Below are 131,675 nucleotides of genomic sequence, written 5' to 3' on the forward strand. Positions count from 1 at the left end.
TTATTATTATTATTATTATTAGTATTAGTATTAGTATTACTATTAGTATTTAAATTGCATTATCTATAATGAGTTGGCCTTCAGTGCCTCATCCTCTTTTAACTTATCCGTACATTCTTATACTGTAATACCACACTGTTCTGCATTATACTGGACTATCTTTTTTAAATATCACTTCCACTTATACATAAACACCACAGGAGGGCGCCTGCTACGCACGAGCTGCAACAAGTGCATTGGCCCTCTGAATTTACACAGACCTTGTATCCCATTGAAATCATCTTTGGATTGCAAATCAAAAATCCAACACATGGAGCCACAAATCTAATGAAATATCACCAGCAATGACTTTTGTCGTTTTCTGTTAAGTAAACTATAACATCTCACACAGTTATCAGGAAACCATTTGTATGAATGTGATGGTGGCACTGCAGTAACAATTACAATGATGATTTGTATCCTTCATTTCCTTTTGTACAGTATGCACTACTCCTCCCCTGTTATGTCCCCCTCTCAAAGTGGGGAGGGGTAACAACTTATCATCTTGAGTACTGGGTGGGACGTGAAATAACCGCTTAGTTGACCAGAACATTTCCAAGTTAGGCTTTGTCCACGATCGTCCTTCATCTCGTTCTTCATCTAGCCCAAGAATCTGTGACACGATGGCAGGTAAGATCTGTGGTCCTTTAAAGCAACAGTACAGGCACAAAACTCAAGTTATAAGTTATATATGAGTCGAGAAAAAAGCAACTGTGAGGCTATCAGGGCGTTTCCCCATGAAGCGCACAGCTGCAGGAGAAGCAGGAAACAAACTATTTAGAGTTTAAGATGAACCATCCTGCAATCAGGCAAATATCAGCAAAGATGTTCACACAACACAATAATGTCACAGCCTTTGAGTTTTCGTCAGATTGTCTTGATACTGTCGGTAAATCGTTTGCTTTTAAAATATAATACAGTTTAGTTTCACTTTGACTCGTGGCTCACATCTGAAGTCGTATGTGGCAAGAAAAGTAAAAAAAATGACTGCAAATTTCAAACTGAGATAGTTTAAATATTTATCTAATCTTCCTCACAAGGTTAAATCAAAATTCTAAATCTAAATGTTAAATCTTGATGTTTAATGTTTAATGTTAAATGTTAATCTAAATCTTAAACATTAAATCTAAATGTTAAATCTAAATCCAGATGCTAAATGTAATTCTGTTAGTTACTAGCTGAGTTCTATTTATAAAGAGTTATTTCTTCATGAAGATTGATTTACATGCTGTTTGACCCAAAAGGTTGAAACCTGTTTTTTTTTATGTAACCACAAGCTTATGTTGCAGCCTATCAACACAGATTAGAGATTAATTTAATTGAAATTAAGTTTTACTGACTTATTTACTAAAGACAATATATGTTAAGTACTGGCATTGGTCGAAAGGGCGAACACTGTACTTATTTAAATTTTGAGGAACTTGAGTATTTCCTTTTCATGCTACTTTATACTTCCTCACACTTCAGAGGCAAATATTGATGTTTTTACTACAGTACATGTCCTGGTAGCAGTCGTTACTATGCAGATCATACAAACAAAACAACATATATGATGCTTTGTGTTATGGACCAAATAACCAGTCGGTTTATAAAGTTGGTACAATTAACTCAGTTACGATATTAAAATGTAAAATACATAATTAATGGTGATCCTATGTACTTATTTATAGGCTACATCTATGTTATAATGTAAAACTTTAAAGGGGATTGTTCTGTAAGATAAGTACTTACCTAATACTCTTTTCTTCATAATGATTTCTTTAGATAAGAAGCTTTCAGGAGTGAGTTTGTTGTTAATGTGTCTTGTTCATCTTCCTCTTCCCTTGAATAACCTTAACATGAGAAGTTTAATCTCCACGCTTCATATTCTTTCTTTTAGATGAGCTCTCCATGGTGAGGAGAGATTTTGTGTGTAGGGTGTCCAAACCAGTTATCCTTCAGCTCCTGGACCACATTTTACAAGACCACATTTTGCATTATGAGGAGTACGACTGTATACGTTGCGACAGAACCACACCAGACCAGGCCCGACGTCTCATTGACATGGTGAGAAGAAAAGGAGACCAAGCCAGCAGGATGTTTATCTCTCACATTCAACGCGTAGACCCTTTTCTTTATTCTGTACTGGGTCTGTCCCGTGGCCAACCTGCTCCACCAGGTGAGTCTCATTTTGATTCAAACTGATATCCTGGATACTGCCATGAATACAGGTGTGTACACAAAATGAAGTACATAATTTTTAACAGAAGTGTTTTGCTGTTCCCAGCTGCAGAGCCCCAGATGGAGGAGGAAAGGTCGACCTTGCTCATCTCTCAAACCAACGCAGCAGCTATCATTGCATCCGTGGTTGAGAAACTGAATGAAATATACGTTAGTAATTCATAAAAGCAATATCAAACATACCATATGGTCTTAACCGATAGATTTACCCTCAGCTATTTGCCAGTAGTGGAAATAATGGGGAAAACTAGTTTACTGCATCAAGGGTTTAATGTTATTTTTAGGATTGTGAATATAACGCGTTAATTTCGATACATTTAACATGTGTTTTTCAGAGGAAACAAGATGAAACCAGCAGGAAGATTATCGCTAACATTAAAAGCAAAGATCCTACACTTTACTCTAAACTGTCCAGTGGTCAAACTGCTCTGTCAGGTGAGCTGACACATTTCATCCTATTTTTTATTCAAACCGCTATTACACATAAGAAGTTCATCATTTTAACAGAAATGTTTTGCTGTTCCCAGCTACAGAGCCCCAGAGGGAGCAGGAATGGTTGACCTCGCTCATCTCTAGCCCCATGATGTCATCTATCATTGTGTCAGTGGTTGAGAAACTGAATGACATAAATGTTAGTAATTCATAAAAGCCATTTCAAAGTTGACTCCTGCACATCCCAGTTCACCTAGCCTGTTTAACTTGTTTAACCTGCTGTATCGTAGGCAACTGGACTTGTTTCAGTTTCTTGAAGACGTTTCACCTCTTGTTGGCCCTCCTGTGAAGGAATGTATCTATGTCAAACGTGAACAACTGTCTTTGCAGTAACAGTGGAGGTGGCCTAAGACATTACTTATTACTTATCAGCCACCTTCAATGCAGTACTGAGTTTCCTCTCCAATCAGCTTAACGACCATTCACACCTGGGCTCACCTAGCCCCAGCAACCCATATGAAGGCCGGTTGAGTCAACAACCCACAAGTGGCCCTTACGACTCTGAAACTCTCACACGTGTCCTTAGCGACTCTGTAAGGACACTCCCACACAGAGTTTAAAAGCCTGCAACTCCCCTCCAGTTAGTTAGAACTGAATAAGCCTCTTGGATGAGAAGTGAGACGTCTTCAAGAAACTGAAACAAGTCCAGTTGCCTACGATACAGCACTTAGAAGTACCATGACCTGGATGCCTGAGAACCTTCATCAACATGTTCCTTTAAATTTGTTTTTCAGATTTACCCTGTGACCAAAGAGTCCATTGAGAATCGTGTGGCCCTGCTAATCACTAATATCAAGTTTACTAATAGGAGACTAAACAGAGACGGTGCTGAGAGAGATGAGAAAAACATGAAGAAACTGCTCGAAGGTCTGGGTTACGAGGTGGTGAAACACCCAAACCTCACAGCAAAGGTACTTTATAAAAAGGGAGATAAAAAAAACAACATACTTTTGTGTGGTTGATTTGGTGACACAGTCACTGATATTTAATATTTTTGGTTTTACAGGCCATTGATGCTGCTATCAGAGACTTCTCTGAACATCCGAAACTCAAAGAGACAGACAGTGTGGTGGTGGTTATCATGTCTCACGGGAAAGAGGGAGTTGTCCTCGGTGTCGACTGGAAAAAAGAGACATCTGGTGATGAGAAACCAGATGAGTTCCCCATCAACGACATTTACAAACACTTGGGCCCAGAGAAATGTAAAGCGCTGATGGACAAACCCAAGATCATCATCATCAATGCCTGCAGAGGAGGTGACGCTCATTTACTCTTACATGTATAGATATAAGAAAAACAACAAACATGAGCAAGGATTTCAGGCTCTGTATTGAAAATATGCCAAATGCGTTTCAGGGAAGGACGGATCAGTATTTGTTAAAGATGGCGCAAACGCAGCTGAACCCTGTAACGATGTGGTCCAGCCGGGTCCATCCTCGTCTGCTGGTGAACAAAGGGGCAGTTCTTTGCGACGTGTGCACAGAGAAAAAGACTTCATTTATTTCCTCTCCTGCACCCCTGGTGAGTTAACTTAAATATTATCAGATATTATACATGGTCTGGGTGAATTCTCGATTCTAATTGGCTGGAGGGTGTCAATTAAGTTTTGATATACAGACACGTAGTTACATTATGTAATAGAACTAAATACATCTTCTGTTTCTGTGTGTTTTCACTGCAGATACTGTCTCATACAGAGACCCTGTTAAGGGGTCCTGTCTGATCCAGTTTGTGGTTGAAGTATTCAACACCAGCGCACGTATGGATCACATTGAGGAACTTTTCACAAAAGTAAGTTTTGCAAACTGTCATTTGGATGTGAAGCATGCTTGTCAAGCTCTTGTTGTATTTGTCTTAGCGTTGCTTAAATTCATCCCCTATTTGTTTCTCTCTCACAGGTCATACAACGCTTTGAAAACTTTTCCATTGACAACGATTTACAGATGCCAACCATAGAAAGATACAATCTACCAAAGCGCTTCTACTTCTTTCCGGACGAGCCACCTCTCCAGGCCTCCAACAATAATTGAAAATAAATATATGGTGAAGAGGGGAATGTTTCTCTTGTGAGACGTGACAGACGGCCCCAAAGATGGCTGTTTTGTAACAGGCTGCAAGCCTTAAAAAATGTGAACCACTTGTTAAATCTTTAATGATTTATTGTATTTTATGAATTATATGTTTTGTTTTTTTTAATGTCAAATCTTAATCTGAAAGGTTACCAGTAGTAAAGCTGTAGTAGTGGAGTAATAAGTAGGATATTTCAAATATATAGGGCTGGAAATATTTAGTTGAATTAAATTGAAATATTCAAGTTAAGTACAATTACCACAAACATGTATGCAAATAGGGTACTTTTAAAAGAAAAACATGTAAAAAAAAATTTTTTTTAAAAATACCAGGTTTCATTTTAAATACTTAAACTGTCAGACAGCAAACTTGTACACTCAATAAGTGCTGGGTTATATCTGTAAACACATTGTTGGGTTGTGTGGTAACACATGCTGGGTCAAATGGGTTCACTGAAATAAAAAAATGTAACACATCTGAGTGAACATTTGCAGTATTTTGCGCCATTTATTTTGTTACATGGTCTGCAGAGTAACTAGTAGCTGTTAATTAAATTCAAGTATTTGGATTCTTCAGTAAAAGTACCACATTGTGAAAGTGCTCCATTACTGTACTGTAAAAGTATTATGCATAAGGATGACCTCTGAGTTATTTGTTATATTATTGGGTGAATGTTACTGATGGATAAACTTGTAAGCAGCATTTTTGTCATGATTCTGGTTGTGCTTCCTGTTTTATTTTGAAGTTTTACCCTCATGTGCCATGTTTTTCTTTTCATTTCCTCCCACTGTTTAACTTCCCTCCCTTTTTCTGTGACTCCTGTCTTGTTATGTAATTAGCCTGTGTGTGTGTATAAAGTCTGTGTGCTCGCTCATGTCTTTGTCAGTTTGTCCTGTGTTACTCTCCTGGGTTATCCGCCTGTGTGAGTCACCTAGTTATTCTCCTGGTAATTCACCTGGTTATTCTCATGTGCCTGTTCCCATGTTTTCCAGTGTCTCCTTGAGGTATGTTTTCTGGTTTTAGTTTCTCATTTTATTCCTTGAGTTTTTCCTGATTTGTACTTTGCTTTTTGTTGTACTTTGTTTGAGTTTTTTGCATTTGCACCTTTCTGGTGTTTTGGTAAAATAAAGTTGTGGACCCAAATGCAAGATGCAAATGCAATTTGCATCCCTGTGTGTTCCATCTTGTTTGCATGATGCAGGAACAAAAGATGAGCTTTATTGAACAAAAGCTGAATACTACAACAATAAGTAGCAACACAAAAACTCAAAAACGTACAACAGAAAAGCAAAGGACAATTCAGGAAAAACGCAAGGAATAAAGCGAGAAACTAAAACCAGAAAACATACCACGGGGAGACACTGGAAAACATGGGAACGGGCACAGGAGGAGAATGACACAGGATGAACTGACAAAGACATGAGGGAGCGCACACACACACACACACACACACACACACACACACACACACACACAATGGCTTATTACAAAACAAAAATAAAAACAAAACATGACATATGAGGGTAAAACAGGAAACCACAGATGCACCAGAATCATGACAATTTTATTCTCGTAAATAGTTGAAGGTACATTTTAAGGGTAACTCCACCAATTGTATATTTTAGAGCGTGTTTACAGGTCTTGTAGTACAACACATGAAGAAAAAGTATTATAAGGCCTTTTGTGGCTCCAGAGGAAGCTGCATGTAATCTGATAAACACACATTCTTCCTTTTCAAAATCGGGTTCCTACATTACCCACAATGCAACTCAGCCACTGAGTGACATCACTGGAGGTAATTTATCAGATTACATGCAGCTGCCTCTGGAGCCACAAAAGGCTTTATACTACTATTTCACATATGCAGTAGTAAACCTGTAAACCTGAGTAATGTGTAAAATTTGCGGAGTTACCCTTTGAATACTTAATATTGGCCTCCTGTTAGTTTAATCTACAGCAATGCGACATGTTTGTGAGCTGCTCCTTGGTTTTCCATGGGAAATCTTTATCTGCAAAGCAAGTAATAATATCTGTCAGATAAATAGTGGAGTAAAAAGTAGTATCTGCCTCTGAAATGTTGGAGTAAAAACATAAAGTCACAGAAAATAGAAATACATGAGGTACAACCACCTTTAAAATGAGGCTCCACTGTACAGGACAGTATGTGAGCACTAACGGGGCTTTGGTGAAGAAAGAGGGAGACAATGCAGGAGAAGACTCCTGACTCCGCCCCATGTCCTCTGGCCAACATCTGGACACACAAGCCAGATGATTCCGTGTTGTTTGGTGCTACCTATATATATATATTTTTAAAAACAATCCGGCAGTGTTGCACCGTGTTCTATTGGTAAAAACTGTTATTAACTGATCACTTTTGTCGACGTGAACGTCTCCAAGTGAGGCTTTACGCACTCCAAACGCGCAGGGAGGAGTTTGGGCGCCAAAGTAAAGGCGTTGGACTTTAATCTATAGCTCACGAATCGGTGACGGGACGTGTATGAGTGATGGCAGGTAAGAGGGTTTGTGGTCTAAAATGCACGTTGAAAGCAACAGTACGGGCACAAGTCAAGTTATAAGTCGGCGGTGATGTAATACTGGCGATCAGCCAGCGTGGGAAAGTGATCTATGTGTATAGACAGTGTAAAGAAAGCTGGGATCATCTGTTTTTGTCTTTTCTTTGATCACTACTGTCTGGTGATATTTGTTGTAGCCTACCTCGGATTATTTTCACGTGGTGAGTCGAGCAAAGCAACTTGTTAACTTTGAGATTACCGGGCGTTTCCGAGTGAAGCGCGCACAGCTGCATGGTTAATTCCGGGTCAAGGCACATCAGCAGGAAACAAACTATTATGAATTTAAGAATTGAATCCTCCAGTCAGTCAGGACCAGGCAGATATCAGCAAAGATGTTCACACAATACATCTCTTATTTCATCAGATTGGCTCCATACTGTAGGTGGATCGTCTGTTTTTTAAAATACATAGCTATTAGTTTCACTTTGACTTGTTCGTGGCTCAGTCCTGTTTATTAAGAAAGTTGTTACTCATGATTTCAAAGTAACTAAGTAGAAAACATGCCGTAGTGCATACATGAGTACAAGTACAATTACAGACGTAGTACCCCTCAAGAAATGACTTAATTACAGTATTTTCAGTAGTTATAATTAGTTACTTCCAACCCTGAATATGATGCATTGTGTTATGGATCAAGAACCCCATCTTGTAAATTAGTATTTTTACAGGATGGCATTGCAACTTGTGCTTAAAGGAAGAATTCACTCAAAAAAGTCCTCATCTTCTCGCCCCTGTACTGATGGGAAGGGAAGCTTTGTAGTCCTCAAAACATTTCAGACGCAAAAACAGCTTGGCAGCATTCTTGTAAACAACTGAAGAAGATGGGGACTTGTGTTAAAAAAAAAACAGAAAAAGGAAAATGAAATGGCTCCACACAGCAGTGAAGATTTTAAATGTTTTGCTTCATAATAGATAAGGAGCTTTCTGGAGTGAGTTTGTTGGTAATAGGCTATGTCTTCTTTTCTTTTTTTAACTCTCCCCTGAATAACCTAAACTTTAGAGGTATCATTTTACTTTCTTCTAGATAAGGAGCTTGCCTCGGTGAGGACTGCTTTTGTGGAGAAGGCATCCAAAGAGCTGATCAATCAGCTCCTGGACGACCTTTCAGAGGATGGTATCTTGAACGACGGGGAGAGAGAGTCCATACTGGAGGAAAATCGTACCAGAGTAGACAGGGCACGAGCCCTCATTGACACGGTGAAGAAGAAAGGAGATGTAGCCAGTGGGAAGATGATCTCTCGCCTTGAGAGCAGAGATCCGACACTTTACAATTTACTGCGTCAGACCGGTGGTCAATCTTTGTAACTCACCAGGTGAGCTGACATGTCACGATTAATAGTGAAATAGAAAAGGTAGAATGTGTTTCATAATAAACTGCAATGCACTTGTGTGTTTAAATAGTTTTCGGACAACAACAGAGCTCTAGTTTATCTATTCTTTGTTGGTTTTCATGGGATTTGTTATATATAATATCTCAAATACACCATTTTGAACAGTATGGTCTGACAGCAGTGATGTTGTGTTTTGCTGTTTCCAGCCACAGAGTCCCAAGAGGAGCAGCACCGGTCATTCACACTCATCCCGACTGCTGATGCTCTGTGGACGGAGTAAAGGAAGAGTGATGGTTTTTAAAGCTCTATAAGAAAACTGACTTGCCGTCTCTCTGTATAATGTTAAAAATCTATAGTTTTACTGCAAAATAATTCCATTAATTTAACTTTTTTAACTTAATTTAATTTGACTTAATGTCTTAAATATCTACGCAAATCAAGTCTCTGTTTTTAGTGAATATGTCATTTTTTAGCTTGATTGAATTGATCTGCCATGTGACCATCAGGGGTTGTGTGATATTTGGCACAAATAGAAATAAAACTTTCTTGCAGATTCTAAGACTAAAAACATCCTGTACTGGGACAAGACGTATCTGTTCATTGTAAAACTGACATCGAAGCTATTAAACAGGATTTAAATGCCTTTTTCTAATCTTTTTCAGGGGGGAGGTGAAGTTATAAAATGTGCAAATATTTTGTGTGATACTGTGATAATCAGATAAAAGAAAGTACCAAATGATGTTTTCTCGAGGAGAAATGTCAGTAAGAATGAAGTGCATTGACTTATAATGTAATTAGATCCTCTTCATGGGAGAATAGGATAATCTTTGACGTGAGGTTCAGTCAGGTTTGCACAGAAATGTCCTTCAGAGGGATACTTTTACTTGTATACTTTGAGTACATTTCAGAGCCTGTACTTGATTACTTTTACTTGATAAAGAAGTTGAATCAGTACTTCTACTTTTCCTTTTTTTTGTTTTTACTATCTGTACTTCTACTTGAGTAAAGGCTATATGTACTTTTGCCACTTCCGAACTACCGTAATGTTAACATAATTAGAAATGATAAATGTATCCTGTTGTGTATTGTACACATACATTATGCCACCCCTGGTTACAATCCCTTTGCTATGAGATAAACCTGTAATGTTTCATTGAACTTTACAGGAAAAAACAAACTTGTGTGCGTATTACCATCTTATATTTTTTGTAATCTACATTTCCATTGTGGATTCCTGTTGTAATCAGTGCTGCATGAACGTTGTCATTCCCAGATACAAAAGTGCCCTTTGAGTTTAATAATTAATCTAGAAAACAACCGAGGTTCATGTGAGAGTTTGAACTATTTCAGATATGGGTAAAGATAAGCGCGCAACGACACGTTGTAGGCACCATCTGGAGATGTGGTTCACTTTTCCAACCCACCACTTTGTTAGTCTGACGCAATGATACAAATCTACAGCGAGCTGTGGGGCCGGTCATTGAAAGTAGGTTACTTCACGTGAAGGAGGAAGCACCGTTATCACCCCAAACCAGTTACGCATTACGCACAGGTTACACACAGGCTGCAGGACGCTGAGGATCTCTTCAGGTCGAATGAGATCAGTTTCGAGAGTTTTTCTGTGACGAGATTTGAGAAATGGCAGGTAAGAGTCGACGATCTGAACGCGTTTTCATGGATAAGTTACAGTGTATGTTGGCGGCAACATGCGGGCGATCAGCCAACAGATTATATAAGATGTTAATGTCAGCGGGCTGTGATGTGAGGGGGGTGAGGTTTTACAAATATGATTTCTGTCTCTGTTTTACAAATATGATTTCTGCCTCTGTTTTACAAAGTCTGTCTTGTCAAACTTCTGCGTTTGGTTTTGTGCCACGCGTTGGTTTCAGTTTGCAGCCGCTCGTGCCCGCCATGGTTTGCGCTTCAATTAGTTGGAGAAAAAAGAAAGAAAGCAAAGAAAACAATATGATGCAACCTTCGTTAGGTTTTTCAAAATGTCTACAAAACTTTATTGAAATGAGAAGCGTGATACCCGGTGTCCTGTAAATTGAGCTCTGTAGTGTCCAAAGTTGGGCATGTCAGACCGGAGAGGTTTCTACTGAAGTAGTATCTGGTCACTGATGGTCTAATAATCCATACTGTGATGTGTAAATGTGACAAACACAAAGTTAAAGCTTTCAGCTGTTCGAATGAAGCAGGAAAAACGCATTGGGTGGTAGCTGTAAGTAGGTTTATTTTCTGCACACTGCAGGAACAGGAAGCCACAAGCCTCAGCCCACAGGACATTATATACTAAAGCAGTGGCGGAAACAGGATGTTCGAGGAGCAGGGCCGATGAAAATCTAAAGGGCACCAGCTCATAAACGGTAATCAGGGGGGTCTGTACACCCCCAATGTTGGAAAAACAAAGAATTATACAATTATAAATATACAGGAGCAGATCTACAACGTTTAAGTTACAGGTTTTGGTAAGCGTTCAACGAGACGACATCACTACGAGACTGTTGGCTGTGTAGTCTTTATAATAACGTATTTTCAGTCTTATATTAGTTTTATGACAAACTTTCTTGACTTGGAAAATTATATTTTAAAATGACAAGCATCATAAGTGTAGTTCATGTCACAGTTCAAGCGGGATCGAAAAATGATTTCTCTCTCTCTCCATTCACTACCGTACAAAGTTTTCCTAAATAAAGACCCATGAGGGAAACTGGAAGGGGCGTGACTTCGGCTCTCTATTCAATCTTATTTTTCTGGGAAAAATATGGAATAGCATCGTGAAAGCAAGGATTACAGGGAACCAATCTATACGTAGATGGTGCCACTTTTCTACTATAACTATTTAGTATATTAATTAATGCAGCTTCACATTATTTGATTTAAGAATTAAGATTATTAAAATGAGTGAATTTTTTCCAAAACATTTCTTTTTTTCCAAAACAAATTTCCAAATTTGTTCATTTTGAGCGTTACAAATATATGAAATGGAAATCAAACAAACCTTTAAAAAAACAATTGGATTATGTGAAAACACATTGTCATAAATCTGAAAACACAACGTTTTTCTGTGCTTGGCATTTCACAGATATTTAGTTTTCACAGAGCAGCAATGTTTCTTATTATGTTCGTACCTCTAATTACCCAAATTTTCCAACAGTGTAACTGTTTTTGTTTCATATTCTGTCCTCTAGCTAAGGAGCTTGGCAGGGTGAGGAGTGGATTTGTGGATAGTGTGTCCAAACCAATAATCCGTCAGCTCCTGGACAACATGTTAGATGATGGTGTCTTGAACGATGGAGAAAGAGAATCAATACTCGAGGAGAACACCAGCAGAGCGGACCAGGCACGAGGCCTCATCGACACTGTGAAGAAGAAAGGAGACGTAGCCAGCAGGAAGTTGATCGTTCACATTAAAGACAGAGATGATACACTTTACTCCAAGCTGGGTCTGTCCTGTGATCAACCTGCTCCGCCAGGTGATCTGACACATTTCAGCCAGAGATTCATCCTTTTTTTAAAATTCAAACTGTTTTTATACTTTAACACTGACATGAATACAGGTGTGTACACAAAAAGAAGTACATCATTTCTAACAGAAATGTTTTGCTGTTCCCAGCTGCAGAGCCCCAGAAGGAGGAGGAATGGTCGACCTCGCTCATCGCCGTCAAAGAGTCATTCTGGAGCGAGAAACAGAACAAAAAAGATGTTAGTCGTTCATAAAAGCCGTATCAAATATCTCACATGGTCTTAACGGATAGATTGACCCTCAGCTATTTGTTAGTGGTGGAAACAGTGGGGAAACTAGTTTTACTGCAACAAGAAGATGAAAGGGGAACTTCTTTGTTCTTTATTTTTCAATCTGGACTCTATTTTCCCATGTTTGTATCATGTCTAAGTGACTGATGGGGACGATTATTTTAAGCTCACATTGTTATTCTTAGTTTCTGACAGATTGACCTCCAGGGTCCCCACAGAGATAGACCTTTCTGTTAAAGACTAAGATCATTTTTGCTGAACCAGAATCAGCTGCCATCGTTCTCATCAAAGACACCAAACTCCATTTGTAGAAACATTTTTATCACACTTCCTTCAAACTCGACAGAAGCAAAATGAAACTAACCAGACCAGTCCTGGTCCATCTTTCCACTGTTCCAACAATCACAAACAACTATCTATAATATTTTCACAGCTTAAGGGTTCATTTAGACCAAACCAGAGTTGATAACTGTTGGAAGAGTGAAAAGAAAGGTTTTGCAGAGTTTGAATTAAGTTTGAATTACGTATGTTTTACAATGATAAGATTACTGGTTCTGCAAATGGACTCTGGCGGCTTTTGAAAGAATGACAGTGGATACTTCTTATTAAACTAAAACATCTATTTCTTTAGGAATCCTTTCCATAATGTTGTCAGATATCTGAGCAGTGGCGGACTCAGAATGTTTGGGGGGCAGGGGCGGAAAAAATAAAAAAAGAGCACCAGCTGTATGCGATGGGGCACCAGCGCACAGAAAGTCATTACATATTTATAGTGAAGCGAGGGAACTTTAACACGTTTTGTCCCCTGGAAGGGCATCCGAGAGGGCGTTTTTCGAACATGGGGGCAATCTTAATGTAAAAAACAGGCGCTTTCAGTGGATATACTTGACAGTACATTACTGCCCCGAGGCAATGTAGCAGTAGCAGTCTAATGTTGTTGTCCCCATTAGTCACTTTGACACAAAAACATGGGAAAATATGGTGAAAACATATCAAAGTTACCCTTGAAGTTGGTTCCTGTGCATCTCAGTTTCCCACTTCTCTATAGAAGATGTTGTGCAATAAGTGGGAATAAAATAGTTTCCTTATTAGGGTCTATGATGTACAGACTTCCAGTAAATGATCATGTTGAGAAATGTGGTACATTTTTGTTTAACTTTCTTTCTTCATATTTGCTTTTCAGATTTACCCTGGGACCAAAATCTCCATCAAGAGTCGTGTGGCTCTGCTAATCACTAATATCAAGTTTACTGATGAGAGTCTCAACAGAAAAGGTGCTGAGAGAGATGAAGAGAACATGGAGAAACTGCTCACAGGTCTGGGTTACGAGGTGGTGAAACACACAAACCTCACAGCAAAGGTACTTTATAAAAAGGGAGATAAAAAAAACATACTTTTGTGTGGTTGATTTGGTGACACAGTCACTGATATTTAATTTTTTTGGGCTTTACAGGCCATTGATGCTGCTATCAGCAAGTTCTCTGAACATCCGAAACTCAAAGAGACGGACAGTGTGGTGGTGGTTATCATGTCTCATGGGAAACTGGGAGCTGTCCTCGGTGTCGACTGGAAAAAAGAGACATCTGGTGATGAGGAACCAGATGAGTTCCCCATCAACGACATTTTCAAACAGTTGGGCCCAGAGAAATGTAAAGCACTGATGGACAAACCCAAGATCATCATCATCCAGGCCTGCAGAGGAGGTGACGCTCATCTACTCTTACAGATATAGATATAAGATATACAACAAACATGGAAAAAGATTCATTGAGGAGTCTTGTCTTCTCATGCACTGTATTAAAATCATGTTGCAAATGTTTCAGAGAAAGGCGGAGCAGTACTTGTTAGTGATGGTGCAAGCGCAGCTGAGTGCTGTGATGATGTGAAACAGCCAGGTCCATTCACACCTGCTGATGAAGAAAACCTAGACGAGGATAGTGTGAAATTTGTGCACAGCGAAAAAGACTTCTGTCCTCTTCTCTCCTGCACCCCTGGTGAGTTCACTTAAATATTATCAGATCTTATTCGACAGCTGATAACACATGCAAGATTAAAATCCATAATCAGCTTTGAAAACAGTGAAGAATAGTTACATTTCATGACAAAAACTGAATATATTTTCTGCCTTTACGTGTTTTTCCTGCAGATACTGTCTCATATAGACACCCAGTTAAAGGGTCTTTACTTATCCAGTTTGTGGTTGAGGTATTCAACACCTTCGCACATCAGGATCACATTGACGAACTTTTCAGAAAAGTAAGTTTGGCAAACAGTCATCTGGGTGTGAAACTCGCAGTGGGAAACGATTGCAATTTCATGAACTGTTCTGTTTCTCTCTCACAGATCATGCAACGCTTTGGCGACCTTGCTATTCAGCACAAAAGACAGATGCCAACCAAAGACAGAAACACTCTGATAAAGCACTTCTACTTCTTTCCAGGCCTCTGAGACAGGATTCACTGTCGTTTAACACAGACCTGTAACCACATTTAAAATTATGCAAGCAATGATTTCTGAGGTGCTTCTGTCTGAATTGATAAAAAAGTAATGGATAGATCATTGAATGGGCTGACGGGCACAGGCCCAGGGGCCCCAGGGGTCAGGGTCTTGGTGTTTTGCTCCCTTGTAAGAGGGGTGGGGGGGCACATATGTCTAATGTACTTAAATAATTGCATTTATATTTTTTATATGAAACTGACAGCATGTAAGGCTCGACATCCTTTACAGCCAAGGCAACGCGTGCAATGTTTATCATCTCTTTTAAACCTTTTAAAAGCTACAAGACACCAGCAAACACTACCATTAACTCACTCACCCAAGTCATTTTCTAAAGATCTATAGAGGTTTTCTCTCTATCTATATTGTTTTTTCTCATTTCTCACCATCTAAAAATGTGGTGGTAGGTAAGGAAATTCATTCCAGTGCTGCGTAGAAAAACACATTAATTACAGTTCTTGGGAAGTGCTACTGCATATGTGAAAAAAGTATAATAAAGTCTTGTTTCTCCAGAAGAAGCTACATGTAAGCTGATGAATTTCCTCCAGTGATCTCACAGGTGGCTAAGATGCATTGTGGGTAATGTAGGCGCAAGGTTTTCAAAAGGAAGAAGAATGTGTGGAATAAAAAAAGGTAATATCTCTGGCTCTGCTGGGACAGTTTTTCAAAACCAGGTGCCTACATTACCCACAATGCAACCTAGCCACTTAGTGACATCACTGGAGGCAAATTATCAGATTACACGCAGCTTCCACTGGAGGCTTTATATCACCTTTTTCACATATGTAGTAGTACCCCACAAGACCTGTAAACACACTTTAATGTGTAAAATGGTGGAGTTACCCTTTAAGGTGTGTTAGCTCCAGTAAACATAATTCATCCTAATCTAAGATGTGCTTTTTTAATACATTCATGTATTTCATTGATATTTTTAATGGGACATATTGACATCAATGGGCATTTACTTTTGTTCTTGTTTGTATTAATTTTGTCCAGGTTTTGAACCTTCACAACATTTTTCAACATTGTGTCTTAACATCAACATATTCAGCTCTCCAGATGTTTTGAAATTGTTCTGTTTTATGAATTATTACGTTTTTTTTAAGGATATTTTCTGAAAGGTACCATTTGTAAGAAAAGTTGATTTTTGAGTTGCATTCCCAACTCGTCAAGTACTGACGCTTTGGGAATGCCTGATGTTGTGAGTTATCCTCCTTTGAGACAATGTGTAACACCGGTCTTTATAAAATTAACTTGAGTTAAAGGGTAAGTCCAACAATTTTACACATTTAAGTGTGTTTACAGGTCTTGGGAAGTATTGGAAAAGGTAGTATAAAGCCTTTTGTGGTTCCAGAGGAAGCTGCATGTTATCTAATTAATTGCCTCTACTGATGTCACACAGTGGATAAGTTGCATTGTGGTTAATGTAGGAACCATGTTTTGAAAAGTCGTCCACTGGTCTAAACACGTTAATGAGTAAAGTTGATTACCCTTTAATTTCACGGCTTATAACTCCAATAGACAAAGAAGCAAAAAAAAGTCAAATATTTCTCAACGTCTTGAAGTAATGATTTATTTTATTACGAGTACTTTTAATAAGTGGTAGTGCTACTTTTACTTGTCTACAGGATCTGACCACTTCTTTCCCAACTGGTTAAGATGATGTAATCGATTTAACCAAAGTAAAATACTGATTTTTGTCTGCGTAAAATAATAATACTCATAGTTGTTGTCTAGAGATAACAGCCATGATTGTGAAAATGAAATATGTTAATAAACGCTGGTTAAGTGTTACTGATGTATGGTGTATTGATTCTAAATGTTAAATACTAGAAGTTAATGTGTTTATTTCAAACAAATGTGACGTTATATCTCAGCAGGTCTGAGACTAGAAAAGGAAGCAGATTGACTGTGAGCAAAGAGGAACTTCAGACTCCAGACAAGAGTTAATGCAAAGGAGAGAGTTCCCCTACAAAAATGGGAAGTACGAAAAAAAAAAATGAAGTTCGCGTTAGCTTCATGCTCAGAGAACAACTGAGCCTCGAAAAAAAGGACATGGGGACAGGCATATATATTAGCCTTACAATTTAGAGCAGGGGTCTTCAACGTATTCCAGGCTAAGGACCCCTTGAAGACCCCCTATTACATACTGTATAGTGTATACAACAGCATGTAGGGCAGCCTGTAGTAGTGCCATGTATACACCTCATTACCTTTCGGAGTGGATTCAGATAAAAGGACAGATAAAGGAATTTTTTCTGATTTTCAATAACACAGCGAGATAGGGTGTCTTTCGACACACTGTTAATTTCTCAGGGAATAATGTATGGATCCTGATGAAACAAATCATGCGTGTTTAGGTGGCTGGTAACTATGAGTGAGTACAAGTGCCATTCTAGTTAATCATGAGAATAAGACTCTTAAAGCTCTAATGCAAAACAATGCAACAAACTCTGAATGTGATTTTTCAGACAAACTTTACTCAAAAAAATGAAACAAAAACAAACTTAAAATTAAAGAAACAAAACCATGTCATCACAATACAACACAAAGGCAACAAGTTGAGTAGGCAACATGGTTACACGGTCGCAGTCTGTGCATGTCTGATGTGTCGCCAGAAAACTGATATGACGGTCTTTTACAGGGTTCATTGAGTTCATGCTGATTCTTTCACTTACTCATCGAGTTCACACAAAGAAATAAACAAGAGTAGCTTGACAGAAGGATATGCTCTGTTTAAAGCTCAGGGGTGTTTATAAAAAGACAAAACAACAAGGGTTTGTCACTAATAGATCAGAATTATCAATCCAACCAGACTAGACTCCATTTTAACAGCTTATTTGAACATACTGGCAGTGTTAGAGAGCTTTACATCAGTTTACACTTTATACAAAACAAAGACACAGGTGGCTAGTAACAAGCACTCATCTTCTCATCCCATGACTGGCACTCTGTACGTTCAAACATGTAGCTACAAATGAACACGCTAGTTCCTCTTTCACGTGTATGCATGCACGCAGTCACACCCAACACTGGAGCAACGGTCAGAAATGCTGCACAACCGGTAAGGCCAGTTGAAGATAAGTACAGTGCAGTAGCATTACTTTAAATAAATAAGGAAGAGGACCAGGACCACTGACATTTGTTTTATGACTTTATTTCATAAATTCTGTCTTTTTTCTCAGAATTCAGATTTTTTTCTTTTTGAGAAAAAATTCTGAATTCTGAGGAAAAAGATTTTTTTTTTAAATTTTGACCAAAAAAAAAAATCAAAATCCAGACTTTTAGGACACTCAGAGTTCTAACTTTTTTCTCAGATTTCAGATTTTTTTTCCTCAAAATAAAAACTTTTTTTATCAAAATTCTGACGTTTTCCCTCAGAATTCTGAATTTAATCTCAGAATTAAAGTCAGTGAAAAATTCAGAATTCCGTATTTAAAGTCCTAATTATGATATTCAAGTCACAATTATGAGAAAAAAGTCAGAATTGTGGAGGAAAAAAAAGTCAAATTTTTTTTTTTTTTTACAGTGACCCTAATCCTCTTCCGTACGTAAACTACAAGAGAGAAGTTAGAAAAGTTTGGCAGTGTGACGATTCTATAGCAAAATATCCAACGTGTCTCCTTTCACCTTTGCAAAACAAACACCGCTTTAGTGTAAACTAAACCATGCAGGGCTTTTGAAGGGAGGTAGAGGACATCAGAGAAAGTAAAAAAAGATAAAGTAAATAAACGGAGGTCTAATAGATAACGTGGCTTTGAAACACTGCAGATTAGTGGCCTGTACAACACAAAATAGACATTACAACTGAATAAGAGTCACATTTGGAAGTTGGAATGTATTAGTATAGTCTCACATGTCATTTAGTAACTTTCAAGAATTCACTTTTTGACACATCATATCGACAACACTCAACACTCAGATAAACAGTTTGCAGCACCACACGTTTACAAAATAGCAACTCATGCGAACAACACCTCTGGTCCTGTACACCGCCTGCAAAATGTGTCCTTCAGTATGTAACGCACTGCACGCTAGACATGTAATAGATTGCATTCATAAAACAGGAAACTGAAAATGTGAATCTGTTGTGTTTTTGCTCTGTCGTGTGTTCTTGTCTTGTGTGTTTTTGCTCTGCTGTGTATTTGTGTGTCTAGTAGTGCGACTGTGGCCTGGGTTCAGCCCAGCGTTCCCCCAATGATGGAAGCAATGACAATTCCCAGAACCACACAGCATATAATAATCATAATTTTCTTCTGTATAGTGTTTAAAAACAACAGAGAAAAGGTCATCCATGGCAGCAAATGGAGAACAGAGGAAAACATGTTAGAAATATGACTTTACTTTAACACGTGTTTTAATATTTACGATCTATAGAACAAAATGCAGTTTAGAGGAACAGCAGTTTGGAAAGAGATTATTTGATTTGAATGTATCTGACGATGTGTGACTGTGGTTCAGAAGCATTTCCACATCCTCTACTTGTAAAACCACAAATATTTGGTTCCTGCATTTTGTTCGCTCCACATGAAACGACACACAATATATTCACACAAACCACAGACGTGAGTGTTCCCATATTTAAAGCCACTATGATTATAATATATGAATTGTCAATTTTTGCGCCATCTGCTGGTAGCATCAAAGAGGCTAATGTGGCACACAGCAACATGTAGCTTTTTCTGAAACAAGGTGAAAGTAAAATATAAACTGCACTGATTTTACTGGGAGTTTTTCTGTAAATATCAACATAGTGACTTTAAAGCAAAGTTAAATTGTACAACATGTCTTTTAACACAGTCCACATCAGCCAAAGTCCAACATTTAAACCCTGGGAAATCAACAGTCTCCATAGAATAAAGGAATAATTCAACACTTATTTGCTTTTAGCCAATACCTGGATGAGAGAATCTATAACACCATGTATAGTAAATGTATGGCAAGAAAGCAAATATGTGTACTTGCCAACTTGTTGAAGTATTCCTTTAATGCTATAAACAAGGTACAGTTCATATTTTTAAAAGGTTCACAATGTTATATACATTAAGAGACGGACTGTTCAACACACACTTGTTTTGATTACCAGTTAACATCAACACACATCTTAGCGCCCGTAGAAAAAACATGCAAAGCTCTTCAGTGTACTGCAGAACATGCACATGACAGACACAAAGCACAACAAAGTCCCTCAAGGTTTTCAAATGTTTAGTTTAGAAAACTTCAAAGTTAATGTAAAATATTGGCTGGCTGCACAATACAGAGGCCACTATATTATTAGTATATCTTGACATGTGACCCTGAGAAGGAGGCGTCACCTCCTGCCCTGTCTGCTCTGTAGGGACTTCTTAACTGAGTCCAACTGCGAGGGAAATAATGAGGACGGTCAGACATACTGCAACACAACCTCCTATCAGCATCACCTTCTGGATGGGGGGGGAAATAGGAGGGGGAACAAAAATAGGAGGGCAACGTGTCAGATAATGAATCAGTGGATGTGGGAGAGAATGAATGAGAAACAAAGAGAGAAGGAACGAGGGAAAGAGAGAAACTTGCACAGTCTTAGTGAATTGCTGTCGTGTGATTTATGAAATTCTTCCGCCTTTGAGTGTTATTCTAGATATTGACCAAGAGGTGGCGGAGTCGCTCCACTGTGGTGAAGGAAGGACACTTAAGTAACCCAGTGAACAATCCTCTTTATGAACTGTGGACTAGTTGTTCTCAGTGGTACAATATGTGTCTGCTGTACTCCTAGTACCCCTTCATCAACACCACCTATAATGTTCCAAATATTAAACACTATTTATTATTCAGGAGTGTCACACATTGAGAAATCAACAGTCTCAGACCAGTTCTTCCTCCACAGGGCTGTGTCAACACTGGAGAAAGGTCTGGCTGCATCCATTAACATTCTGGTAAAGGGGGAAATGGCTCATCATGATCATCTTGGGTGGTGCAAAGCCCAGGATGTAGCGATGGCGCCCCTGCAAAAAAGTGTCCATAACTTGTTTTGGGGAGGCGTGCCTGGGCATTAAAATGGATAAATCAGGGCGCCCCAGTAACTCAGTTGATAGAGTGCACGACCCACATACAGAGGCTTTGTCCTCGCTGCAGCGGCCCAGGATTCGAGCCCAATCTGCATTCCCTCTGCTGAATGTCATCCCCCGTCTCTCTCATCCCATTCCCTGTCATCGCCAAACTTTCCTTTCTAAATAAAGCCATAAAACGGGCCAAAAAAAAAGGCTAAATCCCCGCATAAGAAAAGGTGAGAGCTGCTAGCTTGTATTAGTTCATATTGTTAGTGACCACGTTAGGATTGAGGAAGAGCCATTTTTAGCATGTATGCTGCTAACTTGGAGGTTGTTGTTGTTGTTTCCCGTAGCGACAGGGATTTTGAGAATGGGAGCACGCAGATAGAGGAAGGGAGGAGAATGCCAACAGAGTCATGGAAATAAGTTAGCATTTCTGCACCTTTGTATCAGAGGCTGTGGGTTTTTTGAATGGGTTTTTAGTTAAATGCATGAAATAAGGTCTGTAGTTAACACAAGCTTATTTTTTCAGACGTGTTCATAAAGTGTCAGTAAAAACACCACTCGTTAATTTTTAAGTGTTTCATTTCAAACCTTTTTTAAAACTCGTAGTTGAGGTTGCCCTCATTTACAGTGACGACGAGTTACAAACAAGTTTAAAAAAGAAAAAAACAAAACGGGACAAAACACAAATGAAAGTCATTTAAAACATTCAACATTCATTTAACTTTACCAACCTATTTCCGCTTGCTACCAGATGTCATGAACTCTTGGTAGCTGGTGTTGTTCAGGTTTTACAGCAGTGTCCTGTGGAGTCTAGCTGGTAGTTTGTGGCAATTTGTAATCCAGTGTTTGTGTTTAATTTCATCCTAAACACTAATTTGTGGATAGTTCTTTTTAAAAAAAATACACCCTCGTAACTATCCCTTGAGGAAATCACTGCTTCAGATCATGTCAAATACACTCACAACACACATGCATGCAGAATACATGACGGGTGAGCGTGCACACACACTGCCAACAGCTACAGTTACACACTACAATATATACATGCAATGCTTCTGTAGTTCTTTGTGTGATAGCATGTTCGTGCACATGTGCATATGTGACTCACCCTCCGAGCTTTACTCTGGTATTTAACCGCCTTCTTAGTGTCTGATACTGCCCTCTCCACATAGTCTACTGAGTGCTCCACATTGTACTCTATGCGGTCTATCATTTCCCCCTAGGAGATGTTAGTTGCAGAGGAGGAAGACAGGATGAGGGAGCCAGGTGTGGGGGCAGGAGGTGGAGGAGGATACAGATGGAGAGGAGGTGAGGGGAAAGGGGAGGAATAATGGGTGAATGAGAAGGAGAGAGAAGAGGAAGCAGAGAGAGGAGAAAGAAAAGAGGAGAAAAAGAGAGATTATGAGTCAGCTGCATCCTGCATCTCACCCGTTTGCTAGCCTTTTTGAACTTTTTGCATTTTGGGATGGTCTCCTTAGCCTGCTCCACATAGTCCTGAGCCTCCAGCACCCTCCGCTCAATGTTGTTCACCAGACCACCCTGCACGAAAACAAGAGATGGAGTCATTAAAGTGGGGGTGAGAGCAGAAATCTGCCTGATCTCACATTCAGTCTTTTAACACATCTAGAACTAGATTTCATAGATGTGTATTAGTATTAATTATAAGACTAGTCTGATGAATGTTTAACATATTTTTCTTCAGTTTCTTCACTTCTAATATTTATATAATTTAACAATGATGCCTGGTTTTATACTTACACTGTATGAGCACCTTAGGCCGGGGATATACCTGCTTTATAACCACACGTTTGCATAAACAACCGCCTGCATCATGAACATATTTGTTCACATACTTGACTATATACTACGCATGTTATTAATGGATGCCACTAGACACATTAGCTTGTTGGCCTATTGTTGTCCCTGCTGCTGCTGACGTACTGACTAACTCCAGACCCTGTCACATCCCCACACTGTTCCTACCTTTGATGTGCATATTGTATCTTGCGGACACGTAGCGTTAATTTCCGAGGGCATGCACAACCAATGCCCCAAATGGACTGGCAGCCATCATGCATATTCAAATACATCGTTAAAAGTATGTGTCGAGGCTAACCCAATGCTTTAAGCATTTTCTGATGACTCAAAGCCCGAGACAAACTTTCTGCTTGAACGTTCAGTCCATTTACTGTCGAAAAAGATTGGTTCCTATTCATAGAAGTGAGCACTTATTGGCTCCTACAGCAAGTATATCTCCAGCCTTAGGGGAATGGGAAAGACTTTTGCACTGCGAAGGCTTTGAAAAAGATGCTACTTACTCCATATTTTCCATCTCAATGACACTTTAATTCATTAAAGCAGCAGAAGTCATCAACTGTTTTACATTAGAGTGATTATTAAGGTAAACCAGATATTAATGCATGCAGCACCAATGATTTAAGCTTCACAAATAAAGAATCAAGGGTAAATTACCTTGCTTTATTAGGAGTGGAGCGCTGTTCTCTGTTCTCTAGAGCTTAGAGTCATTGAGGAGGAGACAGTGTTGTGTTGTGATAAAGAGGGAAAAAGAGAGTGCAAAGCTGAGAAAGGCAAAATTAACAAACAGACTCATCTGTTACCTTAAATAATGTGGCACCGTTAATAAAGAAAGGGTTAGTTAATAGAAATATTTACATTTAGAGCATTTATTCTGTTTGTGTGACAGGAGAATAAAAGAGTACGCACCCAAACACACATAATACTGCTGAATTATTAAGACATTTAAAACAAATCATAACTCCCACACTAAAATTATGAGGGGAAGCCTGCTATTTCATTGTGCACTCATTGTAATTCATATCAAATTTATGCAACAATTTAGTCATATTAGTCATTCAGCATATTTTCTTATTCATGCTCAAAGATTCCTGTTTGCATAATTCAGAGTTTCAGGGTATTTCTGATTAGAGAAACAGTTCATCTCTGTGGGTTCAGCCCACACTCTCGTGCAGACACACATACTGTAAAAGGCAAGGCCCAACGATTTACCTGCAGCTCAACACTTGACTGAGAAGAGCAAAGTCAACTTTTACACTTGAGAATGAAATACGCATGTGGCTTTGAAGAAAGCTATGGGAACTACATGATGTCAGTACAATCGTGTTCACAGCTCATTCGATGATGCAGTGCATGAACACCTTTCAACATCTGTGAGGGAATTCAGACCCGGGAATAAAATCCGTCCTGAGTGATCACAGGTGGACAGCTCTGTCCGTCAGTTCACACCGGGCATTAACAGGCGTCTGAGTGACCGCTTGTGATCGGATCTTACTTTCCCGCAATATATGTAAATAAACACGAACATCACTGAGGCAAACAGACTCAATGTTTTTTACACAAAGAAAGAAATATCTTCACGTTAAACATCTGCCAAATTTCCGAAATTTGTTGTAGACAGTGTTTCAGAAAGTTTATGAAGTTTCTCCTAACGCAACAACTCACAAAATTCAGTGATTTTTTTAAGGGAGTCTGGGGACTTTCTCCACAGGTGACAGAGAAGTTCCCTATATTTGCTTCTTTCCTTGTTAAAAGTGTCAGTTTGTCGGTGGCATCGCTGCACCAGCCTGTCTGCTTCTGTGTCTAAAGTGCATCTCACTTCCCAGCAGCTGTTTGAACATGCTGTTTCAACTGATTTCACCATGTTGCATATAACATATTGACAGTAAGCGTGTCAATTTTAACAAATACAGTAAACAGTAACAAACAAAGGCTACTACCTGTGGAGAAAGTCCCAAGACTCCCATAAAAAAATGCCAAATTTTGAGACTTGTTGTGTTTGGAGAAACTTTATAAACATTGTGAAATGCTGTCTACAACAATTTCCTGACTATTTGGGCCTACTTATTAATTCGGCAAAGTTACACATGAAGATATTTCTTTCTTTGTGTATACAACGTTTGCAGATAGAACAGGGAAGTGAGATCGATCACAAGAGGTCATTCAAGACGCATGTCCAGATGCATTTAGTGTGAATTGACGGGTTTAAAGCTGTCCACTTGTGATCGGATCACTCAGAAAAGATGGTAAAACGGGGTCTGTTTCTTTACTTAATAACATTTCTACCACACGAAAAAGACCTAAACTAATTCTCAACTTAGCAGGCCAGAGCTCGAGTCAAAATTAAAGTATGTTTATAATTTAATGCTCTTACAAATCAGAAAATTCTGCGCTGGTATTTTTCCAACTTCAAAATCTCAGTTGTCAGATTTTCCTTCCAGCGCATGAACACAGCATGATAATTATGTTAAAAAAAGTCTGATGGCAGAAATCCCAAATACAAATCATCACCAAATTCTAATCAACTGATCCTTGAGCTAGTAATTATCTGTGCCCCAAATTCTGTCTGAATTTACTGAGATATTTTGCAAACAGACAAGCAGATGGAGCTGAAAACATAACCTCCATCCAACTCTGCTGGCATAGAAAGGCTGATATCTATAATAATACAGGCTGAAACTTGTGTAAAATGAAAGACTGCCAGTTTCCGTCTGTGTGAGTTATTTTCATGATAGGGACAAACAGCATGCTTAAGCTGGTTAATGGTGTTGCCATTGTGAACCTTTTCATAAGCCAGGGAACCCTTTCAAACCACCAAGAGGAAGAAATTCTGAATCTACAAACTTGAATTGTAACTATAAATCGTCCGCGTTGGCAGATGGATGGCCCGTTTCTGAATGAATTCAGCATCTGTGGGTTTGTTTTCACACACAATTGGCTGAGCCCCAACCCACACAGCTGCAGGTACTGAGAGCGGATCAGTGTTTTCACCTGGCTCTCCACCAGCATGGCCATGTCCATGAACATGTCGTGAAGCTCTCTGATGCTGTTTTCCAGCTTGATAATCTCATTGTGCCGCGTCTCGATCTCATTCATAGCTTGCTCGGTGATGTTGTCCATAATGATCTGAGATGGAATAACAGATGGGGCGGAATTAGATTAAAAACATCTGTGTGCACTCGTCCTGCATTTGTTGTGGCCTATCACTCACCCCCGAGGTAAAGATAGCCGGGTTGTCACTCTCCAACATGCTCTCCAGCTCCTCGTTTGTCGTGTTTCTCCCAGCTGAAAGGGCAAACACACACCCATAAACATCTGTAGCAGCAATAGTGATTGTATGCGAAGTGTAGGTGGATTAAAAGGATGAAAACCACATTAGCAGACACTAATAAAACTCCTCTCCTCCTTCATGTCTGTCTGAGGATAAATTAAAACGAGAGCTCTCTTTTCCACATACTCATTTTCTCTATCTCTATTCTCTTTCTCCATCTGTCTTTACTGCACTTAAACTCTTCCATCTCTCTGAACAGCAGAGGATGTGTTGTAAAGCTGTAAAAAAAAAAATACTCCAGTGCCATAATTTCAACTGAGCATCTGCACAGCTACTGAAGAGGATATCAGTCATCATCACGGAGCTGGATTACAAGCCCTTCACTTTCACTTTCAGCTGATCTGAATGTGACAGGATTAAGTGTGTGTTTGTGGATTCAACCAGCAGGCATCTTAGAAATTGTCTGTCCTGGTCCCAACACTCACAGGCTCACAGTTCAAATGCCACTGGGTAAACTTCAGCCTCGCAGCACAAAATAATGTAAGAAATTCCTGAAAATGTAATGAACGGCAGTACATCACACACAGCACTAGCTTTCACTGATTGTGGTGGAACTGGATCATATTTTATGGATAAATGTTTTCTCCGATGTCCTCCGGCTGCTCTGCCTCAACTCTGTGATTTACGGAGTTTCCTGAAAGCAACCAGTAACTGCTATGTGCTGTAGCTTAGCTTCGAGGAGTGTTGGTGTCTACATCGCTAACACAGCAGCTTTGTACCGTCGGAAGGAGGAGGTTTTCAGTTCTAGGGCCGGCATCATCACAACATGAAAATGACAATTGAATCTAAAGAAATGTGGAGTTGCAACATAAGGAAATTTAAAGTTTCACCGTATCTGTGGTTTGTAAAAAAAAGTACATTGCCAACATTTATTCCGGTGACTGGTTTGTAAAATTTGCCCAATATGCCTCAATATCTGTACAGACACTACAGGCTCGTTAATTTAGTTTTAATGCAACATTCCCAACATCACAGGACTGACTTCAACCAATCAGTGCGGCAGATGAAGCAAGACGAAATGACGTAAAAACACGTAACAACACTGAATCACACAGAGAGGGAGACTGGAATGGAGAGAAAAGACGTGTTAGTGTCTCGTATCTGCAGAGACCCTGCAGCCCTCTGCCTGTAGTTTCTTATTTCCTCAGTTTGTTAGTACATTTAAAACTATAAAATCTGTGGCTGGATCACGCATCGTAATCTGCAGGCTTGCAATTGAGCAAAAGTCAAAAAAGTTTTTACTTTTGTCTTAATTTTGAATTTGCCTTGAAACCCTTTTTGAATTCAGACATGTCATAAGATAAGATGAGGCCAAGGTGACAACTACCACTTGCCATTCAAATTCTATATAAAGCCTTGAATTTACATTTCCAAACATAAAATCAGTGTCAAATAGTGTTTTCAACAGGCTGGCACGACACGAACAGCACACATTTTTGTATACTTTCACACTTTCTGAGTAAAAAGCATAAAAATGTTATTATATTATCAGTCAGGGCATTTTATTGCTATTATCATAATGGGTTTCATTACATTTTACATTAGTGCAAATTTGATTACTTTTTAAGGCATTATTACATTTTTGGGAAATGATTACATCATTGGGTGCTACAAGCCTGAAACCATCTGCTCAGCAGTTCATCAACAATAATTTAACCCCACCTCTTTCATATTAGATAATCAGGCATGTTTCCCCTTCCACATCCAGCTGCTTCTCCAAATAATACAAGGATAATCAAGGGTCGAGCTTGAGGTTTTCTCTGCTCTAAATCTATTTGTTATGGTGGACTTTTTTCAAGCTGTAATGAAAAAAAAGAGCCAAAACTGCTCATGATAACCTACTGCATTTAAGCAACTGTACCTCTTCCGACCTACAAGTTTGATTTTCTATTCTAATAATAGGACAGGTCACATGCAAATATTGACTCAGAAATATCAGTCATGTTTGCTCGGGTCAGTCTGCACATCACTTGACATTTCCTCTCCAATTGTCAGGATGAGCAAACAGGCCTCGTAATCCTGCGTGTAGCTATCTTAAGAGTAAAGGAAAGTTATAGACATCATCTACTTCTTCAGGAACTTATACATAAGACAAACTTTTTATCTCTGTATCTTCTGGCGCTGACTGTACGACAGCACATCCTACTGCGTCTTCCTGCTGATGTGCCTGCTCCTCATCCGTCTTTATTTCCCCCCAACAGAGTTGTCCTACTTCCTAAAGATTCCCCTACACTTCTTTGCTACACCTAAATTAATTTTCTCGTGTCTGAGCGCTGACTGCGCCCACAGAGCAGCTTCTCTCGGGCTCCATTTCTGCTCTGCTGATGCTGTAAGTCACAGTCAGCATCATCTCAAATCTTTCCTTTGCACATTTTAAATCCCCTGTGAGGATACAGTATATACAGTACATACCATCACTTCTCCATGAAGACACACTGTGTTACCCAGTGTACAGTACGTCTCTCTGTTGTTATGGCTATGTTCTATTGATTATGTTAATGTTATCCAGGCACACTGTATAAATAGTCAACAAAAACAAAACAAAGACTTCTGCGTGTCAAGGAGCAGAAGTTTGATATGAAAGACAAAGCAAATATAATATAATCTGAGCAAAAAGTTCAACCACTGACTGTAACTTACATGTGAACATATTAAACACCAGAGGTTACCAACAATTCTGGGTTTTGACCCCTTAAAATGAAGCATTGTCTACTTATGACCCCACGCATGGGTTAAGGCTTTAATGTGGACAACAAGAGTTATGAGCAGTAAACCCAGTAGTTCTCAAACTTTTGTTTTGGCATGCTACATTTTAGAAGCTGGAAAAAGTTCACACCACCCCATTTAAAAAAACAAACAAACAATTATAAACAATAACAGGTGCAGGCAACTAATTATGAAGGATCCTAATTGAATTTTAGTTAAATAAAGGTCAGCACGACACGACAGTAAACTCTCTCTTGTTTATTTTCTCTACATAAATCATATTTATTTAAAATTAGTTTCACTACATAGTTTTTCATCCATGTCAGCCCCCTGCAGTGGCTCTATACTCCCCCATGGGATTTCCAGATTGAGAACCACTGAATTAACCCAAAGAGCCATCTTTCCCTCTCTCAGATTGTTCATGTGAAGGATTTTTATAGGTTTAAAGAGGTTAAAGCACAAGACGAAAAAACTAAAACATAAGAAGACATTAAAAAATTATTGCAGCAGGCAATAGTAGCTTTGCTAAATTCGCTGGTGCAGAAACATAATAAGAGAGAAAACAAACCACTCAAAGCATTTTGAATGGGAAACTCCATGCGTAACGCCAGAGTTGGCGGTTGCATGACACATATACCGCCCCTTGCCTGCAAAAGCCAATCATCGGCTTTATAATTTTTTCTTTTTTATCAGATTTTCTTTTTTTAATCACATTCATTCTGGTCTTGTTAGCACTAAATAACTGCTTGGGGACATTCCCAAGATGGCTGCAGAGTGGCAAGACTTGCCTAAAAGTACTTTGGTACGTGCTTTGCTGAGTTACAGCTAGTGATATCTAATAAGAAGAGTCATGAACAATCAAGACGTATGTCACACTACCCATAGTTTGACATTTAGAAAAATATGCTTATTTGCAGACTGCAAACAAATGGGGGCAAAAAGCTAGCTGGCTGAGTTAGGCTAACTGCTGACTGATATATTATTGGAATCGCAATATGGCCGAGTTCAATATCCAAATTACAGGAGCTGCAACTTTTAATAAAGGAAAAAAGTGTCAGAACATATTATAAATGACGCATTGTGTCTTCTTTCATTTCTGTGTTTCTGTGGTGTCTTTTGCTCAGTTTCCCTCCTGTGTTCCTGCCTAGTCTGCTTTAACTCCACTCCTGTCCTTCATTTGTCTCATTAGCCCGTCCCTGTTCCTGGTGTTTTTCCACTCTTAGCCCTCACCTGTGTTTCTCTGCCTCACTCCACCTGTACCTCATCCCCTCGTTAGTGTAGTTTGTATTTAAGTCCAGTCTGTTGTGTCATCTGTTGTGTTTGCCTGAGCCCAGCCGTTTCCTAAAATGTCATGATTACAACACCAGATAATTCATTTTTTTTACCAATAATACGACTGAATAAACTACACAGCCTTCTGGACCGGCTGCTGAGGCTCCCTTTGGAGGCAACTACAAAACCTCTATTCATGACCTAATCAGAGCGTGTGTGTGAGTATATGCGTGTGTGTGTTGTGTTGATATGTGTGATGAAGACTGGTGGTTGGTGTGGGGGGCCTCGGTGGCAGAGCAGGTAGGTTGATGGTGAGTGATGATGGCCGGGAGTCAGAGCCAATGATTGCCTTTCATGAACAGAATACAGATGAAGCTGCTCTCTAACATTTACCGGTGCGTGAACGTTTGTGTGTGTCAGAGTGCCCTTTTGTTCACTGCGCTTCTCATAAACTGGGCATAACGTGTCTAATCCAAACGTCACATCCGTATCAAACCAATGAATTTCATTAAGTTGTGGTCAAGTGGTCCCGCTGTTTGATCACCGTGTTTAAGAATCTACTTATGTTCAGCAATGACATTTTGCAGTTTGACAAAAGGGACAAAGAGGAGCAGGAGACCACATCATTGTGATCAAATTCCCATCCTCCAGGCCTCGCCGATAATAAATAATATCTCTATCATTAAGGCTAAAACTACAACATTAAAGAGGGTCAGAGTTAGAGTTGAAGGACAGAGAGGAGCCACAATGAGTCACGGATAATTGTGAAAACGAAGGCACTCTGGTGCTACCCTACCCTATTTATCTCACTTCCTACACACACATGCACAACCACACAAACACACACTCCTCATCGGCTTTTTTTAAAGCCCTGACAGGCTTCGAGGGAGGCTCTTATTTGTTACCATGGAGACCCAAACCCCGAGAAGCCTAATATGAAGCCGAGAAGTCTCACTTCACCCGCAGCATTTATGGTCTATTAAATCATTCATACTATGTTGCTACCAGTAACAGTATTATTTCATTCCCATTGTTATGTAACACAAATGAAGTGAGACCCCCGAGGAACAGAGTGAAAAGGCAAACCACAGTGATTTTCATGTCTTTGTTTGCTGCGATTTCACCTGCAGAGGAACGAGAAAAAGCATGTAGAGCTCATCCGCACAGGTTAAGGTCAATCTGTTTGTTACAGTGGGAGAATGTGTACATCTCTGTCTTTTTTCCCTGCAATTGTGAGCGAGAGGAGCGTCCGCGGGGAAATAAAACATAACAATCAAATGTCAAAGAGGCCCTGCGACGCCTGTGACCAACATCCCCTCCATCCTGCTGGGCCTGCCTGTCTGCGCACGGAAGCAAATGGACGTGTGATATTCTGCGCTCTCAATCAATGACAAAATAAAATGCTACAGAGCTGCCACTGCACTGGCTTAACATATGACGGCAGCGTTTCAGTTTCTGCTGTCGTTAAGATCCAATAAGTCACTTTAAGAATGTGGAAGATACAATATGTCTATCATATCATATCATATATCTAGTCTGTTAAATATGAAACTGGAGCCAGGAGACCATCATCTTCTCTTTTCTTTGTATTTAATGATATAATATGTGGGATTCTGTAATAAAATGTCCGAAAACAACTCGGTCTTTGTTATATATTTTGTTGAGTTGCTGTTACATTATCCCAAATGTTTCCAACAATGTTCAAACCCAGATAAATCCACAAGTTTACTCAAGGTATGGCCGCCTTTCATCGCCACCGCTACTTCCAGGACAGGGAAGTTAGGGAATGAGACTAAACTTAAAGGTGCACTGTATTCTGAAAATTGTTTGTTTTGCAGCTGGGAACAACTGCAACCATTTTATTCATACAGAAGATCTCCAAAAGAAGAGGAAGTGGATGTAGGTGAGGGCAGGTGAAAATACTTTGGACTTTGATGGCTATGCAATAGCAGCAAAAAAAAAAATGCTGTTGTCTTGACAGTGATATGTTTACAGTATGACACGGTGTTGCTTTCCTGTTTCTTGTATCTCCTTTTCCAGAGGCAAACAGGAAAGGAGCGAAGCAGCACAGGAGACATCAATACGCAGTCTGACAGACCAGACTGGGTTCCTCTCTGTGTGTGACACACTCTTATTGATTCACACACACAAGTCAAAGAAGCTGGCACAACAGAAACACGGCTCTCTTGCCATATTACTCTAACAGAATGTAATTTCTTAAGAACAAAACAGAAACCAAATGTAATCTTGGGGAGGGAGGTCGTCTTGTTTCCTTCAAACCCAAAAACTGCATTTCTTTCTTAGCCTCGTGCTCATAATTTGTCCGTCTGTTTGTCTGTCTGTCTCCTCTGTGCTCTCATTCCATCTCCGAGCTCGCTCTGCATGTCTAATCCCTGCCTTGACGACAGGTGAGGCCTCCTGTGACTCCACCAGCTGACAAAATCAAATCCAAATGGATCTGGAGGAGCTCAAGGAAAAAGTGAGTCAGGTGTGTGTTTTTTTAATTCCGGGAGGAGGGTTTGTCCTTCGATCAGCCGCATAAAGTGCTGTCAGTCACTGCTGTTCTTTTGACTGGACCACATTTAGCGTGTACTGGGTGGTACACACACACACACACACACACAGACCATGTGTCCACTATAAACTGACAGATGGCCAAAGGAAATGACATGTATGCCAAGTGCCCTGCAACATAACTGCCCCTTCTCTCCTCTGCTATTAACACTGAATGAGTCACAGTGCTCCTCTACATGTGTATTCGTGTGTGTGCCTTTGTGTATAAGGTGACTGTATCATGATGCCTGTAAGGGGCAGCTGGCACAGTTCAGCCAGCCAGGATGCCGTTGCAGAGGTCGTGTCAGTGTCTGGTCCAGGAGCAACAGGGGCCTCCAGCTAATACCTGTCAAACCATATCACAAACACAGTGTGACACGAGCGAGAGGAGATCAAATCTGAGCTGCAGCAACCTGGCATGTGCATGAATATGGGTGTGGGTGTTGGTGATGTATGTGTTTTGGAAAGTGTGAGGGCGGTTGTTTTGGTGCACGACACAAGACGAATAAAAAAAAAGAAAGAAATATTGATGAGATAAACTCTATAAACAAAATGAATAAAGGACAGTTTTTATGTACTTATTTCTCCACAAGTGCCATGGATGAGATGACTGGGTGGGATGATAATGATTGGTTGTGCTCCAGGTTTTATGTTGAGCTGTCTTCGGTGTACATTGTTTTATGTAAGTTTATGTGGAGGGTTTTTAGAATTTTTTTTTACATGTGTTATTTATTTATTAAATATTTATTTAAATCTGTGTTATATTTTTTACCTGGCTGTGAGACACACTTACCACAATAAGATGCATAAGGTGAAGTAACAGGAGTGAAAGCCTCTCTCTGCATGAATAATAACTGTAACAGTGATTAAGCAACATGAATGCAGAGGAACTACAGAAAAGCATCTTCATCACAGACATGCTAAATAAACACAAGACTCCAATCAACAAAAGTCGTGTCAGAAGAAGGCTGTCTTGTAGTGTCTCAGAGGACGAGTAGCAGTTTCTAAATCACTTCTGAGGAGGGGAAATGAGACAAAACACTTGAGGTGAGGATGTGGATGTGTGGAAAACAGTGCTATTTCCTGATGAATCCAAATTTGAGATTGCTGTCTGTAACAGACGGGTGTATGTAAGGAGACGAACGGGAGAGAGAAAGATACCACAGTGTTTCAAACCCACAGTGAAATGTGGTGGGAAGATTCAAGTCTGGGGCTGTTTTGCCTCCTCTGGTGTTGGACACCTGCACAGAATTGACTCCACCGAGACCAAAGAGACCATTCTTCAGAGACACGCTCCACTCTCTGGTTTGATCTTTGTGGAGAAGGATTCATGCTGCAGCAGGATAATGAGCCCAAACACACCTCGCAGCTTTGACAGAACTACTTGAAGACCAAAGAAGACCAAGGAGTCCTGACTGTCAGGGACTTTCCTCCACAGTCACCTGACCTCAGACTGAAAAACTGCCAAATCATGCCAGCATAACATGAGTCGTCAGGTTTTGCACAAACTTGTGGAGTTCACAACACATCAAGATCTGAACGTCCAGTCTGACTTATCTTAACTGGGCTGACTTAATCTGTGAAGATGTTCTCACACCAGTTTTTAAAAAATGTGAAAACTGCACAATAACCCAACACTATGACTGTGACTGAGAAGCATGCAGATGTGTTACAGTAAATCATGCAGCGTTAACATGTGTGCAGTCAGTATGAAGGGTGGCGGAGGGTTTAGTCTCCCAGGTCTACTCACTGATCTCCAGCTGTCTCTGAATGCGGCCCTTGCAGCGCTCCCTGTAGTCCGACTGGGTGGTGTTGTACTCTGACATCACCTCGACAAACTTACGGGACAGTGTGGAGTGCTGCAGGAACAACGAGCGACAACAAATCATTTCACTCAATGCCAGCAGTAGACGCCAGCTTCACAAGACATTTAAATGTTAAATGAACAGGAGGTGAGCACATTCACTGACAGTTAGCGGAGCTCGATCCACTCCATTCTGCATACTAATCCTGAGTAGTGTGTTCACACTGAAAACATGACAAAATTAAGCTACTCAAAGCAGTCAGCAGCAGACTAAAAAATGTTGGATTTCTGAATGTGTTGTTGATAAACGCTGTTGTCCCACAATGCTTTGCACAGATGAAATAGAGGAGCTGCTCACAGCTGCATAAATTAAAATAAATTCTAAGTAGCAGTGAGAAAGATTTTTGGCAAACTAATAATACGTATTACATGTTTATAAAACATTAAGCTTTTTCCTGGTTAAGTTATATCTGTACATTTGTAAAAATCGAAATCTGTAGACATTCTGATATATTTTTGCTGATTACCTTCTGTGGCGTGTCCTCTGATACATATTGTATTAGTATGACGTAAGCAATTAGAACACAGATATTGGCTCTGCTGCTCTCTCTCCTGTACCTGTGTCTTGCGTATCCTCAGGTCAGCTGATGACCTATTCTGGCCTTCTTCTTGCTCAATGGTTTGCTGGATACCTGAAAAGAAACACGAAGATGATACATTCAGTTACAGGGTGAGTGCTCTGTAACTGAAACACACAAACACTTGAACGAGAAAGGTGAAGAGGTTCGTGTAATCAAAAAGAACAGCATTCAGGAGAGCAGAAATGGGCTCAGAAAACCTCATTGCAAGAGATAAGTGCTTCTTTTGACATTTTGACCTGAGGAGGATGTAAAAAGAAAGATCAGGAGGTCATCAGAAACACAAGGATTAAATCCACAGATGATCTCAGAAAAATTCAGCAATTCAGCAATGTTTGCGAGCTACCTTGTCATATGTTGGTCAGGAGAAAAACTGAACAAGAGAAACTGCTCGGGGTCAAAATCATGATCAATAACCCTCTGATAGCCATGAATATTCACACCAAATTTAATGGTAATCTGGTCTGAAAATAAATCAAAAGGTTGCAGGAGAAACAGGATTTCATTTTCCAGTCGGCAGTCAGAAAGGGAGCGTGGAGGTAGGATTGGTGGATAAGTAGAGCTGTGTGTCGTCAACGTAACAGTGAACATGGATGTGATATTTCCAAAAGATATGACCAAGAGGTTGGAGTTAAATAATAAATGATAGAAGGCCCAGAACAGAGCCGTGAGGAACACTGCTTGGGCCTGGAGATAGAAACAGAGGTGAAAAAAATCGGTGCGGTTGACTCTAAAGGGGATCAGTTGCTGATCAGTTGCAGCCTGTACTGGCTGGTTAAGAGGATGGAGTCAGCAGTCATTGGTGGTATTAAACAGAGCTGTGAATAAAATAGGTTTCCAAAAATTATCCTTGAGCATACAATCATAAATGTGCACAAAAGATATTAGACTAATGGGACCATTAGTGTGTTAGATTAGCTGCAGACAGTGACACACCTGGCGGGAGATGACACCAATTATAGCAAGATGGGGTTAGAACAGTACGACAGAAATATTAACTAATCACACATTAAATCAAACACTCAGATGGACAGGGAATAACTGGAAGGGTGGTAGAGGCCTGACTATTAACAAATTAATCAAGGTACTGGGATGACTCTGCTCTTTTCATTCTTCTTCAGAGGATAAAAACAAAACACTTTTGCCCATAATAGGCACTTTCCTGACTGCTCCCTCACAGTTGCACCTCAGGAAGTCATCGTAGAGGAGCCGCTGCTGAGCATAATAACAACGTGAATTAAAGAGACTGTCGATGTGAGGCCATGTGAGGTGCTCAATGAATAACTGAATTATACACAGATGTAAGAGGCTGCTTATTTACATTTTCCTATTCTTCTTTCATTTAAACAGGCGTGAGATACGGTCATGGTGGATGAATGGGTCAAACAGGGATGAGATGGATGCTCCAGCACATTCAGGGACATTTTGTGACATTTCTACACCTGTAGCTGCTTTTCTGTACGCACCTTCTATGCAGATAAACAGCTTGAGCCAACACAGTAAACCGGTTCACTGACTATACAACAGAATATTACAGCTAATAGGGCTTGTAAGGCAAGCAATTCATGATACATGCAAGGCCACACAGGCCTTGTCACAAAGCATCCATTGTATCTAATTGTTCATGGAAAATTACAAGGACTTTAATTAACTTTATTGTGTTTGGCAATATCAATAATGTGTAGTGGGATTTGAGGCATCAATATGGTGCCAAAATCGTTGTGGGAATGACTTAATCGACTCCTAAAATGTACTAAAACTGTGTCTTCACAGATTCAGGCTGCTCTCACCTACCAGTCGGTCGCCAGAATAAAAAATTGGCATTTTACATTTCTGCAAACCACTAATACTTTTAAATTTGTAAATGTCGTACACAGAATATTTAGATTACAGCAATATCAGGTTCACATTACATGTATGAGCTGACTTTCATGTCATCAGGTGGAGGGGATGGTGATGGTGTTACAGCAAGGCGAGGCGGCTGCCAAGCCAGAGGCCGCTGTCAGGAGATGATTTTTCAATATTTGTAAGCATGTAACCACTGGATATTTTTCACAAGATGACAGGACATTTTCCAGCTTTGTTTGTGTCTACAAAACCAAATATTTTTAACGAGACCCAGAGGCATTTCCAACCCTGTTTGGAACGTTTTGTGCCTAAACCTAACCAGACTATAAGCACAGTGTTGTTAAAACATAAAATTGAAAACCTAAGTTTCAACATATCCGTGGTTTAAAGAAAAGTACTTTACCAATATTTATTGTGGTGGCTGGGTTGCACCTACAACTTAAGTGTATTTAAAAAAACAACTGAGCATAGATAAAGTTAAGAACTTCATTATCCGCAGTGTTGAAAATTGACTTTGAAACTATAGATTTTTTTATATATTTTAAAAAAGATGAAGTCACTTACTGAACACACAAACACAAACACACACACACACACACACACTGGTATCCTGTGGCAACAACTGATGTGAACTGGAGTGACACAATTAGGAGTCTGTGTTGCCGAGCCTGTTCTGCCTGATGGCACTTACACACAGTATATGTGCAGACGACACTGTGTGTATATGTGTGTGTGTGTGTGTTTGTGTACGATGAGCGATAGGGGCCATTATCTTCTAGCTCTCTGCACAGAAGTTCTGCTTTACTTTCCTGAGAGATACTGTAAACAGATAATTTATCTCTGACCCCTATTCTTTGACACCTGAGTCCTGTAGGGAGTCACAGGAGAGTTTGTTATACAGTATAGTATAGTTTTCAAGAGTGGCACATAGATATGAGAAAATATATGTAGACGAGGAAGCTATGTACAAGGAAGTGTAAAAGATTAAGGTAATGTGTACAAGCTAAGCAGCAAAGGTGGGAGGGTGGCAGACAAATCAGAGAATAAGAAGATTAGAGACCTCACGCACACACATACTGTACAAACATATAAACATGCAGGGATAAATAATAAGCAGAAATCTCCTTGTACATGTCAGGGGTGTGATCCAGGACCAGCTACACATCCGTAATGCCTGCACACAGTATGTAGCTGTGACATCAGCCAGTCTGTGTGCAGAAAGTGTGAATACAACCCGTGTGTACTCGTGCATATGAATCACAGCCACTACCTCACACTAATCACTCTGCCCACTGCAGAGCAGAATCTACGAGTGTAAACTGAGTCGTCTGTCAGCTGCCAAGTGTTATATAGTTCACTGTCTCTTTATGTCTCACTTGTTCCCCTCTCTCCTCTCCTGAGACAGCACCCACACATCACATCATATAAAAGATGAACAGCTGCACACACTGGTTATGGATATGGTCATGATGCTGTAAGGCAGATTTCAGGGCTGCACCTCATGATTCATTTCGTTCTTGATTAATCCTTTGGTCTGTAAAACGTCACAAAATCAGTCACCAGAATAAAATGTTGGCAGTTAATATTTCTGCAGACCGTTTGTATGTGTATGTGCTATAGGCTACTCATCATATTGAAATTTCTACATATGTTCACATGACATGTTTATCACTGTAAAATCGGGAAGGGAAGGGGATGGTGGTGGAACTAAGCGAGAGGGTTGCCAAGCCAGTGACAGCAGTTCCTGACTGTGTTTCACATTTTTAGGTGTGAAACAATTGGATATTTTAAAGGAGACATTGGGTCATTTTCCTGCCGTGTTTCTGGTGATAAAACTTGGATATTTTTGACAGGAAGTCAGGACATCTCAAGCAGTGTTTGTCATGACAAAATCGAATGTTTTAGTGGCGACCTAAAGACATCTCAGCCAGGTTTGTGGCAACCAGAGCAGGTATTTCAAGCCAAAACTTTTTTTTCTTTTCATCACCCTTTCCCAGTGGTTTTTGTGCCAAAACTACAAGCAGAGCATAAGCACAGCATCACAACATAAAATAAAAATTGAACCTAAAGTTGCAACGTAAAGAAACGTAAAGTTTCAACATATCCGTGGTTTGCAGAAACGTATTTGGCTAACATTTATTCTGGTGACTGGGCTGAAGAAATAGAGTAAAATGCTTGTTACACTGTAAATTTGAAAAGCTGACTTTACTTAAAAAAAAACGTCAGGGAACCGATCACCTCAGAATTACATTAAGTAGACTATTAAATTTAAGTTGTAGAAGCTAAAAAGTTTTAACTTGAAATTATTAGTCTAATCTGCTTGGTAAGTAAAGTTACTTTGTCAGATTGTACTGTGTAGATGTAGACTTGACTTCTTCGAATTATTGAAGGTCTTTTTGCTGTGAGCAGTCCAGTTATATCCTTTATACTACCATAAACACATTATGTTACTGTGTAAAACAAGATAAAGCAGCAAATATTCACATTTGAGAGGCTGGAATGTTTAAATATTTAGCATTGTGCTTGAAAAATGACTAAGACGATAAATAGATTTTAAAAATAGTTGTTCATAAAGTTTCTGTCAGTTGACTAATCAATTAATTAACTTGATTAAATGTTTCAGCTACAGCAGACTTGTTAAGAGGAGCTGAACGAGCACAAAATGATTCATGTGAAACTTCAAACACAGGGATTCGCTAGTTGTTCTTGTTTCATATCTTAAGAAATGTCTCATTCTTTTTGGCCAATTTGTCAATGTTTGAAATTCTGTGTACGAAACACAAACAACCGCAGGGTTTGACTGATGATGGGTGCAGAAAATAATCATTAGTTGCAGCTCTATCAGAAGAAAATGGAAGAATTGTACTCACTCTTTAATTTGGAGCGTATTTTGTTGGCCAACTTCTTGATGTCTGCCATAAGATCCTCCAGCTCAGCCTTAGTTTCTGAGAAGAGAAGAGAAGAGAAGAGAAGAGAAGAGAAGAGAAGAGAAGAGAAGAGAAGAGAAGAGAAGAGAAGAGAAGAGAAGAGAAGAGATTAGTGGACACACACTCAACCTGTGTGCTGACTAGTTTCAGATACAAAATCAATACTGTGTCACTCCCAACAGAGACAAACTATTCATCAGCTTCAGTCCCCAGCAGCACATGTTGTCCTTCTTCCTTCTTCGTCCTTCACTTCACTCTACAGTTCACTGTCCACACACTGTGCAGTCTACAGAGACATGGAGCTGATTCTCATGTGGATAGATGATGGGCACATGTGGGTGTTGACGGGTAAAATTGGCTATTTTGGTGACCAGAACAAGTGAAATAATCAGGATGGATTGCAGCAAAATCTGGACAAGAAGAATGTTTGTCACCAGCAGAAATATGTTATCAGAAGGTGGAGTTGGGCAGATTTGGATGAATACTAATCAAATCAGCAAACTCGAGCATGTTGAACGTAGCGAATTAGCCAACAATGGGGGCTGTCTGTAGTCAAGCAGTGCACTTCATGTGTTTTGGAGGAATGGCTCTGAAGGGAGGAGGTGGGATTTTTTTGGTCAGATACAAAATTTAGCTTGACTCTGCTTATTTCTGCAGTCTTACCAACCCCAACTTTAATCGTTTTAATTGTTTTACAGGCAAAAATGCCAAACTTGAGCTGCTTTTCTTTGTCATATATGAAATAAACTGAGTATCTTCGGGATTTGAAGTGACAAAATAATATATCTAAAAGTAATCGTCTGTTTAAACACTGCTGACTTCTTCACATCTGCACAGCTGGCCAACTGCTGCACGAAGTAGGCATGCCCTTTGCCAAATTGTCAATTTGGGAAAGTTGCAGAAATGAGGGGGTTTGACGCTGTTCAACAAAACGCAGAGCACCTCTTCTGACGCCTTTATCTATCTCGAGCCCGGTGTTGCACGAGTTTCTCTGCTGTGCTAAAATAAACTTTCTTGAGAGATACCAGTGCAGCCAAATTATGTGAAAAGCAAATTACCAGAAAAACAAAATAACACAACTTATTCTTTGTAATGTAAATGCTGAGGCAGCTATTTCTTCCAACACTTGTATCTTCCGAGTGTATAGACAGTTCTTCTCATCAGGGAAATCTTCAAAAGGCAGGAGCACTGAAGGATGGCTAGAGCGATTGTCACATCATGTTGCTCATAACAAACTGAAGGACCGACCCACTTTTCCTTTTTATCTTTTCTCCCTTCTGTTGCTCATTACAGCTACAGTCAAGCCATAAGTTTCATCATATTTTACACAATACACAGATTATTACACGAGGGAGAGTGCAGTGAAAACACATTTATCTAGCGTTGTAGGTCAGGATAATTAGCTGTAAACCTCTTAGATTAATTGAGACTTGTCTAAAACATTAATTATAGATGTTGTAACTACTCTGTAATTCATTTTTTTAACTTCTTTTCGTGGCGTACAATCCACACGTTCCATCATCTATGAAGAAAATTCTCTGCATTCTCTTTTATATCTCTATTTCATGAAATAGCACATAATGAGAAGATGAATAAGAAACAAAAAACAGAGAAACAACAACAACAAACCTGATTTAACTGAAGAAAATACTAAATAACAAATGCAAAGGCCACATCTGGTGCGGCAACGGCAACGACAGCATAATTTAATAATTGGTTCATAACTGTGAGCACATGTAAGGACATTTTAAGTCTTTATCAATACACAGTATTTGTCAATAATCCTTCAGTGAAGACGTGTTTTTTATTATTGTGTTTGACAATATTGACATTTGTCATTTGTTCATATACCAGCCTCCACTTATGGACCCTAGATGAGGAGTTATAATTGTTTACAGATATACCAATAAACATTTATATCTGCTTACAACAACATTGTGTGTTATAAACCATTTTGTTAATCTGTATAGTGCGTATACATGCTAAAAAATGGGACTTTAAGTAAAGTGTTGCCAATGTATTTCTTTTTTACTCCAGAGAGAAAAGACAAAAAAAAAAAAAAATAGAGTGGCTTTTACGCACTTTCTCTCACACACACTTTACCCAGGAGCATAATTGCCATTTTTAGCACATTGCAAGAAGTGAGAGTCATTTATCATCTTAATGCCACAAGAGAAGCAAATCTCCATATGTTAACAAGCCCCAGGAAGCCAGCAGACATAAAAAAAATGGTTCTTAAAAGTTACTCAAGTCAAACTATTCAATCAAACAGAAGTGCCTGCAGTACTTCTTTATAATGAGTTTATTTCTGCGTCCTACCTGCTTCTTTAAAGCTGCATAAATGACAAAGATGAATACGAGATGGAGGGTTGCACGACTGAACTAAAACACATAGCAAATATCTGCATTCATTTACAGACAGAGCTTCAATGGCTGATTTGATTACACAGAATGAGGAAGACTTCAGTCGCTAAATGTTCAATTATTAAAACATAATATTTGCACATATTGTGAGTGCTCTTCATGGCACTTTGAGACACTTTGAAGATTAAAAACAGTCCCACCAGGCGAGCATACTGAGCGGAAAACTCATAAACACAAACAAGACAATAAAATCTATTATATTAAGGCAGCATTTTATTCACACTGTGTTTTTCATATGAATCCTAATCAGCAGCAAACACTAGCCGGGGTAAATCCTCTGACCACCTCGTATGATAAGGTAACACTATAGCAGCTCAGTGGAGATAGTGAACATATTACACACTGATCAGCAAAGTATTACAGCCGTTTAATCTGCTTAACAGACGTATCAGAGAACATCAGCTTGTGGTGCATACAGCTCAGCGGTGGACATGCAGGGTGCTAACTGATAACTTCAGACCCGAACACAGAGGATCATTTTATATCCAGCTGCTACGGACAGGTTCAATGAATGTAAGATTAATGGAGCGTAGGCAGGTGTATCTTTTATTAATAATAGAGACATGACAAGAAAATGAGGAAATGAGGTGAGAGAAAGAAGGGAAGACATGCAACAAAGGTCCCTGAACCAACTCAGAACAAGGAATTGTGAACAACATGATCAGGATTTTAAACTCTGGGTCACTAAGACTAAGCCAGGTAGGTTCTTGAATTTCTTAAAGATAACCGATGGAGTTTTTGACCACTAGTAGCACTGTAGAGCAATATTTCTATGAGTGAGTCCCACTGTAAAAAAAAAAGAAAAATTACAGACTCTTACCATAAATACAAATACAGTTTTTTTTTTTCTCACTTCTTCATAATTAGAGAACACACATGTAAAACAGAGAACCCCCAATAGCACACTTATGTCGTGCAGACGTTGGTGTGAGTAACGTTGGAAAAAGTTTTGGGAGCGTTTCCTAATTGGGAAGACACTGGCGAGACATTGACGTACATTCCTCCTGCTTTTCGTGTGTGTGTTTAAAAATATAGAATATTGTTTTATTATAAGTAACAAAACATGCCCCTAGGCACATATTTGGTAATGTGAGGGGTCTTAAGCCTCCAGAACTGGCATGATATTTTCAAACATGTTTGATATTTACAATTAAAAATCTGAATGTTTACATTTGTACTTAACGACCTCGACCTCAACAACCAATAACAGAGGCATCTCGTAGCAGCTGGTAAACGTTCTAGCGCTTGAAGCTAACGTTAGCTAGCATACTACTGTTGACAGACTCTTAAAATCTCACCTCCAGTTGTTGCTGAAGAATAGACAACCTGTGTTGACTGTCTCCCCACTCATCCAGACTCATTTAACCTTCTGCATACGATTTTTTTCTCATAAAAGCAAGTTGTTGCACCACATCAATCCTGTTTGTGTTTGCTTCCTCGTGAGATCGTGTGAGAGGGATCACACGTGAGTCGCTGCTGCACAGAGCGGTGTTCGCTGTTTATTCAAAATGTTTTAATATTGAACGCAACACGTTTCCAAATTGCAACCAAATTTGACACTGGACTTCCTTGGGTATTTTTTTTTTTTAAATATCCAGTGTGTGGGATTTGGTGGCATCTAGTGGTGAGGTTGCACATTGCAACCATGTGACTACACGAAAAATGTGAAAGGCCCTCTTTAGAGCCAGTGTTTGGTTTGTCTATTGTGAGCTACTGTAGAAACATGGCAGACTTGAAGAGGACCCGCTCTGTCTGATATAAAAGACTCATTCCAAGGTAAAATAAAAACAATGATGCTTAGTTTCAGGTGAATACACACTAATGAAAACACAATTATGAATACTATATTCCATTCTGCCAGTAGATCCTCCTTTGTTCTTAAATCCTGTACCTCAGAGTAATGTATAGGAACCTTTATAACATGCAGGAAAAGAAGAACAAGCATGCAGCTGTTATGCAATACCGTAGTAAAATGATACAAGGATCATGGAGGATATACAGAGAAGCTAATCCAATCTGATAGCTGCAGAGGAAACGAGCAATAATTCAATCAAGTCCTTGAAACATAGGATATCAAATTCTAAAGAAAGACATAAATATGAAAAAAGGTTTTCTTTCCGCTAGTAATTCTAAAACAAACACTCGCAGCGGTAACATAACCTTGGTATACATTTGAATAAAATTGTGTCTCCTGTCAATAATCGTGTTGCCAGTGGCAAAATGTATGCAGCATACAGTGAGTTTGTCAGGGTCAGAGAGTGATCTGAAGTGGTGGGCTGAGGCCCTCGGGTCAAAAGGAATAAGCAGGGCCCTGCAGAGTGAGTGTAATCAGTTAGGCCTATACAGTAAATCACAGATGACCTGTTAAGAACTGTATCTGTTTACTTAGTCTAAATTATTCATTATAAATAAAGGAAGGAACGTTTATTGAATGCATTTTTCTGTTTTGTATCTTCATCCTTGCACAACTTCAGAAACACGCAGGGGTGTAAGGTTATGAGGAAGTGTCTCTCTCATTTCTGTGTAACCATAGCAGCCTCTGGTAGCCCGTTCCATGAGGTCAGCTGCGCCGGCATCACAGAGATAATGACATGAACACCCGAGCTCAGTTTGGGGCGGTGCGTGGAGTGTGTGTGCGGTAACGTGTGTTAAGGACTTAGATTAGATTTCCCCCTCGTGGTTACCAAACAGAGGAGGCCAACCTGCTCGATCAAGTGTCTATTCAGCCTCATTATTGGCTGCCTGGAAAGAGGACGAGTGCAGACACTGATGAATAAACAGAGGGAGAAGTGAGAGGGAAGCAAATTAGAGGGCAAAACTGAGGAGTCAATTGAGCTGTGGCTTCACACCCCATCCCTCTCCCAGACGCTCTCAAATCGAATCTTCAGGTCACGCTTGTTGCCATCATTAAGATTGTGTTGCTATGGCGATGTGTGCAGTCGGTCCTCTCGCCAGCTTCAGATTGTTTCAAAGTGGCAGAGGGAAAAAAGAGAGAGCAAGAGAGAGAGAAATGCTAAGAGGCAGGAAGAAATGGAGGAAATGTGGACACATAGAGATCATTTAAAGATAATTCCTATGGACCGAAGACTTATTTTTAAATGCCAGTTAAAAGTAAAGACAACAAGATGAAGTGCTTTTTGTTTTAGGAGAAGACCTAGCCTGTTTTGAAAGGTTTACAGCTTCTGTAGGAACCTTTAAATGCAACCAAAAATGACCCTCAAAAGGACTCACAGCTAAGACAGTAGTTAAGTGCATCCACTGCGTTCATCTTCAACCATTTGAACACCAAGATGACTTTGAATATCACTATTCCCACAGTTGGCAGTGTACTGGCCACAAATTAAAATTTTGGTCTGTTTGCCCAGACAAAATTAAACCAGAATGACTGAAACACAGAAACAGAGTGCACATGACAGGCACCAGCTCACTCAACACTTTCCCATTTCAGTCAAAGACACTCCAGTTAGGAAGCTGACCATTTAAAGAAGATGATTACACGGTTATATTTGGTGGAAAAGACCAGTCTGGCCTTTAAAAACACGCACATGAATATTAAACCTTTGTTAACAAAAAAATTGCACATTATAAGGGGTTTGTACTGGTGGAGGGACCTGCAGCGGCAAATGATGTCAGCATGAAGTATCAGCAGAGTGACAGTGAGAAGTGTGAGGTTATAATTGCTGTAAGAACTGTAAAATATCAATTTGTCATTTTAATGTTTGTTTTTTGTACAGACTAAACAAATAAGATTTAACACGTTAATATATGTTCATCAGTTTTTGTGCTAAGCTAGTTAGCTTCATATTTAGCAAACATACATGAAAAGGAAAATAACGTATTTCCCAAAATGTCAAACTTAATGTCAAATGTATTCTTTCATTCGTTCATTCATTCATGGGAGTGGGAGCCTGTCCTCATCAGAAAAACAACCATATCATTAGGCCTACGACCCATGTTTACATTTGTTATTAGGCGGCGTCCTCTAGCAGCTGTCTCAAATATTACAGCTGTGGGGAAGGAAGTGAGGAGACATAGTATAAAGAGTGACAGCTCTGTATGATGTCTGCGATGGTGGAAGGGCAGAACTTTAATTCAGGAGATTTCAAGAGTGAAACCAGAAGTCAATGGTAAGTTCTTTTAACTTACTAACGTAGTGAAGTAATGTAATGTATGCGATGTAAGTTACTTAGGTAATGTAATGTTTGTAACTGAAGTTACAAAAGTAATGGAGTGAATCAAACCCAAACCAAAATGTTTTTCTAAACCTAACTCAGAACCAAAACTCCTGAACTGTGACCATACAACGAAGGTCCCATTCTTGTGTTGCTGTTGCGCTGCAGTGGTCATGTTGTTTTAGAAAACGTGATATATGTCGTTCTGGGGGACAAATGAGCTATTGTGGTTTTGACAAAAAGGACACAAACGCAAGACAAAGCAAATGCAGGTAAAACACGAGGAGAATATAGGAGCACAGAACAGACATGACACATAAGAACGCAGGCGACAGAGTGAAGGAAAAACAGACTCAAACACAGAGGGGTACACACAGGTGTATGCAGAAAAAGGGCAGGAAAAAGACAAAGACAGGAAGTGGAAAGTAAAACATGACACATGCTGATGTGTAACACTGCACTTGAAACGTATTATCTCATCAGCTGTGGTGGAGATGATTCACCAGAAAGATGCCAACTTATAGCCGGTATATTGGTATAATTGCAGCATCATTTGGACGTAATTTTAACAGCCTTTGCTAAAGCACCAGATCTGATTTCATTTGCACTATGCTTCCAGCCTTCATGTCTACTGATCATGATGGTACCTACATCACTTAGTAGTGTGATTTAATTAAAGATGAACATCCTGGAAGTCCTGGCCGATTCTTACTACACCAATCCTATTTAGCTCTACAGCAGCAGCATTTATCCACTCACATAAGAACACCATCCAGGTTTCCTCTTCACTGTCACAATCGGAGGTCCACCTTTCTCACCGATAAGACACCTCCTACTATTATATCAATGTGTGTGTGTCAGTCTGATGTCAGCGTAGCGTGACACTGACAAGACACCGAGCCGATACAGCTTCCACCGCTTCAACTCAGGGTCAATTGCTGCCATTCCAATCTCTAACTTGCAGCCATTTATCTTTCTCTACATCTCGCAGTATCTCTCTGCCTCCCTCTGCTCACTCTGTAAATATATTACCAGTCCTTTGTGTGTTTGCTCCGCTTATTGATCGTCTAGAGTCCAGCTGGCTGATTTTTTTGGAGAGGCAGAGTCTGAGCTCATCGCTCAAACATGACTAATATTTGCCTTACTGCAGGAATACAGTATAAATTCAGGTAATGACAAACTAACAACACAGATAGAGTTTAACCACTAAACTGTACAAGGGAGTAAAGAGTCTGGAGTTTTCCTTTCTGACAGCTGATGCACAGATTTGCCTCAGTCAGGGACAACTATTACTATTTAAAATGCTTGTTATTGACTATTAGACTTTTTCTTTATTCTGTGATGACCCCTCAATGCAGTATATGGACACAACAAAACAGACAAAAAACAAAACAAGTGGACAGCGACACTTGTTGCCCAGTAACGGGCAAATACAAAACAATAAAGAAGTAAATAAATAAATATACAAATAAGAAAACAAGCAGACTCTGGTAAATATTCAGTAGTTACTTAAACGTAGCACTTCTAAGTGCTGTATCGTAGGCAACTGGACTTCAGTTTCACCTCTCATCGTAGAGGCTTCTTCAGTTCTAACTTACTGGAGGCGAGTTGAAGGCTTTTAAACGCACATGATAAAAACATGATAATACTAAAGTTATCTAAATATGTAATGATACTAAAATTAAATAAAGCACCATAAAATAGTTACATAAAGAGGTAAAATACTCATTTTGGGTACTACTCAAGAGCAGATGTGGATGTTTTACCTGATTAAGTCTCTGCTAACAACACCCTCCTTCTCTCTAACAACCTCTCTTCCTCCTGCAGCGTCTTTCAACACAGTGTTACAGGACTACTGTGGGTGTTACTGTCACTTTGAAACCTCCCCCCGCCTCCCAACACTTGACATTTCAATCTAGATCAGAGCACTAACACTCCACACATCTCACTGACCGCCGGTTCAGGAGTCAAGAGGACAGAGGGCAATTAAACTGATTTATCCCTACGTGAATGAGTTACCTCACCAGGTTTGACCTCTGCTGCGTGTGTCCTTAGCCCTGACTTTGACCATGCTGACCTCATTTTAAGAGGGATATTGTTATTCCAGAGTGTAAAGCCTAGTCTTCGGCGGCTATTACACTACATCAGCTTGGACATTGTGAGGGAGATGTAAGAGAAGAGGGAATCAGGAGAGATAAAGGAGGGAAACAATGAAAAGGGATAGCTGAGGAAGAACAAAGGGAATAGAGAAAGCCGGGGGAACTACACTTTCAAATTTTGGGGAAGGGTGGAGGAGCTTTGGCAAACAGCACTCCGAAGGAGGGAGCGCACTCAGCCAAAAACTGGCACTAGAAATAGTAACACTCACAGGCTGCAATTAAAACAAGCATCTACAGGGCTGCAAGCTGAGGACTTTCAGGAGTCAGAGGAAAGATCCTCTTTAGAAAACTGCAGGCTGGGATGTCAGAGGGAGAGAAAACTCAGTGGTTGGAAAAACAGACTTAGAAATGTTGCTAAATAAGCTCTCAAGTGTCACTGCTAACGAGCAGATTCCCTGCATTTAATTAAAGTGTAAGTGCATTCTTCAGAAGCGTGGTGGAGGTTCAAGATTTAAACTGTGGGTTTTGTACTTGATTTTGTAGAAATACAACTGCAACACCCAAATATGAAGTGGTAGACGAAGGAAGTTAACATTTATTGAAACAAGCCCAGACTGAGTTACTTGGTTTGTGGACTCATTTTCCAGCAGACAGCAGCTGGAGTTTGACGTAACAAATGATAGAAAGATCTGCAGCCGAGAGAAAACACAAATCAAAAGTCCCTCTTCTGGTTTTCTCGTTTCTAGTTTTGCATTGATTTCTGCATCCTCTGAGCAGTATAGACAGCACTACGACCACACGACTACACCAGACTGCTTGTATCAGATGGTTTTAATGTACAAACCAGGGGGGCACATTTACTGAACTGGTGCTCAGGTTTCCTCCCACAGACACACAGGTTAAGCTGACTGGAGACTCAGTTGTATCCTACATGTTGTGCCTTGACTTGAAGCTGATAATAAAATGGAAAGTCGAATAAAACCTCCTCTGAATCACAAAGATGACACTTCCCGCCGTCCTCTGGGACTAAATGGAGGCGTCCAGTCTCCATAGCTGAGGGTGATGCAGTGCTACACAACTGATTGAACTACACTTTCCTCCAGTGCGGACCATGATGATAGGTATCTGACCTGCAAGTAAAGAGAGGGGCCAGAGTGAAAGTGCTGTACCTAGTTATCAAACCACAGAAACAGAGAGTCAGTGAGAAAATATCACCATCTGCTGTAAACTGTCCTTAATTCTGGAAACTTCTATCTGAAACAACATATCAGCCACTGTGGGAAAGAGGAGACAAACTAGACGTGTTTAAATTATGCTTTAACAGGAAGGCTTTTTAGTCCCTTAGTAATGACTTGAAAAAAATCCAGTAGGATCTATAGCCTTTTTCTCCTGTAGCCTAATCCTAATGCAAATTCATTTTAAAAAATCAAACAACACTTCATGTATTATCTTGGTTTTGATTTTTTATTGATCTTGTTTCTCTGAAAATACTAAGAAACAACAAAAGCATCATTAATTTCATGCATTTTGTATCATATAGGTTTACTGAAAGGGCTTCAACAAAGGTTTATGAGAGCATTTTTCAGCCAAATAGACTTTCAGTTGCAGTCAGCAGATGAGAACGTTAGAGGATTTCGAGCAGGCCACAGTCAGTGAGAGGACTGAGGACCAAGAGGCAGGACTTTCTCCAGGCTGATCTCAGCACAGGAGGAGAACTGTTGACAGACGTGGATCAGAAGACCAGAAGGACTTGAGTAAGGGTGAGGACAGTGTGGGAGGAGCTTAAAGAGGTTTTTTTTCCTTCAGGGTTTGTACAGCAGGGAAGGAGAGCTACTTACACCGCCATTTTCAAGGCGAGGCCAGCTGAGAGGTGAGAGGGCTGATGTATCATGAATCAGCAGACCGGAGGAACCGCAGAGGAAGAAGGTGGCGCAGGAGGAGCTGAAGGTCATGAACAGGTTCTGGTGAACCATATGAAGAGTGAGGAAGGAGAGGCAGTGCTTTTTCCAGGCTTTTCCCAGCAGAGGAGGACTACATGTATATTACATGTGTTAGCTGGCTCAGAGGACGGCAGCTTCTGTGGCTGCACAGGAGGAGCTCAGGGAGGAAGATTTTGATACCTCCACCCCGACAAAACGCTGCGCTTCACTTCACAACCTCACACTCTCCTGGGAACAAGCCGAGTGCAACGGTCGCCGATGCTCCTGCAGGAGAAGCAATAATCATCGACTTTTAACCTCTTGTTATCAAATCTATCAACTACAGTCTCATCGATCAAAATAATGAGGAAGCGGCGCTGCACGAGGCTGATAAACAATACTAGAAAACAAAACAAATAATGCAATTATTTCATGGACGATGTGAATTCAATCATGCTTCTAAATATAAAATGCATTTGTGTGTTCCCTTCCTGCATTAGAGGAATGTGCTCTTGAGGAAACACAGGTTCAATACACATTATGACCTGATGGCTATTACCTAATCTATCATCATTATTGAACATAGTACTGTATACTGCCATGAGCGCAGCCCACACAAACACACAAACCCTTAACACGAACTATTCCCTGGTGGAAATTTGCTACGCTTCATTTAAGGGGGTGGGATAATGTGTAATGCAGACACGAAGGTGATATTATAGAAGCTTTGTGTGTGTGTGTGTGTGTGTGTGTGTGTGTGTGTGTGTCAGTATGCTTGTGTGTGTGTTAATATGGGCTCCGCAAGTGAAGCAGTCAGCGAACACAAAAGCAAAGAGGCAGAGGATGATGAGGAGGTAAGGGGGGAGAGTTTAGGGTCGTGGAGCTGGCCAGGTGGGTGGTCGCTAGGGAGTTGTGATGTGATTAAGAAACTGATAAACCGTGACGGAAACAGAAGGTTTATCGTCTCACAATGTTACGCTGAGTGGTGAAAGACCTTTACTAAAAAAAACTCACTGTGTGTGTGTGTGTGTGTGTGTGTGTGTGTCTGTGTGTGCCCTGCTCCTCTTCCATTATCCTGTTTATCTGCAGACTGGGTTGAGTGAGTGTAAGTGATGCTGTGATCACCCTCGCTCTCGGTATCACACACTTAAAGTCTCAGCACCTGTTACAGTAGCATTCACGATCTCCGCTTTGACGCTGGAGAGAGAATGAGCGAGTCGATGAGAAAACTACTGGGAGAAAAATACTAGAAGAGGGAAAGTGGAGGACACACGTTCTCATCGGGAAGGGGGATGAAGGTTGGATTTCGTAGGAGGAGCGAGCGGGTTCAAGCGGAGCAAGCGCCTCTCAACACAGGGGAGGAAATAAAAGAATACCAGGAAAGACTTCATACAGAATATTTTATAAAAATAATGAAAGACCACTCTGGCCTTTTATGTGAGCGACATTTTCAGCACAACAATGAATCAGTGTAGATCCTAAAGTACGTTAGATTTCCCATTGAAATGTCATACTCCAGTACGGTGACCACAGCAGTCACAGAGACAGAATCACTACACACACGTACAACCAGCACACTGCATAGTAGTTCATATAGTTACTATAGATCTTGATCTTCACACACATACACACCAATTTATATTCACATACAGTATATCACTTTTAAATGCGAGTGGATCATTAAAATGATTACACTTCACCCTGAGGTGAACATTTGCAACAAATTTCATTGCAATCCATCCTATAGTTGTTGAGATATCAGGAGCAGACATTGTCAGGGTGCAGATACATTCAACTCGAACGTTTCAATGTTGTGCTTTTAAAAATGTTGTCTTTCACATTTTGATAAGCCCACTTCCCCATCTTACATTCCTTTTTTCCTGCTTGTTTTGTTGACGTGTTGATAAAAATGTAATCTTGCCAGCATTGCGTTTCCTGACTGAATGTATTTGTTGATGCAAATTAGTTGTTTGTGAATTTGATGTATGGGAGAAAGAGTTTTATAGATACACATGCACATACACACACACAATATAAAAAGCTGCTCAGGAGACCGAGGAGCTTCCTCGATTAGGGTATTCAGATAAACTCGAGTCTCCGTCAGCAGCCACAATGCAGACAGCGAAGAACATACTGACCTCCGTGTAATGAACGACCCTGACATTTACATCAGCTGCTGACAGATGTGCATTTATCAGGCAGGCACACACACACACACACACACACACACACACACACACTGAGCATCGATTCCAGTCACAAAGGAGACGACGTGTGGAAGAATTCGCATCGTAAATGCAGCACCTGGCCTCGCTGCCGCTCCGCTCTGTGTATCATCTGCACACTAGTTAAAGGTCTCATCTGATGCCAGCTGCGGCGTGCAGATTGATGCTTTTTCAGGTAGATGGAAGGTGGGGAATCAGGGAGAGGAAAAGAGATTGAGGGTCGTTACTGGTGCGAGTAACATCCCCCTCGTGAGAGCAGAGGTCTGGATCGATGCTCTGACATACATGAGAAGAAAAGGTCTGAGAGAATAGCGAAAGGGAGGATGAGCGTTGGATTGTGGCATCCAGCACAGATTGAACAAAAGTGAGGAGACAGGTTGAAATGGGCGAAGGGAGGAGAGAAAAATGAAGAAATATGGCAGATGGTGAGGAGGTAAGTACAGGACTAAAGAGTAATGGAGAGGGAGCAGACAAGTGGAGGACAAACAAAGGTGTAAGAGATTTCACTGTGAGAGCATAAACGCTCAGAGAGGACTGATTGGCCCTTAACATCTTCAAGGTTCTTCTATCAAAGCCTCCATCGCCATGCTGTTTTTTTTTTCTTTTCTGAAAAACTGATCTTTTTTTCCTCAATTTCTTTAAAGGAATGGAGTCATTTTTCTTTCCTTTGTTCAGTGAAATCTGCCACCATCATCAGGCTTTTTGCTGCCATTGTACAATAGGCGGCATATAAAATCGTGACTTTTAGCTTTATTCTCTTTCTGCTTTCGAGCTTTTCTGACTCATTACTGAGTCACTGCAGAATTAAATATAAATGTTATCATTAAAGAGCATGTGTGTAAAAAAGGGTCAGTCTTTTCTTGGTTGAATCAATAAAGAAAATCATGATGAATCACACCTTAATTAGACAAATAAAATGAAATCATAATCCTTAAGCTTCCACTTCTGGTTGATTTGGCGACACCTGTGGAACATCTTCATGATAAAAGAGCAACAGTTTGGTACAAAATGAAACATTTATTGATCAATGGAGGCAATGAATGCTTGAGCAGCTATTCTATCAGGAATACAAGCAGGGAAAAAAGAGGAAAGAGAAAAGAAAAACAGCCTTACTCTCATCGGGATTAGGTGAGGCGAGGATGGCACTGTGCTGCCTCTTTACCTCCTCAACTTTCTCTGCCAGAGACTCGATAAAACCCCGGATCTCCTCCACCTGTCGACCGAGAGAGAGAGAGAGAGAGAGAGAGAGAGAGACCAAAAGGCACTTTAGATCTCCTCAGTGCTGAGGCAGGAAGCACCAGTGATTAGTCTGAGTGATGTTGATAGAAACTGAACTGAAGATGTCATTATCGTATTAGAGGCAGAATGAAAGCAGAGTGAAGGAGGTTTAAGTGAAAAAATGCACATATTTATATTTATGTTTTTTCATGTTAATCTGGGCTTTTTAAGTCATTTTAGATACAAAAATGTCTGGCTGGAAAAGCTGTGTAGTAAAAATGACTCACTTTTCTACTTTCGATACAGAAAGCTACCACTCAAGTCTTCCACAACCTGTGATGTAACTCAGGATACTGAAGTGTGAATGTGTGAATCAAGTCTTAAATGGGACTGTGCCCTGGAAAAAAAGGGTGCACAAAGCACCAAAAGATGATATGGCTACACTACACGGCGAAAAGCATGTGGATAACCAAACATTACACCCATATTTGATTGTGGAGTATCTCATTACAAAACCATAGACATTAATGTGCGGCTGGAACAACACCCACACTTCCTGGAAGGATTTCCATTAGATTTTGGAGCTTGGCTCCAGGAATTTGCTCCAAATTCTCAGCCACAAAAGCATAAAAGCATTTCCTACTGTCCACAATCAAAACATGTATATTAGGTTAATTCCCTGATTAGAGCCAATGAGCAAGGCACTGGCTTAGAATCTGGAGTTGGTCCCTTGGACAGAGCTCTCTGAGATCTGAGTTCAATGATGGTTCTTGAGTTAGTGAAATGAGACGTGTGTTGGTGGAGATTCTGTGTATATCGCTGTCTACAAACAAACATTCCTTCGAGAACAGCAATATACACATCTTGGCCAGAGAAGACAGATGGTTTGAGAGAGGAGTAAAATAATCCATCTACATCAAACTGGAACGACCATTGTTAAACAGAGAATGTGGCATACAACACTACTCATCACCCACCTACAATGCTGTCCTGTGTTGGACCTAGCCCCAACAACCTACAAGAATGCCAGTTGGGTCAACGACTCACATGTGACCTTAACGACTCTTTAAGGACACACCCACGCAGGGTTTAAAGTAGTGATGGTATACTCGATTCCTTTTACTGACTCGAGTTTGTATGAGTCACTCACTAAAGTGAATCGGGTTTTCGAGTCACTTGAGTCACTTGAGTCAGTCACCCAGAGTGTGCGCCACGGAATGTGAGTTTCTCAGGTAAGGGAGGGGCTCTACGAGCTGGGAGGGAGAGCGAGTTAGCTGTGAGCTGCCTGTCTGAGATGCTGAGTCCTGAACGGTGCGGAGCAGCGAGTTTCACGGGTAAGGGAGGGGCTCTACAGGCTGGGAGGGAGAGCGAGTTAGCTGTGAGCTGCGAGTTAGCTGTGAGCTACGAGTTGCAGCTACCGAGTCCTGAACGGTGCGGAGCAACGAGTTTCACGGGTAAGGGAGGGGCTTTACGAGCTGGGAGGGAGAGCGAGTGAGCTGTGAGCTAGCTTGATACATTTACGCAATTGCAGTTAGAATAACAGTTGTGTGGCATGTCTCCTCTTTGCAGTTAGCTGGCGGTAGCAGCGGTGAGTCAGTGAACGAGTTAATGGAGACAATGACTCGTAACTCCCGAGTCAGTAAAAAGAATCTCGAGTTTTGAACGATTCGTTCATGACTCGCACATCACTAGTTTAAAGCCTGCAACTCCCCTCCAGTTAGTTAGAACTGAAGAAGCCTCTCGGATGAGAGGTAAAACCTCTTCAAGAAACAAGTCCAGTTGCCTTCGATATAGCACTTACAAATGAGATGGGCGTGTGTATGTCTTTCAACAAAGTTTGGTCATGTGATGTGAATCTGTTTAAGAGTAATGCGAGCCAGATAAACCAACACACACACGCTTGACCTCCACGCCAAATTTCAGCCTTATAGGGTGAAAACTGTGGCTGCAAAAAACAAGGGAGGGGAGATTTTTGAGGACCAGATGAACTCGTCGCAGCTAAATAATTTGGGCACAGGTCTCAGTAGCCATAATTTTCTTATGATAAGAAAGCATCTAGCAACAGAAAACACACATCTGGACCTCCATCAAAATCTCACCTCACTGTTTCTTGGCTTGTTGCAGAAGATAACAAATAAGAATAAAAAAAGCACATTTACAGTTTCGGACTCTTTGACCTCATTCTCTCTCATGCTCAAATGAATTGTTATACCTTCTAGCTTAAACTAATGAGTCTTTATGCTAAGCTAACTGACTGTTGTCTGGAGCTTCGTACTTACAGTACAGACGCGAGAGCAGTATCGATCTTCTCATCTAACGCTCGGCAAGAAAGCAAACAAGCATAATTCCACAAATGTTGAATTATTCCTTTAAGGACTAAACTCATTAAAGAAAACTGACCCTTTAAGTAAATTACATTCGTATCCTCCTTTGAACTCCGCATTTTGCAGCATCATCTGCCATCGGCATCCAAGTTTGACATTCTGACCAATCACCTCCCTCCTCCTCCTCGCTGGCTCGTCACCAGCGGTGCTGCAACTGGCTCAGGCAACAGCTGGATGAGCAGCAGGTCACATCTGTCAGTGTCTTCATCAATCTCTACTTTCATCTCAGTCTGTCATCACTTCCTCCTCCTCTACACCTGCATCGCTACAGGTCAGCCTGTTCTCCCGTCATTCTTCTCTACGATTCGCCTGTTGTTATTTCTCTGTGCATGTCAAAGATTTGACGTTTCCATTTTGAGTCCACCTCTCGCAGCTCTGCACTCCCTCCTTCTATCCATCCACACATTCCTGAGGTTTTCCTCCACCAAGACCGGGTCATTATTCTCCCATTATCTCTTTAATTAGCTGCTGATTGGATCTGTTTTTTAATAACAACATAATTGGCTCTGGAAGACCACTGGGGAGAGACCAGGCACCACAGAAGACAAGCTGAGGTGCGAGCTGAGAGCAGTAATAAAGTAAGACAGACAGATGAGAAGAGCTATCACAATGTTAAAAAAGTAAGAGTGAGACAGGAATACAGGGAGGAGGAAGTGAAAGAGACGGGAAGTGAGCTGAAGATGAAACCACTTTAAGCCGACCGTGTGTTAGTGAGTCATGGTGCATCCCTCAGGTCTCAAAACACATCAGGCAAATTTTAATAGTGTGGGAGAAAAAACAATTTTAAAAGCTCACATACATGCAGAATGAAATTAACAGACACACGAACACTCACAGGATGACTTCACTGATTTCATAGCTTTTCTTTATGAACTTGACATGATTATACACGCCATATGTTTGTCTTTATGGTGCAAATGCCCCTTTTCTTTCTTCTCATCATCTAATTTTAGTTTTAGCAGAGTAAAAGTCTATTTCTTATCTGGAAAGGAGAATGATAAGAAGGCTTGGGGCCACTGTGACTCTGTCTTGCTTTTGTTCACTTCATTGTTGCATCATCCGGTGGAGGGTTTTGGGGGCGTGAGATGAGCCTTGTTACACAATGAAGGAAGAGCACTGACAAATAATAAGTAGCAACGGTGCTTATATGCATCTCATAGTATGACAAATACATTAAGATAAGATTTTTATTAAGCAGATCCATTTTTCTTAAACGTTGTCTCACTGCATGAAGGTGGTTGTCAGTCTTCATCATTAGTGGTTAAAGGGCGAAATCATAATTTTAGTTATCTTAAGTTTATCCTAACTGCCACTGCCACCAACTGCATGGCAAAGACGATGGCGGACAACATGAACATCTGAATTTACCACTGGGTCTATAGCAAGGCCCCAGGCACAGCACCAGGCGCTGAAGCAAAGCAGTGGTCAAACCATGTAATTACCATGTCATGTGATGACTTTTTTTTCATAAGCTTACATTGTAAATGAGGAAGCTGTATAGGGTGGATACAGTTTTTGAAGCGTCACAACCCTGTGATATTGTTTCACAATCATAATTTGATCCATTTGGTCCGATAACATTTAGAAAATGTCTCGAAGAGCCGCAAGATGAAATCATTGTATCCCTATTCAAGTTAACCGTAGGCTAAAAAGGAAGTTAGCCAACTCAGTTAGTGGAGTCTCTAGTGCTCTATGGGTCCCATGACGTGTAAGATCCAGGTCATTTTATGACCAGGAAGTCGAGTTTTTTACCTTCATGCACCACTGAGCAGCTTTCACAGGAATGAACAGGGCACCATCTCCAACACTGAATCCAGATTTCAATTGTTAGATCCACTGTCTACAGTATCCTAACTTAAGACAGGACAACCAGTTGGGAACCTTTTCAGTAGCCTGGTGTTTGTCCTTGTATGGAAAAAAATATCCCAATAAATTGAGTAATAGCAGGTTTCCTCAAGTGTTACAGCTTGGCTCATGACCGTGTATGGTTAAAGCCTCAACTAAGCATCACATATCACAGACACATGCGTGCACCACCTCTATCAAAGGTGTGAAGTCAACATACAACATATGGTACAGATTTGTTCATACACATCCAGACTGAAGGCCCTAAAGTGTGGAAGTAAACAGTCTACATCAGATGCTGTATACCTGCTGTTAAACAGCTTAGCAGAAGGTAAAGACTTCATTACAGCTCACATCTGTGGTGATTTAACCACTCCAGAAAGCTTAAGCTCAAACATTTCATTTCAAACTCAAAGACCAAACTGTGTTTGCAGACTGCTTTGTTAGTTTGATGAGATGAGAGGAATAAACTTCGTCAGCTATGTTCATTATGAAGAAATACGTCACCCATATGCCACAGTAAAGCTCTTCCGCGTGTTGTGAAGGTGATTATTAAGGTTTATTTTTAGCAATGTTTTTAAGTGGACAAACATGCAGAGAATAAAAGTGCTCACAAGACAAATCAATTTAAATAATCCTGGATCTCAACTTTAAAAAGTCCCCAAAAATAAATACCAATTCACCAAACTTTTGAATAATTTGATTTTTTGAACCTACAACTGTGATCAAAGTAAAGACTGGGCTATCAGAGACTTGGATTCTAACTAATGAATGAACTAATTCTTTAAATAATGTTAATTTATTGGCATGACAGCACCTTAAGGGACGTAATAAGAAGGCTGCAGTCCAGGCTTTTGTCATATGAAAATGGTCGTGGTTTGGCTACAGACGTTCATCTCTTAAAGAAAAGATACATTTATTGTTTGTTTTGGTTTCTTCGTGTGATGTTTTTGACGCGATACAATGAAGCCTCATCCTGGAATTGCCCTGTAGAGCCATACAAACACACCAACATGCACAGGTATACACTGTAATACATGATAATTTAATACATTATGGCACAAAATCAGAAAGAGACAGCCACATACACACACACTTGCAAAAACAAATACCACAAACACTTTATGAAATCAATACCCACACTGGAGGGCTGCAGCAGTCTCTCCATCGTCTGCTATCCACCACTGCATGCTTTACTTACACTACCAGTCAGGGTGAGAGCCTGATTACTCCTTCTCTCCCTCTGCTCCCTTCACCATCTCCATCTCCTTCTGTCACGTGTTACTACCCATTCTTCCTCTCTGGTCTTGCTGTCTAACTTAGCCACATCACTCTCATTTCACCATCTTCTAGCTCAGTCTCAAACTGTTCCCTGTTGTCCCCCCCGTGTCTCCACATTTCACTCAACCACCTCTTTATTTCTCACTTGAGACAAATGTAACAGACTGAAATTCCAGACAGATAAAGAGACGTACGTTTCAATATCTGGGATGGATACAGATGGTCTGTCAGAGGTCGAAAAGAAGCGAGTGAGAAAAATGAGTGCAGACTGCAGTGTTCGTTCAGAGCTTGAGCGTAAGTACAATGTTTTAGGTGTAAATTGGAAGTTATTCCATGAAGAACCCCTGTAACGACGTAAAAACCTACTTAATAGAAACTAAACTGAACTAAAAAATTGTGTTGCCAGAATACGGGGTGGGTTAGAAGCTGAAAGACATTCATACCTCATTCACTCAAAGTGAATTCAGGCACATGCGATGTGGGCATTAAGTAGGATGTACTTGATCTCCACTTTTTTGGTATTAAATTCAATGTCTGAAGAATTTCCGGTTTAGTGACATTAAGGTGGCATCTCCTCTATTTGCAGATGATGTTGTCCTTTTGATTTTATTTGACATTCGCAGGTCAGTGTGATGCTGTCGAGATAAAGATCAGCATCTTAAAGTCTGACAACATGCTTCTCTTTCCAGGATAAAGGCGTACTGCTTTATCCTTAATTGCATACCTCAGGTCTTTTGCTACACATGAGGGTTGCTGAGATGTCGAAGTTTTCCCACCAACTAATAACCTTGTGACACCGCCTCGTAATAACGGTACACTTTTTTTTTTTTACAAGGAAAGACACTCACTATCTGTAGAGCTCTGTGTTTATGCACTGCTAAAACAAACAAAACATTTCCTTTTATTTTGAGGCTAGGGTTAATTTTGCGGTCAGTAGACTGGAAAATGGTGCTGGTAATGTAATCAGTCTAACACCGACTACTGTGGCAAGCCTACTACACATCTTATTAGACCTATTGAACATTAAATAACCCATTTTGACTCAGGTGTGCATGAAGTACAGGTTACGAACTTCAGTTAAACATAAATAAATACAGTTATTGGTTTCTTATCGGTATCGGGCCAGGTCATTAGCGGTTATCGGCATCTCTAGTTACAATCAAGAAGCACATTTTGGGGCAGCGGTGTGGCATGCTGCAAAATAAATCTGTGACACACATTTGTCTCTAAGCTCACAAACACGGGGCAGAGTGTGAGAAACATTTAAATTTACATGAACTCATTCTGAATGGATAAATCTAAATGCTAATGCAGGAGGAGGCGAGGGAGGTGGAGGGAGTTAAACTGCTAAGAGGCAGACGGTCGTTGTAGCTGCATGGAAGCAGAATGGCTGAGCAACAAATCTATTCCTGTGCTGCCCCACTGCTTGAATTAATGCTTGTGGTCTTATATGATTGGAGATACCTATATGGAACACGTGCATTTAAAATGACGTCTATGCCTGAACTCCCATGTGACTTCATTTAGCAGACCCCCTATGTTATATACAGTATGTCCGTCATATTGCTGTTGGTTAGTCACAACATTTGCTGCTTATTGAAGATGTTGTTTGTCTGTATTTCCCTTGATAGAATAAATATCTATACAAGGCTTTTGATTGATGCACCTGCAGACAACACATGTTTTGGCCTCTTTGTTGTCTCATGTTGCTTTGCAAACATATCAAAGTGCTGATTTTCAGAGCTCTTTCATGGCATTCAACCTCACACGACCTGCTTTGTAGCAGCATTTGCAATGGTGATTTATCCATTTTATTTGTTATTTGTTCAATTATACTTCAAAGTTAATGCCCCCATGTACATAAATGAACATACACAGATGTTTTAAGGAGACCTATTATACTTTTTCGCCTTTTCTTTCCTAGTGCATGTTAAAAAGATCGAAGTCCACACCAACAGAAGCTCCTCTCCCCCACAGAAAACACTGCTCCTAAAACGCCTCGTCAGTAGTCCCACCTTTAATTCTGTGACTTTGTGACATCATACTACGTCACTGTGTCACAAATTTGCATAATTTGTGCCTAGCAGCTAGTTTGGCACGTAAGAATTGATTTAGCACAGCTGCTCTGTTGTTGCTAGTGGCGCTGGGTCAGGCATGTGTGAGCCAACCAATCAGAGCAGACTGGGTATTCAGGAGGAGCCTTAAAGACACAGGAGCTAAAACAGAGCGTTTCAGACCGAGGGGGAATACAGAGCTGCAGCACTGGACAGTATGAGCAAACTTGTGTGTTTTCAAAATAAAATTATGAACCTGAAAATGAGCAGAATGTCTCCTCTAAACTAGAAGGACTGCCTCATAATATGTAAGAAATACAGCAGTGACATGATGAATGATAATAAATATGGATTATATAGGAGATACATAGTCTCCCTCAGCCTTCCTCTTATTTGAGCTGCTTTTAACTTCAAAACCACTGTGGGAGATGTATGTAGCAAGGCCCCCCCTCTGAGAGCCACGACGATGTTCGGTTTGTGTTCCCAGCACATGTGCACAGCATGAACAGGGAAATACACTTCCAGATGCATGCATAAATGCAGTTTTTATACAGGCTGGGTTCTACTGTTGCGTATAAGAGGAGAGACTGGAAGAGAAATAAGTGAAACCACCACTATTCTTATTCAGAGCTGGACAAGAAGAGCATTGTTGTGTTGCTGAATTAATGAAGAGCATTTGAAATGAAATAAAACATATAACGATCTACGCCACACCGGCAAAAACATCAATAGCTATAAATCATATCAATGCAACCCAGAGAGGAGAAATGGTATGAGATTGATTACAGAAGGGAAAAACCCAACACAGTGAGGTTCAATATCAGGAGACGAGTAGTACCCAGGCAGATTGTGGTGTAGACTTTAATTTATGGTGGCATGTTACAAGCCTACTATCAATGCGTTAAATAAGTGAACGGAAATAATAGAGAACTGATGGCGAGAGAGTGAGGAGGGCAGGATCAGGACAGTGAAAGACACAAACCTGTTCAAAGAATTCGTCCATGAAGCCTTTCTCCATCCCCACAGCGACTTCATCCTCCTCCTCTGTCGTCTCCTTCCCCTGAAAACACACACATACACAATTAGGAATGATTGGAAACAGCCAAAAGATAAAATAATGAACATGTTCACTGAATCAATTCAAAAGATGTTCTATAGTAACACTGGCCACGACTCTAAAGCATAATTCAAGGTTAACCAGAAGAGTGTTAACGCTCTCCCCTACCTCTCCACCCATCAACTGATTAGAAACAAGGAGCTCTTAACGACACTTGTAATTAGAACCACAGGTTGAGTGATTTGCAAGTTATTATTAAATTAGGACCTCGGGGAGGAGAGAACCTTGACTTTTACATTCTTTAGGCAGCACACTCACATTTCAGCATGAAGGAGTGGTTTAATGTTCACTTTCTTGTCAAGATGAGAAGATCGACAACACTCTCATGTCTGTCTGTCAAATATGAAGCTACAGCTAAACGACATTTAGCGTAGCTTAGCATAAAGACGGGAAACAGCTAGCATCTCTTACATTACTGGGAAGGAGTATGTCAGGCTATAGCAAAGGGCATGCACCTACGCAGAGGCAACATAAATCAAGCTGAAGTTAGTCATGCAGTTACGTGGCTATCTACTATTAGCTGACTGAAGCCTGGATTGCGACATGAAGTTACATGGTGATCAAAATGATTTTGAAGCTGTTATTTTCAGGTAAAAAAGTTACAGACTGTTGCTTTAAAGCCAAAGAGAGCTTCCTACATTCAAAAATAGAACTTTACAATTAAACTCATTTTTAAAAGTTAAGACTTCTCTCAAATCTTCCAGCATCTAACTAATGATTCATTCTCAAATACTAATTTCTAATCACATATCAGCCATTACGCTACATTAGCAGGGACCTCATATGGCTCCATCTCATTCATCTTGACTCAAACTAATTCAATTCCCCATTAGCGGTCTATAAGATCAATTTGCTTATCAACGCCGTGGAGAGGGAGTGTAGTTTTCATCTGCTTCTGGCTGAAATGACTCCTTATTCTCATCCCAAAGATTTTACCAACAGCAGGGAAATAATCATACCAAAGATTATTTCCTGAAAGTTAGGTGGCATTTTGGACTATATTAGACCTAAAAATAATTATTGATTATTGACTTGGTTGATTAACTTGCAGGTAGAACGTCAGAAAATATTCCTGCAACAGTTTTGATAATCGATTAGTTGTTGACAAAATGACTTCTACTGTTTCCACTTTCTTAAATGGGTGGATTTTATACTTTTCTGTCATATAGTATATGATAGTAAACTGAATATCAGTGGATTGGACTGTTGAATATCATTTCATTATGTCATTTTTCTTTACACTTTCTACATTTCATCCCAGTTGTGTGTATCGAAACTATGATTTTATTTATTTCTCCTTCTCAACCATCTCCAGGCTCAAGAAACCCTGCCAATGTTTGTTTCCCCACTGATCTAAAGGCAAAATCCCTCAAGTCTTGTTTGGCTGAATGAGGGGATTTCTATCGTATGGCTGCAGGAATGGTGTTAGGTTGTGGTGGGAGAGCCACTGTCAAAAGTTTCAGTTTGCCTTTTTAACAAAGAACCAGTGAAAAACTAAGAAAACTATTTCCTGAGTGCCTTCGACATTTAAAAACTAAACCATTACACCCAATAAATATTTAACAACCACAAAGACTTGGACTTATTGTCATGCCATCCACGAGTGCAGGCCGTCGGCCAGGTTCGTCCAGACAGAGACACTAATGTGAATGCATTAAAGGCAGCAGGAGGCAGGAAGCAGGAGGATCTTCTCCATCATAAGTTTGGGATCAATTTTCAATGGAAGTAGTTGGCTGCCAGGGATGTATGAAACAGATGATTCCTCTTTAACTGTTTAATACATCCAGTATTATACATCAGTGACAAGCTAATTGATGTCTGTGCTGGAAACGTGTCTGTACCTTAACACACGGCACTGTAAGTCTGTCTGTGTGGTTCTTATGAGGCGATGTGCAGAGTTTGACTATTGCTATTTTAGGTTTAGGCTCGACAATATGCAAAAAAATTACATTTCCATTATTTTGACAAACATTGTGATTGCAATATAACTCATGATTTAATGGGAGATGTCATTTTTGTTAAAAAAACAAAAACAAAAAACGATAATGTGCTTTTTGCTGGCATCTGTTCCAAACAAGGCTGTTTCCTTACATGTGGAGAAGATGATATGTCGGCCTGGGCACCTGAAAATGCTTCTTGTTTAGTATGTTGTGACACACTATTTTAGGTTCGGTAATAGTAGAGTAAAACCTAAACAGAGCTAAATAATCACAAAGCAGCACTGCAAAAAAGTTAAATCAAATAAACTAGAATGGCACTTTATAGTCCTGTACACCTCTAACCCATGACTTTAAGATCACTAGCGACCTAAATACACCTATTCAAGATCCACGCATTATTCCCTGAGAAATTAACAAAAATGTACACATCTTAATGTTAGAGAAAGCGAGAAAAATATTCCCGGATCCGTCCCTTTAACCAGATCTGCACCAAAAGTTATTGGGGTCTATTCTGGGCCGAGACACATCCCACGTGCAAGTTTTGTGGAAACCGTTCTGTAGTTTTTGTGTAATCTTGCTGACAAACCAACAAACAAACAGACACTGGTGAAAATATAACCTCCTTTGTGTAATACATGAGAGAAAAAATGGCATTTTAAGTTATTTAAACAAAGTTTGACCAAACATAGGAACATATAAGAATCATCCATCATCATCCAAGCTGTTTGTATATGAGATGGAAAGAAGACAGTTCCCTCTGAAAATTGGAGAAAATAACCAACCCAGCTGGCCAACAACGTTGATATTTGGTTGAATGGAGGTTGCAACAATGGGTAACCAAATTCAATTCATTGTCAAGACATCTGATGCCAACATCAAATTGACAGGGAACAGGGAATACTGACGTCATCTGACATTGATATTTGGTTGGTTTTAAGTTGTGTTGTTATGTAACTAAAATTCAACTGGAGGTTTATGTAAAGCTGACGTTGGTTCTTGACGTCAACCTGCTTTTCCAACTAGAATTTAGTGTCTGTCCAAAGTCTTTGTGATGTTAAACTAATGTCCAGTGCCAGCTGGGAAGTCTCTGTGAGGAAGTATCTCTGGATAAATCAGAGCAGATAAAAATATCAGACCAAAAGGAACCTAACATCAGACAGTCGGAAAACGAGTGTAAAAGAGCTCCTTCTTGAATTTTGCATCCCTCACAAATGATTAAGTTTGTGTCTAAACTGAATAGCTTTCCAACTGCATTTGCATATGCCTGGTGTTTACTTTTCAATTTAATTAGAGATAGACTTCCTCATTATTTCAAACACAAATCCACTCTGTGGAGAGTTAACCTGTGATGTGCTGACATAGATATGGAAAGCAATGAAGAAATGAAGGGAAATGGGGAGAAGACCAGCGGGAGAGGAACCAGTTCTACAAGACAGACTTCAGTGAGAGATGGTGAGACAACTGGTGTAAAGTTAAGTGAGAGGAGTGAAGATTCACTGTGATCACGCCACTCAAAATACATTTGATCTAACTAATTTGATCCAAAAACACAAGAAAATAAAACAATTGTTTTGAACTGTCTCAATGTTCCCAATTTGAGAGCTTGTATGTGCTCAACTGTCATGACAACAGTAAATATGGTGGGTGTCATATCCTTGTCTCATTTTGGAGCAGAACTGTCCATATGGTATTAAGAAATAGTGTTGGTATGGCAATGTGCTGTATTTGAGGAGCTGCAGACGATTACAAGCAGAGAGAAAAGAGGCAGCAGCAGCAGGAGGCAGGAGGAGGAGGAGGAGGAGGAGGAGGACAAGCAGGGATTCAAAATAAGCTCGGAGAGTTCTGCCTCCACAGAGAGATGCTGATCTCCTGCAGAGAGAGGAGGGTTTACTTTGAGTGGTCAGAAGGGGAGAAGACTGAGCGGTGCACCCCGAACCTCCACCTCCCTCCCACCCACATGTGAAGCTCCTGCTGAGCCACAAAGAGGCTGAGGAGGACTTCAATGCTTGACTCAGCCTACAGACGTGGACTTGACTGTCCACACACAACAGATGCTCTGAGCTCTGAGCCAGACACGCAAACATACAGGACTGACACACTGTTAACATACAACAGGTGGTTAACACACAGAGAGAACGAGGCCTACACAGGCCAGTCCCCATTAGGCCATAACCCTGGTCGCCACACTGCCTCTGGGGCTCACACTCGGGTTAAACACCCCGGCAGGAGCAGCGGCCTGATTATGCTGTTTATTAGATTAGGGAGTTGTTCTAGGCGCCGTGCCAGCAGGGAGTCACTCCATAAAGACAAAAGGCAGTGCCTGCACATCCAGCGCAAACAGGAGGAGGAGAAACTGTAGTCCATGAGCGAGGGAGCGAGAGATAAAACAGACGTCTGGTGAGCAGCAGCTGCAGGAATCACAGCTGATGTCAGCTCAGAGAAGAAAAGGAGAAGCAGAGCAACACAACAATTATTGAAAGCTGTGAAAGTTTAATTGTATGTGCAGTGAGGGGACGTAGCGATGGCGAGTGTGTGTTGATGTGTAGTCATCAGGTCAAATGAAAAAGAGTGTCAGAGCACTTTCCTGGTTTAATTGAGAACAAGAGAGCAGTGAGTGACAGCTCAACTGGAGAAGGAAACCCATGTGGGCAGTACTTTATTGTCCTTTTGTGTTTCCATATTAAAGCGGACCTGTTTCCTGCATCGTTGTGTTACAGCCAATTCAAGCAGCTTCCTGCGGTCCCATTAGACATGACTCATAAAAATCTGTGTCAACTGCACAGAGGAATACTGAGAGCATAACCAAATTTATTATCATAATACGGCTAGGTAACATTCATTATGGATGTGAGCTCACTCTCTCTCACACACACACATACTTGAACATTTGATTATTTATTCATGTTTCCTACAGCAGATAAATACAAAGATATAAACAATAAAAACTGGATCGTAGGTTTCGTTTGCAAAGCCCTGCTGCTCACAGAGAATCTAAATACAACCACAGGAGACATGAAACTCAGGTAATGTTTCAGGTCATTGAGGTTCACTTCAAACACATTCTTCTTCTGTATAGTTGTGTGAATCCTCACTAGCATAACACAGCAGTCTCCAGCCCCTAACCTTTGCCTTATGTTGCATACATGTTTCCAGTAATTACCGTAATTACCAGTTTCCGGCTTGTAAATAGCATTCACGTCAACATCAAAGACGTAAAAACAACTCGGAAACTCAGATTTTTCTGCAAGCTCTGATACATCCAAGTTAATAACACAGAAGTGCCTGAAAAGACAAAGAAATAAGATGTTTCACGTTCACCAAAGTCTGTCGTTAACGGTGTTAAAACCCACAATTTATCTGATAAAGAGCTCCGCTGTCAATGGACATTATCTTTATACAACCGTCTTTAATTTTCAGATAATGTGAACGGCAGGGTTAGGTAGTAAATGATAACATCCAATCAGTATTACGAATGAGATTTTAAAAAACAGATTAATCAGCCCATATTACATTTGAAAAAATATGTAATTAGATTAGTTATACAGTTACATTGCATGCATAACACGATGCTATCTACTCAGTTACTTTAAAAATCATAATTGAGCACTGAGTAAAATTTGAATGAATATCTAAACCTTTCATCTGCATTTCTATAGCCAATAAGGCTATCCGATCACAAACAGGCCATTGAAAACCCTGACATACAGACAAAACTCACAAAACTCTGCAGCAGGTTTGGAGAGTTTTGGAGTATTGTAGACTGAAGTTGGAGTAACAGAAACCTCTTGAATTGAGTGACTGCTATTGATAATGCATTAAACATCAACGGTTAAAAAGTAACTAATACTCTGAGTAGTGTTTGAGACGGATATTTTGTACTTTTACTTAAGTATTATTTAAATAGCAGTAGTTTTACTTGTATTTGAGAAATATATTGAGTTAAATCTGCAATGGTGTACAAATCTTTGGAGTTTTGTTTCTTATTTATATTGTTCATATTGTTCTTGCTGCTTTTTTACTTATATATTATTGCTGTTTTAATTGATGCTCTCTATTTTTGCTATTCCATTTGCTGCTGTAATAATGCCAATATCTCCATTATGGGACTAATAAAAGTTATCTTATCTTATCTTCATACATCAGTATTGTAACAGTAATCGTACTTAAGCACAGATTTTTAGTGCCCTTTTCAACACTGTGCGTCGAGAGATACCACTAGAATTAAGTGAGAAAATGTATTGTTTTCACATTTGGGTGAAATGGCCCTTTACTTAAAAGTTTTAACCTCAAACATCCTTTTGAAGAATGGGAAGACTGGTCAGTGTCCTCACTTTCCAAAAATGTCCAATCTGGCCCTAAAATAGAAATTCAACAGCACACACACACACACACACACACACACACACACACACAGTCGCACTTATAAAAACAGCCATGGCCATGTCTTCACCTGCTCCCATGCTCGAACCCTCAGGACATCTCCAGGCTGAGAGATCTATAGTGTGTGTGTGTGAATGCAGGAGCAGCTGGCGGTAGAAAATTCATTTTCACTCACATCCTGAGCATGAAGCTGGCGCTCATATCCAGAGTGGCTTTATTATAAGTGCAGGAAGTGAACTGATTCCATGTATTTCTACAGGAAACATACTTATAAATAAAAAAAAGTTAAATAAAAATGAGCGTAATGATTCAATGTATGAAAATTAGCAGAGCATCGGTGGCACAGAGCTGATGCTGACACAGCAAAACCCACAAATGACCAAACCGCTCCCATGACTGACGGACTGTCAGAGTAAATGACCGGCTGATGGAGGAGGAGGAGACGGTGCAGGGCTATCGAGACAGGATAATAACACAAGCAGGGAGCAGCGTGGGTGACGAGAGGACACAGGAAGTGATAGATTGAGCCGGCCAAATGTAAAACTCAGTCACTTCCTTTCACATTAGTGCGCTGTCTCCTCACTGACGGCAACACCAGGAGCAATCTCTGAACAAATCACAAGGTCTCCGTCTTCTTTTCAGGGTATTCACTGATTGCCTGTGTCGAGCTTTGCAGATGTAATCAGCTGGAACAAAATAATGTGCATTTTTCCACGTGTAGTGTTACTGATCAATGCACTCCTGCTGATGGCTTGCTTATTAAAATACAGATCAATAATTTTGGTCTGATATATACTGTATACGCTGCAGCACTTTTCAAACAAGCTCCACCGTTGTCTGCACACACTGACACCCTGGAGTACAAATTGTGGGAGCAATCTCGGAAAAGAAAATCGATTCTTCTGTTGTGGCGAGACATTTGAGTTTAAATCTCATACAAGTGGAGATCTAAACTCTCAGCCTTCTCTCTTTAATGATTATTTCAGCAGACCTGGCACTATTCATAGCGAGAAACAGACATCAAATTCAGCATGCCCTAATTGTTTTTTGGGAAACCTGAGAAGACAACAACCCAATGAAGTTCTTGTGGCAAACTTTTAAATAATTGCCTATTTGCACATCACGCAGATACAGAGTAAAATAGTTATTCATTCTGAGTTGCATTCCAGGCCACCTGACTGTCAGTCCAATATCAAATCTCCTTTGAGCTCTGTTTTTGGTCTCCACCAACTCCAGAGGAAATATCTGGCTATGGAGCTGCTGAATGCTCAACCGGCTAGTCTCTGTGTCTGTGTTTGTAGCTAGCCAGGAAGTGGAAGTGGAAGTGGACGTGGGTTTTTAGGCATTTTTATGCTGAAAACAGGCGAGACTGAGCTGAAACAGACAAGAACACATTTAAAAGGCCTTCAACTGCCTTTCATTTACAAAATCTTAGCCCATTTCCACATCTCAAAATAGAGCCAGGTAATTCAAGTTTTTCAGCAATTCAAAATCATCTGGTGTTCTACTCCTTGTCCATGTCCATTCTTCTTGTCCATGTGTTTTATCACAGGGCTCATGCTCGAGGTAACGCATCTCACATTTTGACTTACATTTGATTTGTTGCCTTTCCGGTGGAAATGTTCCCACACTGAGCTTCTTTTGGCATGCTTCACTTTTTACCGAAATGTGCAACCTTTAAAACATATTCTTACCGATTAACGGTTAACCATTGACATTTCCAGTCTGTCAATCTCTTGTACTAATGTAAATGTTGTAAACTTCTCCCCAATGATCTTTAAAAGAATATAAAGACATTTCTCATTGCTACCCGGTAACTGCCGGCAAGTGTTAAGCACACATTTATTTCTTTGTATTTTCCTTGTTATAATTGTCCTTGTTGGTTATATTTTCTATTTTCTATTCAATTCTGTTCAAATAGACGTACATCGAGTTTCTCGAGCACAGATACTTAGCATTCCAGTGAAAAACATATCTGGCCGAGGTTAACAAGAAGATTTCATCAACCCTGCCCGCAACGAGCAGGGTTCAGCAGATACACGAAGAAGGAGAATGTGGGTGGAGAAGAGATGAAGCACTGCCACCACAGCAGCAGCAGCAGCAGCAGTACAGAGTCAAAGTGTGTGCATGTGCAACAATTTCCTTTTCCTAACAATCCTCTTCAATGTCCTCCCCCTTTAATCATCTTCCTTTCTGTCTTATTCTCCCTGTCCGTCATTCTCTCGCCTCCTTCTCTCTCGCTCTCCTTCCTCCAGACGTCAGCTTCCCTACAGCAGCTGGCCCACACAACATGGACTCAGTTACCTTTGTCTCGCTCTCCCTCCGCACGCCTTCACTTTTTTTTTCTTCTTTACATCCCACTATCCCCCGTTAAGACCACACCGACATGATTTATCCAATCAATATTCCACTTTAGATGTTTTCATGTTGTGTCTGTCTTATCAGCTCTGTGGCCAGGAGAACATGTTGGAAGTTGTAGAAATGGTAGGTATTATATTGAAATGTCATATCACGTTTTCATTACGTGATTGTGACTTGACTTTCGTGTCTGGAGGTGGAGGGGATGATGGGGGAGTTACAAATGAGAAGACTGCTAAGCCAGTACCCGCAATCTGAGATGGCATCTCAACATTTGTAAGTGTGAAACCGCTGGATATTTTTGTCAATTTGGAAGGATGCCACCATAGGATATATTTGGGGAGACCTTGGGAAGATTTCCAGCAGTGTTTATGGCAACACAACTGGTTATCTTTGACTGGAAGTTGGGACATCTCTAGCTGTGTTTGTGGTGACAAAACAGGTATTTCAAGCGAAAACATGATGTTTTCCTAACCCTAACCAAGTGGTTTTCTGTGCCTAAACCCAACCAGAGCATAAGCACAGTATTGTGACAAAAGACAATAACCATGGTCTGCAGAAATGTACATTGCTAACATTTATTCTGGCGACTGGGTTGGTCTTATTACCTGCCCCTGAGAGAAACATCTTACGCCTGAACTTCTTGATCTTCCTCATGCAATCTCCTCCTCCCAGATTTCATCCCTCTTTTGCGCTTCCTCCCATTTTCCTCCCTCTGTCTTTCATCCGCCCTCTGCCTCCCTCACATCTGTCTGACCTTTAACAGTGTAATCATCAAAGTGATGCCATTTAAACACGCCTAAACACAAATTTACAAAGTGCCACACTATAAAAGGTTAAATAACGACTTGTAATGCAATAATAGCACGTCTTACCACAGATCAATGAGAATCAATTTCAGGCTGGAATTCAAATGTCTGCAGCTGCCAATTCTCACGGAGATAACTCTTTCTGCCACAGAGATGAGATGACTGACCTTTTACACTAAATAGTGGATGCTTACTTCCATTTGGGCCTGTTAGCACATAATTGGCCGGTGAGTATGGATATGAATACATAAATGACATGCTGTTGAGGATGTTCACACACAAACTTTGCCGCCATGGGCATGCGTGTAGGCAGCTGCGGGTGGTCGGCCAGCGATCAGCATTGTGGGAGTGGGTGAGAAAATGTCATAAAGCTTCAATTGAACTTTAATGACAGATCACAGGCAGAGAAAAGAGATGTGCTGTCACTACTTACGCTTGGCTTTCCCCAACCCCAGTCCCTTCTTGCCCTGTGGAATATATTCAGAACGCCTCAGTCTGTAGCTCCCTGACCATGAAGGATTATGACAGCACCAAAGTGCCACTAACACAATTATATAGTAGATATGGGAGGAAATGTAACAGAGAGTGAGACGGATGTCAAGGAATGGCAGGATGTGTAGAAAAAGAGTCATGGCAGCAGCAGGGAGGGATGAAGGAGCTGTAGGACCGAGAGTGCAGAGGAAAGACAAGAAAAATATCAGAAAACAGAGGTTGAAAAAGGAAGATAAACCATTTTATAAAACTAAAGATTATTTTCATTACAAATTAATCTGCCTATTGTTTTCTAAATGAATAGTAAAATGTCAGAAAACAGTAAAAAACAAAAAAATGTTGATCACAATTTCCTAAAGCCCAGGGTGATCAGGGTCTTCAAATAGCTTGTTTTATCCAACCAACGGCACAAAAGATAAGAAAAATAGAAACAGAAAGCCTTGAAAAATGCCATAAACAAAAGGTTTCCACCAGTGTAACAGAAGACCGACAGCCTGAGAGTGATGATGAGTATGAAGTTAGAACTAACGTTATCGCAGTGTATGTAGCAATTTAGGCTGTTTTCAACTCTTCAAGCCCCAAGCCAAGTTCCTGTGTCTTGATTGATTGATTGATTGATTGATTGAATCATTTGTTGAATGTAGCCATTTCAAAGGTAGCTCCAAAAACATTGAGGGCAGCATATCACCAGAATAACTACCACAGCTGCTCTTTGCTAGCTATTCTTGGCTGTAGCTAGCTACCGTTAGCAAACCTGCTCACGGCTCACTTAGCCGTGGAGCCAGCGGCCATAGAGTTTGTCTGGATGGAGACCTCAGATCACAGGTGGAGTCACTATGGGCAACGGTGCCCAGCTGGCTGGATTTGGCCACCTGATGTGAGAGTGAGACTGAAAACAGCTTCCAAGACTGTCGAAGGTCAGACAGGGGATACAGAGCAGAGGTGATTTACTGACCAACACTATGATTTCTGGGATGACAAGAGTCGGACATCAGCAGCGGATAAAATAGAGTGTTGAGCCAGAATATTTTCACATCTTACTCTGTGAATTGAGGATTTATTTCAACTAAACTAGAGGTGATATATAAAGACAAACCAAGAGTGTTTTGGAGAGTTTTATTTAGTTTGTGTCAAGTTTGAATTAGGGTTGGGCGATGTCTTCCGAATTGGCATATGACGATGTCTACATTGAAACATCGTGATGGACGATGACATCGTTGTTTATGAATTTGAGGCAGTGTGTCCCCTCAGGGTTGTCGCAAGACAGCAGTTGCGTATTAGTTCACCACTGTAGCCGCTGCTGTTTCCTACTGTTGCTCTGACATGAATCTCCAACTGTCTCACCTGGCAGAGGAATCTATCTCCCAATACCACCGACATACATCCTTGTGCCAGGTTTAAAAGCGCATTCGTCTCCGCACCACATGTCCGTAACTTAGCCAAGGAAGCTAAGCTAAGAAAACTGTGTATAAAAACGGCACAGCGGCCCGCAGGGAAAGAAACACTTAGTAAGTTAAAAAGGCAATTGAGTCGTCGACGTTCGTTGAAAGAGGGAAACTTGAATTCAGAAGGCGTACGGTTGTATTTTTGTTTGGTAAGAAAAACAGAAGCAGGAGTATTTAATGACAAATCAGAAAACTCTGATGTAAGTCCTTCTGGAGGTTAATAGATGTCAAAAGTTGCATTTTGTTGTTTACTTTGGAGGACTTGTCAGTTAAAGTTGCCTTTTCAGCCTAATGCTGGCAAGATTAAGCATTATATTATTACCATAATGAAAGATTATCATCCAACAAAGACAGAGCTACTTAAAGCCTAATGAGGTCAATGACAGTTCACAGCCGTAATCTGCAACAAGTATCTGTGATAGAAGGCATTATCTAAACACTGTGCTGCCATCAATTACAAATGATGGGAGAGGGGAGGTCGGCACATTAGAAATGAAATCTAAGCTGACACCAAGCTAATTCTCCCACAGCAGATGCGGAAAGTTTGATTACAGAATCATCTATATTTGTTATTAGGATCTCCATTAGCTGACGCCTCAGGAGCTGCTTCTCAACAAGCAGCGAGATTTTACCACACAGTCCACACCACAAAACCCATCAGCAGATATCACACGGTGGCAGAAGACAGCTCAAGAAAATCATGAATACAAGCTCTTATTTCAGGCATCGCTGGTACGGATCAGGACAGTGTAGCACACAACAATTCAATGGAACATCCATTCTCACGTTTCAAAAAATACCTATTAGCAGCCGACAGATATCAGATATCACTGCGACTGTCAGCTCGTTGGCAAAGACAGACAAATCCCTGGTGAAATGCCAGATCGGTCACACTCATTTCATGGCTCATTAATGTAATTATTAAGCCTCTGTGTGTTGACGAATAATGTTTGGGAGTGTGTATGTCTTCCTTGCGGTTGATAGTGACAATATAGGACGATGACGACGCATTTTGCTGCTACTTAACCGCTGATTTTAAGGATAAAGGCTCATCTGCGTCGCACAATGAGTCAGCTGCTGTGTTTACAGAGGCTCAACGTTTTGAACGAGAACAAATAAAACCTCTGACCCTCTTCGATTAGTGTTCAGCTCAACAGAAACCAAAGTGGCTTTGTTTGTGTCGATGAAGAAGTGTCACCAGCTGAGATCAGGTCAAGGACAGAAGAAAAAGAGGTAAGGATGTGGAATAAAGAGGGATCATGAAAAGAAAAGAGAGAGTCAAAGACACACAGAGCCTCTGAGTCGGTGCTCCACATCCATCCTATTAGTTAATGTGTCACTCTTACGCCAAACAGGCAGTGACAGTGAGTGGCCAGGCCATATACACTCACAAAGAGCTGCCTGAACCAATACTAACACTGACTAACAAGGCTGCACAGAGCAGACAGAGGGGAGAAAGGAAAGGGAAAATCTAAGGGAGGACAGGAAGCCATCTGATAAATCACTGATAGGGAAAGAGCAAAGAGCCATAATGGAGGAAAGAGGAGAGAGGGTTATTATTAAAAAGAGATGGAGATGAAAAAAGAGAGAGGAAAAAAAAAGTCTGAGCTGATAAAATGTCAAGAAAAACCTCAGATTTGATTGATAACAGTGGCTGCTGTGTGTGCAATCTTTAATAACCTCATCAGCATGTTTCCCCCCGTAGGTTTCAGCTGACAAACGCATCTTATCTGCGCCATCTGTCACTAAATCACAGCCTGGCCAACTGGGAGTGATGGGACGAGGTGAGGGGAGGGGAGAGGCCGTGTGACCGCTTCACTTATTGAGACTGGCAGTTTTTCGGCAGCAGGCTAATGAGCTACTCGAGCGGCGCAGTCGTAGGCAGGTGTTGAGCTCATAAAGTAGCTTTATGTGCATATGGGCAATGTTGGAGCAGAACCTGCGCCCTCGCACACATATGAGCAAAACTCAATTTCCTGCCAATATGACACACGAGCACATGGGTGAGTAAACTTGCAGTGTGACTCTGAAAACACACACACACAGAAACACACAGAAGCAACGAAATCTGTGCGGCTCAGTTCTCTTGTTGTAGCTGCGCCCGTGCTCAGTTTGTATGAGAAAATTAACGCTTGTGTGATATCTCTGGAATATGTTTTCACACTAGAAGACGAAAAGGTCCTAAAATATGATAATAACATTTAAATGAGAGAACAAGTCCTCATAAATGGAAATAATCAACAGATCCAAATTTAACAAATGCAAATATGAAATATGAAATATTAATTAAAGGGTAACTCCATGTGTAAAAAGTAGTAGAGAGCCTGCAGCTTCCTCTGGAGCCTCTCCACTGGAACAAAGAACCGCTTACATCAGGGGCTGAGAGAGGTGCTATCGTGACCACGGACCAACTAAAACTGCCAATGATCGCCTTTTTTTAAAAAAACAGAGCGAGTGTAGCGTGTTATTTTCACTAATGGAAGCAACAGGTCATGTTTGGATGCCAATGTAAGCAAAGCCACGAGCAACACCTGTAAAGAGTAGATGTAGTCCGTCGTAGTTGTTCCTCACAATGCTGAGAAATTGGAGACGTATACAGCGACAGAATGATGTGACTCTACGGTAACTGTCCTGCCTGTGGAAAAGCAAACCGGTTCTTATAAGGTTCACAATCGACTTCGAACCAGCACTAACACCAGCCCAGAACCAGCACTTCGCTTTGGTCAAAAACGGGTATCAGTGGCTATGTTGCATTGTGGGTAATGTAGGCGCCAGGTTTTAAAAAAGGAATGCGTGGAATAAAAAGGTGATATCTCTGGTTGAGCTGTATCAACTATGATCATTTGTTTTTAAAAGACCAACGGTGTTATAGGAGTACCATAGACCAGTGGACTGCTTTACAAAGCCTGGTGCCTACGTTACCCACAATGCAACTCAGCCACTGAGTGACATCACTGGAGGAAATTTATCAGATTACATGCAGCTTCCTCTGGAGCCACAAAAGGCTTTATACTACTTTTTCACATGTGCAGTAGTACTCCCCAAGACCTGTAATGTTTCACCTGTAATGTGGGAAATTGGTGGAGTCCCTCTTAAGTCATAGCAGGCGGCAGAGCACCGATATCAGCTGTGTAAGCAGCATCAGCAGATGTCCTGAGCTGAGGTATCAGGGGAGAAAGTGTTGGATCGGTGCATTCTTAAACAAAATCTAACAAGAAAGTCGGGGCATCAGATTTTTACTTGGATAAAAATGTCATGTACATCTTGACTCGCTTTTACACACAATAAATGTGAATCCATATTATCCAGCAGTCTAGCTGCAGCTTTCTGAGAGTTGGAAACTTAATTTGACAGATGAACTCTCTGATTTTGTTCTAGCCCGGAGGCAGAAATTCTCAAATCCCCCACTTTTCTTTCCAGTTCACTGGGAGACATTTGGGGACCATTATGAAGCTTTGCTCAACCAGAGCAAAGGGAATATCCAACTACCTTCAATGTGCGAGCCCACTCAAACAGCTACAATAGACAGAAGACATGACAATGTTTAACTGTAATGCGACTCAACTATCTTAATCGCCATTAATCCAACAGTTTTTGTCCATTTGTGTAGGTCTTGGTTTTGGTGGCAGCAGACTATGAATGATAGCTCAGACGTCATCCAACTGCTGTCAGCATCATGGGACACCTTAATCCTCCACCATGGTTGTGATGATTCAACCAAATCTCATATCAAACTATTACAACCTTACAATGGAAATCAAAGTCTACAACTGCACGGCTGGGGTCTTGCAACTCATTTATTCTAAACTAATTCAACTAATTTGTCATTTAATGACAATATTTCCAGGACAGCTGCTGAGTTTTCCAGCTTGAAAATCAGAAGCAAAGACCAGCGACAGCCCAGCAAATGTATATGAAAGCAGCAGGAGGTGGGTTAGCCCAATCAGCAGTCGGTTTTCAAGATGAAGCCTCAGTGAAGAAGAGAACTGACAATCACATATTGTTTGAAATGCCCTTCAATGAAAGTGTGATGTGACTTTTTCAGGCCAGCTTACACCCGTAATGTCAAACTTAATGTCTCAAATTTAGCTAAAGTGTTGATAGAAACATATTTTGCTCATCTCAAGCAAATCTCAGCAGGGTCTCTTGCACAAGTTACAACAAGTTAAACTTTGCTGTTTTCAGACGCTCAGTTGTGAAAACTTGCTACTTTTCCTGGTTTTACACCACCGTAAACAAAACATTTTTGGATTTGTACAATAAGTCGGACAAAACAAGATGTTTGAACGTGTGATTTCTGACGTTTTCACAATTTTCTGCTTCAATTAGTTTAGAAAAATGACAGATTAATCAATATTAGCTGCAGCTGTCTATTAGCCGTTATTCAGAGCTCTACATGTCTCCTACTCTGTGCTGTTATAATATGCTGCCAAGACCCACTGAGACATCTACATGTGATTGAAGAAGCTGCATTAACTCGAGGCTGTAAATGGAAAACAATATTAATCTAGTGCTGATGGGAAATAACAGTCTGTGACTCGCAATTTACTTCGATTTTGTTTGGTCCGGATCGCCTGAAATTGGTCTGGCTGGAGCTCCAGCAGCAGCTACTTCTCAGACATGAAAGATATGATCAGAAACAATAAAGGAAAATAGGATCAGCAGCTGACAGACAGACAAGAACGACTGAATCTCTCTGAGGCTGCTGAGGAAGATTCAGGCGATTTATCCGTCTCTCCCAAAATTGTACGACTGCATCCCTCCTCCAGCACTGTGAGGAGGCAGCGTGGCAGGCTGGAGGCATGCCTCTCTCTCACACACACACACACACACACACACACACACACACACACAGTTGGTGGGGCTTGTTGTCTCCCTTGAGGCCAATTCATAGCAAGATCTTCACTGAAAGCTGAGGAGCCGTAAATTGTTTGCCCTCTCTCTCTCTCCTCAGCTTAACTGCCAATTACCCAGATCTGACAATGGCCACTTTAACACCACACACACACACACACACACACACACACACACACACTAACCTATATCAAGCTCAAAAGCAGCATTCCTATGGAGGATGATACATCCTCTGGGTCTCATTTCATCCCCAGTTTCAGAAACAAATGGCCCTGAGCAGCAGCAATTTATTCATTTATTATATTCATATAAATTTCTACATTTTAAAGCTTTTATTTTCATGATTAGAGGAGGCAGGATGGAGGGTAGAGGTGTGGAGGAGCATCAACCACTGAGCTCGGTGTGGGTGGTTAACTGCTTTTTTAGATAGGACCGCCTGTGATGCGCAGAGGGCGGACATTTAACAGGTGAAATGGGCGAGCTGGGACCAAATTCCTATTTTAACCACACACACATAGTTGGCCAGATCGATCAAACCATAAAACACATACACACACACACACACACACACACACACACATTTCCACACAGATGAAAGAATTTGCCATGTAACTCTTTCTTGATTATAAAAGATGCCAGTTAACACTAAAATTAACCCTGCGTATTCAATTAATTTGCCTTTTTGAGATTATTTTACCATCAAGTCCAAAGTGTATATCGTCTAAACTCCCTCATGAGTCCCACAGACATCCTCTAACAGACCTTTAAATTGCTGAAAGAACATAAACAGGAAGATCAAAGTGAATTTTCTGTTTGAGAATGAGAGAGAAAAAGACTTTGACTTTGATTAAACACCTGAAATCATTCATCTCAGCCGGGGTTTCATCCTGCTTTACGCGCACAGTGGAGCTGGTAGTAATGTGCGCCTGTTGATCAAACACAATTTCAGCCTCCATCAAACCTCAGAGAGTCACAACTGTTGCTCCATCAGCGCGCTGCATACGCTTTCACATCCTCTAAAAGCCTCTCTTCCACTGAACAGGTGGATGCTGACCATATTAGAGAATCACACAGTAACTTACATGTCTAAGTTCTTGCATGCGGTCCTTCATGGTTCCGGTAAATCACTCTTATCCCTCCAGTTGTCTCCTGGATGTGTGAGATGATGGAGCGGCGGGGCGGAGACCGACAGGATGTTGAGAGACCGACCGGGCGAGGATGCGCGTCTGGCGGCGGCGAGAGGCGGTGATTTTCCCCCTGTGGACACTGGGATGGTGGTGGGGCCACTTCACACAGCCCGGTGACGCGCACTAAAGGTGAGGCGAGGCCTTCCGCAGTTAACCCATTACACACCCTCAACTTCCTCCTCTGCCAGCACTAATTAATCTGCTTTAACGAGCCTCCTCCACAAGTTTCTCTGCTGTGCCTTTGTTAAAGTCAGTCCGACAAGGCTGGAGGCTGTGTTGGCAGGAGGTGACCAGCTCAGAGTGTGTCTGAGTGCTGAAATTGTGTTGGATCTGGTTATCGATTGAGCAGGTTCAGAGATAACGCCCAGGTGGTTCCCCCTTGTGCCAAAGCGCACAGCGACCTCTGTCGGCCACACATGGTGCTGACTGGTATGGAAGCAGTAATTATTAAAAGGTTATTAAAAGAAATACACGACATTTGCTTTTACAGGTCTGCATTAATAAATATATTAATAAACTATAAATAAATAATAAAAGATAATAAAATGAAATATTGGAGGCACTACAGGTGAGATGGGGATATTCTGTCAGTGAAACCTGTAAATTGTGATTTTGTTGTTCTGTTCTGTACATCTACATCTGCGACATCTATTGCATGTCTGTCAGTCCTGGGAGAGGGATCCCTCCTCTGTGGCTCTTCCTGAGGTTTCTTCCATGTTTTTTTTCCCTGTTAAAAGGTTTTGTTTTTCTCAATATGGCAAGTTTTTCTTCACTCGAATCAAGGGTCTAAAGACAGAGGATGTCGCTCACTGTACAGATTATAAAGCCCACTGAGGCGATGTGATTGTGGATTTAGCCTTTATAAATAAAATTGATTTGATTTATGGAAACATTTCTAACTAAAAGCCAAGATATCTTCATGAAACTTCCCCAGGTGATTACTTACGGTCTGTATAAAGCTTACCCACTCACATTTTCATATAGAATAACCGAAAATTGTAAAACTGAATTCAATGTTCTAAAGTCATCCCAATTTATAAATAAAATGTGGAGTCATTTTTCTATATTTCTTTGTTTTTTGTGGAAAAAAATAGAAAATTGGGAGGTTTTATATTTAACATGTGGCACTGTTAGTGTAACGGACCGCTTAGATTAAGACAATTATTTTTTGTTTTAGAAGTTTTCTAATATTTTATGTTTGAATATGCATATGAGGCTCTAATTAAATAATATGTAATACTGTGCATGGATGTCCAGAACAGAATTATGAACTAAAATGAACACCTGAGTGTGTCATTTTAACGCTTTCCTTTAACTAGTCTGAAGTCAAGATGGATGAAAAATAGCTCAAAATCTTAAAATTGACCAGTGTGTACCAGTATTTTAACCTATAGTTTCTTTCTTTTTTTTTTTCTTAGGATCCCTTCAGATGCCCAGTTTGGTTTCCTAATTTGTCAAGAAATTCTTCTTTTATTCGTTAAAGGTGCAATATGTAAGAATTGGCTACCTGTCCAAGGTCACTCCAAACAAAGAGCGGGCATCATTTCACCAGAGTAACTGCTAACTGCAGCTAATTGTAGTTGCTGTTAGCTAGTAAGCTCAGTTAGCCGTGCAGCTAGTGATCCAGACTGGGAGCTCGGCGTGGTGTTACGAGACAGGTTTTTTTTTTAAATCTTGGTAACAAAATACATAGAAGTCTTTGAATAACGTCAGACCTGTTACTTCTTCACATTCTGATAAGTTCAGTTAGTTTTTGAATGTTTTAAACCTAACTTCCTACATATTGCACCGTCACTGTGGTATATTTTATTCTTTTAACTTATTTTAATGACCTTTTCAGTGGCCTACATGGTATTATGTTATACAGTAGGTCTTTTGAGTACTAATCTCCTGATAATATTTCTCTTCATAAACAATCAAACGTAAACAAACTAAAAATTGTCTAAAAAAATATTTAGGTATATTCGCTGCAGCAAACTGTTATTTTATTTAATTTGAAAGTTAATTTCATTCTATTTTTCCCTCATGAGTTTGTTTTTAAATACTGTCTCTTCTCTTTTTGTAATCGCATTATCTTTATGTGTATCATTTTGCATATCCCATCTTCTTTACAGGGTGTTTTTTGTTACATGAGCAGTGCATTTTTTTCATAGAAGCTTGGAGGTTGTTTATTCAATTTCTCCTTAATTCTGGGAAAATAACTACATATAAACACAACTCTCTGGTTTTGCTGATTTTTAATTGATAAAATTCTTCAGATAGTACAATAAACAGCTGATAAGAGATTGGAAATGTGACATTTGTTCATTTATAAAAGATTTATTTCTATGAGACTGTTGTAGCTGTCAACTCTGTCCCCATTGCGCACGATGTCCGTCTTCCAGTCAACATGGAGAGTTCAGTCTTACCACCATTTGTGAGAAACAAATTGCCACTCAACCAAATATAAAAATTATTCAGCCGTGATAGCACTTTACTCTTGCACCTCATCCACTTGAATTAAAGAGCTGAGATCAAACACTGCAGTTCCAGAGGTGACTGTGTGCAGGGTGGAACAGGCGGGAGCTAATGAAGGCACAGCTGCATGACTCAGAGCTAAAAATGAGGTCTTCTCTGACGTCCAGTGTATTTTGTGTCAGCCCGAACCTCCCTGCAGGCCAACAAACACACAGCAGAGACAGAAGAGGTGTCAGCTAGTGTCACAGAATGCAGCTAATCTAGACTTAAGTATATTACATCATTTAGAACATGAAAATTTATGTTCATAAAGTTGTATACATACCGTCCTTGTCTCCTCCTCCTCTCCTTCTTCTCCAAGATCCAGTCTCGTCCCTTCTTCGCTGATTTTCCTTTCATGTTCTTGAACCGGCATCTGTGAAAAAACAAACAGTGGCTGATTAGCTTATGTAGAAACACACCTTGTTCTTTGTGGCAAACTGCCTCCAAATCTCTGCCTCCGATGCAAAGAGTCCAGCCTCTTTATGAAACAGAAGAACAAGTTGAACATCGTTATGTAAAAGAGAGGAAAAGCTGGCCGACAGGGTTTTAAGTCAGACAGAACGATGACCCTTTTCACATTTCTCTTGGTCTGTTGGCTTCATCAAAGCAGGTATGACTGAACCTGCACTTAACATGGCCAAGACCTGCTTACTGGCCCTAATAAATCTGAATCTTTAACTGGTTGTTTCAACTAAAGTGGATAATACAAATCAGAGTAAAGTAGGGCTCCAACTAAAGCTTATTAGAGAAGAATTAGAAAATATAAAGAAATAACCAAGTGGAGAACTGGGCATCTGCTTTACATGCAAATTCTCATTTCAGCGGTGAGCATTTTAAGAAAACAAAGAAAAAACATATTTTCATAATTTTTCATCCGATGGCCTCAGGCTCCATCTCATCACACAGCATCTTTCATAGATTCATACAGTAGATTATAAACCAACAAACGAATATATCCATGTAAACTCTGGTGGCTGAACCAAACTCTGCTTCTTCCAACTATGTAAAGAGATGAATTCAGCTATCACACTAATCTGATTACAGCTGATGTGAATATCTTTACCTTTGTCCTGAAAACTGGACCTGGTTCTGAACAGATCTGTCTGAAGTTTCTGATCCCAAACCCTGAAAACAAAAGAAGATTACAGTCATCATAATGTAGCTGACAGGAAATGCACACATCCACAATAAAACACTAACTTCTCCTTTTCTTACTTTGGGCAGGACTCCTGATGCTCCAGCAAACAGACACAGGAAGAACCTGGAAACAAACAAGATGTGTAAATGTTTATTTTAATGTGTGATAATTCATCACGAGATAAATGTGACAAACAGTTGAGTCAATATGAATGTCATCATGTTCTAATTAGCCCTGTGTTGCAAGTACACTGCTGCTAATTTCACAGGCTATTAAGTAGGAATCAATTGCAGACGACTGCAGCTGAACGTGTCAAAATAAAAGCCCGGTGTCTGGTAGGTACTGACTTTTTAGCCTTGCTGCTGTTGGGATAATCTACCACCATGCCTCCACTGAATCCTGCCTTCATGGCCTGCGTTGTGATCAGCTCAAGCTTTAGAGAGGGAAGAAGAAGACTGAGGGTGAGGAAGAGAATCAGGAGAAAAACTCAGGTTTTATAGCAACCATTAACAAATTGAAATCACCTGTTCTGAGTTTTCTGGATAAAGCTGAAAAACTGCACGTGCGCCTCTTGACTGAAAGATAAAAAGAAAGGAGAAGTTAGTAAAGGTCTCAATAATCAAATATGGTATCAGGGTGTTTGAATTTGTGTCAATGAAGTCAACAAGAGTGATAAAACCTCACCAGAGAAGAGTATAGCGTACTAAAGAAGTTGTAGAGTCTCTTTGGCGGACTATGTGTCCTCTTGTCTGCATTACAGAGCCACTGCAGGGCAGAAATACTGACAGGGAATAAAGCAAAATGTAAAAAAGTCAGAAAAATTCTAAATTAATCCAAAGAATATCCTTGTGTTTTCAAAACAGCCATTATTTGTTCTTCACCTGATGCAGCCGTCAAAAGTGCCGGGTCGGAAAGGCATCCCCTGGCCCATGTCCCCGACTAAAAGGTCTCCCTCTACTTCTCTGTCCAGTGCAACATCTGACACGGGGAAGACGAATAATAAAGAAAAAATATGAAAATACATGTGAAATGATCTAGCTGTTTTGTGTAACAGTTGAAATGTCACGCAGCAGGAAAAAAAAAAGAAACCTCTGATTTAATCTGTTTAAGATGCAAAACCATCAGACTTAAAACAAGTTGCACGTTCTGTAAAAAGTGCATAAAAAAAAAAAAAAAAAATCTGGAAAGACATCATTTAATTTGTATCTCATTATTTAGATAGCCAAAGTCCCAGATGATATTTGGATAGTATCACGTTGTTGCTTTATTTATTTTTTTGGTCTTCCATCCAGCTGGCGCTTCCTGTTTAAATGTAAGGACGTTAAACTAACCTAACATTGCAGTGCTGATGTCGACTCCAACCCAGTAATGTCCCTCCTCTGACAGGTAGTCTCCACTGAGACCAGAGCCGCACCTAAGAGACAGACAATGTACATCCTATTTAGACAATGCTAAATATAACAATTAACTTACCAAAACAATGTGTTTTATTTCTTTTTTTTTAATCAAGTTAATAGTGTAATACGGCATGTAAACATAGTCAGTGTCCCCCCCCACTCACCCCACATCTAGCAAGAAGCATGCCTGTCCTTCAGGCAGGTTTAAAAGCTCTACAGCTCTCTCTGACATCTGGGTCTGGATCTCAATCATTCGAGTGCTGTGAAGCAACAAAACAAAGATTTCAGTTACAGTTTGATACAATACCTCTTATATGGAAAGACATTCTTGAAGCAAATCAAAGCTCTTGAACTACCGCTCTAAAGCAAGTCCACAGTATCAGACAAGGTATTCTGTATATACACATAAAAAATGTTTTTTATCTAAACGGTAAATCCAACTTAAAACAGGATTTAAAACATGGCTATAAATACCAGTGACTTTCAATGTTTTATTATTTGTCATTCTACGACACTAGGTTGCACAACAAATGGCAAGTTGTAGTCTCTTTATGCTACCTCAGAAAATATTAAATATAAATTATCTGGGGTCTTACTTTTAAGAGTAATAAAAAAGTAACCAGGAGTCAGATGAAAAACATATTTGTTGACAAACATTATGGATTTTCCCTTCAGTCAGGAAGATGTGCACAAATAAGACCCAGACTCACTTCTGAGAGTATTTCTTTGCCTCTGCTTCATTGTAGAACTGCAGGGATGAGAACAAATCAGATTAATACATCAATAAAACAATTTTAATAATAACATAATTAACTTTATTTATATTCAGGTTCAGCTCAAAAAATTGGGATATCAAGGAAAAGTTGTTTTAATTTTGACGATTATGGCTTACAGCTCATGAAAATAAAAAAATCCAGTATCTCAAAATATTAGAATATTACATAAGACTAATCAAGGTTCAAGACAAAAGGTTTATAATACAGAAATGTCGACCTTCCGAAAAGTATGTTCATTTATGCAGTCAATACTTGGTCTGGGCTCCTTTTGCACAAATTACTGTATCAATGCGGCGTGGCAGTTACTAGTAGTTTTGGTACTGTGGGCAGGTGCCAAGTCCTGCTGGAAAAGGAAATCAGCATCTACATACTGTATGGAGATGCTGATTTCCTTTTCCAGCAGGACTAGTAACTGGTTTGCATTGAGTGCATAAATTAACATACTTTTCATATTCTAATTTTTTTTTTTACTAACAGATTTTTGATTTCCATGAGCTGTAAGCTATAATCATCACACAAGGAAGGTGAGTTAAAACAAGAAGGCAGAACAGAAAAAGTAAAAACACAAAAAGAAAAGAGTCATTACATTAGCTGCCAGCTGACTCCACTGCAGCCACAGTATGTACCTCTTATGCATTATCATTACAGCAGACTTCACTGGCACTGGCACACTCAAACCAGCACGCTAGAGCTAATTCCCCTATTAAAGAAGGAAATATAGAGTATGTAGCCCTCTGTCTAGTCAACATCACTAACGTTAGCATACTAGCTAGTTATATTCTCTCAGGCCAGAAGAGGGGACCTTTAAAGACTCCTGCTGTAACAGGGGAGTCCACAGTTAGCCTAGCAGCTAAAAGCTACAACAAACAGCGTCACTGACCACTTCTGGAGGAGCTGTGTGCTCAGGCCGTCGGCAGCTGGAGGCCATAGTTATCCCTGTGTTTGTGTCGGTCTATGAAGACAACCCGTTAAACTGTAATATCAGTTCATAAACAAGCTAAATGTTGTGGTAGCAGACGGTCCACACGTGAAGAGCAATGACGTCACACGCAAGCGACGTAAGAACTACTTCTTCGTCGAGTTAATTGAGGTAACCCACGCTTACATCGCCCCCTACTGTGCACCGAGGTAGATACTGACTGGCATGATATGATGCGAAAATGTATACTGTTTTTACAAAAACTGTTTATGTTTTGTGTTTTTTTACAAACTTTATTCACAACAAAATTTGTCATTGTAGGAATAATAATTTGCATGCCATAAAACGATATAATAAATACATATATTTAAAAATGATACATAGATAAATGGAGAAATAAAAAGACATAAAATCAAAATAAATAAAATAAAAAAATGTAAGTAAGGCAAAATAAAAGTAAGGGATTTTCATAATTCTGGCAGTCTGTCCTCGACCAGAAGTTCTTACACAAACTCTTTTTTTTTCAACCAATTTTAAACAACATACAGCATTTACAGTTATAGTAACAGTAGATATCCATAAAATACATACAACAATTATTAATCATTAATCATAATTCATCAATAAATAAAATTAGCAAATGACATAAAACAAAAGATACTATAAAACACAAACAGAGAGAATTGCACATTGTATAGGCTACTGCCATCTGCTAATTCTAGTATTAATGACTTGCTTTTACACTAAGCTTTCTTAAATATATTTAGTATAGTTTCAAATATTTTCCACCCTTCAAATATCCGCATTTATGTGTATGAAATATAACGATTTCAAGTCTTTGTTCTGAATGACAAAATAGAAAGAAAGGAAAAAAGTTGAAAAATTTTAATTAACACCAAATGAAACCTAAATTTAAGATAAACCTCTTTATTTCTTTAAAGCCGATTTGTGACTTCAAATCGATTTTTATTTTCCACCAAATATATAATAATATATAACTCTTTACGTTCCCGCCATTCTGCGAAATGATTGGTCGTGTATGATAAGTACTTCCTGTAAACATTGACTCTCATTGGATGCTCGTCCTGTGACGTAGCCGGACGCTGCCGTCGGTTTTCCGGCAAGCTCACCGCTCCGTTCTCGGCAAAATGGCAGAGGTCGGTCAGCGGCTGGGGAGCGGAGTTTACCGACTGTCCGCCCTCAGAAGCAGCCAGGGTCGACAGGTGTGCACCGGAGAGAGTCCCGGGTCTCTGCTGGTAAACTGCTCCTTCAGTGACAGCCGAACAAAAGAGGACTCGACCCAGGATCAACGTGAAGTTAAGTCAAAACGAAGAACAACACAACGCAAATTAGCCAAAGTTTCCAGAGTGAGAACAGGTGAAAGTCAACTGGAAATTGTGACTCTGTGTCGTGCCACTTCGTTGGATTCATTTCATTTTCCTCACACCAGAGAGACCCGAGAAGCTTATAGAGCAGCCCTGTACCTCTCAGCGAGACTGCAGCCTCTCCTCCATGAGAGGCTGCTGCCTGGCAGGATGACATCCTGGACCAGAGGAGCTGTTTCCCTCCACCCCGACACCTTCAGGTCCCCTCAGCAGCTCCGAGCTTTCTGTACTGTCATCTTCATCCTGGCAGAGCAGGGATCAGAGACGGCGGGTCGTGGACTGAGACTGAGGCGTCTGAACCTGCATCCTGATACCCTGCAAGCATCTACAACTAGTAGAAGCTACAGCTGGAGGAGGGACAGCAGCTCAAAAGATGCTCCACCTCTGTACAGAAGCAGGATGGGCTATTACGACATCCTCAGAGTGTCCCCCAACGCCACGCAGGCCCAGATCAAGACTGCCTACTACAAGCAGTCCTTCATCTACCACCCTGACAAGAACCCAGAGGACGATGAAGCCACCGCGCTCTTCTCTAAGATCAGCGAGGCCTATGCAGTGCTGGGAAACATCGGCCTGAGGAGGAAGTACGACCGTGGTATTCTGAGCCAGTCGGACCTTGCAGGGAGACCGTCCTCTAAAGATACCCCGAGCAGATCCACAGGCTCCCCACATCAGCAGCAGCATCAACACACAGCAAGGCGGTTCTCCCAAGCCGGGGGGAAGACCATGTTTGATTTTGACGCCTTTTATCAGGCTCACTACGGGGAGCAGCTGCAGAGGGAGAAGGACATGAGAGCCAGGAAGCAGTACATGGAGGAGATGCAGAAGGAGAAGTACAACAGGTGGAAGCAGGGGAGAATGATAGAGGCGACTGTGGCGATGGTGCTGGCCATGGCAGGGCTGCTTATTGTCAACATCGCCAGGTCCTGAAGTAGAAGCAGCAACCAGACGACGACTCTCAGCGGGGAGGAGGCGGATGGGGCAGGGGTGCTACCTCACACTGTTTTGCAGGTGTTGCACAGTTTTCTCACAGCTGAAGATAACTGAATGATAATTGTTATTATTATCATTATTGTATGTGTTGCAGGAGTAAACAAAAGTCAGCTCACTGTGTCTCATTTGTTAGAAGGCGTAGCAGATGAGCTGATTGTGTGAAGAGAGCGACCCAACGTATTTATTTTCTGCATTTCTTCATGTATAGGAACAACAAAGCATAAACAAACAGGGATGTCAATTAGAAAGTGAAAATCTGAGAGCCACATGGCAGATTTATTTATTCCTGCAACAATTCAAGCATGGCACTCTCAAAAGCACCCAGTATCTGGGTGATATCATGTTTCACATTTAATGGATCTCAAGCAGTATATTTATTATTTAAATGGTTTCAGAGTCACACCGTCACAATCTTGTTAAAGTTCATGCTTACTAACCTGCTGCCGATGTGTCATTGCAGGTTTAGTCTTTGCATCATCAACAACTGTTCAACCAATGGTGAAGCTTCTGTGTAAACTAGGGCTGCAACTAACAGTTATTTTCATTATTGATAAATCTGGTGATTATTTCAACAATTAATCGATTTTAGTTCTATAAAATGTCAGAAAACACTGAAAATTGTTGATCATAGTTTTGTCTTGTTTTGTCCAAAACCCAAAGAAAAGAAACCAGAAAATATTCACATTTAATGAGCTGGAATCAGAATTTAGATTTTTTTTTCTCTTGAAAAATTAATCAAATAATTTAATTCATTATCAAAATATTTGGCGATTAATTCAGTGGTTTACAACAAATCGATTGTCAATCACAGAATTTTGAAAAAATTACAAACAAAATTATCTATTATCAAAATAGTTTGGAAACACTAATTTATATACTTTCTGTTCACAAGTGTGAAGCCAAACAGTTTTTGGCAGCTTAAATTGATTTCTATTCATCCTGCTGCACGAGGATGGAAAACTTGAATCTCTCATGCTGACAGACGCACAATTCCTCTTCCTGTTCCCACACGCTGGATCTGTAATGTAAACTCTGGAGTGTGAAATTCTGAGATGATTTGTTTATTAGTAAATGAATGCACATTTTTAAGTGTGTATATGTGTATGTACTGTACAAATAAGATGCCAGATTATGTTAAATCGTCTATTTTATGTTAAGCAAACATAATAAAACTGTTTCTTCTGCAGTGTTATAAGATCTGACCTCTAGAGGGCGTCTGAGTACAGCAAAATGATCTCTGGGTGTACGCTTGAAGTCTGAAGCCCTCAGAGAGTTTGAACTCTGTGTGGGATGATATTAATGCATGTCATGGAGGTCTCGGCCTGCTGAGAGCTGCTGCTGTTGACAGGATGACTGTTTATTTTATCCAATGTCTAAGAAGATGTCACATAAGAAGCATCAAACCTGGTAAATGTCTGGGATTACGTTATCGGTCTTTGAACAGACTGTAGTGGTTGAAACATGTCAAGTGTTACAAACACACTGAATGTATAATGACTCAAAGTGCGTTCGCAGCCTAAATATGGAGCACAGGCTGACTCTATTTTGTCTAATACAAACTGAAACAAGAGAAAACCACATGTTTCACGCTTGTGTTATTAATACAGATGAATAAATAACGGTGAGACAAGTTTTGTGACACTGAAGACTCTTCTGAGCCTTACGTCTGCAACATTTCAGCCTGGGCCCCCAGCTTGTGACGTTTACGAGCAAATAACTGCAGAAGAAGTGCAATAGTTTGTTCACATTTTATTCACAGAAATATAAAGTAGTATGTCAAGTACATCACTTTGTACAAAATTGCACAGACTCTTCAAAACTCAGTCAGACAACAGAAAATTTAGCTTTTAAGAAGTGTTAAGAAAATAAAAGGGAGACATGAGCAATCTGTGATATGTGAGATGGGCTCTCGCAACAAACGGGTTCCACTGAGGATGTTTCATCAAGAAGAATCGATCAATCAATTGTACATAAATAAGACTCGATAGGAAAAATGTAATTTACAACGGCTGAGGAATAAATATGTTTCAAAAATAGGATTCAAATTGGCACATGAACTGCTCCTCCCGCTCCTCCACTGAAAGTGAAACCTTCGACGCTGAATGGCCGTGCTTGAAAAGACAGATGTCGACTGTTGATATGTTTAGTCCAGCTGAGGAAAGGTTGTGTTGCATATGTTCGAACGACAGTAGCTGAGAGGTGTCTGCTTTTATGTTCATGTTTTCAGGGGTGTCTAACATGCTTTAAAAGAAAAGCTTGACATTTTGGGAGGTGCATTTACTCATTTTGCAAAGAGATATCTGAGAAAATTTACACCACACTATTGTGTGTACGGCGTGCCATTTTTTTCCTAGAATGGTGAAGGAGTGACCAGCCCTACTCTGCCTCTGATTGGCTAGCACTTGTTGCCGTTAAGGCTGCAACTAATGATTGTTTTCTTAATTTATTGTTGACTGTTGTTTAGCCTATAAAATGTCAGAAAGGGTTGAAAATTGTTGATTAGTGTTTCCCAAAGCCCAAGAGGACGTCCTAAAATGTCTTGTTTTGTCCACAACCAAAAGATATTCAGTGTGTAAGGGCGACTACTCTGGTTTCAAAAAGAAGCTTATGAAAAAGTGACCCTTCCTCTCATTTGTTTTATTATCTCTGTAAACAATTCCTAAATGAGCTCATGGTCTCAATCGTTAGTTTCAAGTCTTCATCATTACGGCATGATGTTCATTTTGTAAATTATGGTCCTGTTAAGAGTAAGACAGAGGGTAAAGCTAAAGGGTATGCTTTAGGGCAGTGCCACCTTGTAATTAACAAGCTGCTACTACAGCGTTCCCTCGGGTTCTCAGTCAGATCCAATCACCATATCCTCCCCAACTAGCTTTGGTGCAAATATGAACTTCTGGCTCCAAAACCAAGTTGGTGACGGTCATGCTGCCAAACTCGAGGCTCGGAAAAAGTAGCCCTCAAACCAATAGGTGACATCACAGAGGGTTTACAGTTGTTTGGGACTGTCTTTATCTTAACTGGTTGGTTTGTACGTCTGGTTAACTGCTCCACCTCCATAAAAGAGCAGTGCACTACACTTCCCTGAGCTTTTCTAGAAGACCTTCAGAGGCTAACGTTTCCCCCTGGTTCAAGTCTTCATGCTAAGGTTAGCTAACTGTCCGCTAGCAGTATAGCCTCATATTTTTTTACAAGGAAGCAAATAAATGCAAATCCGGAAGTGTCAAACTTCTCTTTTAAGACTGATACTTTGTATTATAATGAATGTGTCTGACTTTGACGTCAATTCTTACAGTAAAATAAACATTTTGTGGTGCAAAATTTAGCCTTTCTTTTGAATTATTAGCTAACTTGACAAGCTTAAGCTCAATACCCTGCATAAAGTAAAGCAGCAATGTCGCATCTGCCCATTCAAGCATGGCCATCTAGCACCCTTCACCTCAGTGACTGTACCGTTCCAGTCCACACCAGGCCGCACAAACAGTACGCAACACTGCCACCTTTCTAAAAAACTAGGACCCAGTCCCTCCGATAAATGCTGGATTTGGTATAATAATATCTTAAAGGCATTACTTCATAGTGAACTCCTATATTAACAGCATATCTATTCTACAGGTTATTGATATGATAAGCTTGAATACAGAACCAGCACCAGACGGAGGGACCTCGAAAACCATTGTTTTAGAAACACTACTGTAGCACACCGATCATTGAAAAATATTTGGACTCTAATACACCACCGCACACTCATAGAAATAACCCAGTATGACAGCAACATGGGAGCTGCCCTGCCTGCTTTTGTGTTTTTATCTTCCGTTTCAGCATTTTTAAACTCTCAACATATGACCACCTGTGTGTATGTTGCGGGCATCGATGAAACTGTGATAACAAAACCGTTTCAGTATGCAGAGATATGCACGTTGAGCGGGAAACTGACAGTAAAGTAATCACCTGCGTTTAATTTTTGGGCTATTGTGATAATGCGAGACCTCCTCGCAAACAGTCCGTTCAAGTCCAAGGAAATTGTCAGGCACTAAGACCCTTTAGGCTGTACACGTTTAAGAAAAACATCTCCGAGCTAACACTAACACACCCATGATCGCTGTAGTGATGTTAGTGTAGAGCCGAGACCCAGGGCAGGACTTTGTAGGGAAACCCTGCGGGGACATCGAGGATATCCGGGACAGACTCAAAGCAGCTTTACAAACATTAACGGGATGCTCTCGGGAGCTCTGAGGGGAGGGAGCTGTTTCTTCAGGGTCATTTCAAGCTCTCAGCCCTTCAGCGGGGTGGTGACACAGGCTCTGCTCCCAGGGAACTGTGGGTGAGGATGAACAGGAAGTGGTCAGAGGACATGAATCAAAGCCATATGACTTCCTCCAGCTTTCTCTTCCTACACTCATCTGCTTTTTCTATATCTTGGTTTCATCTCCTGCCCCACCTCATTATCTCCATTTCGTCTGTTTCTCTGTACACTGATGTTCTTCGACAACTAAGTTTGAAATGAAGCCACAGATCCACTGAGGACACGCTGCTCGGTACGATCTCACCTCCCCTCTCAAATCAGAGCAACAGGAAACTGCCTTGAAACAAAACAAACAAACAAAACAACGGGTGATCCAATGATCTGGACCGTTTTCATCATCAGCAGATTGTCCCATGTCACCTCCAATCCAGAAAATACGTGACTGAACCCTGCCCTGGGTCGTTTAGTAGAAAGAGTACTGGTTCTCCACTGCTCGGGCCCTGCGAGTCCCATCAGCGTCGTGGTAGTCCTCGGATGCACCACTAGAGGCCTCCAGCAGGCGTTCGGAGCTGTTGCTCCGGCTCTGTAACCCTCCTCCCACTCCTGCTCCGGTACCTGGGTCACTGCGGGAGAGGGAGGGGAGGGCGGTGGGTGAGGAGGAGGTGCTCGAGGAGAGCGGGGCGTCAGGAGGGGGGCCTGCAGGCGGTGTGATCCCAGGAGGGTGGAGAGCAGGCTGGGCTGAATCTGTCCGACAGCCTGCATCCCTGGGTGGGGTGAGGACTGGAGGCACGGTCACATCTGCAGCAGATTGTGGGAAGAAGGAAACAATTTCATTTTAATTGAAGATTAATAATTGATTAATTTATGCTTTTGATAATTGTTTGTTGCTTTACACTGGAGAGCTGCTGGCAAAAGGCTCCTTCATAGAGCAGCATGTAAACACAGGCAGTTTGGACCTCCTTTATTGTCCTTTCTCTAACACTGACAACACTGGTGCCAAAGACACGCCTGAGCAGTGTATCAGTAAAGCCTTTTACACCCTGAATCAAACCCTCACTCTATGAAAGTCAGTGTTTGGGAGTGAGTGCATGTGTGTGAGTAGGTCCAGCGTTTTGGGGAAACAGAGGGCCTCTTTGTGGTCACCAGGGTGGGTTGGGGCCGGAGTCTCGGCCTGCATGCAAAACTCCTGCGGTATAATCGCCCCCTCACTCTCCTGTACAGGAGGGCATTCATCCCATGCCAGGAGAGCGGAGGGCAGGAGTAGTGTTAGTATGGACGAGGAGGAGGAGGAGGGGTTCAGTGAGTTTTAGCTCTGCTCCCTCCGTTGAAAACCTCAGCTATCCATCGACACATTTGACTTTCTGGAAGTTTTTAATCACCCTCCGATATCCTTTGCTGGACTGAGGATCATTTGTTAGGCTGTGACACATCTTTCTTTAAAACCACCTACAAACTTGATATTTTAAACTGTAGAGGCAACTGAGGTAGTTACACAATTATGGTAAATGCTAAAATCTCGTGTAATAAAGTGCGAATGCTCAAGTGCCAAAAACTGCAGTTCATGGAATGGTCACTTGGGGAGAGCACCAGGCTTTGAAGCCAGTTTTTGTAGCGGTCAAACTGTGTAATTACAACATCACGTGATGCACTGGGACCCAAAAGCACTTTTTCCGATAAGCTTACATTGTGAGAGAAGTGGCTGTATAACAAATGGCTCATTTCACTATCATTATTTGAGCCATTCGATCCAATAACATGTGGAAAGTCTAGAAGAGCCGCACAATTAAATTATTTTACCCATATTCAAGTTAGCTGGGAGCTAAACCGGAAGTTAGCCGGCACGGTTGGTGGAAATCTTGAGTGCACACGCTCTATGGACCCCACAGGAAGTCGAGTGCTTTTGGCTTCATGCACCACTGAGCAGCTGTCAACAGGGGTTCCTGTATTCAGATTTCTCTTGTTATATCCACGGTGAATCCCCATGAGAACCCCCATGTTAAAATGCAAAACTGTATAGCGGAAATAAACATGTTGACACCCTGGTTCAAAAACTGGTTTTGGTCGTCAGTTGTGCGCATCCTCAGAAATGAATGCTGATGCACAAGATGCATTATGCACATGAATGGTAGGAGTGGTGTAGCACCAGTATGGGGACAACATGCTAACGTGTACCTAGTGGTATCCTCCGGTAACACGTGTAGTATAGAGGCAAGTGTGAGAACAACTACGTCTACAATGTTGACTTGACTTTGACTTTTCCACCTGCTGTAAATAAAGCACTAATTAAGCATCTATTAACTACCAACCAGTGGCCTTTTCATGTTAATAGAAAACCCTGTCAGGGTCTTGACATCAAATGTCAAATTATAACCGAATATTATTTGTTGTCTGGTACAGGTGGCTAATAAGAGAGATTCACATCTATGGCCTCTGCAGTTATATTTTCAAGCTTGTATGTGAGCAGTTCATGTTTGTGTGTTGTGTACCTGTGGTGGTGGAGCTTCGCTGCACTTGTACATAGGAGCGTAATGTGATGTCAGCAGAGCCTCCAGACTCGAGGGGGATGGGGTGGGCGTGGAAGTGTCTCAACATGTCCGACACGGTGTGGAACCACAAGTGGTGGACGTGGCACTGCCCATTCTCGTTCACCGACAAACGCAAATGCTGGGAGGAAGAAGGAAAGGAAAGAGGGAGACAGGATAGCAACAAGGGAGAGAAAGGTTTAAGATCCAAAGGAATGAAGAGGGAGAGATAGATGGTAAAAAAAATGAGGGATGGAAAAGGACACAGGACAGAATATTTCAGTGTGAGACACAGTGAACATCTGAAACAGACCGACCAAGACAGAGGTCAGGACATTTCTGCGAGGCGTCTCGCTGTGGGAGCAGAGCGACAGAATGCCAGGGCTGACACCAGAGGAAGAGGCGGCAGCTGACACTTCCTCAACACTGCCTGCTGGCAGGATGTGATGTGCAGGGATCATGTTGCATAAGAGCACACAAAACGTTGACATTACTGCATCTTTTCCAGGGACCTGAACTACTTGGTGAGCTGTGAGCTGCAGTGGCTGCATCCCAAAATGTCCTGAGAACAAGCCTGAGTGAATTTAATTCTGCTGCAGAGCAGAGCTGCAGCTGGGAGGAGATTAATGTACTCTAGTTAGTTAAGTTAATTCATTATTTAAAGAATATACGATCTATAGTAAATGGTGATTTTGATAACTTATTGTTTTAAGTGTTTTATTAAGTAGAATTTAGACATTTTTTTTCTTCTGTTTAAAGCTTCTCATATGGCAGAATTTCCTCCTTTTTTATTTCAAATCACTTTAAATTCAATGCATAAGCAAACTGAAGCCACAACTTTCGACTCTGGTATTTTTCCATTATTTTCTACCTTTTATAAACTAAATTGTATGTATAAACTAAACAGGTATTGTAGATTCAGTCATATTACATGGTGCTGTTTCTCCTCTCTCTCATCGACTCACCTTGGCTTTGCCTTGAAAGTTGAAGGTGAGGACGTACTCGCCAGGCCTCGTCTCGCTCTGACGAATCACGAAGAGCCCGTGGCTCCTGGCCCCGCCTGCAAGCACCAACTGGGCCGCACGCACACGGGACAGTGTACCGTGGAACCATGGGTAACCCGCCAGGCTGGCATCGCCGTCTGACTCTTTGGCTCCTTCACTGCCACCTGAGATGAAACAATATCAATTATTTTCTTCTTTTCCTATCCTTGTTGAGTATTCATATGCTTTGATATTGTGTGTCTGGAGAGAAAAGGAAATGTTTGTGTAATTACCTGCGGAGGAGTTGGAGCCCTGGGCCTCTGGGGACTGGAGGAAGCGCTCTAAAGGCATGTGGGATGGGTGCTGGGTGAAGGGGGGTTCCCTGCAACGCACTGAGGGGGCACTGTAATGCTCTGCAGCTGTAGGACACGGCCTCTCCGGAGCACGATACACACCTAAACACATTTTTTTGAATTTTAACACATTCATGTGAATCAAATGAGTGTCATGTAAGAGTGAATGCGTCTTTGCTCACCCTCAGACAGCAGCTCACAGCTGCATGAGGCCACCATGGAGCAGTCTTTGGACGCCTGACCGTGAGGACACGACGCCAGCTCGATGTCATCGCCGCTGTCACTGTACACAAGCACGCAGGTCAGGAGAACCGCAAGAACGTATACACAAAACCCAAACATCACCGAGTCCCAAACTCTACACACATTCACATCCTCCAAACACAGACACAAATAATCTTTCTGTTTACGTCCTGAGCTGCACCGACAAACGTCCACTCACCCAACAAACTGGGGAGGAATGTCAGCGGTGCGAGCTCACCCATGTTTGTGCGAAAGCAACCTGTCAGAAACTCCACTAATTTGATGATTAATGACTGTGTGTGTTACCCCTCCTCCCCCCCTCTCTCCATCCCTCTCTTCTCTCCATCCTCAGCCAACAGCAAATATTTATCTGGTGGTTTACCCCGGGTCTATGCAGTCCTGGATGTCAGCGACCCAGGAGTTTTTCTGCAGCGAGTCGATGGTTTCCAGGATGTACTCTCCCCCGTTTTCCACCTGTGGAAGCAGCCAAACACACTGCGATCACACACTGAGCTCTGTTCAAAGGACCAGCGGACAGAACGGCTCATTTTCCAACAACCTGTTTATATAAATCAATTATATCTGAGACTGAGGCAGGTGTGTTACTGTGGCTGTTGAACTGTTCCAGAGTTAATATAGGTTTGTATTTTTCATTTTTCTTATTTTTTCTTTTCAATTCAGTTTAGTTTATTTAGTTAAATTAAAGTGAACTTTAATAACCTTGGTCCCGACCTTGAGAACAAACGTGTTGTCCTTGTCGGGCATCTCCAGCGGCATGGTGGTCCTCACCTCCACGATGGCTGACAGAGGGATGCTCACTTTGGGTTTTGAGGACTGAAACATGAAGATAAAGATGCACAAACAAACAGAATTAAAGTCACATTTAATTGAACTGTAAGAAAAAGAAAGATTTTGCTTGTGATATGTGATAACTCAGCATTGAGTAGCAACCTAGACATGAGGTCAGCATTAACAACTGCAGTTATAATATCAATCTATGGGGCTGCAAAATAGTTAAATAAGTTTTACTGCTACACAGCAAAATGTTTTATCTAGTCTTGCTTTTCTTCTCTCCATAGTTTTATCTTGAAATCCTCCAAAGAAATATCAAGGCTCAATAAAAATATTCTCTGTCAGCGTAAGTCAGATATTTAACATGTCAAACCAAAGCAAACTAAACATTGAGAGTTGATCTGTATGAAAACACCCACTCTAATACTACTGATTAATGGTTAAATAACATCCTGTTTGAAATGACTTCAAATGAACATATTAATAACATAACTGGTGGTGTTGGTAAAAGGTTACATGAGATTGTCTGACATGGATGTGGCGAGATGTCTTACAAAAAAGGTTTGGAGCCAAAGCAACAAGCATTCACTGCTTGTGCTTGCATACCACACTGGGTCGAGAAACATGTGTAATGTTGTAGCAACATTATTTCTTATCATTTCTACTTTAGAAAACAAAAAAATGCATCACTGCCTGGGTGGGACTATAATTTAATCACCAAAAGCCCCAATAAAGAATGATGAACGGTCCAAAGTAAAACGAGGTCCTTCAGTACATCCTGTAGGAGCACTTGTAAAAGTAGAAACTTTATATTTTACTACAGAAATAACCCTAAACAGAGCTTTTAATTAGGGCTGCAGGTTTACATTAAATGCTATCACTTCACCCTCTTCTTAAGTGTAAAAAACACCCGGCTTCTCCAAACCCTCAAACCTCTCCTTCACACGATAATGAAAGGGCGACCTGCAGCCTGAATTATTGGTGCAGCCTCGGCACCAATGAGCTCCATGTGTCTCGAGATTGAATAACTCATTCAAATAAAATAAGACCGTTATTAAAAGATTGCAGAATCTGCTCAGTTGTGATGCAGTCTCTTATTCCCTCTCCATGTTTCGCAGCAGTTATTCCTGCTGAAAACAGGAAGGCGTTTACAAGAGGGTGAACACAGAACAACATCCTGGCCTCCGCTTGCCCTCTGCAGAGAGTTGGATCCAGACGATAATCTTAACAGATCCAATGAGTGTGTTGGAGGCGGTGAGCTGTGTGTGTGTGTGTGTGTGTGTGTGTGTGTGTGTGTGTGTGTGTGTGTGTGTGTGTGTGTGTGTGTGTGTGTGTATTTATTTCTGTGTGTTTCAGGAGAGGCAGAGCGAGAAGGAGGCTGACTGATGGTCTGGCAGAGGCTTATCAGCTGATCTGTCTGGAGCAACACTGTTCTCATCTTGATCTGCCTGTGCAGCTGGCTGCCATCCACGCCCACAATTCCTCTCTGCGTATCAGATGTCAAAAAACACTTCCTGTATTAAACTATCTGACCATTTCCTGTTCTGTACTGTACCTCTCCGCTGCGGACAGCAGAAGCACAGTGTTCACTGTCTGTGGAAATGTTTAGTTGGTGGGAACCAGTGTTAACCAGCGCACGTGACTGCATGTAGCTCTTACAGGACATACGCATGTAGTGAGGGTGGTCTTAAACTTAAAGGTGCAGTCCACCCAAATGACAAAACATTTTTCTCTCTTATCTCTAATTGAGACAAACGCCAGATTGTTTTGTTTGTATTTGTCCATGTTTTGAGATATTTGGTGATTGTTATTATTCGGTTATAGTGAGTTTGTTTGTGTATAGTGGTCACAGCAACACTAGCATTCATCTGACGTCGTGTTTCTGGTCTCCTGATGAGCGAAAGTCCAATATTTACTCTCCTTTTTGCTCTGTTTCGGTCTCCACCAACTCCTGAGGGAAATGTTTGGCTCTTAAGATGCTTCACTGTGTTTACCAGGTAATCGCTAACTTTGTCTGTTTGCCACATGGTGCTGAGCAGTTAGCTAATCGACATCCAAATAAATATTCAATGGCATCTGTTGTTTTTTTTTTGTTTTGTTTACATTTTTAACGCATTACATCAAAAATCCCCAATAACCCAGTAGTTGTAGTGCAACACTATTCAGTACGCATCCCATTAATTATCATTACTTATTCTTAGACAAGGAGATTTAAGCTGGATTGTTTTGTGCGTCACAGCTTTCATCTAAAGTCACCAGCACTGCATGGAGCCAGGGACAGTGATTAGTGACCGAGCAACAGCCAGGCTTTAAGTTACATCGCTAGCAAAATGTTAAGCGTCTGGAATAATTTTAAAAATGGCAAGAAACCCTTACGGAAAAAATAAAGTATATAAATGATTAAAAAAAAGAACCAAATCAGTCAAGCTATGGGACATTAAGAAAATAAATACAAATATCTGTGTATCACTATGAGCCATCCCTCTCCATTACACGTTATCTGATCTATTGTTAATACAAAGCGGAAACCACAGAGATTTAGACACCTGGCCGAATAAAACAATCCGAATACTTAAATACCACAAGAGGTAAGTGACAAACTGTAGACACAATTTCCCAGTCCCTCCAAAAAGTTGGTTGTTGCTCACGTGGTTTATTCTGTTTCTACATTTGTGAGGGAGCTAGCTTAGCACTTAGCATTCAGTCAATGCTGCATATGAATTTGAAATGGGCATTTTTTAGGGAATATTTTCATTTCATTGATAAACATTTAGGATTGTCTGAACGTCCTCAGAAAAGGGTCTCTATTTCAGTTATCCAAGAAAGTCTAGTACATAATGAGATATTTGTACTTGAAAGAACAGTATTTCATTCCTGCCACTGGAGGTCTCTCAACCAAAACAAAGCAAATGTAAGCAGCGTGGGATCATTAGAGTTGTCTTCATTGTTAAACAACCTCCAAGGCTGGTGAAAATCTATCTACGTGACTCAGGCAGACATGTTCACAGAAAAGGTAATATATTTACGTTTTTTTCACTTTATGTTTAGTAACGTTCGCTGTCTTCCTTCTTCACTCTCTGACTCTATCCTGAAAGTTATAGCTATAGGTGACCAAATGAAAAGCGCTTCAACTTTGAGTACAATTACGGATTTCACTGGGTTTGAACATTGTCGGAAACGTGAGATACACAACTCAACAAAATATATAACGAAAGGTCGAGTCGTTTTTAGACATTTGTGTTGTGTTACAGCTACCCTTACTCTCCAGTTATTGTTACTTCGGGTGGTGTGAACCTCAGAGTGTGTCGTCGTCTCAGGACCTGCTGCGGTGTCATAATGCAGGCAGTTAGCATGCTGCAGTGAGCCGTCTCAGATTGATGACCCTGACAGGGATGGAGCCAGAGCCAGTCAGCCAGGAGCAGGCAGGAGGAGTGAGATTTTATGAGTCAGTTTATCTTTCCGACACTGTTGACTCTGCACCGTTATGATTTGTAAGATCTGAATAGGACGGCAGTGATAAAACAAGTCGGAGTGTCTGCGGGGCAGGCCTGTCGAGATGTGTGTGTTTAATTAATGTGTCACTTCACAGCAGCTCTGAAGTTTCTCTCAGTCTCAGTCTGCGACTCATGACAATTTTCTCACATGTGGGTGCTAATGGAGCATTACAGATGAAACTGCTGACACACAATTATTAAGTTTCGTTTCATGTGTTCCCCTCGTGGCTTTCACTAAGTTTGTGAATGACTCACCAAACTATTTTGGTTCCTATTTTCAGTTTGTCACAGCGGACAGTTTGCCAAAGAGCCGATCGATACTTATTTTTTGCACTTGAAAGGGAATCTTTGTGATCCGCTCCCGCTTACAGAAATCAATGTAACAGCTTCCTCTCTCTCTCTCTTTCTCACAGTCTCTGGTTCTCTCCACCAGCCCCTTCACCCCCTCCCATGCCTGTCTCCCACCTGTCCTTACCCCTCTCCCCCTCTCTGCACAGCCTTATCCCCACATTCCCACCAGCCATGATCAAAGGACGGTGGCAGATTTACACACACTCAGCTGCACAGCCTCGCAGCCTTCTTAAGGTCAGGGGCAATGATCTGGAAATCCCATAAAGACAAATGTGAAGTGTGCATGCATGCACGTGAGTCTCTCTCTCTCTCTGTGCGTGTGTGTGTGTGTGTGCAGTTTGACTTCAGGCAGAGCTCAGAGTCAGGGTCACAGGGGCTGGATTATCAGGCTGGATTTATATCTGGGATTCAGAGAGGGCTGCAACCAGTGATTATTTTCATGAATTATTCACGTGATTATCAGTTTTTCAATCAATCTTTGAATTGAATCTTCAATCAGACATGTGTGCTTCTAAACAGTAGATTGAGGAAGTGACTTTCTCACTGTACCTGGAAAATCTTTGCTATGATAGATGGGGCTCTGGTGGAAAGTTTTGCAGCATTTGGGGTCTGGACAAAGACCCCAATAGAAACTATGAAAACACAGATTTTCCTGCACCTTGTTTTGTAGTCCATAAAAGTTTTGTAGTCCGTAAAACATTTCTGGAGCTTCACAGTAAAACAGAAAAATGCAAAATGATTTGAAAAGTCATTGTTGACACCCTAGATGCACGGTTGAGCTCCTACACCCACTTCAGACTGGATGCATGCTAACACTTTTAGCTTAGCAGCTACAGTGAAGATTTCAGCTTCAAAAAGGGTATAAACAAATCAATTTGTGATCCTGTGGTTCTGGAGACTTGGATTATGCCAGACGAGCTGTATGGAGCCTTTTTATTGATTTTTTTATGTTGTTTTTTTACGTTTTAAAATAAGTCCCCATCTACTTTATATGTTTAGGAGAATGCTGCAACACTATTTTGTGAGGAAGCTCCAATTTTCTTTTTCAAATGAAACTTTTCCTTTAAGGATTGTGTATTTAATGGACACATTTGTAAATAATTTGCTTGTGAGGGCACAATAGTAGCTCAGATGGTAGAGCATGCACCCCAGGTATGGAGTCTGTGTCCTTGCTGCAGCGGCCCAGGGTTCGAGTCTGACCTGTGGCCCTTTGCTGCATGTCATTCCCTCTCTCTCTCATCCCATTTCTAAATAAAGCCATAAAAAAATGTGTTTGTCTATCCGTTTTATTTCTGTCGGGCAGGGTTGGGTGGAAAAAGTGTTTGATGCAGTTGGCGTAAATACATTGAAAGACTTTAAATGAAGCTGTTTCAAAAAGAGGGAAATGACTGAAGGTTAAAAAAAATGTGACGTTCTCTAACGGATTGTGTTGGCAGCCCAACTGTTCGAAAACTTAAATTTTAAATACTATCAAAAAGTGAAATAAGCTGGCATTTTCCCAGCTAATCATTCCAGCACTACATCCATGTTTTCTGCCTACTTGTGCTCCATGTCTGTGTGTGTTTGTGTACCTTGGGTGGTACGTAGAACTCCAGCAGGAACCTCTCGCCTCCTTCATCCCTCTTCGTCTTCCTCAGCAGCAGGCGGCACTTCTGCCACTGTGCAGCGCCCATACAGTTTGTGTCATCAGCCACCATGTACCTCAGCGCTCCCTCCCTCTGGATTTCCAGCATCTCAGCCTTGTGGCCCTGGGAGCCTCTGGGAAGCCGCAGTTTTTGGGACCACTTCTCTCCCCCTGCTGCCTCCCCTCCTCCTGCACCTCCTCCTCCTCCTCCACCACCCCCGTTAGCCTTCCTGGTTCCGGAGGGACCATCGGGTTCAGGGGAGGCCCGCCTGTGCCACATCTCCTTCACCCCGTCCACCACACAGAGGCTCATGTTCCTCAGGGAGAAGCCCTTCTTGAAGCGAGCCTTTGGGTGACTGACCGACACGTCCTCTGAGCTGCGGGACTGTCCAAGAGCAGAAACTTTGTGAGCTGGCTGGGGGCCTCGGGAGGCAGTGGTGCCACTGCCTCCTCCATCTATCCCTCCACCTCCGCTATCCATACTGTCTAGGGATTCACTAGAAGCCCCTGCGTCCTTGCGTCTCTGGTAAAGGTCGTGACCGTAGGACAGCGGGCAGCCCTGGATTCCTAGAAAGGGAACGATGCTGTACTTTGGCGCTGCGTTGGAGCCGTCCTCCCCTGGAGAGGACGCCTGGCTCTCTCGAGCCTGTGTCAATGCTGCAGTGAAACACTCCAGAAAGTGATGAGCAAAGTGCTGTGAGAAGCTCACATCGGCACCAGGCGAGTCGTAGCACGGGTTCTCGGACAGGAAGCGCTGGAACTTGTCAGCGAAGTCTGCAGCGGAGGCTCGAGCATGGAGCTCACAGAACTCTCGCCAGTCAGGCAGTGGGCACGAGGAGGAGAGCTCCGGGCTACCGGGCACCACCGCTCCGTTCATCACTGAGCCATGCCAACCCACCGAGGAGAGGCTGGAGAGGAAAAAGAGGAGCAGAGTGTTAGTGTGGCTGCAAGGAGAAGATTGTAGCATGTATTTGTGTGTAACTGCTGGCCTTGGATCAGATGCACAACAGTTGTGGAACAGCCTGCATGTGTGATGGTGCAAAGAACAAAAGACGTGTGAATGAAGCAGACTGCTGGACCAGCTTCTGTCTGTCAGTGGAATATTTATATCTTGATGATATGAAACATGAAGTCCTCGTGTACAGACTCTCTGTGACACGTGTTTATCAACAAACTAGAATGGCACCCAGTAGAGCGTATACCTCCGCCAAGGCCCAACAGTCCTCTTTAGTTCAATCAAACCTAATCCGACATCAAACTCGATAGCCGTGTATCACCACCAATACATGCTTAATCATAATTTGATGTAATAGATACTAGAGGCCTACATACACCTTTTCATCAAGATCCGTGCATTATTCCCTGAGAAATTAACGAGAAATGTCAAAAAAACGCCCTATCTCGCAATGGTGAAGACAGTAAGAGGTCATTCCTGGATGCGTCTCTTTACTGTATCTGCACCAAAAGTTAAAGGGATTCATTCTGGGCCGAGACTCATCCTCCATCTTTTGAATCTTATTCACTCAGTTAATTGTTCAGTTCCCAACATGAGGATTTCAGTCTTGTGAACGTCACATACTTTCAAAAACAGGCCAGCATTAATCCAAGACATTTTTAAATGGTTTGTGTAGCCAAAGATGTTAAAAAAATGACTCAACCTATGAAGAAAAACCTTAAGCACACAGTGTATATAACTTCTGCTGCAGGGTCTCTCAATCACAACAAAGACATAGTTTGATGATGTTGTGAAGTAGTGTGTGATCATGGGAGCTGTCGTCTTCATTGTTATCAGCTAGAGGTCGAGCATTATGGCTTTTTCAGGGCAGATACGATGCCGATTATTAGAAATCAAGAAGACCGAAGACGATATTTGAAACTGATATTCATTTACAGTAAAAATTCAAATCCTAGTGTCAAAATTTCAAACAACCAGTGATGGAATAAACCCAAGTACAATCTATTCAAGTACTGTTCTTTAGTACAAAGCGAAAATGCTGGATATAAGCCCTGAAAATCAGTCTATCTCTATTATCAACCATCACCGCTGGTGAAACTCTATCTGTGCCTCAGGCAGAAATGTTCCCAGATGAGGTAATGTATTAAAGTTTTATTCGCGCTGCATTCAGTCACGTACCACGACTTCCTTTCCTCACTCTCTGACGTATCATCTGATGTTTCCCGGGATATAAAACTACAAGTTACCAAATGTTACATATTGTATCTTTAAGGCGATGACGTCTCCATCCTAAAACCATCACATTTCTGGCACCATGACCTCATTGTCCTCAGCATCCTTCTGCACTGTGATGGGATTTTATTCACTTTGAAGCTCAAGATTATGCACAGGGATGGCACGTCATTGATGGTTTGAAAAACAACTTATCAACAGATTCGATGTGACAGCAGATCAAAAAGAAATCAGTGACTGATGGTTTCTGACAGGCGCTCAGAAGATGTGAGTTATCTCCAGTAGGAGTGTGTTCTGTCAGGGCAGGTTAACACAGGCCGATCGTACAGCTCCTCTTTGTGTCCTCTCACTGTTGTTTTTCAACATGAGCTTTTTTTTAAGCCTCTCGTCCCCTCGTCCTTACATTCCTCTGCTCCTCAGCATGTGTGTGTGTGTGTGTGTTCGTATGACTCAGCCTCCCTCTCCGGCTCGATCAGTGCCAAACCACATCACATCACTGATAAAACTCTTCTGCAGTGAGGATCTAACACAGAGTCATCCCACCGCTTGTCTCTTCTCTCTCTTTCTTTCTCTGCCTCACCACATCAGTGACTAATACAGCATCAGTGAGCAGAATCGCACAATCAAACACATGTTGGTTCGATTATTGTTGTCTGTAAGTCACACAGATAAAAGGATATCATCTGAGCGGGCAGGCTGGGTGACATACGCGCGGGGACGGCCAACGCTCCCCAAGCTGTGAGAGCTTATTCTCCGAGCTCTTGGCAGTTCCCTCAGAGTATGCGCTCAAATATTTGCTTTCTGAAACTGCCCTCTTCGACCAAATCACACATCCAAGCGTACAAGCCACAGAGTTTCCTGGAACTTCTCCTTTTCCTCTTTATTGTCACTTTCAAAAGCATCGGTGTGGGTTGTCTTTTCATAAAGGATTAGCGCAAAAAACTCTCCACTGGAATTAAGTCTGACACACACATTTAACTACAAGCCAATCTCCGTCTCATTCCTTCTCCCACAGATCTTAAAACAAACAATATGCCAGATCAGAGAGAGGATGAGATAAGGGAGAGTACACAGGAGGCTCATCTCTTAGCTCATCGCGTAGAGAGAGAAACTCTAGGATGCTGAGACCCGGTGTCAGAGCTTCAGAGGAAGGCTCTGATGGATAGAGACACTAGAAAGTAAAGGAAAGGATGGGATTAGAGAATAATAATAAAATAAACAGAAAGGGGAATGATTCTGTTATCTGCGTGGATGTCCGAGAGGAATCTAGAGCACCAAATGATGACGACATTTAGTTTCACTTCTCTTCTTCTCTTCACCTATAGTGTGCAGAAGTGGGCCATCAGGGTAGATTAGAGTAGATGCGCGCTACTTCTGCACGTCATGGTTTGGGTTTTTAGTTTTGTGATTTCATGTTTCATGTTGAAACTTTATCCTCATGTGTCATGTTTTACTTCCTGTCTTTGTCTGATGCCTGTGTTTTCCCCTCACTCTTTGTTTAAATCCAGAATCGAATAATCCAAAACAAAAAGCAGGCACAAACAAAAGGAGTAATCCAAGTAAAACTAAACAAAGTACAAACCAGAACAACACAAGGACACATACTGAAAGAAAATACTTCCTACATGAAACTGCTCACAACAGCATCTGTTGATTGTTAGATCATGAGTTTACGGGATCATGATTTCTGGGAAGAGACATCTTTGTGAAATGTCTTTTTTCTTCTAGATGTGTCATCTAGTTCCATTATAATCAAGGGAAGGCTTATCTATACAGCTGGTATCTCCAAAATGAGCAACACACATCGAAACAATCCAGATGAATAAATCACACAACAGGTAAGTCAACCATTTTTTAATTGGAAGCACAACATTACAAGATACTCTCATGTAGCACTGAACAATGTGTTGTTGTTGCTTTCTCCCTCATTCTGCTCCCCGGGATGAAGCACAACCAAAGATCCTGAGATGTGAGCGCTGTCATAACGTCAGGTGAAAGAAATGCATCCTGACAGAGCCGAAGAGCAAAAAGACGAGGCAAGATGTTCGACTTTGTGACGCTGATCCTATCCACAAACTGACGAAAAGGCAGAGAGAGAAGAAATAAAAAGAAAGAAAGAAAGAAAGAGAGAAATGTACAATCTTTTACTAATATGAGTATGAATGTTGAGAGCCTCAGAGGTGTCATTAAGGGAGAATATAATACTATAATTCCTCACCTTCATACCTTCAGTCTTGTCTTGTTTGTACTCCAACAAGACAAGACAAGTACTGGATTTGATATGATTTTATTCAGACCATGGACTGATGTGTTTATTTCAGGCTGTGGCTGTTAAACACAACTCTGCGTGTTATCTTTGAGATCCCTTTAACGTATTATACAGGATGTTTTGCCGTAAGGACGATGATGATATACTGCAGATGTCATCCTGTTCATAAAAGCTCATTCTAGAGGGTCTGGAGCGTTTCATAAATGTCGTCTTCGTCATCTTCAAACTTCCAGCTGACTAAATCAGCCGAACCAAAGGCGTCTGCTGGCCTCTGCAAGAGGGAAGGAGGCCAAATATATAATATGGTGTTGACTTATTAAATTGAGAGAATAAATTGGTAATTCTTGCGCACACATTTTAGAATTAAGGACCCAAATTATTAATTAAACTGTGCACACACATTTTTTTTTTCAGCCAAGACACCTCCCAGGCTCCATAAGGAGGTCATTTCAAGCTGTGCAAATTTGACTGGTCGTTATAAGGTTTCTTAAATGGATTAGTGAAATTCAGACACCCGAATAAAGTAAGAAAAAATTCTGACTGAAGCATACTTGCCAACCCTCCCGATTTTCCCAGGAGACCCCTGTTTTCAGTGCTCTCTCCAAGTTCCTTCCAGGAGTCACAATTCTCCCATATTTCTCCCGATTTATGACAATTTTTCATATTTTCCCCTTTTAGTTATCATAACCTGTTTCTGGCACTGTACAGTGTGTAGTCTGCTGCACTGTTGAGCCTCGTCCCTCATCAGTGAGTCAGAGACAGACAGAGTGATGGAGAGGAGAACGAATATAGAGTCAATCAGACCTCGGTACTATCAGGTTCTGTCAGTCACATGATCTGAGAAAGACAGATTCAAGTTTTCAACCCTACTAATTCAAACAGACGGTAAAATATTTCAATGCTGTAAATTCAGTGAAATTTTAGTATTCAGCAGAGGGTATTTGGCTGCTTCTAAAATTCAATTATTACGGCGCTTTTGGCTTCCATACACCTCTTAACTTCTGGAAAAGAGCTGCAGATCATCTGAGCCAAAAACACCTACATTAACAACTTAATAGTGTTTATAAAAAAAGGACTAGACTGATTAAGAAGCCGTATTTACATTTATAACTCCAGACATTGTGGCTTATTAGAAATTCATAAACAAATTGTCAACATTTATAACTGATTTATTACCAGACAGAAAGGAAAAACACCAGCTGAAGGGATTGCTCACAACCTGGCAACCCTGAATGTGTTCTTTTAATGGCTTATAATTGATTTATAAAGCATTAGTAAATGTGTTCATAGCCATTAAAGTGGCTTTTTATAAGGAGTGCGTAACTAGAAAGCAGCGCAGAGTTGATAAAAAGTAAAAGTAGAATCACTTTCATTCATGAATCCATCACTTCATTCATCCAAACATCCATCCATTCACTCTTTAAAGCCACGCGAGATGTGTAGGCTAAACTGCTAATTACCAAGTGTTGTTGTAATAATTAGCTCGTACCCCTGTGTGTGCGTGTGTGTGTGTGTGTGTGTGTGTTCTGCTGCTGGCTGCGAGGAAGTCAATACCCATTCAGCTATTTAAAAACCTGCACTGGGCCAACTTTCCACTCATTCAGCAGAAAAAACAACAATACACAGTGAGGTGCATTTCTCAAACTCCTGCCCTTCCGCAAAGATGAGGATGTGCCTCTCTCTCAAGGATACTGAACTGACTGTGTGCCGCGCCCACACACACACTCACACACACACACACACACACACATCCACTCACCGAGTCAGCATGAAACTCAAGCCATGAGATGCTGGAGGAAGTGGACAGCATTAAGGTTTGCTGAGGCTCAGCAGACTGCAGAGCACACAGACGGGTATAAAGCAAAAATAATATGAATGAAACAATATTAAGGTACTTATACTTTGAGTATTTCCATTTTACCTCTACTTCACTACATTTTTAAGGGAAATATTGCATTTTTTAAATATAAATCTACCATGTTACCCTGCTTTCTTTTATCATTTTAACTGTATTTCTTGTTTGTACAGCACTCTGTAACAATGTTTTGAAAGGCGCTATAAAAATCAAGTTATTGTTATTATAACTTTTCACTCAACTACATTGAAAAGCTGTTAAATTTGCTAAACAAACACATTTCTTAGCAGTAAACCTGTGCTTTCCTAACTTTTTTGGCACAGAAAAGCTAAGATTAGAGAAAAGTCCAGAAGAAGAATCTGTGTTGCAAACCTTTTTCTTTCTTCTTTCCAACCTCATTAATCATGTCACGACCCCTCAGTTTAATCTCGTGACCCTTTGGAGGGAGCCTGACCCAAAAGTTGGGAATCACTGGACTAGACTGCCTATCACTGACACTGGGCGTGGCAAGTGTAAACTATGATATCACCCATTGGCTTGTGGACTGCCGTTTTGAAGCACAGAGTTTGGCATTACGGCCGTTGCCATGTTGTTTTTTTGGAGCCAGAAGTGACCATCTTTGGACAAAAGGTGGAGCTGGTGAAGATAACATGACTGGATCCGACCGAGACCCCGAGGAGACACAGTGGGAGCAGCCATGCCCCAAAGCATACGATGCGTTATCGTCTATTTGATTGTAAATGGGACCTTAATTTACTAAATAATCATCACGCTGTATTGATGAAGCGATTGGGATCATTAACTCATTAGGAAACCGTTTACTGATAAGTCAAGTGAGAAGTAGGGTCATTTTCTCATAAGCTCATATAAAAATGGACTTTTGCAACCAGTTAAGTCGCCCCCTGCGGGCCATTAGAAAGAATCCAGGTTTAAGGCACTTGGCCTCACCTTTCAGAACCAGAAGCTCCGCCAATATCTTAAAGAGTCAAAACAGTGTTGTCGGAGGTTAAACAGGCTTCAAACCTGAGCGAGCAGCAGAGGGCTGCCTCTTCAGCCCGGTGTTAGGGTACTCATCCATCCAGCAGTTTCTTAGCAACATTATCATTTATTCTGAGTGGTGTTTGTGTCCACCTGGTAAATGTAAATCCCACATTAACTCTCTTTTTAGCTCAGTTTTGGTCTCCACCACCTCCTGAATTTAAATATCTGGCCCTTAGGTAATCGCTAACTTTGTCTATTTATGAATAATATGAATATGTAGTAACGTTTGCTGATTCTCTGTCCCGGAAGTAGCACCCTGCATTACAGTAAAATGATGTAATTGTCTGAACGTATTAGACTGTTCAACTCGCTCTCATACTTGCCTTTAGCCACTTAATCATTATTTCCACCTTACTGATGATGATTATCAAAAAACTTATAGTTTATAGTTAATATTTCATGAAAGTACTAGCATTCATCCCTACCATATTGTCGTATATACCGATATCGAGGTATTTAGTCAAACATATTGTGGTATTTGATTTTGCTGCCCAGTCCTAGCATTTATGAAGTGCTTTTGAGGAAATTTAAAATATTACGACACATATTGTGTATCATAAACACACTGCAGTAGTTTGAGGCGATGTCTCCCAGCCGTCGAGAACGGAAAGAAAACTGCAGCCGAACAATGAGCTGACACTCAATATAGCTCTGTAAAACTGAGGGGGTGGTTTCTTTAACTATATTTTTTATCTTAATTCTTCTGTAATTCTACCGAAGTAAAAGACTTTTAATTGTAATAAAGTATTCCAGCATAGTTGTATTAAGCACTTTAATTTAAGTGAAGGATCTGAGTACTTTATCCTCCACTGGTGGGGGGGCCATGTTATTTTGCTCCATAGGCCAGCTGCTAAAACAATCAGTGAGCATGTGGAGGTGGAGGAGACATAAAGAGAGGGAGACACACTGCAGGACGAGGGGGAGCAGAGGCACCATGTCGAGTCTCACATCCCCACGACTCCCTTCAGTCTTTTTTTTCTTCCCTGAGAGAAAAAAAAAAGACTGAGGGGAGTCGAGGGGAATCTAAAAATGTTCACCTCCATCCTCCAGGCCTCAGAAGCCCCCCTGCTCCTGTATCTCCTCCCTATCTGTTGTAAAAAATCTACCACTGCTGTGCCCCCTCCTCTTCCTCCTGCTGCTTCTTTACCCAGGGGAGCGGGGCTGATATCTCTGTCAGATGGTTGGGAGTTCTGTCTGTAACAGTAAACTGACCGGCGGGGAGGAGAGGAAAGAGACATTACTGTGCAGGGAGAAGCTATCAACTGCAGCCTGCAAAACACATCGTACAAGACACGTTCACTTCATGTACTTCGCGGAGCCCTCACAGGACTCCACTGTGCAGAGCCAAGAACTACATAGGCCTGATTAAAACAGTGGTGTTGTAACGTAGAGCTACTGAGGAAATGATGCTGTAGCCAAGCATAACGGATGTCCAAGGATTTGTGTTTTTAAAGCTGTGTGTACACATACCTCTGAGATAAACACTGTATGCATGTAGTGTACCAGACTCCTATATCCAAACACACGCTCCTGTGAGCAGTTTCATGCCAGCAGTGTGACGCTCAGTGATTGGCTGATGAAGATGATTGGTGATGTTGTGCTCCCACCCCAGGGAGTTTGGGCCATGTTTTCTAAGATTAGCCTGCTCCACAGCACAGCAGCACACTCAGTCCAGTACAGCGCCGTGCACACACACGCACACACACACAACATCTTCAACACTGCTTGAATCCATTAATTATGTGGTCTTATATAAGATGTAAATATTGCAGCAGTAACATGTGGACTGAGGACATTTAAGGACATAAAACATGATGTGTTCGCTGCCGTGTTTATGTTGGTTCGTACATATTCACAGTGATTTTCATGAACTGTTCATGCATGTCCAAATATTAATGTATATTAATGTCAGCATATAATTAGAAGAGCTGAAACAAGTACTCGATTAGTCTATTAGTGGAAAGTACTTTTGATAATCGATTCATAGTTTAAATCATTTAAGGAGCAAAAATTACAAAAAAATCTTTTTTTTCTCTATTTTATGCAACTCTACATTCAATATTTTACCATTTTGAACAATTGATCAGACAAACTTGGTCATCTGAAGGCATCACCTTTGGCTCCAGGAACTTGTGAGTCCAAGAATCAAAGATATTCACTTAAATAAAAGCAGCAAATCATCACAGTTGAGAAGAGAGAATCAGTAAATGTTTGGCACTTTCGCTTAATCAAATAACTGAAACGATTAATCATTTATCAAAATTGTTGACGTTTGATTTTCTGTCAATTAGTCGACTAATTGTTTCAGCTCTAAATGAATTAATCGATTGTGTCATCTGTTAAGCTTGTCAATTGTGAGGATTTGCTGCTGTTCTTCGTCGTGCAGAATCGTTAAATGAACATCACTGGATTTCTGCCTGTTAGACGGACAAATCATTTTGAAGGCAACACTTTCACAAAGGATATTAGTCACCGTCTTTTACATTTCATACAAAGTGGGGCCTGTGTGCCAAAGTTGGCCCGCCATAAATGTTTGTGATTATTATTAATATATGCTACGTGCATGTTTTGCAGGTTTTAGTGTCATATGTATAGAGTTTCTTTACTTTACTCCTCGATGACAGTAAACTGAATATCTTTGGGTTGTGGATAAAGCAAGACATTTGAGGACGTCATCTTTGGGCTTTAGGAAACACCGATTGACATTTTTCACCATTTTCTGACATTTTATAGACCAAACAAGTAATCGTTTAATTGACAAAATAACTGACAGATTATTTGATATTGAAAATATCAATATATATATTTGTGGCCATTGTAAGGTTAAACTTGAGCTTTCTGTGTCCAACATTGGATTGAAATCATTGTATTAATATTTTAGTTTGTGTAAATAATCCAACTGTACACTTTGTACTGGGTAAATTTAATCCAGTATTGTGTCTGTGCTGCACTGACATTTAATATGTGACATAATCAACCTGCACTGCAAGAAATATCCAATTACTGACAAACACTAAAACCCAAATTAAGACTCCATTTGCAGCACAAAAGTAGGTGACAGTGATGCAGATATCATCACAAACATGTTGTGATGATGTTCAGTTACTACTGAAGGTGGACGGAGAGAAAAAAGCAAGACTCTGACACAAGGAGGGAAGTCACTCTGACAGAAACCTGACGCAAAGAAGTCAAAAGACAGATTATTAATGTAGGGGTGTGTGTGTGTGTGTGTGTGTGTGTGTGTGTGTGTGTGTGTGTGTGTGTGTGTGTGTGTGTGTGTGTGTGTGTGTGTGAAGAGATGTAAACCAGCTTCAACACTGAACAAAGAACGGTGGAACACAGAGGAGATGTAGACACAAGATAACAATCCCAGGAGGAGGAGGAGAAATTGCAGATGGAGATGAAGATGAGAGACGAGGATCAGGAGGAGGAGCAGAAGTCGAGGTCAGCAGTAATGGCCCCCTTTTCTTTTCCTACTTTTAGAAGTGTCCACTTCAGAGCAGCCAGGTCGGTGACCTTTGAACTGACCCCTGATAACTTTGTCCCTCATGTGACTGAACAATGTCTGTCTGGAGACTTTGTATCATAGCAACACACGACAACTAGAGAGAGGAGATAGTCTACCTTCACTGTGACAGACATAAGAAAGGTATGCAGCCCTGATCCAGACAGTGATACGACCACCTGCATGAAGCTCTCTCTCTCTCTCTCTCTCTCTCTGTGTCTCTCTGTCTCTTTCTGTGTGTGTGTGTGGATTCAGACAGATGCAACTGGTGATAAGAAACCAGACATGATGATGAGCAGGGCCTCATCACACAGATATTAAACACATTAATTAGCTTGTCCTCCACCAGCAGCCTCTCCTCTCTTGTGGTTTCTCTGGCAAGCAGTGGCAATGTAAATATTGAGTGAGCTCAGGCATCCATATGGCAGCCGGTGATAAAGGACGGAGCGCGTGGGAGTACGCACATTCTGCCACTGACTTCCATTTCCTGTCTCTCACCCACCAGGTCTAACTAATTTCACAGATGACCACAGGCCTCGTGCAGAGGAGGAACACTGTACAACCCGTGTGAGCATCAAGTGGAAGAGATGGGGTTTTTAATGCGGTGTCGCAGAGCGAAAACAGCCTGATAATCACACAGAGGGTGGAAAACATGTATGGCTCTATGTAACATGGCTTCTTGATAATATGCCAGCTTTTAGGAATGCAAGATATGAATTTTATGCAGCCAATACTGCTGGTACTGCTGATACTGCCAATACCACAGATACCGCCGATACTACAAATAACGCAGATACCACTGATAATGCCAAAACTAACAATACTGCCAATACCAACAATACTACAAATAACGCAGATACTGCTGATACTGCTGATACCACCAATACCAACAATACCGCCGATGTCACCAATACTACAAATAACGCTGATACTGCCGATAATGCTGATACTGTTGATAACCACGATAATGCTGATATCTGCAACAACTGCAGATACAGCTGATAGCGCCAATACAGAAACCAACTTGTGTAGCTGCTGCGCTTGTTGGGTAAAGCAATTTGACTTCATATAATTGGCTCCATTTATCAGCTACAATTTCAAGGTTACAGTTATATAGTCGATAATATAAATTTCCCAACATCAGGACGATAATTCATCAGGACGATATTGATCTTGCAGTAACACTTGTGTATTCCAACTCTTTTCTCGTGCTTTATTTGATATTTGCATCATTAGATTTAAAACAAGGGGAAGTAACAATGCAGCACAGTTGATAGAGCTGGAGTTTCGTGATAGATAACTTCAAACTTAAAAATGAATCAATAATAAAATGTCACCTAATTTTCTGGTGATTGAATAATAGATTATTGACTAGTTGTTTTAGGATGTAATGCTATACAATACCCTTTGTGATAAAATACGAATCCTTTGAACATTATACTATTAGTATTTGTTGAGACCCTGTCAGAAAAGCATTTTTGTGATGATATTTCACGATATTTTAAAGTGTTCTTGTTATTTTGTCCACACCCCTGCAGAATACATATACTCTAGCCTGAGTGGTGTAGCGTCACTCAGCTTGACTGAGCTGTGAAAAGCTGAAGTTTTAGTGAATGAATGTTTGTAAAATGTGTCTTTAGAGGGAAAACAACGAAGCAATATCCCTGCAAGACTTTTATAGACTAGAGTTATAGGTACGGTACTAAATATTGATCCCTGCCTTTGATTAGGTCACTATGAAATCATAACATAGTAGCAAAGATGTATTAAAGGCCACTGTAACACATTTTGTGTGAAAAGTGAAATCATCTTTGTAAAATGTGACTTTTGAGGGATGTTGCTTGAAAATCACAACAAAACAACAAGAAGAAATAAATACTATAAAATAAGTCCCTGCCTTTGATTAGACCACTAAAAAATCATTACATAGTGTCGAAGATGTAAAGTGGGTTTTTTACAGTGACGTTAAGGCCATTCTTACTCATTTTGTGGTGTGTAATAGCGATAGATTGATTTTCAGGGACGATATTCAGCATTTTTCTGATTATCGTATCGGTGATTTATCTGTCAGATTGCCGATAAAATAAACAAGTTTAAAAATGTGCTACTTTGGTTCTGATGCAACATCTTCTCACACAATGTCCTGCCCACAGCACTATATGATTGGTTACACGTCACAATTAATAGCCCAAAAACACTGAGTAATCTGAATCTGCAAAGTAACTAATAACTAAATTTATCAAAAAAAGTCGTGGAGAGGAAGTATGAAGTAGCAGAGTCAGAAAATACTCAAGTTAAGTACCTCAACATTGTACTTTCATTCATTCCATCACTGGTTAGTCTACAATTTGAAGCTAAGATTGTATTCTTTACTGCAAATGTACATCAGTTTCAAATATCAGCTATCGCTTTCCTTGATTTCTAATAATCGGTATTAGTATCAGCCCTGATAAAGCCATATCAGTCTACCACTAGTGTGCATGGTGTTCTTATTATTCTGTCCACCCCCTGCAGATGATATCTTACCCATGGTGGACTTGGCAAACTATGAGCTTTGAATATCTTAACTTTAGGGCAACATTTATGTCAGCTTTGTAGAATTTGATTTCAAACAGACGCTGCTTAAGAATTAGAACAAAAACAACATTTCTAATAAAATATTGAACAATTTAAATGTAAATAAATAAATAAATAAATAATAATAAACCTTTCTCTGTGATTGGTCACTATAAAATCACAGCACAGTGCCACAGACGCCTCCCAGCAGTCTTATCATAATATTAGCAGACGTGTTTCCTGTTAAAATCAGGCTTATTAGGCTTCATATTAACTGACTGAAGCCTATAAAAAGACACATGAGAGAAAGTCAATATCGGGCCTAAAACAGGCCTGCTGCAGGCCCAGAGAGCCTATTTACAGCCAACAGTGGATCGTTGTGCAGGCTGCGTAATGGACTTCATGAATGGGAATGGGCAGCAGCCTCCTGCTGAATGGCTGACAGCTCCTGGTCCAGACAGCGGGAGATGAATGGGAGCCCGGAGTCACGCGTCGGTACACTGGTTCTGGATCATCTCGAGCGGGCCTGCAGCCTCCATCACATCAGATCACATCACATCAGGCCCCTGAGCCGTGCTCTGACTGACCACACTTCACTCCCTCAAGGCTATTAAATGGATTATCGGAAAAGCCCCTTTTACACCGCGACCCTCCTCCAGGAAGCCTCGTCCACAGTGTCCGCGCTCAGACACCTCCACCGCCAAACAGCTCCGGCACAAGGTGGCTGACTGTGAGGGTGAATCTGGGTTTAACACCAAAACGCGGCAGCCTCCTCTCCTCTCCTCTCCTCCTCCTCATCGCCTCATCTCCTCCTCCTGCTCCTCCTCAGCACCTGGAGGTTTGTTGTTGTCTCCTGACAACAGAAAACCCTCCGCAAGATGTCTGATCAGACGCGTCAGGACGGTCCACACGCGCTGAATAAGAAATAAAACGCAGCGGCAGGAGGAGAAAAAGAAGAAGGAGAAGGAGGAGAAGAAGCGGCTCTCACCTCAATGCAGGACTGGCTTCATGACGCTGGTCGCTGCCTGTGAGACGGTCCTGGTGCTGCAGAGTGGATGCGGTCTATTCGGGATCATACATGGTGATCCCCCCCTCAGCTGGTGGTCTCCTCTCCGGGTTAGACGCGCTCACAGCCGGCCAGCTCTCCCTCCATCTCTCCGCTCGACGCACTGTGCTGCTGCTGCTGCTGCTGCTGCTGGTGGTGGTGGTGTACCTTTGACTCTGCTCTTCACAGACCAATGACAAGCCAGACAGACTCAGAGGAAAGGCTACTTCCGGTAGATACTTTCAGAATAAAGCTGCAAGGTGCTGCACAAGCGAGAAGCCTGTAAATGTTTATGAAAGCAGTAAAAGGTGAACATGCTTGAGTCATAAAAATAAAGATATCATGTTGAAATAATAAAGTATCTAAAGTACAACTAAAAGTAAATATACATAAGCCTAATATTCACACGTATGTACTGTGTATACAAGGCATTTTTTATTAAATTTGATCAGAATCAGTGTTTTGTTTTTTTGCAGAGACAATGAATTAATTTAAAAATGTGCCGCTTTGGCTCTGATGCAGCAATCTGCAAAGTAACTAGTAACTAAAGTAATCAAATAAATGTATTAGAGTCAAAAGTACAATATGTGTATTCAAAATGTAAAGTAGTGGAGTGAAAGTATAAAGTAGAAGAAAATGGAAACACTCAAGTAAAGTACAAGTACCTCAAAATAGTAATTAAGTACAGAACTGGAGTAAATGTACTTAGTTACATTGCATCACTGACCCAGAGTGAGCTCTTTTCAGGGGATCAGAGTTTCTAGTTGACACCCAGAGGGCCTAAAACTGAGATGTTCACTGCATGTTAATGAGTTTTAGTAATCTGATTGTAGTTCTTTTATAGTATACTTTTATTTCCTGGTATTCTCCTGATCAGTATGTACAAATTTATCGAGAAAACCGTGAAAATATTTAAATGTTTGTGTACTGCAGGACAGATGACAGAGGAAATAGCATACATGTAAATATATGTATGATTGACTCTTACTTGATCTTTTGATACTTAAGTACATTTAATATCAGATACTTTAAGACTTTAACTCAAGCACTATTCATATGGGTGACTTTCACGTTCACCAAAATAATATTTTAACATGATAACTTTACTTTTACTCAAGTATGACTTTTAATACTTTATACAACACTGAGGGTAACACACCAGTTGGTCAGAGCGCAGAGGCAACCTTACAAAAATAAAAACATTATCTTTCAGGTTTTTCCAAAGTGATTGCCATAATTATGCAATTAAAGGGAGCTCACTTACCAAGAGGGTGTTTTCAGTCTTTATTTTCCTTCATCACTTTCAGATTAATACATACTGTATATCTACTATACACTTATTAAGAGATTTTGTCCAAAAATCTGCCAAAAAAACCCCAAATATTGATAGTGGTCCTGCATCATTATCAGCTTATCCTATATTATTTTAGTTTATATTTGCACGGTGTATATTCTTTAATAAAGTTGTGGTTAATAAGATCACCACAAACTGAAACACAACCTAGATACCAGATGATTAGACTGTCATTGTCACTGTTTATCTTTCATTTTCTCTGAATTATTGTAAATGTGGGTGACGTTTCAGAGGCTTGGAAACAGGTTACGTTTCAGTTTTATTCCAGCATCAGAGTACTGGTTCATTTCTGAGCCTCTGAAGCTGCATTAAACTAATGTTTAATGTCGTTCCTCAATTTCATTTCAGGGACTGATGACGAATGAAGTTCCTGGAAACTTGGACAACATAGTGAACTGAAAATGAATTGTGGTCCAGATAAAAACGCTTTTATTCTCGGTTCCTGAAAAAATGACATTTTAAAGAGAACCTCTTTAAAACAGAGCGTCATTGAGCCCAGAAAAAAATCATCTTGTTACACAACATACACTTTTAACAAAAAAGACTCTTATTTTGAAGGCACAGTCAAATACTGGCATATCCTGTGTGTGTTTGGCTGAATTGACCACAGCTCCCTTCACTGGGGGGCGTGTGTGTGTGTGTGTGTGTGTGTGTGTGTGTGTTTCACTGATCTATTTAACAGCCAGCGATGACTGTCCTTAAAGGAGCCACGCCCTTTCATTGTTGCCATAACTGCCACTGACACAAAACAATACTGTGTGTGTGTGTGTGTGTGTGTGTGTGTGTGTGTGTGTGTGTGTGTGTGTGTGTGTGTGTCTGCATCTGTGTCTGTGTGTGAACATATGAAAGGAATCATTTGCCCCCCTGTTACACAGTCGCTTAGAAAACCAAAACACAAACTGATCTATTTTGACTGGGTCACTGAATCACTCCTACACACAGCCACACACAACCACACACACAACCACATCCGATTAATCAAGTCAGTGACTTCAAACCTTAGATTTATAAGCTGAACTGGAGGATTTATCGCATGAAAACAAAGAAAAAGTGGTTGATATCTGGTTCTATCTCGACCGATGAAGAGCTGAGTCAATCACAAATTCACCGCTCTCCAACGGTTCACCATGCAGAAATTCACGTTGTCCTACATTTATTCAGGATGTTGTGTGTTTTTTCACACGTCTCGTTTTCCACGAGAGAATCCTACGTGGACACCAGGGATTCTGCACATATCTGACTGTAGTGACATGACATTTATTTCCTTTTGTCCATGTAAGTCAGATTGTGCGGTGCAGGAGCAGGTGTCAGATGACTCATTTCCTTCATGATCACTCAGATGAACACGGTGATATGTCACTCTCATAACGTGGGTTTAGTTCGGAAGCTGTATGTAAAGCATCTGAATACTTCCTCCATCAACTACCCAGGAGTTGTAGGTAACAGCTGGATTACCTGTCGACCAGCTAAAAAGTCTCATATTTCTGGAGCTTCACAGCAAAACAGTGCTGCACCACTCTCCTGAACGACTGAAATAGATGGGAACTTGTTTTAAAATGTTAAAAACAACAACAAAGAGAAACAATAAAATGGCTCCATACAGCTTGTCCAGCGTAATCCAAGTCTCAAGAAGCCCAAAGATCCCTAACTGACTCGAAAAGACGTTATTTACACCCTCGGCGTGCGGTCGAGCTCATGCATCGAACGCTTTTAGCTCGGTAGCTACAGTAAAGATTTCGGCGTAAAAAAGGTGTAAAAAATGTCTTTTTAAATCAATTTGCAACTCAATCGCCAGAATAAATGTAAGATAAATACGTTCCTGCAAAACCACAGATAAGTTAAAACTGAGCTCTTTTCTTTTGGTTGAATCTTCTTCTCTCCTTTGCTTTGGTTTAGGCACAAAAACACTCCAAACGTATTCTTTAAAGCCACCTGCTTCTGACACCACAAAAACATCTGGAAATGTCCACAGGTGTGACACAAACTGCGGCCGGCTCGGACGCATCTCTGGTTTGCAGAAGCATTAACTGCTAACGTTATATCCTCACGACTTTGTGAGTCTTGGATTATGCCACACAAGCTGTATGGGGGCATTTTGTTTATCATTTTATGTTTTTTACGTTTTAAAACAAGTCCCCATCTACTTCAGTTGTTTAGGAAAATGTTGCAATGCTGTTTTGCCTTAAAATGTTTTGTGGACAACAAAACTTGAGTAGATAATGACTGAATTTTCATTTTTTGGCGGACTATTCCTTTTATGTAGTTTAATTGTCCACTGAAACAATGTTAATGAGCAAAAGTTATCATCAACAGCTACTTCCAACTCAAATTGTTTCACATTGTAGTAAAACTACTTTTACTTGAAAATACTTTTATCTCCGCCGAGGTTTAACACAAAGGTGCAATATGGTAGCTTTAAAAGAGACAATCACTTCCTGGTTAAGTTTCATTTTGAGGATCTGCAATGAGAAACTTTCAATTTGAGACAAAGAAAGTCTCAACATGATGTCACCTTTCGTATATATTTTAAGATATTAGTTACATTTCTTTAATTCAGCCATGTTTTGACCTAGAGTTTGTTAATACAGCAACGCTGACATTTTTACACTGAATGACAGAATTGCAGTTATTATTATAATGGTGGCAGCGGTTATGATAATGATAATTGTATATTATTGAGGTTTTATTTGACTTTTCTTATTTCTTATTACCATTATACCATTTGACACCATTACACACATGTTGTTTGGCCAAATGAGACTCTTCACGTGGCTCGGAGGTGTTTATACCTCAGTGAGTGGCTCTAGCGTAGCACACCTTCACTACTAATCCTCTGTGAGAGGATTGACTCCGTGGCTTCATGGTGGGGCTGAGGACTAAAATAATAACCTGGTCAGGCTGCAGACAGGTGGTAGTGGGAGAGGACGAGCTGCTCCTGAAGGTCAGCGCCTCTAATCTGAGCGCTTCCTCTTAAACCAGCCGCTCCACAGTCCGAGCTGGCAGACTGTGTGATTTTGTTTTGCAAAGCGTTTTTCTCAGCTGTTAAGCAGCTCTAACCGATCCATGTAATGATTAGCAGGAGACGAATGATTAAATGAAAGCATGTGATTGAAATGTTGCCAGTGGTTTGATGTCTTCTGTACTCAAGAGTCTTCAAGGAAGCAGCTCAGGGATTCATGAAGCTTTAATGTAAAACAGATCAACTTCAGATGGGAGGTCCTGTCTGAAGATTTTTACTGTTTTGTTGCGACTGTCTAAACTCTGGTAGAGAGTTAACAGGAGGAGATTATCATACAATCTAGTGACATATTGTTAAATAATTAACAATAACTATCTCCTCTTACTAATTTGGACATTTTTAAGGAAACTTCTTTTATAACCTTCTCAACAACAAGGTGGTCTTTGGACCTCATATTAAGAAACACTGTACATATCGTCGTAGTGTTTTAATGTTTGTTTGTTTTTTGCATATTCTTGTTGTTTCTGTTGTTGTTTTTTATACGTCAGTGCTAACTACATACAACACTCATTACATCATAACAGTGTTATGTGTTGAAAACTTGTATGTTGAAGTAAACATGTGTGTGTGTCGCTGTGATCCTACCCTCTCACTGAAGTTACAGTGCAGAAACAAGTGATGGGGGGCTGAGTGGCTGAGACAGAGACACCATTCACTCTGTTACAAGACACTGAACCATCAACATGGTTTTGAAGCTGTTATTTAAAGGTAAAAAAGTTACATCATGTTGCTTTAATGTTCCTTTTAGATGCTTTAAATACCACTGTGTAGATTAGTAGTACAATACTGCATCATATCAGATAAGCTTATTATGTTTTTATGTAAAAAGTACCTACAAACTTTATGTGTAAAATAAATGCGGTGTTGTCAAAAGTAGCATAAAATGGAAATACGTCAAAAGATAGTCAAAAGACATTTAAGCTGGTGATTCTCAAACCCAGGCTGGAGCATGGAGCAGCATAATGAAACCATAAGAGACGTGGGCTGGGCGAGGGCTCTCTCTGCATCTCCCTCCAGAGACCCTCACTCCTTATTGATCCTCACACACTTCCTGCCGGAAGGACGAATCGACAGGAGCCTCGAGGGAGCAGAGGCCGCCGCTTCAACCTCCAAGTCATCCACAGAGCCGTCACTGTCTCTCCCACATCACCTTCACTTCTACATCCAAATCCCTCCGCTCAGACATCAACTTATCACATCGTTCTTTCTTAAGTCGTCCCATCTCACTCCTAAAGGTCACTAATTCAGTCCTTGAGAGAAACCTTCCTCTGTGCAGACGAACAGTACAGTTCGATGGCAGAGCAGCAACCCATAACACAAACAACACGGCCTCCTCTGTGGGCATCATTGATCGGGAGTTCAAATATATACCTCATTTAGACCTCAGAGAGGTGAGACGGGGAGGGAGGGGGCAGCTGAAAGACAAAAGAGAAAAAAAGATGCTTTTGAGTGGATTTCCTGTGAAAGCATCTAAAGTGGTTGAGATAGAGATTGGCCTCCTGAGGCTGTTTTAGGATCAATGTGTCAGCAGGCTTTAATAAGAAACTGCCCCTCGCTGTTTCCTGACCAGGAAAACACACCGACAACCTGCCTTTGAAGACGCCATTCAACGTCAGATAGACCATGATCGTAGCTGCAGCCTGCATTTGTGGAAATAAACCTGAAGCTCTATTGTAAACATGTTTAATTATTTTCCAGAGAAGGAACAGAGACATTAAAAAAAGGAAGAATCTGAACAGGAAATTATGTGAAATGGGGAACAAAACAAATGTATCTGACAGGGCGTACAGTTTCAAGAGTGGAGTCACAGACGTAGGCCAAGACTGCTCCACCACTGACAAATGTTTGATTTAACATCTATTGTTTGAAGACGGGAAGAGGAAGAGGGCTCAGAACAAAAATCAGCTCTACATTAAAACAACACAGTCCAGGAAGTCCAGCTGGGGTGACAGATTAATGTGTTTAAAGGACAAGTTCACCCAAAAAGTTGTTATCTACTCAGTTTTGTAGTCAGCAAAACATTTCTGGAGCTTCACAGCAAAACAGCTCGTCCAGTGTATTCCAAGTCTGTAGAAGCCCCGAGATCTCAAATCGATTTTAAAAGATTTTTTTTACACCTGTTTTTAAGTTGAACTCTTCACTGTAGATGTACTATTTAGACCTATTTAGACTATTTTAATATTAATTTAGGAGGATCTATTGGCAGTGTATAATCACCTGAAACTAAGAATTGTTACTTCAGAATGAGTCTTCTACATCTGCCCACTTGGCCGGGTTTGTATTCCAGCGTGTGTAAACTGGAGCATCTCCGATTAACAAACACAAGTCATGTCTCACCTGAATGGATGTATTGGGCTGCTGACTGGTTTCAGTCCCAGTCAGATCTCATCACACACCATCAGAAGCGTCAGTCTGCCAGCTGAGTCACTCCAACTCTCACATGCCAACCGCTTCAAACTGAGGTGACATAAATTAACAGCTCCAATCCTCAGATGACCTGCTGCTGAACCGTGTGTGTGTGTGTGTGTGTGTGTGTGTGTGTGTGTGTGTGTGTGTGACAGCCTGTACCTGAGGTTGCGTCTCCCCCGCAGAGCCGCCAGGAGATGATGCACGATGTGTGTGATGATGTCACCTGGAGCTCAGCCCAAAGATAGCACTCAGTGAGCCACACTATCAGTGACACCGTAAACAACACGAGGAAACAACAACAGGAAGGAAACACACGTCACTGAGTCGAGTGCTCGAGAGGCTCCTCCAATAAAATCTTCTTACACCTTCATCCATCAAAGTTATAAACATGTAACATGCACTAGTACTTTTAATATTAATACTTACTACTTTAATACTTTAAGTGCATTTTGTTGTCAATATTTCTGTACTTTACTTAAGTCATTCATAATGCAGGACGAAGAAGTATCTTTACTTTGTTGTCATTTTAAAATGAATTATACCACATGGTTACACTGGAGCTGCAAAAATGAATTAAAAGACAGATAAAGAGGAAAAATAGTGAATAAAATAGGCTAAATATAAATATATCAGTTTGCAAGATATTACTTTCTGGTATATGTGGATATTTCTTTCGACCTACAGACAGATTTAGATTTTTTTTTTAAAGAAAAAAGAAAAACTTCTCCGGACTTGTTTCCAGACATATGAGATTAATTGCTTTAATGTTGTGTTTTTCCACAAAAAGTCCTGTTAGTTCATAAAATTACTATAAAAATTCTGAATTTCTGAATTTGCTTATTTAATGCTTTTAATTTCAAAGTTTAAAGGTATAAGACCTTTGTAAGAAAAGTTGATTTTTGACTCTCACTTTTGGAAACTTGGCTACATGAGACTCAAATATAATCTTTTCTTACAAATACATCCATTAAATATTGAACACAACATGCCTCCTTCTTCAATAAAAGTCCATTCTTAGTTTTTGAGAACAGGAGGTTTCAAGTTTTTACATTTGGACCAGGACTGGCTCCCAAACAAGTTGTGACGTCACGATGCTCGTACGAACGCATGTTAAACTCAGACCAAAGGTGATCGCTGAGAAACGTTCCTCCTTCAGCAGCTGAACGTGAAGACAGACATCTAGTATCCGAACGCAGCACGAATATCATTCTGAAGTTCAAACATCCAAGTGAAGATACAATTAGCAAGATACATTTTTTCTAACAGGGACACCTTTAAAAAACACGTGCTAAATGATCATAATTATTATTGCAAAGCCAGCCTTTTCCTCCTTAATATATTTTTCTTTTGTTGTTTACTTTATTGACAAACTGTCCATAAAGAATTGTTATTACAAGAAATTGAAAATATTGTTTTAAAGTCTTACGTCAGACAAAGAAATGTAAAGTATGTCATCTTACACAGTGATGTTTCTTGTGTTTGTTGTAAAGGTAATGCTGCATAAAAACTACAATCGACTCTATGAAAATCCATTTTAGATCACAATGTTTAACTCTCTAAGGCCCCAAACAGAAGTAATGTATGGTTTGTAAGCAATTGTCATAAGTCAAGCCGATAAACCAGCTGTTTTTGAGCAGTTAAAGAAGGTCCGGAGAGCAAAAACAAACCATCAGGATGAATTAATTTAGAAATGAGGCTGTGATTTATATCATTTGAATATGTTAATGATGTTTTCCCCCCCTTTGCAATGACTGTACATTCACATCTTTTGTCTGTGAATTAACATGATGTAAAACCAGCCGTCACTTCCTATCACCTTCCCCCAGATGAGGTGAGAGGAGGGCCGGGTTGGGGGGGGACTTCAGGGGGGAGAGGGAGAGAGGGAGAGAGGGAGAGACCGGCTCCATGTTCAGCATCCGGACTCGTTGATCCGGGATCACGTGGCCGAGTGATTCAGCCAGACGATGTCAGAGCAAATCAGAGCGCCGGGGAGCGTTCAGCATGGAGCCACCTGACAGAGGAGGCCTGTTTCCATAGCAACACCCATGGGGGGAGGGTGATGGGGGGGTGAACTGACTGCAGGCAGACAGAGGAAAGGGAGAAAGAGAGAGAGAAAGGGGAATAGAGAGATTTCCAAAGGGGATTTTGAGAGGCCAAAATATGTTACTGAATGATTTATGCATAATAAAAATGAATGACACCTCCCAAACAAACACCCTGAGCAATCCTTCCTCACACACACACACACACACACACACACACACACACACACACACACACACACACACTCCCACACACTCTTTGTATCCATGCAACAGTCCTCTGCAGTTTATGGTCTGAGCTACTTAGCGACACAAAGAGGAAAAATCCTGAATGGTGTGTTAGTTCAGTGAAAGCACTGAATGAGATTTTCACAGCCGCAGAGAAGTGAATGAAGAGGATTCCTCTGAATGGAGGAAAAGATCGTACCTGCCAAGTTAAAGCCGGATTCATGTGGAGTGTTTACATAATCCCCCCCCCGCACCAAACTCTGTTCAGATTTTTAAGTATTTAAAGAAAAGTTCACATTCTGTTTGCTCAGTTACATTTTCTGTACAGTTTTCCTACATTATAGACCAAATATTGTTTAAAGGGACAGTTCACATAAAAATAACAAATATGTATTTGTCCTCCTACCTGTAGTGCTGTTTATCCTTCTAGATTGTTTTGATGTGAGCTGCAGAGTTTTGGGGATATTGGCTGTCTCTTGAAGAGAAACAATAGTTTAAAAAACTCAACAGCAATGTCTCTTTATAGAAATCATGACCTGGTTACTCAAGATAATCCACAGACCCTGTTGTGATCAGTTTCATGTTGGAACTATTTTCTCTCTACCGAACTACAGCCGCTAAATGTATCAGATGCAGAGGAACGCATGCATCTACTCATGGACGAGAGGCTCATGCTTGTGACAGTGTGGCTGAGCCGTAACTCTAGCTAGCTTAGTTAGCTTAGATAGCTAGCCTCCTGTCTATGAGTCGATGAATGGGGGTCCAGTTAAGTTTGCCCACCTCTATGGATAATTAAAAACATATTCATGTTTCCATAATCTTAAAGACTAAGTTCACCCAGAAATGAAAATTCAGTCAATGTCTCCTCACCTCCATGCTGATGGAAAGTCAGGTGAAGTCTCTTAGTTCACAAAACATCTCTGGAGCTTCACAGCAAAACAGCGTTGCCGCATTCTCCTAAACAACTGAAGTAGATGGGGACTTGTTTTAAAATGTAAAAAAAAACAACCACAACCACCCTTCCAGCTCTTCTGGCATAATCCAAGTCTACAGAAGCGCTGAGATCCAAAATTGATTTGAGAAAATGTTATTTACACCCTTGACACTTTGACAAAGTTTTTTCAGTACACGCTAACGCTTTTAGCTTAGCAGCTACAGTAAAGATTATGGTCTTAAAAAGGGTGTAAATAACGTCTTTTCAAATCGATTTGGTCATTGCTTCCAGAGACTTGGATTGTGCCAGACGAGCTGTATGGACCCACTAAAAAATTAATTGTTTTGGGGGTTTTTTTGTAGTCCCTATCTACTTCGGTTGTTCAGGAGAATGCCGTGACGCTGTTTTGCTGTGAAGCTCCAGAAATGTTTTGTGGACTACGAAACTTCACCTGACTCTCCATCAGCATCGGGAGAGTAGATAAAGACTGAATTTTCATTTTTGGGTTACTCATCCTTTAATATAGACAACACCTGTACAAAATAGATGTGCTGAGGTGTTTTTGGATTTCCTTATTGTGTCAGCAAACATCTTGTTTGTTAGACTCTCTTGCCTACCTGCATCACCCCCTCCAACCTGCTCATATTCATCTAAATATTCAAGTTCAAGGTATTTACTAAAAAAAATACTGGAATCCACTGCCATGTGTAAACATAGAATAAAAAACTCCCAGAATTATTATAGATGACGTGACATTAGTGTCCTCAGTGGAAGCGCCCTGCTTGTTTTCAGACAAACAATTTGAGGATGTCCCCTTGGACGATGAAAACTTGGGACATTTTACAGATTGAAGATTAACCCTTAGAAGTTTCTTCCATCCAAAGCCCTCCTTGGTGTCAGTGGTGGGGTCACAGTTGATTCTGGAGGAAGACAACAGGAATTACGTTCACACGAGTGTCCCATTAGCAATGTTAAAAGGACGTAGTAAATATGTTATATGCTATTAAAAAATCTGTAAGGGAAATGGAAGAAGCAGACACAGACAGGAGGGACTACAGTCAGAGGAGTCAGCTAAATAATTCATATTCGTAATAAAACATAACTTTACTGCCCTCTGCTGAACCTGCGGTGGAAATGAAAAATCTAGACATTGACAGGACGCTGAAATAATTCAGTATTCTTCCCTTTTAATGCTCCTACAGAGCAGTTAGCTTCACACACTGCAGGATGACTTCTGCTCCTTGGAACGCCCTCAAAAATAAACATGACATGGCACAAATGAAATTGCTGACCCATCAGTGTGCTGTCATCAAAGTCCACGAGAAATGACCCATCCACTGCAGTAAAAGAATAACCTCAGGCCATTAGGCTTACTTAAGACTTTTGTTATTCCACAGATGGAGGCTGTTAATATTTATGGAGCTGTCGATGGGTGGCTGGAGGAGCAGAGACGAAGAATAAACGGGGGAGAGAGAGAGACGGAGATCAGGAGTTTGAGGGTTAAAGGTGAATGGTGCTCTGGAGGGCAGAATGAGGCTGTAATTGTGCTGAGATGGCTCAGAGTCTGCTCTGATTGATAAGCCAAAAGGGGCTTAAGATAGAGGAGGAGGAAGTGTGTGTGTGTGTGTGTGTGTGTGTGTGTGTGTGTGTGTGTGTGTGTGTGTCTGTGGTGTCTGCCGGTCTCGTTAGTCTTTAATGGCTGTGAACTGAGGTGCTCTTAAAGAGGAGGCCTCTCATGAATAATGCAGTCTGATCCAGTCAAACGCAGGCAGCCATCAGTGGGACTTGCTGAGGCCCGACTCACTGATCAGCACATTCACCGCCTGTGTGTGTGTTTCAGTGCAGACATTAGTCAGTCAGCTGCTTCCCCCCCATTTCTTCCCTCCTGGGTCAGCTTTTAAACAGACCTCTCCTGACTGAGTGCTCACTATCAGCCCACATTTGTCCCTTTAACATCATGACTTATGTAGAAGAGACTGTTGTAATTAAACTGTAAGGTTTAAATGTCAAGGCGAGTTGAATTATCGTCAAAAAACACACACCGACTGTGACTCAGTACTCTGTCTGCCCCGGTTTTATTCATCCCTGCTGAAGACGTGAACCTTTAAAACCTGGGCACTTTAGTTTTTGCTAAAAATGATTCAAACAGGAGTAAAAAGTGTATCTATTGGGGACTATTCTCAGCTGCGTATTGATACACATTTGATGCTCTAGTGATGATTGAAGGCTGTAGGATGATTTATTTGGGATGATTTTGAATGACAGGACCATGGTGCGGTGCTGCTCCATCAGGGGTTGTCTACTGGGAGGTAAGGAAGTTGTCCGAGATGATCAGATGTCATAAATCCACTCTTTCCTCCCGTCACCGTCATCCAGCAGGTTCCCTCACTAGCACAAGGCCAGATTACGAGGAATGAAGTTCAGCATCTTTTCTGACATTATTCTCATTGAGCGTCAAAGCTCTGGACCACATGCTTTTGTGACGTCTGCCTCCACCATCAGCCAGCACAAACTTAGGTTTCATACTGTGTAAAACAAAAACAACCACCCATCCTTAGTCACTGTTGCATCCAGTGACAAATCAACAGTTTCAGTTCAGAGTAAAGGCAGTTTACCCTCCTTACACATCTACATTATAAAGGTTGGGAACCCTTTGCTCTGTGGCACACAGGGCCCCTGAAAATGTACAGAGAACCGTTGCTTCTGAAATATGTGCATGGTCTCTCTCTCCTACATAAACACATGACCATCTTTGCCATCATCAACAGCATCCTCTTTCTAACAAGTGGTGGTGGCTAGTAACGTTAGCCCCCTAGCTATCATTATCCTCTTCAGCCTGGCTGGGAACAGCTTTCTGAGCTGACTAAAATAAGTTGGACATTATATTTTTATTTGAGTTTTAAGCCCCTTGCCAGCTCCCTCTCTTTCTTCTTACTAGTTTTTCAGGCAGGTCCCGGCAGAACATGGAAACTCAATTCAACATTAGCTCATAGTTAGCAGAAATGTGGACTTGTTGAGCCTTGGAAGTAAAAGACTTGACTTGAATGACTTGTCTCCGTTGATGTTTCTAGTTTAGTTTCTTCAGTCTGGCCGTCAGTACTTCACTCTGTAAAAGTGATGCGGATTTAATATTTTTCAATTGAGAAGAAATTAAGAAAGCTTATATTACATTTTTGTTTGATTATATTTATTTCACTGAATCTCAACAAACATTTATCAATTTATTGTCATACTTTTTGAACAGGTTGGATAAATTGGCTAATAATATCTAACTGTCGAGTACTAATAACTTGTCTTTTCTCTTTATAAACACTGGATACTGCAGGTAAGACTGTAGTTTCTTGGGTTATTCAGCTTGAGTTACATGTCTGGTCGTTAGTTCAGATCAGTAAATTTCTCAGGTCATGTGGTC

The 131,675-nt window shown here is 40.8% G+C and overlaps 5 protein-coding genes across 6 annotated transcripts; 2 read left to right on the forward strand and 3 right to left on the reverse strand.

Annotated features, from left to right (window-relative positions):
* The first annotated feature begins 546 nt into the window (after positions 1–546).
* LOC141010311 (caspase a-like) lies at positions 547–5,695 on the forward strand. The gene is made up of 10 exons (XM_073483194.1): positions 547–669; positions 1,919–2,197; positions 2,306–2,409; positions 2,595–2,694; positions 2,787–2,890; positions 3,486–3,662; positions 3,758–4,007; positions 4,108–4,272; positions 4,433–4,542; positions 4,650–5,695. Exons 1-10 carry the CDS (start codon positions 663–665, stop codon positions 4,779–4,781), a joined length of 1,428 nt encoding a protein of 475 aa, XP_073339295.1. The 5' UTR covers positions 547–662; the 3' UTR covers positions 4,782–5,695.
* Positions 5,696–10,938: 5,243 nt separating this feature from the next.
* On the reverse strand, positions 10,939–80,399 carry stx1a (syntaxin 1A (brain)). Of its 2 annotated transcripts, none has more exons than XM_073483205.1 (10): positions 80,002–80,399; positions 62,507–62,584; positions 53,856–53,955; positions 39,847–39,921; positions 35,109–35,182; positions 34,437–34,545; positions 26,036–26,109; positions 25,816–25,950; positions 22,438–22,548; positions 10,939–12,402 (listed from the first exon to the last, which is right to left on the reverse strand). In XM_073483205.1, exons 1-10 carry the CDS (start codon positions 80,029–80,031, stop codon positions 12,265–12,267), a joined length of 924 nt encoding a protein of 307 aa, XP_073339306.1. In that variant the 5' UTR covers positions 80,032–80,399; the 3' UTR covers positions 10,939–12,264. The 2 variants fall into 2 exon arrangements, with proteins under 2 accessions (XP_073339306.1, XP_073339316.1); XM_073483215.1 differs by lacking the exon at positions 10,939–12,402 and adding an exon at positions 17,438–20,400.
* Positions 80,400–82,328: 1,929 nt separating this feature from the next.
* Positions 82,329–86,955, reverse strand: bud23 (BUD23 rRNA methyltransferase and ribosome maturation factor). The gene is made up of 12 exons (XM_073486608.1): positions 86,797–86,955; positions 85,851–85,888; positions 85,305–85,400; positions 85,075–85,157; positions 84,625–84,721; positions 84,428–84,524; positions 84,268–84,318; positions 84,091–84,176; positions 83,821–83,866; positions 83,669–83,730; positions 82,889–82,978; positions 82,329–82,756 (listed from the first exon to the last, which is right to left on the reverse strand). The coding sequence occupies exons 1-12, from the start codon at positions 86,842–86,844 to the stop codon at positions 82,702–82,704; spliced, it is 849 nt and encodes a 282-aa protein (XP_073342709.1). The 5' UTR covers positions 86,845–86,955; the 3' UTR covers positions 82,329–82,701.
* A 1,028-nt stretch (positions 86,956–87,983) lies between these two features.
* Positions 87,984–89,468, forward strand: LOC141017940 (uncharacterized). The gene has a single exon (XM_073492759.1). The coding sequence runs from the start codon at positions 87,984–87,986 to the stop codon at positions 89,148–89,150; it is 1,167 nt and encodes a 388-aa protein (XP_073348860.1). The 3' UTR covers positions 89,151–89,468.
* Positions 89,469–90,949: 1,481 nt separating this feature from the next.
* LOC141017930 (SH2B adapter protein 2) lies at positions 90,950–118,342 on the reverse strand. The gene is made up of 9 exons (XM_073492747.1): positions 118,221–118,342; positions 103,766–104,726; positions 98,290–98,391; positions 97,940–98,031; positions 97,497–97,597; positions 97,255–97,416; positions 96,944–97,146; positions 95,943–96,120; positions 90,950–94,254 (listed from the first exon to the last, which is right to left on the reverse strand). The coding sequence occupies exons 2-9, from the start codon at positions 104,693–104,695 to the stop codon at positions 93,920–93,922; spliced, it is 2,103 nt and encodes a 700-aa protein (XP_073348848.1). The 5' UTR covers positions 104,696–104,726; positions 118,221–118,342; the 3' UTR covers positions 90,950–93,919.
* Positions 118,343–131,675: the final 13,333 nt, after the last annotated feature.

The sequence above is a fragment of the Pagrus major genome, chromosome 2 (assembly GCF_040436345.1).
Source record: "Pagrus major chromosome 2, Pma_NU_1.0".
NCBI lineage: Eukaryota > Metazoa > Chordata > Actinopteri > Spariformes > Sparidae > Pagrus > Pagrus major.

Excerpts from the sequence above, each read along its gene's own strand:
- stx1a (XM_073483205.1), bottom strand. The coding sequence starts at position 80,031 with ATGAAGGACCGCATGCAAGAACTTAGACAT. Across the intron at positions 62,585-80,001 it reads GCATGCAAGAACTTAGACAT|GGGAAGGAGACGACAGAGGA; the intron begins GTAAGTTACTGT and ends GTGTGTTTTCAG. Across the intron at positions 53,956-62,506 it reads TGGACGAATTCTTTGAACAG|GTGGAGGAGATCCGGGGTTT; the intron begins GTTTGTGTCTTT and ends CTCGGTCGACAG.
- LOC141017930 (XM_073492747.1), bottom strand. The coding sequence starts at position 104,695 with ATGAACGGAGCGGTGGTGCCCGGTAGCCCGGAGCTCTCCTCCTCGTGC. Across the intron at positions 97,147-97,254 it reads GGGCTCCAACTCCTCCGCAG|GTGGCAGTGAAGGAGCCAAA; the intron begins GTAATTACACAA and ends GTTTCATCTCAG. Across the intron at positions 96,121-96,943 it reads ACTTTCAAGGCAAAGCCAAG|CATTTGCGTTTGTCGGTGAA; the intron begins GTGAGTCGATGA and ends TCTTCCTCCCAG.
- LOC141010311 (XM_073483194.1), top strand. Across the intron at positions 2,891-3,485 it reads AGAAACTGAATGACATAAAT|ATTTACCCTGTGACCAAAGA; the intron begins GTTAGTAATTCA and ends TTTGTTTTTCAG. Across the intron at positions 4,273-4,432 it reads TTTCCTCTCCTGCACCCCTG|ATACTGTCTCATACAGAGAC; the intron begins GTGAGTTAACTT and ends TTTTCACTGCAG.
- bud23 (XM_073486608.1), bottom strand. The coding sequence starts at position 86,844 with ATGGCCTCCAGCTGCCGACGGCCTGAGCACACAGCTCCTCCAGAAGTG. Across the intron at positions 85,158-85,304 it reads TGCTTCTTGCTAGATGTGGG|GTGCGGCTCTGGTCTCAGTG; the intron begins GTGAGTGGGGGG and ends TCTGTCTCTTAG. Across the intron at positions 82,757-82,888 it reads AGGAGGAGGAGACAAGGACG|GGAGGTTCGGGCTGACACAA; the intron begins GTATGTATACAA and ends GTTGGCCTGCAG.
- LOC141017940 (XM_073492759.1), top strand. The coding sequence starts at position 87,984 with ATGGCAGAGGTCGGTCAGCGGCTGGGGAGCGGAGTTTACCGACTGTCC.